Here is a 140,795-nt window from a genome sequence, read left to right as displayed (position 1 = left end):
GATTGAACAGACTATTGCTTCCTGGTCACTTGGGTCCCTACAGGCTGACCCCAACCTCCTGATGCTATCACCCTGTCCCTCAAAAGTGTTTCAATTGATGTCAACTGCTGCTCGAGTGAGTTAGTCTTACACTTCAAAGGCATTGATCTGGTGAAATGTTAACTCCTAAAGGCCTTATCTAGTAAGGGCTCGAGAGGTGTGTGCCCTGTTGGCCACTTGGGGTTGCTGCTGAGTCAGTTTGTCTTCCTATGCAGCTAACACCCTTTGAAGTTTGAAAATCTGGTGTGGAAGAAAGATCAGATACGTTAGCGTCCTCACTGGGGAAGGCCTTGCTCTGATGGCTCCTGTTCTACACAGTTTACTAAAGAGACCCAAGATCGATGCCTCTCCCTCAGTCTCAGAATATTAGGATCTCCTTTAATATAGTGCTTCGCAAACTTTTGGGGTGAGGACCTCTTTTTAAAGGTAAAAGAAAACATGATAAGAAGGTACCATGAATTTAGTAACAAATGAATTTTTATTAATCACATCTGCATATGTTTTGAAAATGAGTTATACAAGGGACACATACGTTGCTAGTGGAAATGTGAATTTTTATGATTTCTGGAAAGCAATTTAGAATTATGCCAAGAAAGTAACTGAAATGTCCATCCCCTTTGGCCCACAAATCCAACTGCTAGGCATCCTGAGACCAGTGATAAAAAGAAAGGCCCTATGTGTACTCCAAAATGTTTCTAGCAGCACTTTTTTGTAGTAGCAAAGAATTGGAAACATGCCTATTAATTATGAAATGGTTTAACAAGTTGGGCACAAACTGAAATGAACATAGGGAAGCATGGAGAGAAGAGAAAACTATGCATTGGCTACAACCTAAATAGAGAAGCAACAGAGCAAAGGAATGCTGTGAAAAGAAGTAATAGGGACTTTGTAGAAGTGAGGGACTATCGATGTGGAACCCTCTATATGATGTCAGACTTTTTTAAATGTGTTAGTACTATTGAACTTTTTTCCCCTCCTTGGGCTGTGTGACTGTCAGTGATCCCTGGGCCTTAATTTCCCCATTTGTTGGACTAGGCTGCTGAGGTATAGTCCTTTCCATCTTTAGATCTCTGATCCTATGACACTGATAATATTGGGAAATGTGGGTGATGTACAAAGAAGACATCAATAAAATTTAACATTTTTAAAAGTGAGTTTTGCATGTGTAAGATCTTCAGCCTATAGAAGGAACCCTTGCTTAGTAAACTGAGTTAAGCAGCATGTTTTACTAGTGTTAAATATCAAAATAGTAACGTTTGACTTGTATGACTCCTTTAAATAATGTTGTGGCCTTCAGGTTAGGAACCACTGGGCTACTGAATTTCATAATTCTATTCCTCTCCCTAAGGGGTAGCTCAGGTGGCAACAGTGCAGAGTCCCAGGCCCAAAGTCAGAAAGACCCTTGCTGAGTACAACACTTAGTAGCTGTGTGACCCTGGGCAAGTCACTTAACCCTGTTTGCCTCAGTTTCCTTATCTGTAAAATGAGCTGGAGAAGGAAATGGCAAACCACTCCAGTGTCTTTGCCAAGAAAACCCCAAAAAGGGGTCACAGAGTCAGATATGCCTGAAAAATGAATTAATCTCTCCGTAACTCCTTGAGTTTGTGAAGCAAACACCCCAGTAACTTCTCAGAGCCTGTAACGGCCTGTCAGGAGACAGAAGTTTGGACTACAATTACTCTTCAGTTAAGCAAATCTTGGGTTATCTACTCCTTGTAAAGCACTGTGCCAGACTGGGGATACAAGGAAGGACGTGTCCTGCCTTCAAGACCCTCAAAGCCAAAGCTGATGATTCAAGACAATTTCAAAGGACCCATGATGAAAAATAGAACTCACCTCCAGAGAGAGAACTGATCAACTCTGAGTCTAGATTGAAGCATACTTTTTAAACTTTATTTTTGTTGGTGTTTTTTTGTGTGCGTTATCTTTTGCAACATGGCTAGTATGGAAATTTGTTTTGCATGGCCTTTCATGTATAATCAATATATTGCTTGCCTTCTCAATGGGTTGGGGAGACAGGAGGGAGAGAATTTGGAACTCAGAATTGTTAAAAATGAATATTAAAAACTTTTACATGTAATTGGGAATTTTTTTTAAAAGCCAAGGCTGTATAAAGGGAATTAGAAATGAGGAAGAAGGGAAACTTTTTTCTAGGGAGGTAGGATTAATTAAGAAACGTTTAGGAAGAGCTTACTGTGTACTGAGCTCATCTAGGAGATAGCTAGGAAGATACAAAATTTAAATTCTCACAGATAAACCTGCTCTAGACCAGTGCTAGTTAATTTGGCAAAGAGGGTGGAGAGAGAGATGAGGCAGGTGCTGAATGTCAGTGGGGACCATGATGTGAACAGCTTTCATTGGCTCTCTCAAAAACCCCTTGGAAAGCCCCAGCTTCAACTACTTACGTGTGTGTGAGAGTGTGTGGTGTGTGTGTGTATGTGTGTGTGAGAGAGAGCGAGGCCCAGAAAATGGAAATATTTGAGGGGGGAGAAGGGGTGGAAGGTGGCGGGAAAGCCAAAAGAATGGCTCACAGCCGAGCACGGAGGCCTCCCCAAAATAACCACACTGTGGGTTGCTTCAGGCTGGTGCCGAGTCGGGGCCCTAACTGTCAGCCCTGCAGGAAGCGAAAGCCACAGGCTGAGCGCCCTGGGGGGAGGGGAGAAGAGCCCTGTTCCCTACAAGGCCAGCGTGTGACTGCTCTCCTTTGCCTTTTGCCTTCCTCAAAGTAGACCCTGTCGGGACTGGGGGGTGGGTTGGGGGGTGGGGGTCTCTTGGCCAGAAGACCTTCTTTTGCTTTAACTTCCTGGTCCCCACTCTGGCCAAGCTGGAGGACTCTCTTTGCACCCAGGGAGACAAACCACTTCCTCTCCCACCCTCCCTGATGGGGGCCAGGCACTGCGTAGCAGCTCTGAGGTCTGGGTAAAAGGGGACTAGGCCACTGAGCCCCCATCCATCACCTCTCTCTGGTCTACAGAAGTTGAACTGGGAGCTTAAAGTGGAGGAGACTTTGGTCCCCAGTTTCTGAACTATCTTCAACTACCAAGCTGCTCCCTTCTGTCTTGCTTTCATGGCCTCTTAATTTAAAGCAACTATATTTGAACTAAATTTAAAGCAACCTCTTTACCCTTTTCATTTTATAGATAAGGGAAATTGAGGCACGGGGAGTTTAAGCAACTTGACCATGATCACAGAGATACTGGCCCATCTGGTATTCAAATTGAGGGCTTCTGACTACAGCCAATGCTCTCTTTCCATTATACTACAGTCTTCTCTCTGCTACTTGCTTTGCCTCATCTTTTTCCAGAAGCCCTCCTTCCCAACTCACTCTAATCCCCAGTGCTGTTTTAGCTATTGCTTCCAGGGTTGTCTCCTAGAGCTTTGTAGGGAGGGGGAGAGCCATGTTCGAGTGGAAGAGACAGTGCTCTACCCAGAGTCTTTTGTCCCTTTCACCACCATTCAGCCCTGACCCACTCAACGGACTTCCTAGACCATAACCAAGGCATAGAATCTGAGCCCGGCCACATGTTACAGAATCCAATCTGCCATCCCAGAGGAGAGATTTGCAGCTGATGAATGAGCAAAGGGTAGGACATGTTGGTATCTGGGGGCACCAGAAATAGTGGGAAGTACCTCCATCCTTGCTAGAGGTGAAGAAGGCCAAAACATTTCTAGACCCCTGGTTCTCGGTGGCCATGGCTGCTCTGTTACTGTAAGAATAGAACCTTAGAGATTAGAGCTTACAAGGTCCACCTGCCTCATTTATACAGATGAGGAAACAATTTCCAGCTTGTCCTCTTCTTCTCCACATGATTCCATTTGTCCCCCCCTTCCCCCCCATTAAGGGACTTGATAAAGGTCACATGGGTTGGAGAAAACAGAACTAGAATTTGAATTCAGGTCCTCTGACTGGATAGTTATTGTTCATCCGTTACATGGCACACTGACTTTCTCTCTTACCTAGTCTCCCCAGCTGCAACCACACTGTGTGTAAGAAAGTATGAGTGATGCTTCTTAAGACCTGGGAGAAACTTCATCTAGTCCAACTACCTCATTTTACAGATAAGGAAATTGAGATCTAGGGCAGTTAAGCAATTAAGGCCAATCAGATAGTATCAGAGGCAGGATTTGAATCAAGGTCCTTTGATGCCAGTGTTAGTGCTGTTTTCCTTGTACCAGCTGCCTTGCCCAGGAACAAGACTTTCAAAATGTGAAAAAATTCAACTTCAAAGTATGTCATGAAATGAAAAGGATATTCACACTTCAAACTGGAGGCAGGGTGGGAAACCTGCGGCCTGGAGGCCACATGTAGCCCTCTAGGTCTTCAAGTGCAGCCCTTTGACTGAATCTAAACTTCACACAACAAATCCCCTTAATAAAAGGATTTGTTCTGTAAAACCTGGACTCAGTGAAAAGGCCACACCCAAGGACCTAGAAGGCCATATGTGGTCTCCTCACACTTGCTCCAGACTCTAAATTGAATCATAGAATCAGAAGGCTTGGGCCTTAAGAAGGGGTTTTTAACCTGGGATCTAAGATCTATATACTTTTTTTTTTTTAACAATCATTAAACATTTTTTTTTTTTGAGTTCCATATTCTTTCCCTCCCTCTAGTCCCTCTCAAAAAGGAATATATCAGTTGTTTCATGTGAAGTCATACAAAACACATTTCCACATTAGCCATGTTGAAAAAAAAAGCAAGAAAAATAAAGTGAAAAAAAATATGCTTCAGTCTCAAAGTACATCAGTATAAACTTGTGATTTTAAAAATATTTTGAGAACTGTTTCAATATAATTGAGATAGCATAGTGAATAGAGTGCCGGTCTTGAAGTCAAGAAAACATGAGTTCAAATTCAGCCTCAGAATCTTATTAGCTGTGTGACCCTTGGGCAAGTCATTTAATCTCATTAGACCTCAGTTTCTTAATCTATAAAAATGGGAACAATGATAACACCCGCCTCCCAGAATTGTTTTGAAGATCAGACGAGATAATATTTGTAAACTGTTCTGCAGACAAAGCACTATTTAAGTATTATTTTATTTGATACGTTTAAAAATATGACTGTGAAGAGTCCATCGTCTTCACCAGACTGGCAGAGGAGTCTATAACACACAAAAAAGGGTTAAAAATCCCTGGGGAAGTCTAGGTTTTAACTGTACTAGCTGGGGGACCCTAGGCAAATTATTTTACCTTTTTGAAATTTAGTTTACTCATTGGTCAAATGAAGGTAGTAACATAGTGCCTACCTCACACGGTTGTTTTGAAGAAAGCCCTCTATCACCATGAAAGCATTGTATAAAGGTGAGCGCTTGTCATTAATACTGCTAAGAATATGTCTATGAGCATAAAACCCTCAAGTTAACGTTGAGCCAAGAGCTTGATCAGGGTCACATGACCATTCCTCCCCTCACCCTCCACTACGTGAATCCTCGCCACCTTGGCTTCTCTGTTTCTATTTTAAAATTGGCAGAAGATAGTGAACAAAATCAGGACATTTTTCAGATTACATTTAAAGTCCCCATTGAAAGGATTGGAATACTGATTTTCTCTGCCCCTACCTGGCTTCCTGATTGCTCAGTCATGCTACTCTCCTCTGAAACTGCTGTGGGTCCCTCATCCTAAAAGCTGCTGTCTGGTCCTGCTGATGCCACAACCCTTCCCTAGTGAGTTGTTTCCTTCTTAATTCTTCCTTTCCTTCCCCAGCTTCCCACCTTGGTGAAGGCTTTGCACCTGTCTTAATCACAATACTTTGCTCTCTGATGTCTCACTGTGGAACACACACACACACACACACACACACACACACACACACACACACACACACACACACACACATTGTTCCAAAAGTCTTAGTGCAGTTTTAAGCTTTAATAACTTAGATATTAAAGTTTAAAACCGCACTAAAGCTTTGGCAACACCCTGTGTAGTATGTAGTATTTACAATGAAACTACCTCACTGTCTGGCCACATATATTTCGATCTCTCTCTCTCTCTCTCTCTCCTGCTCAACCTTTCCCCCCTTTCCCTTTCTCTGTCTCTGTCTCTCTCCTTTCTCTCCCCCTTCTCTTCTCTCTCCCCCTCTTTCCCTCTCCCTTCCCCTTTTGCCCCTTCTCTCCTCCATCCCTCTCCCCTTTCTCTCCTTCTTCTCCCTACCTCTCTGTATGTGTCTCTCCCTCATGACAAGATGGTAAGTTCCTTGAGAGCAAGGATTATGACTTAGATGGTGATACTTGCATCTCCTTTATCAAATATCAACAGAGAATGACGTATTCCATTTGAATGAGTCTTCCAAATGACAGGTATCCATTCAAACATTGAGAATTTTTGTTTTAATTTTTCTGATAGAAATCTTTATAAGGTTGATCACATACTTTCCCCCCTCTGTGAACAACAGCTTTTGAACATAGTATAATAGATTCAAAGCTTAGTCCAGTGCCTGGCCTATATCGAGCTCTTTCTAAATCCTTGTTGGCCTGTCTGATTGGCTTTAGAGGTCAACTCCAACTCCTCCATTCTAATGATGAGGAAATTCAGGCCCACAGAGATTAAGTGACTTGTCCAAAGTTGCCTAGGTAGTAAATGTCAAAAGTAGGATTTGAACCTTTTCCTCCAAAGCCAGTAATCTTTCCACTGTACCTAGTTGCCTCTAATAATTTAGCTTAGTTTTTTTTTTCCTGGATGACTTGGTGCCATAGTTAAGAATCTAGCTTAGGTGTTCTCTGACATCCCTTTCAGCTCTCATCCATGTTATCTGTCTCATGGAGTAAAATAGTTTTGTGTCTACTTTTTCATTTTTCTGTCCCCATTCATGTCAACCGTCATTTTTCTCTTTGGCTGTTGCTATGTCTCCCTCTAACAGCTTCCCCACTCCCTTCCTTTTTCCACTTTGTGGCTTCTAATCTGTGATAAGGTGGGGAAACTAGATAACCAAGCTTACGGATTAAATTGGAGTCCCTAAAACTGTGGTGGATAACCTTAGAAGTGGAGTGCATGCATGAGCTTTGGGAGAGCTTTTCTGGGAAGCTCAGAGGTCTCCTTCACTAAATTTAAAGTTCACTAAATTTAAGTTTAGGAGCTACGTTCTAGAGTACACAGTGTCATACTTTTCAGAAAACATGAATTTTGGAGTCAGAAGAGCATTCCCAGGGACAGGTCAAGAGAAAGCAAAGGGAGTAGGTGGAACCCACTTTGAGAATTGATGCCTCAACCTCCCTCAATCCTTCAACAGTCTCCTGTAAAATGTATCAGCCCCAGAGAACAATTCAAAGTGAGGAGCACCTGCTGAGTGAGGATGGATGCCTGGGTAAGAGACCCTTTTCCACCTGTCCAAGGCCTATGCTCAGTCTCTTCCCAGGAGGTCCCCCCCCCAGTTCATTCCTCCCAACTTGGCACCTGGCACCTCCCCACCCCCAACCCCTCTGCCTCATGAGAAATACCTGGAAGGAAGTGAGAACTGGGGGAAGCATATACAGGAAATGGGGGAGGGATATAACTGTCACCTCATCTCTCAGGGGATTGGGGAGGGGGCAGAGAGAGAAATGCAAACTTAACACTTCAGTCAGGTGGGGTGGGAGCAGGGTGGGCCCTGAGTTCCCTAAGTGAAACTCTGAAAGGAGAAAGGAAAGGAGAATGAGAGGTGGATGTTCAGAGCCCAATCTTTCTTGTCTTCTAAGCTACAGCTTCTTTGGGGAGCCAGGGCTTGAAGGGAGATGGAGAAGTACCCCCTAGATATCCCAATAGCTCCCTCTTCAACTGTTCCTTTCTCCCCCAATCTCCAAGGCCTATTAGAGGTGGGGGTGGGGCAAACTAAGTTATACTTTCTCTTTACAGAAGCCTTGAGCTCACTTCCTCAGTTCTGCACCCCCAGGGAGGGGTGGGGAGACAGGGTGGAGTCTCAGGGGAGGGAGTGCAGTGCTGTCTTCTCGGTTGTTATTGTTCTATACAGGGAGATGGGAAGATGAAGGACGGAGACAGGATTTTTTAGGACTGAGGGAGAGCAGGCTGAAATCACTAGTAAATCATACTTGTAAGTGAATATATTTGTATGGAAAGTGGCCAAACTGTTCCCTTACTCCTGGCGGAAACAGATCACAGAAAGGGGGACTGAGTAGGCAGGCTTTAGATGCTGGAGTTTAGAGACAGATGGAGGCTAGGGCATCTCCTTCTGTAGAGACAGTTGGAAAGAAAAGTGACCTATCTACCTACATCCTATCGCTTAGATAAGGGAATCTTTTTTTTTTTTTCTCATGGATCCATCCTTTGGGCAGTCTGATAAAACCTACAGATCCCTTCTCAGAATCATTAAATAATTGAAGGAAATGCTAACATTCAGTTAGACATTAGTGGAAAAAAAGATACATATTTTTTTCTCATCCAGTTTCATGGAACCCCTGAAATCAATCCAGGGCCCCTTTCTCTGGATCCTACCTAAACTAACTACCCCCTCCAGGTAAACTAGAGGCAGAAGTTTGTATGAAGTTGGCAGAGGGATGGATGAAATGATCTTTTCAGGGGTTCTGGCCTCATAATGGCCTCACAGGCAACCTAGGCATTATCTCTCCCCAACATTGTTTAGCAGGTTGCCTCCAGAGCGTACAATTAGGGGAATTAGAAAGAAAAATCATCCCCATATCTCTTTATAGATTTCATTGGATTTAAACTTGAAAAGGACCTAAAGAGCTCATCTTGTTCAAACCCTTCATTTTACAGGGAAGGAAACTGAGGCCTGGGACTTAGGATCATAGATCAACCTATGATACAGAGACTAGAAAATAGTAGGCACCTAACAAACACTTGTTGATTGATTGATCTAGAGGAGGAATATACTGCAGAAGCTATCCAGTCAAACTCATTCATTTTATAGATAGGGAAACTGAGGTCCACGGAACTTAAGTAACTTGCCCAAGTGAACTAGACCAGAGCTGGTCTCCTGATTTCATTTCAGATAATGTGGGACTGAGTTTCTGAGGATTCCAGCCCCAGCTGTGAGGCCCCCTCACCCCAAGCATGCATGCACATACTAGCTGGCATTTTTAGGCAACTGTGATCAGAGGAGCTTCACACACCCAGGCAGGATGGATTCACAAACATGTTTTTACATGCATTCACATCCTCTCTCATGAACAAATGCTGGCTCTCCCCCACCCTCACACCCCTGACCTGTCCCATGGCCCCTCCCTTACTGCCTCTCTATTCTGTACCTCTGGCTGCAGGGCCCCCCTGTGACGAATGAGGCAGGTGGCTGGGGATTGGAGCACCAGGAGCATTTTGCCCTTATTTGGCTGGGTCAGGCTCTGGGCCAGGGACCTCCCCACCCTCCTCAACCAGTCTTTCTCACTTCATCTTTTTGAGGTTTGGCTCAGGGGGCTGGGATGCTGCTTCAAGCACTTTCTAATTGACTCACTTTCTAACGGCCTCCAGCTCCTGGGGTGAGCTGCTGCTGTGGACTGTTGAGCCTCCCATCCCGCTCTAACTGGGGAGGCCACAGCCAGAGACCCCCACTACCCTCCCTTCCACCTGCATTCTTGTCCCCTCCCCTCAACTCGATAAATATATATATATATTTAAAATGAGGAAGGTATGTATGTGGAAGGGGGTGGGGAGTGGGATGTCTGTCCTTGGAGCAGTTCTGCAAACTCCTTAAGACACCCATTCCATCCAACCTCCCCACAACCCCCCACTTCTGTTTACCCTCCGTTCCTCCCACTCTAGTTTCAGCTGTCTTTGGGAGATGGCCACCAGTAATTTCCCCACACTCTGGGAAATAACACTTCAGTGTTATTTATTCAGTAACTTGGATAATACTTCCTTCTTTGTTGGGTCTCTTTTATCTCTTTAGCTCTGGAGAAAGAAAATAGGACACAGATTAGTGGCCCCATTTTGTGGAGTCTAAAACCAAGGCTCAGAAAGGAACAGGCGTCCAGGGTCACACGTTAGATAACAACTGAACCCAGCAGTCCTGGGCCCTCTGCTTCTTTCCCCCAAATATCCCCTTCCTGAGGAAGGAGTTGTAGACAAAAATTACAGATGATCAAATAAGATAATATTTATAAAGCATTTTGCAAACCTTAAAGCACCATATAAGCCCTAACCATTAGACAGGGGGTGGATGGGATGGGGCAAGAGCGAACCCTTTGGGGAGCAGTGATGTCAGAAAGTTCTCTCCCTTGATGTGTTTCCTTCTCTCTTGACTCAGACTCTGTCAAAGGATGCTCTGGTAGATTAATATAATGTTCAATCTTGGCTGGAGGGGACTAGATGAAATATATTTCCCTCCTTTTGCTAGGAGTGTGGTGGACTACTGGTATACAGTGTTGTCTGACATCACCAATGGGTCAGTTTGTTTTCCTTAACCGTGCTCTTTTGTTATTAGGGAGAGTTCTTTTGTGGGGGAAGCAGTTAGGTGGTACAGAGGATAAACCTGAGTTCAAATCCAGACTCCAAAACTTCCTAGCGGCATGACCTTGGGCAAACCTTTGCTTGCCACTGGAGAATGAAATGTCAAACCACTCCAGTATCTTTGCCCATGGATAGAGGTTTACAGTGTGATGAAGAATCAGACAAGAGTGAACAATAAGTATTGGGGGGAGGGGTAATATTATTGGGAAGTGACATCTATGTAATGAAAAAAATCAATAAAGCTTTTTTTCTCCCAAAGTATTCATTGAAAAATAAGGATTCACCAAAATAGAAATGGGAGGGATGGCCCTGTTACTTTCCAGTGTCGGCCTCTTCTTTGCTACACCTTTCTGTGTAGACTCTACCCAAAGCCAGCTCAGTCATTGTAGGAAGAATGATGACTTTGACATCAGAGGACCTGAATACAAATCCTGGCTCTTTGACTTATTACCTTGGTAAACTTGGATAAGTCACTTCACTTTGCAGGACTTCAGTTTCTTTCTCTGTAAAATGAGGAGATTGGACAAGAAATCTAGGTCCCTTCCAACTTCAGTTGCATGACTCAGTGATGATATGAAAGAGGTCAGAGGGCAAGGCAGGGTTTATGGGCCTATGCCTTTACCTCTTTCTCCTTCTTGGAGCAGAGCTACCATGTTGGGGGAACTGGGCTCTTAGTGGGAGTACTGGGATAGACAGAATGTATAACAAAAAGGACACAAGATAAAGAGCCCTCTACACTTACAAACCCAAAGAGGCAGCAGTATCCATCTCCCATAATAGATGGTACACTTTCCACAGGTGTACCTAAGGTCACCCAGGCAGTCCTAGAGCTTTCCTAACTCTCTCCCCTCTTTCCATCACCTGGTTCTTGGGAAAATGCTGCTGGAGACCTTTGCCTTTCCTGAGACAATTCCTACTTCTCATGCCTACAGAGTCCTGGGCAATACTGTCAGTCAAATTTCAGGGGTAGCTGGTGCATGTGTCCTTAAGGATACAAAGTACCTATCTCTGAGTATTCAGGCCCTGCCTGTCCCTTGGGATGGTTCAACTGACACCAGAACTGAGAGTCAAGACACTTGTATTCTCTTCTCAGATAGCTACATGACCTTGGGCAAGTCTCTTCCCATTTCTAGGCCTCAGCTGACACCACTGAGACTCAATTAGATATTCATGATTCTTTCCATTTCTGACCTCTTATAATCTTAACCAATCAACCATCTTAACAGAGCAGGGCCACAGCAATTTCACAGCTCGGGGGTGGGGGTACACAAATGAACAGAATGGAGTTAAACACTCTGCCAGCCTGGTTGGATCAAGGTGAAGACCTCTAGCAACACCTGGAATCTTCCTCCTTGTCTGAGTTGGGGGCTCTGGGGGATTGATTGAATCTTTCCCACCTAGGAACCGGGAGAGGCAAAATCTAGGACGCCATTTGTCTTTAGGTGCTGGTTGCCACTTGCCTTGGGCTCTTGAGTCTCTCTCCCTCCCCTCTACATCTCACTCCTCTTCCTGGGCCCCCTGACACCTGGAGTGTGTGTGTGTGCGCGTGTGTGTGTGGGGGGAAGGTTGGCTCTATTTCTCCAGACTTTCTTCTACCTCCATTCCAAATTGTTGGTTTAGAAGGGGCTCAATCACCCTCTTCTCTCATGAGGCTCATCCTCCCCACCCCCCCCTTCCTGTTTGTGAGCGGTTAGCTTTGTGGCTTCTTTTTCAGGCTCTTCTCTTAGAGACAGGTTATCAAGAAAGCCATCTTTCTCTAGGCTCTTGGGTGAGGGAGCCTGCACTTCACAGTAATATCACTCTTGGTCTCAGTTTCCCCCTTTGTACCTAATTCTCGGACACAGAAGAGTATCACTTCTCACCCCTCACTCCAGCCAAGCTAGCCTGCTTGCTCCACATTATACCTAGATCACCTTCCTTCTCCCGTCTTGTACTATTGAGTGCCTCCTCCCCATGGTTATGGCCCTCCTCTCCTTCCAAACCCAGAGTGTCCCCTTCTCCCAGAATTCTACCTTAATGCCCGTGGACTCTAACCCAGCCATTGGCTCCACTGTCAGCTGAACCTCGGAGGGCTTCTTTCTTTGTATCTCACTTCCAGCACCTAGACCAGGGCTCTGTACACAATCTTTTGCTGTTTGTGCAGAGCAAAGAATTCAGAGCTGAGTTGCTGCATGGGGTGGTGTGAGCCAGGAGCCGATAGGGATCCTAAGCAGGAGAGAGGGGTGACAAGGTTGGGGGTCCTGTATCAGTGTTCCTGAGCTACCCTGTGATTCTCGGGCTCCTGCGGATCATGCTGGGCCAGCAGGGAGAGCTAGCATTGCATCATCCACATCTTCAGCTGCCTCCCTCTGCCCTATTGCCCCCACCACTGGGACCCTTGACCCTTCCGTCTTCCTTCCTCCTTCCTCTGCCTGTACTCCAACAGCAGGGAAAACCCCAACATTTAGGGAGGGAAGAGGGGAGGGAAGGGGAAGACACCCAAAGGGGCCTCAGACCCCACCCCTATCCTACCATCACCAAGAGTAAGAAATACTCATATTGCAAAAGCTGAATGTCTCCAAGGGCCCCCATGAGGAGAGGAGAGGCATTTCCATCTCCAAACTAGAAACCACTGTCTCTGGGGGAAGAGAACAGGAAGTGTTATAAATGGGACAAATCCACTGCCTTTTCCATTTCCCTCATCTCGCAGATAGACTACTAGACCTTCAGTCAGAAAGAGCTCCAGAATGTGACTATGTGCAAATTACTTAACCTTTCGGTTTTCTCAGCTGTAAAATGGGGATAATAACACTCTAAGTACCGACCTTTCAGAGTACTCATGGGGATCTAATGAGATAATAGATATAAAGTGCTTAGAAAACCTTAAAGCCCTCTATAATACCATAATAGCTAATATTATACTAGCTAATAATATTAGCTATTATTATCCAGGTGAAATCAAGTTTGTTTTTTTTAAAGGATGCCCTTAAAGGGAAAAAATAAACTACAAGATGGTGATCTGAGGTGGGAGTTGCTAGCTAAGCCATTCCTCTCTTCTTCCATCTTGGTGGTGGTAGTGGTGGTGGGTGAGATTATATGTTGATTAAATATTTTTGAACCTCAGAGTTTTTTGGTTCCCCATTCTCTCATCCTGATTGTGTGGTATGAGACCACAACAGGGGATAGTGAGAAGGGCATTGGGCTGATCATCAATCTGGAGACATGGATTTTAATCTAGGCTATGTTTCCTAGCTGTGTGATCTTGGGTCAGTCACTTCTCTATGTGCTTTGGTTTCTTCTGTAACACAGTCAGTTGTTCAGTCAATAGGCATTTATTAAGTGTTTCTACTATGTGCCAGGTACTGTGCTAAGTGTTGCAGATACAAAGAAAGGTAAAAGACGGTCCTCTGTTCTGAAGAACACAGTCTGATGGAGACATTGGGGCAAGTCAATTAATTCTTCCAAGACTCAGTTTCCTTAACATGAAGGTGTTCTACTAGATAGCCTCTGTTTCCTTCTAGTTCTAAACATACAAACAACTATGTTCAAGCAAGCTCTATGCAGAATAAATTGGGAATAATCAACAGAAGGAAGACCCTAGAATTAAGGGGGAGTGGGAAAGGTTTCCTAGAGAAGGCGGGATTTTAGCTGGGACTTGAAGGAAGTCAGGAAAGCCAAGAGAGAGAGGTAAGATGTTTTCTAAGCAGCCCCCCATTTTAGCTGTTCTATGAGTCTGTGATCCCCAGGTTTCTAGCCTGATCCCCAAAGGGGATGTACAGGGAAAAGTAGGGCTTAGACCTCTGATGTTTCAGTTGCTTGAGGAAGCGGAGAGAGGGAAAGGGCTGAGAAGATAGACCTATGCAGAAAAGTTGAAGAAACCCTTTGTCAGAAGGACAGGCTTTGATGCCAAGGGCCCCAGGGCTTGCCCCGTTCTGCAGCCTCAGGAAGTTTATTGGTGAATAATTATAACTGACATTTATACATTGTGTTCAAGTTTGCTAAGTACTTTTCTAACAGGTGTCTGGCCCATACCCGTTACACTTACATTCTGTCATTTGTTTCTCACAACACTGTGAAGTAGCTACTGTAGATAGTATTCTCCGTTTTCCACTAAGACACCCCAACCACCCTCCCACAAAAGGAAATACTTTGATGTCCCATAAGGAATAACATTACTAAAGGCTGTTACTGGGTATCTAGAATTACTGTAAGGTAGGGTAGAAGTTTGGGCTAAGGATTTGGACAGCTAGGCGGCACAGCAGATAGATAGAATGCCAAGTCTGGAGTTAGGAAGACTTGAGTTCAAAACTGGCCTCAGAAATTACTAGCTGTGTGGCCTTGGGCAAGTCACTTAAACTCTGTTTGCCTCAATTTCCTCATCTGTAAAATGAACTAGAGAAGGAAATAGCAAACCACTCCAGTGTCTTTGCCAAGAAAACCCCAAATGGGGTCATGAAGAGCCAAACATGACTGGAAAATGACCCACGTTGCTTATGAGTATTATTGCAGAAGCCTGGATGACGGAATGGTTTAACTTTGGAGGATGTGAGGTTGCTTCTTTTGTGGAAGGACAGACAGATCAACCCTAACCCTTCAATTTAAGTCTCTCACTGCTTCTTTACACCTTGTCCCTGAAGTATGACCCTGGGGGTTCCACGGATTTGTGATTATATAACAGTGTGTGACTATCACTTGTGTGTGTGCTTCTGTATGTATTCTATACATGTAGATATGTATAGCCCCTACTGGTCTAAAAAGAAGTCACTCCTGAATAAGACTGAACTCCTAAAATTAGATTCCTTTGAAAGGAGGATAATATATAGATACATTGTGTGTGTATACACACACACACACACACACATACAGATATATCTGTGTGTATATGTATGTATACATATATAAATAACATAATATAGTTAATATAATATTATCAATGTAATATAATATATAGCATTATATTATATGATATTATATGATATTATATTATACTATACTACATTACATTACCTTATACCATATTATAGTATATTAAATTATATTCTTAGGCAGTCAATCAATAAGCATTTATTAAGAGTCTACTATGTGCCTTGGCACACTGTGTTAAGCACTGGGGATATTTAAAAAATTGCTCTTGCCCCCAGGGAGCTTACATTTTTATGAAGGCAACAACAGGCACAAAAAATTGTACATACAGACATATGCAGAGCAAATAGAAGGTAATCTCAGAGGTAAGACACTGTGGGAGCCTAAAGGGCTAGGGTGAGACCCAGAATCAGGGGGTTAGAAGGGTAGAAGGTGGGATTGGAGCTGAGTCTTGGAGGAAGCCAGAGGCAAAGACAAGGAGGAAAAGAATTCCAGGCCTACGGGACAGCCAGTGAAAAAGCCTGGAACCAGGACATAGAGTGTGTTGTGGATAGAAGACCAGCAAGAATGCCAGTGCCACTGAGTTGGACAGGACATGATGGAAGGGAGTAAAATTTAAGAAGACTAAAAAATTTGTTGCCGTCCATCCTCCATTTTCAAAGAGGACCAATAATATCTTGATTTGTACTTGAATAGTGTAAGTGAGGCAGGGCTGCACAAAGTCACCAGCCTCACTCTCTCTTCCAGAGTCATCACAGTCCAGCAGCACGACAAAAGTCAGGACAACTGGCGAGGGCCCAGGATGCAGTGGATGACCTTGGTATCTTTAGTAGCTGGTCAAGCTCTAAGCACGCCACAATGTCTACTTCAGGCATTTTCACAGCTTGGAACAAATTGTTCTCACCTGCCCATTCCACCAGGAAGAGTCTTCACAGGCTTGGAGTAGACATTCTCCTCCTTCTCTTGTCTGCCCTACCCCAACTAATTCACCGATGGGCTTGAGACCCGTCTGTTACCCTCAACCTGGTTTAGCCTGTCTGCTGAGACAGTTTACTGGGGTGTGACCCTTCATGTGTTACAGCGTCTTAGAGCCACAGGTAGGAAGAAACGAATTGTGAAGGGCTTTAAAAATCAAAGGGTTTTCTATTGGATCCTGAAAGTGATGGGGAGCCACTAGAGTTTACTGAATAGTGGGGGTGACATAGTCAGAACCTCAAGGGGGCTGAATTAATCACTGTGAATACTTTTATCCAGTCTAGATCCCAATTCTTCCAGACCCCTTCATGAGTTCTAGTGTCTCAAAAAATCATTCACCTGCTGGTGGCCATTTTGGGGGAGAGAGGCTTCTCACCTGAGGCTAGGTAAAATCAGTTAGACCATGCCTCAAGTGACAGATACACTTGTCCAGAAACTTTGCTTAGAAGCCTAGAGCAGCCGTATGTGCTAAGAGACAGAATACTGGGCTTGGAGTCAGAGGAGCTGAATTGAAATTCTGTGTCTGTTACTTAATAGCTATTTGTTTTATTTGTTTTGTTTTTTTAATCTGTAAAATGAAATGATTCTATCAGATGGCCTGTTAGGTCCCTTTCAACAGCTTCAATCTATGATCTTTGGAGTTTTTCCAGATAGGAAGGAGCTGGCAGAGCTTGGGGTCCCCTGGCCTAGACTTTGAGAACACAAGCTCACCTCCATACTGTGATTCAGTGTCAGAGAAAGACTTTGGAGGAGGATATGGGAAAATATTGAATTCTACTGCTATAGGTTTGAATAATTATCTTAAAGAATGATAGGAACTGGAATTGTGATTTCACTGATACAGAAATATCCTAGATGAAGGAACTTCCTTTATCAATGCAGTTCAGCACCTTCTTTGTGACTCATAATCTTAGAGAGTTGCCTAGCGCCCTGAAAGGTTAAGGTGACTTGTGTAGGGTCATACAGCCCGTATGTGCCAGAGGATGCACTTGGACCCAGGTCTTCCTGACTCAGAGCCCAGATTTATACCACGTTTGTTCTGATGGCATCTGGCCAGGTGTCTTGAATGGGAACATTGTGCGTGGGGTAAGGTTGCACTTTTAGACAGGTGAGCTCTATTGTGTTGAGTTCACTATCTATTAGTAAAACTATATGATGTGAAGAAAAAACAAGGCTCCTAAACACAGATTTGTATTGAAAAGGTCAAAAAGTACCTGAAGAAAAATCAGTGTCATTTTGTGACTTAAAGCCAGTTTCCTCCATTTTCTAATTTTTAAGTATACTTATACGCTGAAAAATTATCCTGCAAATTCACCTTACTTAATATCTCTATGGTAAAATTTTTAAAAAATTGTACATTCAAATAAAAAGATCTATTCATTTCATTAATCTACATGTGGCCAAGAAGAAAAAGAGGGATTGTAAAAAGGAATAAAGCCAAAAGTGTTATTATAGGCCTTCCTAGATTTCCTATAAACCCAATTCTGGAGAATGGTGGAACTGTCATTCTGACCATGGTCGTACTTCATTATATGATTGGATGTGTCTTTGTATGGCTATATGCATATCTCTATGCGTATGTATGAGATCATGTCCTTAATCCAGATGCTCCAGGTTTGCCCATGAATTAACCTTGGCCATGAAGTCCTAGGTTTAGGGGTTCCTTAAACTGTATTTGAGAACCCACAACTCCAGGCACTGGAGCGGGGGAAAACAGGCTGACCTGAGCTTGTGGACAAGAGATATGCTTCCCTCTGTCTTCTTGACTCATTCATTCATTCATACAAAGAAACCTATACTAAGTGCCTACTACATGTAAAGCACTCTATTCTCACTTGGAATCTTCATTAGCTTGCTTGTTTGCCCAAATGAAGTTCTTCTTCACTCATTCTCCCTCACATTCATAGGACCGTAGGTGGTTAGAGTTGGCACATAAAGAACTTTTCTGATCCAACCCTTTCATTAGGCAGATGAATAAACTGAGGCCCAGAGAGAGAATGTCTTACTTAAGGAAACATAGGTGCTAAATAGCAGAGCTGTTTTGAACTCAGGCCTCCTTCCTAATGCTTATCACAGGACCTGGCATGTAGCAGGTGTTTAATAAAGGCAAAGGACCCTAAGTGGGGATAGGAAAGGGTCCAGTGAGGAAGCTTAGAACTCAGATTGCACTGGGAAGACTTACATGAACTGATGCTGAGTGAAGTGATCAGAACCAGGAGAACAGTGTATATAGTAACAGCCACGTTGTGTAGTGACCAACTACGATAGACTTAGCTCTTCTCAGCAATACAATGATCCAAGACAATTCCAAATGACTCATAATGGAAAATGCTCTCCACATGCAAAGAAAGAACTATGGAGTCTGAATGCAGATCAAAGTAGACTGCTTTTACTTTTTTTTGTTTGTTTTTCATGGCTTTTCCCTTTTGTTCTATTTCTTCTTTCACAACATGACTAATGTGGAAATAGGTTTACATGATTGCACATGTATAACCTACATCAAATTGCTTGACATCTTGGGGAGGGAGGGATGGGTGGGAGAAAAGATTTGGAACATAATGAAACTCCTAACAAAAGTCAAGGTAGGGTATGGGGAGGTTCTGCAGGGGAAGCAGGTGTCAGTTTGGGGCCTTCCTCAGAAAACTGGCAGGTGATATGCCTAAGGTGCTGAGGTAGAGTAGGGAGAACTAGGAAGGGATGGGTACACGCAATGCCTATATTTACCCTGGGGATACTATGGAAGATGGGAAGTGGAGGTGGAGACTAAGAGTGACCCCTGAGAATTAGTGAATGTTAGAGGAAATTTTGGCTTAGGGAGGAATAGAAATTTGTTCTAGATCACACAAGCTAATGGGTGTCAGAGCCAGGATTAGAATCCAGGATTCCTGTAAAGGTTTTTATATAGATTTCAATACATCAAGGAGTTGTGATTTCATCCACCAGGGTCTTTTTTCCTTAGTTAGACGATTCATTTTGTGGGTTGTGGCTGAAGAAAATTCTTCACTCAGTGGCCATTCTTCTGCTGATGACCTTGGCCATCAGACTAAGGATCTGTACTTGAAGTCTTTCCAGCTTTGTGGAACCTGCTGCAGCTGGTTGGGCCAAGTTACTCTTGAGATCCTCCAAAGTCTTCTCCACACATATTTGCAGAAGAAGAGGAATGGAGTATAAACAAAAAGGGTCATGTTATAAAGAGAGAGTGTCACAGAAGAAAGAATGCTGAGTTGGTAGTCTGTAGAAGTCAAGTCAATAATCAGAGATATTCTGGTAAACGTTTAACAACCAACTGGGGGGTAGGGTGGGAAATGTGTGTGCAGGAAACACTTTAAAGTTTAAACTGCTTTGTTAGCAATTTCCCCATCACTTTCTTTAAGCTGAGACAACCAACAACAACAAAGATAAATCAAGATAAATCAATTTGTACTGTTGGGCAATTTCTGAAGTGTAAATGATCATACTGAAAATTTAACAACCAGCTCTGCAGAACCAGTTGGAACTGACTCCAGCATACCTGGTCAACATCGAGAATTGGGTTTCAATTTTGATTCTCTTGCTTGTTAGTTGTATGACCTTGGACAAGTCTCTGACCTTTCCTGGGCCTTAGTTGTTTCCATTTGTAAAATGAAGGGGCTGGATTAGATTATTCCTAAGGTGCCTCCCAGTTCTGGTTTCCTATGGGACTCCTAGATGTCTTCCTCTTTTCTTCAGCCTTTCTAGGGATCCTGTCCAGGGTAGTACTTAGGGTGGAGGGAACCACTTTTTGGAGAAGGTCAAGAAGAAGTTTTGCTGAGGGGACCTTGGGCTGATTCCTTGAGGGAAAAGGACACTTCAGAGAAAGAGTGTCTGAGGGGTGGGAGTCCTGAAACTTGGTTACTGTGCAAACATGATACTCTTATCCCCCTTATCACTCCTTGCAGCCACTTCCCCTCCACCCAGGGTCTGGGGTAGGGAGTGAGGGGGTCTCTTAAAGGAGCAGTACCCCATTTATGCATGACTGATTCTATTCCATATGACCTACTAGCCTTACAATTCTCTCTACTCCCTCACCATCATCGTTTCCCCTAGCTTGCAAGACCTGAGATGACCTCTGTCCTGTTATAAGGCAGCTAGATGGAAGACCTGGGTTCAGATGTTGCTTCAGATACTTATTAAAGCTATGTGATCCTGGAGAAAATAATTTAACTTCTCTGAGGCCTCAGTTTCCTCATCTGTAAAATGAGGAGATTGGCCTCAGTGACCTCCAATGTCACTTCCAGGTCTAAATCTATGATTCCGTGCTCCATCCAAGTCTTGATTCTCTTTCTTCTCTATCCTGTGACCTTTCTTCCACCTTAGAGTTCTGGGAGGGGATGGTACCAGAGGTGTAGTGACTGTGGCGTAGGGGAATCAAGCTGGTCAGTCCTCTCATCTGTATGTGTGAATGAGAAACCTCTCAGGAAGGGGTGCTGGGAACATCGAGTTGAGAGCTGAGGTGGAAAGGCTGTGCAGAGTCGGGGAGCCAAAGGTGATTTTTGGATAGGTGATTTTTGGTTGTAATCCTACCTCCTTTGCCCTCGAGTCCCATGGACTCGTGCAAAGGAGTACTTGGTCTTTCTAGAGGCTCTCCCCTCTCTCTGGATCCTTAGAGACTCTCACCTTCTCTTGAAGATCTCCCCAGAATTGATTTCTCCCAGTTGCACAGTGCCCACAGTCTTAAACTTGTGTTTTGAGATACTGGGGGAATGGGATAAATAGAGTTGGGGTCCCAGGTAGCCTTCTTCAGCATGGCTGTTGTATCCCCAGCTCAGCTAAGATGTCCATCTCTTTCCTCCACTTCGTGCTCTCTCCCCCCACCCTCGGGGGTGGGGGTGGGGCCCTACATTGGGGCTGCTTCCTGCCTCTTGTCGTCTTCCCTGCCCCCCCATGAGAGAAGGGGGTGGGGTGGGCAGGTGGGCGGGCTCTCCGGCCTGGTGCCCACATCCGCTGAGCCCTGCCCCTCCCCCACCTGCTGCTCCCCTGAGCTCACCCAGGAGTCTCTTCCTCTCTCCTTTCCTGGGGATGGGGAGTGTGTGGGTGGGTGGGGTACAGCTTCTCACTTCAGTTACCCCAAACCTTCACCCATCTTCCCTCTTGCCCACTTTCTCCCCTAAGCACCTCATCTTTATTATATTTGCCCGCTTCCATTTGCCACCTTAGGGGGCCAGTCAGGACTGGGAGCTGCAGGGAAAGGAGAGGACAGATTCAACGCTGTGCTGTCCAGAGAGAAAATGACACTCTCTTCAGACCCAGTCCTCTACCATCCCACACCTGCCTCAGGTATCTCTGCCAACCCCCAACCTCCTTGAGCACCAACCTGACTCATTCCTCTCAAAGAGGGAAAGATGTACATTGGAAGGACTTCTGGGGGCTCTGGCTAGGAGAAGATGTTCCTAGGCTAGGATTCCTTTGGTTCCAGAGATGGTCAAAGGAGTCCTACAGGGAATACCGAGTTGGGGACCCTTGATCTGTACCTCAAGCTGTCCCACGGGCCTCCAATCCCTTCCTCCTGAGGCCGCATCTACTTTTCCTTGCCCTGTTATCCATCCCCCACCCCCTTCCATGCTTGGAGAAGGGCCCTGAGCTGGGTTCCTGCCTCTATTCCAGGACTCATCTGACCCTTTTTTCCCCTGTGGCCCCATAGTGGGATAATCTCCTATCTTTCCTTCTCCCACCCCACCTTATGCTCCAGTTCAATTACTGAGGGAAACTGAGACCCAGAGAGTGAAATATTTTGACTGAGGTTGTCTAGCAGTAATAGACTTAGACTTCTGGCCACTCGGTCCGTCACCTTGGCTCTAGGTGTCACTTCTGGACAAGAGAGTTGAGAGATCTCTCTGGTCTCTGTGCTGGAGGAGCCTGGGGAGGAAAGGTATCTCCTCATATTGGGAGTCAAGGTTTTTATTCCATTCTAGGATTTATTCCACCATGAGTCCATGAGTCCATGTGCCCTCTGGAAGCCTTCTTCCCGATTTCGGATGAGGTATAGCCAGGTCTATATATCACTTAGCAATAGAGTGAAAAAACGGCGGCCCTGGGTGTCTGCCAGGTACTACGAGGGGAAGGAGCAGGGTCCTATGGTCTAGGGTCTTTTGATGCTACCTACCCAGAGTATGTGCATCCTTTGCTACCCTCCCCCCCCCCCCCCTCCTTGCTCTCCCCAGGACCCAGCATTGCTACTGGTTTCCTGTCAGTGTGTCTTGCCAACCCAGGGACTAGGGTGGGGGGAGGAGTTCTCTAATCTCCTGGGGCCGACTGCCTGGTTGGGGGTGGGGGTAGAATGAGGGGGGTGGAGTCAGCAGCCCTGTGGGTGGTTGATCACTCTGTGGTCAGCCCCACGTGGTCCGTGGGGTTATAAGCTGTGCCCTCTGAGTAGAGCACCCCATTTCAGTGCTTGGAGCACACTGGCGACTCCTCATCCACTCTATCATGGTAGTGCCGCAAGGTAAGTTTCAACGGGTACCCCATTCTCTCTCTTCTCCTCATTTCACAAATATGGGGGGAAGATGAAGGTTAGAGAAAAAAGCTGGGCCTGGGACAGACCTTGAAGAGAGAAGGAAGGTCTGGGGCAGGAGAGTGGGGGAGGAGGGATGGTTTAGGGAAACACTCCAAGGCACTAGGAGTTAGGGCAGAAAGAGTGAAAGAGGCTGGCAAGTAGAGGAACCCTGGAAGGGCAGGCAGTCTTGAGTTGTCAGGCTAAGGAGGGGAGGAGCCAGGGAACCAAGGTTTCAGGACCCTTGGAGCTGCAGGTTTGAATTAAGATTCCACTTTTTGGGGGAGATAGAGGAGAACAGAGGAGGAAGTTGCTCCTTGTGTGGGATGAGGGTGGAAAAATGCCTCTCGGCCCTAGAAATGGAGAAAGAAGTGGCAGAAATCCTTAGTGGCAGAGATACCCAGTGAGGTCCAGAGGGTGGGTGTCAGAGAGAGGCTTTGTGATGGGAAAGGGGGACAGCAGAGAGGCACATGGCCCTTCCTGAGGCAGACTCCTCTATGACTTCCTCCACCCAAGATGGCCACATCGGTGGCGCCCAGGATTCGCGCCTGGTAGAGGGGCCAATCAGGGAGCCACAGAGTACAAGAGTCTAAGGGTTTCTTTGACTGAGACCTCCAAGAATAAGCAGGGATGGGAGAACAGAGCCAGGCAGGGAGGTCTGGCTGGGGGAGGCCTTGTGGAGGAGATTGCGTCCTTCATGCTGGTTAAGGAAAGTGCTCTTGGGGAAAAGGGTAAGTCAGTAAGGACTACTCCTGAAATGGGGTGAGAATTTGGTGAGATTGGGGTGAAGTGTCATGGGAGCCACTGTTTACATCTGTTTCTGCCAGAAAATGTCTGCGGGTGGTAGGGGTGGGGGTTGCTTTGGAGGATAGGAGATGTGCCCAAAGAGGAAGTCGGGGGAGGTTGAGAGGAGGGGAGGATGAGCGCCATGCTGAGTCACTGCCCATGAGGCCCAGGGCGGGTCCCCTCACTGCCCTAGTTGCACTTCTTGGAGTGGCCCAGAAGTCTATAGCTAGGGAAGGGGTACTAGAAATAGGAAGACCTTTTCGAAAGAGGGACAAAGGTAAGGGTTGGGGTAGGGGTGGAGTTGGGGTCTCTCTCAAAGCAGGTGGCAGAAGGAGAAAGAGGGCAGTCTCACCAGCTGGACAGACACAGACAGACAGACAGTGCAGTCACCCATAAAGTAGAAAGCACTACTAACAGCAATGTAGGGTGTAGTGTTTCCTACTTTATGGATGAGTGTACTGTGGGCTTCGGAGACGCGCCATCGGTCACCCTCGCCACCCCTCTTCTGGACTCTCAGCCTAGTGGCACCAAGGATCAGGTAAATAACTTCCCCAATGACCCACACCATCCCCGGGTCATTTTGTGCTCCAGCCTAGTGTCCCTAATGACAATTAAGGGTTGAGTAAGAAACTCATCCTTGACAACCTTTGCTGTTAAGTGGATGACTCTCCGGTGGTCAGAGGAGAGTCCATAAATTTTAGGAGTCCTTTCCCTTTTTCCTTCTACCCCTGGCAGTACCTTGTGGTCCCTTCAGTGGCATTCTGTGGGGAGAGGAATATGGGCATGCTGGGAAGGTGGGGTCTACCTGACATTTGGGGAAGATCCCCAAGAGAAGCTTGAAAATGTAATTCTCAAGGACCTGAGGCTCAACGGAGCCAGAAGCCTCAGGAGTGGAGGAGGAAGAAGAGATGGGGGTGGGGAAGGAATCGAAGATTGTGTCCCTGACCTCCAACTAATAAAGAACTGATTTCCTCCTTTCCTTGTCGTCTGAGGATTATGTTACTGGTGGGACAGTGATAGTGGTTGAGTGACTGGGGGTTTGATCAAGAGGGGCAGCCATGAGAATCAGACACAACGCACGTGGTGGGCACTCCAGGATCCTTGAGCACGTTGGGGTTGGTAACTGGAGGAAGGGCAGAGATGGGGGCAGTTGACACTATCATTGTGGAGGTCCAGCAGTATTTCACTTCCTCTCTGCTGCCTCTGAAGAGAGTGCTGATCATTGGGGTAGGATGGGGTGGGTTGGGAAGGGGGCAAGCCCACCTGGGGCTGAGCGAGCCCCTTGTAAGAAGGACAGAGTCTATACTGGTTGGGTGCAAGTGACAAGCTCAGGACAGTAGGATGTCAGGAGAGTGGGAAAGGGGCAAGGACTAGGACCCAGTAGAACTATGACTCCCTGTCCCTGCTCCCCCTCTACCCAATATTGCCCCCCGCCAGGGCCAAGGGCCACCTTAGCAAGTGAAAATCATACACATCCACTAGGGAATGCTATTTCTCCCCCTCCCAGCTCTCACTCCAAAGCCCCAGAGGAAATAATAAAACACATGAGGCTCTAGTACAGAAATGAAACTTTGGGGTTAAGAGACCTTAGAGGACATCTAGTCCAATCTCATTTTCCTCATTTGTAAAATGAGGAAACTAAGGTGTAGAGGGGGAAAGTGTCCCCCAGAGAACCTAAAGGCTTCTCGACTCCCATTCTACATCATACCATAATGTTTCTGCAAATATATAGACACACGTGTGCACATTGACACACATGTATGTATGTATGTGTTTATATATACACTTTGACACACATGGATACATACACATACGTTGACATACTTATACAGTGGCCCATTAATACACACACTATTATATTCATACACACACAAACACAGTCCCTTCCCTCTTTTCCTAGTGACACCAACATTAATTTATCAGAATCACCCATTCTGAGAAAACCCCCCAGGCGGCTGTTGTCTGTTCCTCAGAATGCCACGTGAGGGCGCATGGAGAGGGAAAAGAGGGGATACCTATGGAGAAGAGCTGCCCCCATTATAGTGGATACTATTCTAATCTCAAGGAACCCCTATGCTGATGTGAACTCCATAATCCAGTCCACATGTGTGCCCACTCTCCCACCAGACCACTCTATATGATGTCCTCTTCATTCCACATAGGGGTAGAAGTGTATTCCCAGATCCCTGACCCACAGCGACTTCCAACTACAGTGAGGATGGAGAGCAGATAGGAGGGGAGGCTTCCTGGAAGTTAGAGATGAAAGAGGCAAGAACTGAAGAGGATGTGGACTTTCTCCCAGAATGTGTAGGATCTAGACAGACAGAGCTGTGAAGGATTCCCGGATTTCTGTTTCTCCTTCTCTCTATTTCTATCTCCATTTCTCTGTTAGTCTCTCAGCCTGTTTGTCTGCCTTTCCAGTTTTTAGTACTTCTCTCTCTGTCTTTGTCTCTCTGTCTCAGTTTCTCTGTCTCTTTCTCTCTCTGTGTGTCTCTCTCCTTCCCTCTTTCCCTCCTCCTCATTCTCTCTTGTCTTCTCTATCTCTTTCTGTCTTTCTGTTCCTCTCACTACTGTCTCTCAGACCTCTCTGCTGCAAGGGAGGAGGGAAGGGACAGGTATGGGTTGCATTCCAGTTCCTTTCTCTTCCCGTCCCATCCCTTTCCCAGAGTGCTCTGGAAGCAGTAGTGTGAATGTGTGTTGTAATGTGTCCTCAGCAGCAGATCCCAGGAGCAACGGACTGTCCAGTCCCCCAGCCTCCGACCCTGCCTATCTATCCTGCCTACTATTGCAGCGCCATCACCATGGAAACCAGCAGCTGGCTTTCCATTGGCTGGCTGGTGAGGAGGGGAGGAGGGGGAGGGGAGCATTCTTTATCCCCCTATCTCCATGCACAGCCCAATGCTTGGACCCTCTTCCATACCAAGGACCTTGAGGCACAGGGAGCTGTTGGGGAACTCAGGATTTCTTAGAGCTGAACCATTTACTTCTAAGGGAGAGACTATGAGGCAGGCAGCACATCATCCCAGGCCTCCTTAGGACCCAGAAGAGCCACAGAACAGAGCAGAGACAGACAGAGAGAGAGAAGGGGGCCGGGCAGGCAACCAGCGTCACCCCCGCCCCCAGCCCAAAACAGAGCCTGGTCTGTGCTGTGAAGAAGGGACCGAAGCCTATGCAGATAGATGATCAGCTAGACCCAAAGATACTGAACTACACACATGAAAGCATATAAGGGCGCTGTCATACAGGGACATTGACACACATGCAAATACAATTAATGAAAGCAACACCCTCCTACTAATCCACACCAACAACACACACACACACACACACACACACACACACACACACAAAGACACCCCCAACATCTACTGCCATTGATCTGCACAGGGAGACCCATGCTTTCATCCAGGTAAACTGTCTCTGGCCTCCTCACATTGCCCCCACAGGGACACCCTCTCTTGCTCACACACGGAGACTGGCGCACATTCACACGCAAACCCCAGCTTCAATTCCAGCAGCTCGGCTTGTCTTTGTAGCAGGAAAGATCTCTCGCTGCCGACCTTGGATCTTGGACGGAGTGTGGTGGAACCAGGAGACTGACCAGAGAAGAAGTGGTCCTGGCCCAATATGACCCTACGATGTACCCTCATTTTGGGGGGTGATGCCCCTGGCCTTTGGCCCTGGGGTCCTGCAGTGCCACAGAGGATCTGAGCCCTCCTCTCCCCATCAAGGGAGAAAGGGGAACAAGGAGCAATGGAGCCACAGGCATTGCCCACTTGGCCTGGCTGGGCCCCAAACCCAGGGGGTATGCCAGGGAGCACAGCTCCAATGTGGGGTGATGCCCTGGTGGCTTTGGAGGCTGAAGAGCTGGACCCTGAGGAGAACCTAGAACCAGGAGAGGCTGGGAGCCCTGGACAGATGGAGGATACTCCATCTGGAGGGGAAGAGGCTGTGTCGCCCAAAGCAAACAGCCTCCTGAGTGCCACCCCACTCCCAGAGAGCCCTGGATCCATCAGGAGGAGGCCACAGTGTTGGGAGCCAGTGGATTCTCTCCAGGTAAGAAGGTTGTTTGGAAGGTCTGGGGTCAGAGGGGCTTGGAGGGAGTAGAGAGGGTGAGGGTTTAGGGCCCCTCACTGATGCCATTTCAGTTTTAGCACATGGCATTAGCTAGAGCTGCAGCCCCACTGCGTCTCCTTCTCCCTCCCTGTCTGGGAGCCTGGTTCTGCATCTGTCATACCTTCTCTGCTTTAGGCCCTATCTCTCTGGGTCTCTGTCAGTGTAGCTCTGAGTCTGACTAGGTGATGCTATTTGCCCATCTCTGCCCATCTCCTTGTCTTGATAGCAGTCTGTCTCTCTGGGTCTGACCCTTTCCCTGATTGGCACTGTCTGGCTCTGCCTCATTCTATCTTTCTTTACAACCCTCACATTCCCTAGGCTTTCTGCCTCCATAGGGATGCTTAGCTCTTGGAGAGAGGGAGAAGAAAGTGGGAGGGAAGCTTAGAGGGAATGGGGTGGTGGAGTTCAGGGAGGCAATAGGGGATGGGGCAAATCTATTAGGAGGCCCAGAAGGTCATAGAGTCTGGGACTGGGGACAATGTTTCTGAGGAACAGCTAGGAGGTTGGTGAAAAGGGCTAGAGTTGGTGGAAAATCCAGCAGTGTGCAGAGATGGAGAATTGAGAGAGCCATGAAAAAGATAAGGGCCAGAATCCCCATGTCCACCCCCATCTCCCAGTTTTTGCCTTGAAGCTGGGCTTTTCCAGGACAATGGGAGTGAGTATGGGATAATGGTAGCAGGAAGGGCTCGGGGGTCAAAGGGCACCAGTGTTGGATCAGGAGGGTAGAGAATACTAAGGCAAACGTCGTTTTTCCATTTGTTCTGCTTTTGAACTTCCTTGAGAGGTCAAAGTTCTTGGGGAAAAGGACTCCCTCCCCACTCCTGTCTTCTGGCTTTCTTTAGACCCTGTGACAGGAGCTCTTTACCATTTTTGTGTCAGGGACCCCTCTCCTTCTCAGGGACTCATATATAATAATAATTTAAGGAAATGCTGAATTTCAATTGGAGATGAATGAAAATAAGTTTCATTTTCCCCCATCCTAGTTCACAGACCTATCCATCCTGAGATCTATCCATAGATCCCAGGTTAAAACTCTGGCTCAACAAGTAAAAGGTGGCAGTGGTGGTGTTTGGAACGGGGAGCAGCCTGGATGCTGAGAGGGAGGGCTCTCTCTGAGGCCTGCATGCCTTCTTCTCCCTATGTCAGACCTGGTTGGATTCAGGTTGTGGGGTGAGGCCTAACATGGAACTGCTGAGGGCTCTGGGTGAAATGCAACGTCGATGTGCCATCCTGAAGGAGGAGAATCAACAGCTGGTGAGAGGTTGGAGGAACCTGAGCATGGGGCAGCCTTGGGGAGGAAGGGAAAGGCTTTAAGGTGGGAGTGGGTGGCAGGGGGAGTGAATAGGCCCTATCCCCATCCCTTACCAACTACCTTTGGAGAGAGAGGTGTCTTCCTCCTCTCAGATACCAAGGTCCAGAGAGGGTGAGCTGTTGACTCCAAGTCCCACAGAGCTTTGGGGCTGGAGGCAGGAAACCAGGGGAGTAGTGTAAGAGTTAGTTGGTAGGGATAGATGCTATGAGACCTCTCCATTCTACTAAATCTTGGGTCTACTTCCAGCGAAAAAGCAGCTTTCCTGAGACAGAGGAGAAGGTGAGGAGATTGAAGAGGAAGAATGCAGAACTGGCAGTCATTGCCAAACGGCTAGAAGAGAGGGCCCACAAGCTTCAGGAAGCCAACCTACTCATGGTGAGGGATAGAAGCTGGAGGGATGAGAGAGCTGAGGGCTGCAGAGCCTGGGGATTGGAAGACTGACGGACTATGGGACAAGGAGATGAGACAGTGGATGGCTAAGAAACTGATAATAGGAGTGGTCTTGATTGACAAGAAAATACAGGAATTGGGAGACGAGGGGAAACTAGATAAAAACAGAAAATGAGAAGTGACAAAATGAAAGAGTGATAAAATCTAGGAGGCTCTAGTTTCAGAGGGCTGGGGTCTCTGGGGGATGGTCTAAGAGGTCAAAGATCATCCTTTTCCCTGTACAAAACTTGGAGTAGGATGCCCAGATTCTCATCTGAGTTGACTGTGATGTTGAGGCCTGCTGGAGTACTGCTGGGTACATGTGTGTATTTGTGTGAGGGAGCACCCATCAGTGTAGCAGCCCTATTTTAGCTGTTCTAGCTTCCCAGCTGTTCCCAGGCTTAGTTATTGCTTCATTAACTCTTTCAAGCCTGCTTAGTATGTGGGGAAACACCTCCTCCTTAACCTGAAATCTGAGGGTCATCCTTCTGGGAAGAGTATCTCTTGCCCATACATCACAGTCTAAGAAGAATTCATTCTGGGGGAGCCAGTGGGGGCAGGCCTCTGCCAAACCCAAACTTCTGGATTCTCATATTACCTCTATCCTTTCTCCCATTTGGGGTGGGGCATCGTAAGCACCAGGACAAGGGTCAAAAGGAGCCAGCTTTTAACAAGAAAACTCTTGGCCTCTGGACAGGTGAATGCTCCCATGCCCCGTCCAGGTGCCAGCCTAGAGCTGACCAGGAAGACCCTGGCCAGTCAACGAGCCCGTGACCTCAGTGAGACAGCTAGTGCCCTCCTGGCCAAGGACAAGCAGATTGCTCACCTGCAGAGGCAGTGTCAGGAGCTTCAAGCACGACTTAGCTCTGAGGGCAAGGTATGGTGGGCATGGGAGGAGTGGGCACAGAACAGACCCTCTCCCTGGTTCGTCTTTCATCCCTTTTACTCTCTTGTCTCCACCAAGAGGTTCCTGTTTGTTCCCTTAACTCTACTCAGAGCCTATCTTATAATTAGAATGCTGATAAGATGCTAATGTGATGTGAAGGTTGGCAGAAGATGGAGAATGCTGGGGAGTGGGTTCTCCCAGTCACAGCCCAGGTGGGAGGGGAGGAAAGGAGGGCCCTGAGCCATGGGGGATAAGTGAGCTTCACTCCTGGGGGGGGGGTTGGTAACACCCAATTTGCTAGATGAATGAACATAAATATATGCATGTGTGTGCTTCGCAGATGCCCACATAGGAATGTATCAATGTAGCTATAAACATGTATGCAAAGACATGTATGTGACATGGAACTATATATGTATGTGTATATATATTTTTATATGAACGTGTGGAAAACTATGTGCAGATGTGAACTTATGAACATACTTATCCCTCACTGAGCAGAATCCCGTACCCCCCTGCCAGCCTTTCCTATCCTACATGGCTTGTGAAAAGGGGAGTGGGGTTCACAATGTGAGAAGCTTTCCTGAGACTGAGGCAGGAGTGTCAGATGAATAGAGAAGCCTGAAGAAGGAGGGCAGAACCTCCGGGTATGGGGATGACTGTGACAGGAGGAGGAATCTTGGACTATGCCATGTGGAAACTGGAGTACAGCTCAGGAGAAATGAGGGTTTGGAGGGTGGGGGGTGGACAAGACCTGAGACCTTGTCTGCTCACTCTCCTGATGGTATCCGGATTCTGTGTGGCAGGAAGGCCCCCAATGGCTGAATGTGTGGGACTTTGACCGGCTTCTTCGGGAATCCCAGCAGGAGGTTCTGAGGCTGCAGCGGCAGATCGCACTGAGGAATTTGCAGGAGGTTCCCCTGACAGGGTCCCCCAGTTCCCTGGACACTACTGTGCTGCCCCCTGCTCCTGGGGCCCCTGGGGAGGTGAGAACCCTGAGCAGGAGGCAGATCCTGGGGGATGTCAATAAGGATCCCCATCTCCTCAGGTAGGGAGACCAGGTGGAGGAAGGGGAGAACCCTAGGATCTTGCCAGCCTCCATCACGACCCTGTGCTCCCAGCCTTCCACACTGGAGGTATGAAGAGATGAGATCAGCTGAGGGCCTGGAAGTTCCCTTAGGGAAATAGAGGATTACAAAGCAGGACAGAGTAGCATGCCCCCGCTCAGCAATGCCCCCCTCCCTCCAGTCCATGCCCAGTTTCCTCAAAGACACTGGTTTTCATCTTCTGACATCTTCCCTGCCTCTCTGTGGTCCAGTCTTGTAATTTCCCACATCTCCCTGGGTCAGCTAGATCCCTCTTTTTCTATTATCCCCTTCCTAATTACCTCCAGATAATGCTCTGATGAGTGTCCCTGCTGCTGTCCCCAAGCTAGGAGGGGAGAAGTCCCAGGCATCATCCAGCCTTAATTCTCTATCCAGCCATGGCTAGAGGCTGCTATGTGTTCATCCCTAGCTTTCCAATAGCTGAGCTGAATTGAACCAGCCAGGCCTCTGTCCTCCTTCCTCCTCCCTCTCCCCCCGAGCTGAGTGGTATAGCCCAGTAAATCCCTCTGGTTGCCGTGGCAGCCGCTCTCTGGGCTGAGCCCGCTGCCTGGGACGCTTCCTCCAGCACCAGTGGCCTGGCTTCCCACAGTTGCCCAGGCATCTTTGGCATTAGTGCTCTGAGGGGCATTTGCCCTGTGCCCTATCCTGTGCTCAGTCTCAGCTCCAGGTAGGAGCCAATCTCCCAGGAACAGTGATGCTAGCTCTCCCACAGAGCTAGGACCATGGGGGGCAAGTCCAGCTGTGTTGGGCAGAGGGCTGGGTAGGAGCTGATGGGGAGGGATGGGGATAGGGAATGAGTTGGAGAGGTTAGAGACACCTTGAGGGAATTAGGGGAGGGCCCGAGTCCCACATCAGAGTCTGACCCTTCTTAGAAACTTGAGGGTTTCCTGTGCCCCCATGCCCCACAGGAGCTGAGGGACAAGAAAGGGACATAGTGGAAGCTTTGGGGATCTGGTGGGAGCTGAGGGGAGGAGAGGTGGCAGGCTCCCAAAAGAAACAGTCCAGCCCTGCTTACCCTCACTCCCTTCTGACTGACTTAGACTTGGTACATCATTAACCCCATGGTGACCAAGCTGGGTGAAGAGAGAAAAGATGCTGAAGGCTCAGATTGGAGGATCTGCGGCTTTTCCCCAGCTTTTCACTCCCTGGGTGTTTGATTAGGGCTGGGCCTGTTCCCTGGGGAAACAGAGAAGTGGTCCTGAGGGGAGATCTGACTCAGGAATCCAGGTAGAGGGGGGTTGGGCAAAAAGAAGTGGTTCTGGTGGTTGTGGGAGACAAGGATTGGAAAGGGCTTTGGATAGAGTGTGGAATCTGGAGTCACAAAGACCTGAACTTGAATCCTGATTCATACTGGCTGTGTGACCTGAGGCAAGTCACATAACTTCTGTTTGACTCAGTTTACTCATCTGTAAAAGTGGGATAATAATAGCACTTATCTCTCAGGGTTTCTGTGAGGATCTGATGAATTAATACACAGAAAGCACTTTGTAAACTTTAAAGTGGTACATAAATGCTAGCTGTTATTATTAATTGATCCTTCTCTATACTGAGTCTTCCTCCCTCAGCTCTAAAAGGGTCCCAAAGCCTTGAAGTGGCAGGCAAATCATCCTCCAAATTTTCTGCAGTCTGCTGAAGGGCACTTAGGAGAGGACAAAATCTTATTTAATACAGGTTAGGGGGTGGGGACAAGGAGAAATAGCTAAAATGGGAAATGGTGACCTGGAAAGCAAGAATGGTCTCTCAGGACCCAAAGTACTTGTTAAGATCTCAAAGCACTTAGGCCTCCCATTTGCCCTGGGAGGCAGAGTAGGGCATCCCTTCTGAGAAAGATGGGGAATATGAGGTCCAGGGAAGGAAAGAATCTCTTTGGAGGTCACACAACTAGTAATGGATAAAACCTAGGAGAAGATGCAGGCTTTCTTCCCTTTCTCCAACCCCAAATGGTGACCTCATGTTGTCTGTGAGGTCTGGTCAGAACCTTCCAGGTTCAGGCTGGACATGGGCAGGGCAGACTGACTAAAGGACCAGCCTGTTCTGTAGGAAGGGTCAAATTCTTCTGGCTATTTCCAGGCAGTGCCCTTGGCTAGACCCCAGGATGATGTGGATATCCTACTGGAAGGGGTCTCATTAACAGAGCCAGAAAGCCAGCAGAGGGTCAAACAACTGGTGAGCTTTGTGGGACCTTTGTGAACTCTGGGGGTGACTAGTATTGGGTTTAATTATACTGATGTTTTTGAGGCCTTGGGAACAGAATTCTGGCTTTATATTTCCTTGATTCTCCCTCATTTGGAGTTGGGAATTTAGAGAGACACTTGTAATAGTGGACAGAGAGAACCAGAATTCTGATCCTGGGTGCTATGTCCTGCTTCTGACATACTGACTCCATGATGTTCGAAAAATCACTTAACATCTCAGGGTCTGTGAGAGATTATCTATTTATCTAAGTGATGACACAGTGATATGGGGACCATCATAACTTCTAGAGCCTTGTCCCGACCTCTCATACTTTTTCTTGGCTATGGCGACATGGGTGCCCACTGGCATCCGAAGCAGGGCCCAGTGGGGGTGACTGTATCTTCATTCTATCAGGATTTCATCAGGAGAGACTTGGCTCTCATCCTTTGGAGAGTCTGAGCCCTACTCAATCTGAGTCTGAGTTCCTGCCTTTGCCATTTTCTTTCTCTACCAAGAAATGACCTCAGGCAGAAATAGGACCAGCATTGAAGGCCATTTTACAGTCCCAGGGTTAGGGTCGTTCACTATGCCTGATGGCAGAGATGGGCAAAGAAAGTCATTATCCCCAGTTAAACTGAGGCATGGTTTGATTAGGTAGTAAGGGAGAGTTCAAATTCATTTATTTATTATTTTGGTAGGGGGCAATATGTAATTTATTTGTTCAAAGTTATGAGCTATCAATCAGCGTGAGGAAGGGAGCTTCCACCCTAGGAGTTCCTTACTAGGTCTAGACCCTATTTCTCCCCAATTCTGCCCATCCCCTCTTTGCTCCAAAAAAGAAACAGCTGAAATCAATGCTAAGTTGATTTCAGAGTACCTAGGTTCAAATTCTGTTATAGATTTGAGCTGGCTTGTGCTGCTTACTTATCTGTGTGACCTTGGGGAAGTTATTTGAATCTGCTAGGCCTCAGTTTCCATATCTATAAAAGAAATGGGCAGACTCAAAGACTTTTGAAGTTCTTTCTAACTCCAAACATCCTATGATGTTGTTTGAGAGCGGGTAGGTTGGCATATTGGAATAGGTGATGGTCTTAAGAGTGAAAAGACCTGAGTTCGAATGCTGCCTCAGACTCCTAGAAGTTCTGTGTGCATGGGCTTCTCAGTACCTCAGTTTCCTCAGCTGAAAAATGAGAGTAATGAGATTCCAAAACAGTATTCCTAAAATTCCATTCTGACTACATTATTCTCCTTCTTAAGAAACTCCACTGGCTCCTTTTTGCCTTTAGGCTAATAAAGCAAAATCACTCCTGAGTTTGATATTAGAATTTATCACACTCTGGCCCCTATCTTTCCAGACTGATTTCTCTATTTCCACCACCTTCCTCCTTATTATGAGGGACGTGTCTGGTAAAGCTTACATTGATATAAAAGTCCATATTTAATTACTATGACCAGAATTCTAAATGGGCTACCTACATCATGGGGGCTAAGGGTGCAGCACCCCCTCAATCTGGAAAATCCACATAAAGTTTTTGGTCCTTCCCTTCTTACCAAAGAAGAATTCTGAATGATTATAGTATTAAAAGATAAAATATGTTGATGTTATATAATACTATACATATATTTTGTGCATTTCTGAATTTCTAAACTTTTTCCTGTGTTGTCTGTTGGCCTTTGCCTGTCACCTGTGGCTTCTTCAAAATTCCCCCCATAATTCCTATTTAATTTCTTATGCCAACCCACAATATATTGAAACCACTATGGGAAAAATTGCAGTGTGGAAAGGATAACTATAGTAGCTGAGCTGGCTGAAGTAGGTCTAAATTCTACAAGGCAAGAAACTGGTTGAGAGAAAAGGGACCATGATGGAGACTCCTCTTTATGGACATATAAGTTTCATTTATCCCAGGAATTCTTAACCTCTTCTGTGTCATGGCCCCCATGGCCATCTGGTGAAGCCTATGGGCCCCCAGAACCATATTTTGTTGTCTACGTTCATAATTGAAGGAAATTATAAATGTCAGTTAATGAAATAAAGATGTAATGAACCTCTTGGAATCTACCCATTGATTCTAGATTAAGAACCCAATTTTACCTATATTCCGAGAGTCTAATGACCTTAGGATCTTTCAGTGTTGGCAAGAGTCTTCATAGTTTACATACAACAACTCACACAGGTTTTCTTTGAAAACAGGAGTGTGTTTGTTTTATCAAGACTGGTCTTGTGATTTCCCTGCCTATAAGGAACTCCAGGTGAGGAAACTCTCTCTACTAAAGCAGATCAGCAACTAGTCTCCAACGTAGAGTCTGAGAGAGTTGCCCGGGGTGGGCAAGGGAAGTTAAGTGATTTGTCAAGGTCATGCAGCCAGTATGTGTCAGAGGTGGTACTTGAACATAGGATCAGAGCTTTGAGACTTCTGTAAATTTATTAGACAGAGGAAATATATATTATATATATAAACAAGTATGCAAACCATTGTTCTCCAAAATGAAACTTAGATCTTCGTTTTCACTTTAATAGCTTCCAACAGTAAATGAAGCAGACCTCAGATTGAAAGAAAATGGAGACATGGTCAGATGAACAGGACTCATCAGAGGGAGAGAACACATACACACACACAGTAACACAGACACAGACACACACATACTGGGACAGATGTGGATTCTACAGCTGGCTATCAAAGTACCTCGGGGAAGATGAAGGACTGGGAATGGATCTGATGTTTTCTTGGTATAGGGAACTTGTTGGAGGAAATTCCAGTTGCCTAGGGCACTGAGAGGTTAAGTGATGGAAAGAGGGTCATGCAGCCAGTATATGTCAATAGCTGAAGTGGAATCCATATCTTCCTGACTTCAAGTTTGCCTCTTTAAGCACTCCCTATACCATAACGTCTCTCAGCAGAACAGAGGACGAAGCAAGAAAGAAATATATCCAAGGGTCCCTCTAGCTCATTCTTGCTGAGAAATTCTGATTGGGGAGAAGAAAGCAGCAAGAGAGTTTCTGAGCCTTAGACAAAGTGAGAAAATGCTGAGAAAATGAAAGACTGTGTTGTGGGGTAGGAAGGAGGGAAGAAGACAGGGAAAATATTTTCTGAGCTCTTCTCTAGGGAGAGGGGGAGAAGGAGAGAGAGAGAAGGAGAGGAGAGAGAAGAGACAGGGAAGAGAGAGAAGAGACAAAGGAAGAGAAGAGAGAGGGGAGAGGAAAGGAGAGAGACAGAGAGACAGAGACAGAGACAGGAAACAAAAATCACACATGAATTTATCCACCCCCAAAACAAGAAATAGCAACAAAGACAGAGCAGGAAAGAAATAAACCCAGTAAACCCAGTAAAACATCCTTCCCAAAACAAGAAACATCAGCATGAGAGAGGAAACTGATTCTATCCAACATACGTGTACTTTTAGGACTACAGAGAACATAGATGTATGTCATTGTCATTTTCCTGTAGTAGAAGTGTGTGCAAGAGTTCTTGGCAGAGAACATCTCTTTCAGTATGGTCTATCTGGCCTGGACAGTGTTTCACTTCCCTACATATTCATTAGTTGTACAAAATAATCATTATAGAGCACATGGGTATCTTCGAAACAAATTTAGTTTGGAAAAGGACATGGGACAGTGTTGAACAGCATCTCTGCTGTGGATTTTAATTTACTACATTCATGGTCTGGGAATAGACTGATATCAAAAAGATTGTTTTTTTCCCCTCCCTGGTCCTAGTTTCCTTTAAAATTGCTTTAATTCTAGGAAATGCTTGGTTCTAAAGTCATCAATTTGTGTATTGTGTCTTCATAGTAACTAAAGGGTAAAATAATTAGACCTAGAGTTAATTAGGTGAAGGCTCTCATTTCAAGGTAGGAGGAACAGTAGAGTTTTCCGCAGCTTCCAACTATTTCCTTCAGGGGCCTACTTTCCTACTGCTTTTATGGACATTCCTTAGTAAAATGAGAGAGTTTGGATTAGATGGCCTTAAATGCCCCTTTTAAGCCTTGATTTGTGGTCCTACAATCCATCTGGAAAAAGCCAATAGTCATATATGCCACTCAGAGCCATTATCATGGTGTTCAGAGAAAGGCTACATGGGAGTATTGCATTGAGGGGCAGTCTTAAAACCAGGAAGAGCAGAGTTCAGGTTTGGCCTCTGACTCATGCTGACCTTGTGGCTCTGCATATTATTTAATGTCTTAGTGACTCAGGCAACTCTCTGTAAGAGGCAGAGCAGGAGCTGGTCTGAATGAGTAGATGGTATTGTTAGAGGGTATTCTTAATGGAAAAAAAACCCACCACAGGTTGAAATAGCAACAAAATGTTTTTCCTGAGCATACTAATGAATAATCTGCCAATAAGAGAGAAGAAACCTAAACTCTCAGGCCTCATCTCTAGTGGGGTGCTTCTTTATACTTTCCCAACTCAGAGTAGTAGGAGGTAGGACCAACCCTAGCCTAAGGGTGGGTGCTGTATCTTCATGGAGACACTAACCTGAGCTTTGTTCCCATTATCTGTAGGAATAGACTAATGCAGAGAGTGGGCAGGGGTGGGATCAGGAGCTCAACGTTTCAGAATATTCAGCCAAGGCAGAGGTGGCCAGGGTTAGTGGTAACCAGAGAGGAAAGTGGGTGTTGTCTTAGACCCTCATAGTGGGAGGTGTTGCTGCCAGTAGAGCCTATCCTTCCAGGTGGAAGCCCATTTCTGATTTCCACAGGAATTAGAACTTGGCAAGAAGAGGAAGAAATGGGAGACCCTTGAGCATGAAGTGAGGAAGAAACAGAGACGATGTGAGGAGCTGGTGAGCAGGACAGCAAGGCGGGGCAGTGTGTCCTATCCAGCACACAGGGACAAGTGTTTCCTAGCAGGATTCAAAGAGTTCATCTCATCCATTCCCTTGCTTCTGGGTTAGGAGTGTCCCTAAACTATCTTAGGCCTTTGGATTGGAATCAGAAGTCTGGGCTTGAGTCTTGTTTCTCTGGACTTCAGTTCCCTTCTTTCCAGGCCTGCCAGGGGGGTGGAGGTGGGGTGGGTGGAGTGGGGTAGAGAGGAAGTGACTGGGAACAAGGAGAGACAATACAAAAGGGGACTCCAGTCCAGAGAGGGTAGGATCCAAAGAGCTATTAATGAGAGTAGGCAGACTTGGGTGTAAATGTGTTTGGGGGCGCTAGAAGACCCAGTAGGTGGTCATGGCTCTCTGCCCTGTGATCTCCAGAATGCCTTCACTCCTACTAGGAACTCCAGCTGCGGAAGGCACAGAGTGAGAATGCCCGACTGGTGGAGGAGAACTCTAGGCTCAGTGGCAGAGCCTCAGGGAAGGAGGAGGTACCAGCCAGACCTAGGGGAAGCTGGGGAGGCCTGGGCATCTTTTCCCTCCCTCTCCACACCTCTTCCCAGGCTAGGCTGTTGGTCCTTGGGTGGAGAATAAAGCTGGGGTGTTGGGAGAGCTGGGTGGCTATAGAACCTATCACCTCTTTTCTGATTGGCCCAGGAGATAGAGACCCCTATGTAGACAACAGCTCCCACTTTCCCCTATCCCTGGATTTCTAGCTCCAGTGAGGGCTTAAACTCTTTCTGTCTCCCCTTCCTTCTAGGTGGAATCTGAGAATGCAGAGCTGAGGGGCCAGCTCCAGGGGGTGACAGAGGAGAGGGACTCAGCCCTTCGGAAGAGCCAGGGACTCCAGAGCAAGCTGGAGAGCCTAGAGCAGGTTCTGAAGGTAAGTTTGGGAACATGATAGGGGAACAGGAGAAGAGGGGGAGCAGACATACAGAAGATGAGGATAGTAGGAAGGGGAGAGCTGGGAAGTAGGAGGAGTATTGATGTGCAGGGAATTTTAGAAGATGCTGGTAGACTTTTTATAGGAGGAAGAAAGCACAGGGTAGAGCTGAGGCGGATTGAGGACTGAAAGATGGCTGAGTAGGAGGAAGCAGTATCACAGTTTCATCTGAACTGGTCAAAGGAGGATAGAATGCACACACACACACACACACACACACACACACACGATCTGGTGTAGAACAGAGTCAATTCAGAGAAAGAGAGAACAGAAACAGGAGAGGGGAAAATAAGAGGGAGACTTATTTAAGGAAATATTAGTCATAACAAAAAAAACTTTAGAAGGCTTAAAATCAGGTTTTAAAAGTTAAAAAAAGTTAAAAAGACAGTAAGAAGCTGTGAATAGATGAGGGGAAGAGAAGAGGTAGGGCAGATTACATAAAGAGCAGAGCTCATGCTTCTCTTGTCACCCTCTTCTTTGTCAAGGTGGGGGTGGTGGTGGGGGTGGTAAGAGAGAAGAGAGCATGAGAGAACAGGATGGAGGTAAATGGCACAATGAATGAATAGAACTGTGAATATGAATGGGGTGAACTAACCTATAAAATGGAAGAAGATGGCAGACTGGATTAGAAAGCAGAATCCAATGAGATGCTTTTAAGAAACATACTGGAAACAGATTCCCACAGGTTTATAATAAGGTGCTGGAATAAAAATCCATTTTGCTCCAGTTAAACTAAAAAGCAAGAACAAAAACAGAGCACTGGACTAAGGACCAGTGGGGATGAAGCCAGTCATGGGGACTCTATGTGTTCCAGCATATGCGAGAGGTGGCCCAGAGGAGGCAGCAGCTGGAATTGGATCATGAGCAGGCCCGGATAGGTTTGCAGGAAAAGCAGGAAGAGGTCCTGAGACTGCAGCAGGTAGGGAGAGGGACTTCTGTGATGGAAACTGAGGCTAGGCTAAGTAGTACCACCCAGGAAGGAGGGAATGAATTGGAGTCCAGGTACCTGAAAAAGGAAGGAGAGAGGTAGACTGAGGTGGGAGAGAAGGAAACACTGTCAGATTGGGCTGTAGGGCTTTGATGTATTTCCCCCATCAGGGACAGGGGAAAGGGCAGTTATCTCTTTCTGTTCCAACCCTAGGTCCCTAAGAAGAATCTTACCCTTGGGGATGGGGTTAATATAGGTAAAGTTGGGTCTCCCATGGTTATTGGATTCCAGGCCTTCCCATCTCCCTATATGTGGGTGATACTGTAGACTATCCCTTTTCTTCCTTCCCTCTCCCTTCCAGACTCCCTCTCTCTTCTCCACTATTCCCTCTCTCCCCCACCCTGTGTCTCCCCTCCCCTTGGTTCCTCTCTTCATTCTCCTCCTCTCTTCTCTTTCTCTCACTCTCTGTTCCCCAGTACCTCTATAACTTGTGACTCTTGCCTACAGGCCCAGGCCCAGGCCAAGAGAGAACATGAAGGGGCTGTGCAGCTCTTGGAGGTAATGGGGGTGTCTGAGACTGTTTCTGGGAGTGTAGGGTATGGGTAGGGAGGATTGTGGGAACTCCCAGGTAGGCTATTGACCTCAGGCAGACCATCAACTCTAGGAAAAAATGTTTCTGTCCCCTGGGGTCTGGGGCAGGGGACCAGAAACAGAACTTGACTGTCTGCTATTTGTGGGGAGTTGTATTTGGGGGAGGGGGAAGGGTTCCTCAGGCCCATGAATCAGTCACCTTGAGTGGGAGGCTGGAAATGATGGAGGAGGAGAGAGCTCTGCTTGCAGTTTCATCTGGGCTGCCTCCTTCTGGTTGGTTCAAAGCTACCTGGAGGGAGGGCTCCCAGCTAAAAACTGCCTCCTCTCAGGGCTAGCTTTCTTCCACCTTCCCTCATAGGTGCTACCCTCACCTCTGGGCATCTCCTTTCCTTTCAGGCTCTGCTCTCTCAGTCCTGGGAGCTTCCCTGCCTGGAATTGCAGTCTGGCTGGTTCCTTTCCCTGCTCTCCTCCCCTTCCCCCTCTCCCTCCTCCTCCTTTCTCTTCTTGCCCCATGGGTCTTTAATAAGCAAACATGTGGGCCAGAGGGGTTCTAACCTCTCCTCTGCTCTTTCTTTTACTGCCGCAGTCTACCTTGGATTCCATGCAGGTATGCCATTCTCTTGCCTGCAGGCTCTCACTTTGCCCTGGAAACCTCCCCTATTCCTTCACAACAAGATGACTCTGAGCATGCTTTCTCCCAGCCAGGGTTCAGAGAAAACAGGTCATCATAGTAGCCAGAGGTGGGGGTGGGATTACATAAATCCCAGAGTCAGTTGACCCCCCTCTGCCTTATCTGGAGATGAGTCCACTTGGTCCCTCCCTTCCCCCCCCCCCCCCCACCCCAATCCTCTCTCAACCCCCTCCTACCCACCCAAACCCACAACATCCTGTTTCTCAAAGTTCTGGTTGTCAGAAAGTTCATCAATGATGTCTCCATACTGGACTTGGAAGCAGATTTTGGTAGGGGTATGCTATGCATTGGAAGGTGTGTTGGACTGGGATTCAGGAGATATGGGTTCTAATCCTAGTTCTCTGTTTTACATCTGTAAAATGAGAAAATTGAACTAAATGGTCTCTGTGATTCCTTCCAGTTCCAAAGGTTTTAATACTGTGCTACAGGCTGTAGGCCAGTGGCCCTCCTAGGGGAGACCTAGGAGTAGCCTTTGGTTTTTTATTATCTTTAGGAGTCATCTGGAAAATGAAATTCCCCACCCCCTACTCCTAGGTCTCCAGTCTCCCCACTCCTCCTCACCTTTCCGTGGTAGGGGATTTGGGTCAGTGACAATGGGAAGGTGAGAAGAAATGGAGCGGAGAAAAATCCAGAATTGATACTGATTGGGATGAGGGAGAGACTGGGAAGATGGTAACAATCCCATTTTACCTTGGAAAAGACTTGAAAACAGTAGCATAGGCTTGCTGGGTGTATGCAAAGTACATACAGATGTATGTATGCAGCTCCATCACAGTTTCCTAGGGTAGGGACATGGGGATTTTAAGTAGAGGTGCTATAAGACCTTAATATCAAAAATCTAGACTTGGAAGGATCTTAGAGGTCATGAAGTCCAGCTTCCTCATTTTACAGGTGATGAAACTGAGGCCCAGAGAAGTTAAGTGCTCAAGGTCATATAAATAGGAAGTACCAGAGATAGGATTTGAAACAAGGTTCTCTGACTCCAGGTTTAACACTCTTTCCTTCCTCCCCACTGTACCATTCTACTTAGAGAAGAAAAAAATCTAGAGCCCCCAAGTTCTACCCCCAGTCCTCATTCCCTGGCATCTGACACTGATTTGGAGGCTCATCGAGACTGAGAAAGGGAAAGTGACATTTAACCCTTTAAAGGATGGTGTTGGGGAGGGATGTGTTCTTAACCCTAGAGGAGAGGAGAAAAGAAAAGGGATATTCCTCCTTGGAAGAGGGGGATAGATGCTGGGGATTGGGGGCTCATGAGCTGTGCTTCCCAGGCCCGGGTGAGAGAGCTGGAAGAGCAGTGCCGCAGCCAGACTGAACGCTTCAGTCTCTTGGCTCAGGAGCTCCAGGCCTTCCGAATGCATCCAGGCCCTTTGGATCTGCTTAGCTCAACACTGGGTACCAGTAGCACTGAACTGCCTTCTGCTCCTTGCTGCTGCTCTACCCCACAGCCCTGCAGAGGGCCTAGCCCCAAAGGTAAGGGATGGAAATCATGGCACCAACAACCCGATCTCCTGTTTCTGGAATGGTTGAGGTTGTGTAGCATGGTGGTTAGAGGGTTGGCTTCTAAGCCAAGAAGACCTGGGTTCAAACCCTGTCTCTTGACATATAATGGCTGCCTGACCCTGGGCAAGACTCGTTGCTTTAGGCAATTCTGTGAGACTATAAATTGCTGCAGAGAGTGTTCTGACCTACATTGGAAGAGGGATTACCCTCACCCAGTGTTTCCTACACTGAAGATATCATAGATCCCTTCATCCTCCTTCAGGGTTAACAAAGTGCTCTCCGTACAACAGCCCTATGAGGAGATAACACAGTGATTATTCTGCCCATTGTAAAGATGAAGAACCCAGGGTAGTTGAGACTTGGCCTCTACCACAGGCACAAACCTCTCACCTGATCTTTTGCAATAGCCCTAGAAGAGGATGAGGACCTCGTTGCACAAGGGGAGTTATGGAGTTCATATTGTGAGTGGGCTGGTAACTTGCTCATTCACTACTGAAAATTAAAGGGGAATTGCTGGGTGAACCAGCAGCATGGGAGAACTGGACCACTCCCTCCTGTCCCACAATAAGCATGGGAGGGAGAAAGGGCAGGAGAATATGAACTGGGAGGGAAGCGTCTTCACATGCAGTCTGGGAGTTCTTGTAGGTGCTTAAGCTGTAGAGAAGCTGTGAACACCGAATTCTTATGGACATACACTCCCTGAAGGGAAAGTGTGGGGAGGACAGGCTGTCTTCTTCCTTGAGGCCCTTAGGAGCTCTGCTCATTGCTCTTTCTGGTTGCTATGAAATGAGAACCCCCTTCTTGGATGGGAGACGCAGGGTGTGGAAGGACAGCAGCCTGCCAACTGTCTTTCTTCCCTCTCTCAAATCTCCTATCTCTCCTCCAGATGTGGACCTCCTGCCAGGCTCTCCCAGGCATGGTGCTCCACGGGCTCCAGATATGGGTTCCATTGCTCACTGTGGGGCCCCACGAAGGGCTGCCAAGAAAGCAGAATCTCTTTCCAACTCTTCTCGCTCTGAATCCATTCACAACAGCCCCAAGTCATGTCCTACGCCAGAGGTCAGTGTATTCACCCTGCCCCAACTTGATATATGGGAGAGAGAGGTTAGCCTGGCTAGTTTAGCTTGGCATTCTAGCCATATTTCTGTGAAGACATGAGTGGAGTCTCCCGTGATCACACTTCTTCTGGGGGGTCCTCTGTATGGCAGGTTGCTGCATTGATGAAGGGCTGGGGGAAAGTCTGGCTGGGCAAGGGATAGGGGACAGAAATCTGCCAGCTACCTCCTCAGGGTGTAGGAGATGAGCTGAACATAGCTTCCTGTCCTCAGAGGTTGGGTTGTAGTCCTGCCTCAGGTTGCTTCTTGCCCTGGCGCTTGGGGGATCCCCTGAGACCTCAGGGGACTAGACTGGATGGAGACACTTTGGCGCCAAGAACACTTGCAGAGAGACTATTAATAAGAGTAGCTATGGGTATAGGGGCATTTCCCTGCTCCTAGGACCAGAGCAGGTGCAAAGCCAGCTTTGGGATGGAGATAAAAACCTAAGCTTCTGGCCTTCGAGTTCTCAGCTCCATACTTCCCTCCTGTTGGAGATTGTATGTTCAGGCCATCTTCAGTTACCCTGCCAATTCATTCCAATTACTGCTTCCTTTGTCATTCCAACATACAATCCTTTTCCCCTCAGGGCTTTTAGTGGAAGAAAAGCTTCCCAAGTACCAATCTGTTGCCAGTCAGGTACTGGGGGCCACATCCCATTGTGTAACAGTGGAGATTTTGGAGTCAAGACAAGCCAAAATCACTTCTCCCCTAGCTTCATCTTCCTGTTTCATCAAATCTGTCCAAGGTGCACCCAACCTTACATTGCACAGAGTGGGAAATATTGTATAACTCCCACTGCATCTCTTGTCAATATTCATCCTCTCATTTGCACCACTTCCCCCCTGAGCCAAGTTCTTTAAAATAGGGTTTATAACCTGGGATCCATGGACCTCCCCCTTACCCTACATATACACAAGAAGTCTATAAACTTGGGGGGGGGGCAGTATCTATGAAAAAAGTTACACTTTCATTTTCAGTAGCTTGGAATCAGGGTTTCTTAATCTGGAGTCTATGAACTTTTTAAAAGTATGTTTCATAATTACTTCAGTATGATTGATTTCCTTTGCTATCCTATGTATTTTATGCATTTAAAAACATTCTGAAAAGCGATCTATAGATTCACTTGACTACCAAAAGGGGTCTATAACATAAAAAAAGTTAAGAATCTTTTCAAGTAGGATGACCCTTTAGTTCACATTTAAATTCCACACTCAAATTATCAATGAAAATTTGTTCCCAAATCAGATCTTGCCCCTGTTACCTCCAATCCTACCTTCTAATCCTACACCCTTATCTTCAATTCAGTTTTCTCTACTCTCATGCTACCAGCTTGTTCGAGTTCCTTATCACCTCCCACCTGGTATTATACTAACTTCCTAACTGCACTCCCTTCCTCAAGGCTCTCCCCTTCCTAATTCATCTCCTGCATAGTTGCCAAAGTGATATTCCTAAAACCACGGGTCTGGCAAGTCCTTTCCTTACTCAACAAAATTCATTTTTACCTCTGGTATCCCATATAAAATGGGATTTGGCATTTAAAGCCTTTCATGACTTGGATCCACTCTTTCCAGCCAAATATTGTGCCTCTTCATGTACTCTACAGTTTAGTCGAACTGTCTTTCTTCACATAAGACATACCTTGGCTCACCCATCTTTTTGCTTCTCCTGCCATGCCTGTAATGCACACCTGTCCACCTCTTAGAATCCTTAGTTGCCCTAAAGCTTAGTTGGACCATCCCCTTCTACGTAAGTCTTTCCCTTTTTTTTACCTGTTCCCCTTCCTGCCTTATGGTACCTCCCCATCTCTCAAGTGCTTTTCTTTGTTTATGTTTTATGCCTGAAACAGGCGCTGAATAAATACTTATCGATTGATTGGTTGGGGAGGGGCTCCCTCTGCTGGAAAGAGAATGGAACAGGTCAAAACTCAAGTTGAGCATTATTTGGGGAACAGGACCTCAGGGGGCCTGGGGAGGATAATTCTTTTCTCTCTTTTCTCTGAAGGAAAGGGGTTCCACAGTTCAGGGCTGTGACTGACCTAGAGGGCTCCAACTGTCGATATGGAAAAAACATTCATTTGAATCATGCTGTATGCATGTTTTAAAAATGTCTGTTTCACGTAGTCTGGGAAAAACTTCTAAGTTAGGTTTTGATCTTGGGTTCGTTCCCCTTCTCTGCCTTCACCAAACCCTAAAGTATCTGATTTTTCTTGTTTCCTCCTACCGTCCCTCTAGGTGGATACAGCCAGCGAAGTGGAAGAATTGGAGGCAGACAGTGTGTCCCTACTTCCAGAGACTGAGGGTGTCTTCAGAGGGGCCAAACTCCAGGTCTTTCTCGCTCGTTATAGGTGAGCATCCTTCCTGCTCGAACCTCTTGGACATTTTGCCACATGCCCTGCCTCATCCTACCTCCCTTCCATCTAGCACTTATCCCTCCCCAAAGGGCAAAGATGCTGAGGACGGATGAGCAGGGATGCCTCTGGAAATGGGGCAAGGTCAGGAGGGTTTGGAGATTGAGAAAAGAGACCTGAACATTTAATATGCTTGAGTGTGTGTGTGTGTGTGTGTGTGTGTGTGTGTGTGTGTGTGTGTGTGTGTGTGTGTGTGTGTGTGGTGCAGGGGAAACAAACCTTTCTCCTTTTATTAAAGGGGAAAACTTACGTGTCTGGGAGGCAAGTAGAGGGGCCAGGACTGAGAGAGGGGGAAGAAAAGGAGTAGGGGTGGGGCAGTAGTGCCCCCCTCCCTCTTTTCTTATCCAGTGACCTAGCCTCTCCTACCACCACCACCAGCTACAATCCCTTCGAAGGTCCAAATGAGAACCCGGAAGCAGAGCTACCGCTGACCGCGGGCGAGTATATCTATATCTATGGCAATATGGATGAGGATGGCTTTTTTGAAGGTAAGTAGAATAGGAAGATATTTTCATCTTCCTGCCTTTAGATCACCTATTCCTGAAGATTTTTTAGCTTAGCTGATCCTTCTTTTAGAGCAATCAATTTCCCTCTAGGTGGCGCCATTGTGTACATAGTGCCAAGCTTGAAGTTCAAATCACTTAACTAGCTTTGTGACCCTGGGCAAGTCACTTAACTTCTGACTGCTTTAGTTTCCCGTTTAGTAAAATGGGAATAATAATAGCACCTGTCTCTCTCAGAGTTGTTGTGAGGATTAAAATGAGATAATATTTGTAAAGTGCTTAGCCTAGTAACCTGGCACATAATAGGTGGTTAATAAATTTTTGTTTCCTTCCATGCCTTTCTCCCTCCTAAAGACCTGAGATTGTCGTGTATGCTTTTGTCATGTCTAAGCACCATGTCCTTGTCTTTTCTTGGAGGTCTTTTGAAAGTTTAAACTCTTAATTTTAGCTCTTGACTCCACCCTATCTGAAAAACTGGGGTCAAAGACTGTGCAAATGGGGCTATGGAAGGGGTGCAATAAGAAAAGTATATGAGGGTGAGTCGTACATTCAACAAACATATGCATATACATATTAATCACTTGTTGTGTTTAAAGCGCCATCGCACTTTCTCTGGATGGGATGTGAAGGCAAAGAAGTTAGTTATAACTTCCCATCATGTTTGTCATCACTTTACAGGGTTGGGTTTACCAAGGTTGAGCCTTTAGAAACTGTTTATTTTGGGCCAGGTAGGTGGCACAGAGGATAGAGGATTGGTCCTGCAGTAGTCAGGAGGACCTGAGTTCAAATCTGGTCTCACACACTTTCTAGCAGTGTGACCAGGGCAAGTCATTTAACCCTGTTGGCCTCAGTTTTCTCATTTGTAAAATGAGCTGGAGAAGGAAATGGCAAACCACTCCAGTGTCTCTGCCAAGAAAACCCCAAAAGAAAGTTGGACGAGATTGAAAATGACTGAACAACAACTTTCTGACTCCAGGCACAGGGCTCTATCTACTGCACCACCACCTAGCTGCTGCCTCATGTTGTGAAAGTGACTCTAGATTCTACAAGGTTATGGTATTAAGGGAATTTAAATTCTGGCAGGTTCTACCATGTGCCTTTTCATATGGGACTGGGATGGAATGAATCTTCTGCCTGGCATTCTATGCACTGTGGTGCCACCTAGCTGCCCTGTGGTTGGATTAAGTCACTTCAAATAAAATGCTCTAAATTCTCCACTGTGAAAACATTTAAACAAGTTTCCAATCAGGGCTAGACGATGGTTTCTCATAGTTCCCTTTCCTTTTTTCTACCTTCATCTTTTGCTCAGGGGAGCTGATGGATGGCCGCCGGGGTTTGGTCCCCTCCAACTTTGTAGAGCGAGTATCTGATGATGACCTCATGACGTCACTGCCCCCGGAGCTGATGGACCTGTCTCATAGCTCCGGCCCTGAACTCAGCTTCCTGAGTGGTGGTGGGGCTGGTAGCAGCGGGGGTCAGAGCAGCGGAGGAGGCAGCCAGGCCAGGCATGAGGAAGAGAGGAATGAGCTCAGCCCCAGCCCCCTCCTGGACCTTCCTGCCGTGCCTTATCCCCGACACCTGGCTGTCCTAAAGCAATTGGCTCATTGTGTGGTGCTGACATGGGAACCTCCTTTGGATGGGGCTGAGGTTCAGGGCTACCATGTCTGTGTGGATGGAAAGCTGCATCAGGCCCTGGGCCCTGGGACACCCCGAAAAGCTGTGCTGGAGCATCTGGACTTGCAGTCAGGGTCCTGCTGTGTGTCTGTTCAGACTGTGACCAGCCAGGGCAGCTCAGACCCACTTCGATGCTGTGTTATGGTAGGGGCAGGAGCTGGACTGGCCCCCAGTCAGCTGCGGGTCCACCGGCTGACTGCCACATCGGCTGAAATCACCTGGGTGCCCAGCAATAGTAACCTTGCCCATGCTGTCTACCTCAACGGGGAGGAATGCCCACCTGCACGTCCAGGCACCTACTGGGGTACCTTCTGCCACCTGCGTCCTGGCACACCCTACCAGGCCCGAGTGGAGGCCCGGCCCTTCACACTTGGGCCTTTGGAGCCAAGCTGGGGGAAACTACAAGATCGAGCGGCTGTTGTGCATTTCACCACTTTGGCAGCAGGTATAAAGGGCAAGGCATAGCCTGGGGCTGAGCGACTGGAGATGGTAGGGCAGATTGAGGTGCTTCTTTTAAAGCTTGGTCTCAGGAAATTAAGCTACTGAGAAGAGAGTGTCAGAGGTTCAGGACTGCTCCCCCTTCCCTGGAAATGAACAAGGAAGCTCTTTGTCCCCTCAGGAGGCCCTACACTTTAAATAGGGATGGGACCTTAGATATCATTGAGTCTAGCTTACAGCTTACAGATAAGGAAACTGAGGCCCAGAGAAGTATCCAAGGTTACTTAGATAAACAGCACAGCCAGAACTTGAACCCAGATCTTTGGATTCCAAACCTAGCACTCCTTCTACTAGACTGCACTGTTCCCTCTTTCCAGGGACTGGGTGGGTAGGTAGACCCCTGGCTGACTTTCTATTCCCCTCTCTCTAGGCCCCCCAGATGCTCCCCTGGATGTGCAGATTGAGCAGGGCCCCTCTCCAGGGATCTTGGTCATCAGCTGGCTCCCAGTTACCATTGATGCTGCTGGGTCATCCAACGGTGTCCGGGTCACAGGTTATGCTGTTTATGCTGATGGACAGAAGGTACCACATTGGAATTCAGGGAATCACAGCCTCATTCTAGCCCCTCAGTGCACTATGCCCTCAGGACTGGTCATTGACCCCTATTGTAGATGAAGGAGAAGACCCTCATCCCTTCCTTTGTAGTAACCCCCAAACAGCTGACTATGCCGTGCCTCACATAGTGATACTGTAGACTCTAGGCACCCATGGTAGGGGTATTCTGGGGGATGGTTGTAGGACTCAAGATTTCCTTCTTTCCCCTGCTAGGCAGTTGGATGAGAGATGGGGAGGTGATTTCATGGTGGGAATGGGTGCTAAAGACAGTTTTCCTTCCTGTGCCCTCCCATACCCCAGATTATGGAGGTTGCCTCCCCAACAGCAGGCAGTGTGCTGGTGGATCTGTCTCAGCTACAGTTGCTACGGGTGTGTCGGGAGGTGGTGGTGCGTACCATGTCTCCTCATGGGGAATCAGTTGATTCCATCCCGGCCCAGCTTCCTCCAGCCTTGGCTCTGGCCTGCCCACCCTGTCCAGTTCTCAGATCATCTGCCGCCTCCCTGTTGCCTTCCACAAACCCTGAGACCAAATCCCCTCCTTGCCCTGCCTCTATGGGCCCTGGAGATTCAAGTCCCCTCCCTCAGCACAGTGATCATCCTGGAAGCCAAGACATTGCAGGAGACCCCCCAGGAAGCCCCTCCAAGATAGCAGAAAGACTCTCCCAAGAGGACTCCACATGGGACAGCCAGCAGGTGGTTATATTGGGAAATTCTTCAACTGGGCCAAGACCTTGAACTGTTGGGAGTGAATGCTGGGCCTGCACACAGAGTCTTCTTGCTACTCATTGTTTTCTTTTTCAGGAGGAGACAAGAGCCCTCACGGCAGCAGCTTGGGCAGCTGGAGGCAAGAGAGACCAGGGCACAGGGCCTCCTCTGTCTGGGGAGAAGGAAGAGGAGGCAGCGGTAGAGAAGGAATTAGAAGAATCTTGTCCTGCCCCTTGCCCAGCTCCAGGAGCCCCTGCTGAGAGGATGCTAGGGGTAGAGAGTGGTGGAGGAGATGTTGGGCCTGGGCTCTGCACCAGGGCCGAGGTGAGCACAGAGGGACAGTGCACAGGACACAGGATTGTGATCATAGCAGGGAGACTCTACATTGAGCAACTCTAGTCCCCAGGGTCTATGATTCTTCTCCATCTTCTATGGCTGACCAGTATCTCTCTTTCTCTTTGTCTACGTGTTGGAATCTGACTCTCCCTACCACTCACTACTGAGATGGTGCTCCGCAGGTTACAAAGTACTTTACCTATATTTGATCTCATTTGTGTCTCACAATAGCCTTGCAAGGTAGGAGGTTGTGAAACAAACAGAACTTCAAAAAGGAAGAAGACTGGCTTCCAAAGCCTCCTCTTCTTTGCTTTATTCCATCAATTAGTACTTAATAAATGCTTTCATTGATCAACACTCTTGATGAGCTCCAAAATGTTCTACAACTTGTGTCTCCCTGTGGTCACCCCCATTCTATCAAAGGGAAAAAGAGGCCCAGAGATGATGAGTGGCCTTTCTATTGGAGGTCACTGCAGAGAAGTCTGTGCTTGGTGTTGGCATGGCCCATAGGAGTTGAGTTTTCCTAAAAAGGACTTTATTGCTACTTATGGGAAAGAAGGGAAAATCAAATCATCTCACAGAAGATGAAAGTTGATGAATTCCAGAGTGCTAGGATTGAGATATCTTATGTCTTCAGAACTTAACTAGCTTAATCCTGGTCCTTGGGGAAAACAATATCTCCTGGGGTGGGGTGGAGTGCAATGGAGAGTATGGGGGGGAGTGTTTAGAAACCTCAGGACCCAGATCCTATTGGGGAAGAGGCCCTGCAGATGTCCCAAGGCCATGGATGTATCGACTGCCATAATAGGCGGGAGCAGAGCTGAGGTAGAAGGAAGCCATCTGGGGAACTTCCAACTTTAATTAATTAATTCTTGCTAACTAGGTGCTAAGCTCATGGTGTCTGCCTGCTAAAGGAGCACTGCTGTTGTCTTGTGCTCTCTAAATTCTAGTGCTCTGGGCCCTGGGCCCTGGTTATCCTGTATGTAGCTATCAATTATGGCCATAGCTTCTTGGATGAAGTAACTCCATTCTGTAGCTTGGGTCTGCCACCATGATTGGGGGGGAGAGGAAGATGAGAGGCGGAGGGAGAGAGGGAGAGAACATGAATGAGAAGCCAAGCAGGGGTGTCCTTGAGGCCACATGTAGCCTTTGATCCTTTGCATTTGTTCTGTGAAGTTTGAATTCAGTCAAAGGGCTACATTTGAGGACCTAGAGGGCCCACATCCCTGGTAGTCCCTTCCCCACACACTCTCAGTTTTCTCCCACCCCTCCTCTCCTTCAAAGCTGGTACCCCTTCTGGAGTCTAAGTTAAATTCTGCAGTTAGTTCTTTTAGAAACCATTAATGTGCCGTATTAGCAAGGCTCTGCCTAGCCATAGGAAGTAAAGGACCATGTCTTTGTTTCTTCATTACTGAGAGTATTATTCTGCTTGTTCAGAAGAGGAAACTGAGCTCCGGAGAGCTGGCATGGTGTAGCAGAAAGGATGCTGGCCTTCGGGTGGGAAAAGACAAAAATCTGAAATGGGAATGAGTACTGAGACTAGTACTGAGACTGAGCTGCAGAAGGGGCTTGAGGCCAGTCATTTCCCCTCTTGGAACCTCAGGTTCTTCTTCTGTAAAATGGGAATAACAAATTCTTGCACTGCTTACCTCACAGGGTTATTGTGAGGAAAACATCTTGTAAATCTTAAAAGTACTATGTCAATGTGAATTGTTATTACTGTTGCTATTAATATAGGTAACAAATGTCCCTCACTGTACTGGGGCTCCAACAGTCTCCCTCTTCCCTTCCCCCTTCTTGATTCTCTCTCCTTTCCTTCTCCTCTACCGTCATTCCCCATCTTTCTTCTCACCCCCCCATTTTCTCTCTCTTTCCCCCATTAATACCTTTCCCTCTCTCACTTCTCTTCCTTTTCCTCTCTTCCCGATATCTTTTCCCACCTTCTTTTTCTTCCTCTTTCCCCAATACCTTTTCCCATTTTCCTTCTTTTCTTTTTTTCTTCTTCCCTCTCTTCCCCCTCTCTTCCCCCATTTTCTGTCTTGCCCCTTTCTCTCCCATCCATTTTTGTTTCTCCATTCTCCCCACTAAATATTTTTTGGGGTGGGACTCCTTCACATTTCATACTCTTAAGCCTCCTTCCCCATCCCTTTCCCCAGCAGAGGGAGGATGCCACTGAAGTTGGGGCCCGCCTGACAAGCTCTCTCATGGACCATGGCCGAAACTCTGACCTGTCAGACATCCAAGAGGAGGAGGAGGAGGAGGAGGAGGAGGAGGAGGAGGAGGAGCCAGGTGCAGACTCTCCCTCTCCCCCCCAGCACAGGGAGACCAACAGCAAGGAGAGTGGTGCCAAGGTAATGGGGGTGAGGGGAGTCAGATGGAGGCTGGTTCTCCCTGGGCCACTTCTACAGCATCTCATGAGAACCAGTGATGTACTAGTCACCACTGTGAGCTTCGGTCAAAGGAGACCAGGTGGATGAGGTTAACTTTGTGACCCCTCTGGGAATAAAAGGGGGGAAGAGGAAGCTTTTCTATTGCTTCATCAAAGAATAGTGCCTGGGAGAGGTTTGAGAGGATTGAGAGAACTGAGAGAGAGTAGGCACAGAGCCCAGAATGGATGGTGGATGGATAGGGAAAGGCACTTAATGAGTCTGGACTTGGATAAATGGGTCTGGGGTCCGCAAGTTGGGGACTGGTGGGAAGGAGATGGAGGGAAGGCTGCCTTCTTATTCATCTTTCATTAAGACATGCCTATCCCTCAACGCCACCTCCTGATCCTGGGGCCCAAATAGTTCTTCAGTGAAGCCCATGGATTAGAATGTAAGTAATTGGGAGATGAAGCTTCTTCTTCTGGCTCTGCCTTCCATGTGCTGTGACTTCCAGGAGGTCACTAACTCTCTCTGGACTTCTTTTCTCCTTTGATAGAACAAGGAGAGGTGGTTGGAGAGTACTTTGGAGGAAGTTGAGGGAGGGATGTTTGATTGTCCTAGCGCACCCCCCCAGCCCCAACTTCTAGATGGTGTTAACCCTTTTCTCCTCTTTCCCAATGACCCCCTCGTTCCTGCTATTGCCCATGTCCCCTCCCTTAACCCCACCCCAGCTGGACTCTTGTGAGACAGACAGTGATGAAGAGATCCTAGAGCAGATTCTTGAGCTCCCTCTTCAACAGTTTTGCAGCAAGAAGCTTTTTAGCATCCCTGAAGAGGAAGAAGACGAGGTGGAAGAAGAGAAGGAAAAGAAAGAGGAGGAAAAGAAGGGGCCAGGTGGCTCCTTAACTTATGCCCACTTGCCAGAGACCCAGGGGGTGGGACTAAATCGCTCTGGCAGCCACCTCTGGGAGTTGAGACCATCCCCCTTAACCCCTGACTCTTCCCTGGGGAGGGAGCCTCCTGAGGAACTTACCCCTTGCCAGCCTGGAGGGAGTCCCCTGGGGAGCCGGCGGCGGGGAGGGGGCTCCCCTGAGAAATTGCCTGCCCGCAAACGCCCTCCTGATCTCCGAGAGCACTGCAGTCGCCTCCTGGGCAGCAGCGGGACCCAGGGGTTTGGAAGGTCTGGTCCTTCTTGGGATAGGGGTGCCCCCTCGGCCAGTGAGGGAGTGAAATGTGGAACAGAAACTAGTGGGAAGGGGTGGCCAGGCCTATCTCGGAGATGTCCCAGGGGCCCCGTGCCTGACTCAGGCCTTGCCAGCTGTTTTGCCCCAAAGTGCTTGGAGATCAGTATCGAATACGACTCTGAAGATGAGCTGGAGTCTGTGGACAGTGGCAGCAGCATCTCCTGCTGCCCTCGAGATAGGGAGGGCCAGGGGACTGGACCAGAAGGTGCCCCCCTAGGAGGAAGGCGGGGGCCACCTGGGGCAGGCCCTGCCCCCAGCCACTGCCTTCGCCTCTCTGGCTGTGAGAAAGAGGAGCTGGAAAAGAAAGGCCGGAGTCTGAACTGCCGAGTGAAGGAACCATCCCCTCGGGTCTGTGTCCACCTGCCTTGGACATCTTCTATAGTAGTCGCTGTTGCACCTCTCATCCCTGCTTCCTGCTGTGCCAAAGTGCTTTGTGGGCTTCGTTGCTCATCTGCCAGGACGTCCCATTCCATGCCATCTCCATCTGCAGTGCAGGGAGTCAGGCTGTCCACGCTCCTTCTTACCTGCTTCCTCCCCACATGCATTCAATGCTTCTGCTGGCTATGTCCCTCTGCATTCTACTGCTGCTTGGAGACTGGTACCAGGCTCTTCACTGCCGAGATCATACCAGGCACCCGTTGCCTCTTGGCAGGGTGGCCACTTGCCTCTGGAAAAGATAGCAGGCCATCAAGTTGGAGGGGAGGAGGTCTTTCTGAAGGCCTAACCTCATTCCTCAGGGCTGCAGCTCCAAACCATTTATTTAGGGGAGTTTTAGAGGGTAGTGGGTGCAGAAGTGGGATAGGATTAGTATCTTATTTTATTCGAGGATCCATCTTGCTTGACTCAAGGTGTTGGCACACCTTAAGGGCAGTTAGGAGAAGGCTTTAGGGAGAGGCATGTTGTATGGCTTTTTTTGTACTGTACTTGGCTTCTGGGGAAGGGGGAGAAGGGCTCTGTCAGACCTAAGCTGAACTCCTGGGTACCAAAAGAATGGGAGGATGATTTCTGACTCTTCTGACCCTTCTGTTTATAGACACCAGAGGCTAGAGAGCTCAGGGGCCAGGATGCTGCTGGACAGAGGGGCCCCCCCAGGAGAGGAAGTCGATCCCCCAGGCTAGGTGCTGCTGAGCTGGGTGAGTGACTGATAAGAGACAGATACGGAGGAACATTGGTTGGTGCAAAAGTAAATCCTTTCCAAGGCTAATCTGGGCACCTTCCTCTTGGCCTTGGGAATCATCATGGTGCAATGGAAAATGTGCTGGATTTGGACTTGAAAGCCCTAGATTCAGATCCTGGTTCTTCTGTTTGCTACTGGTGCAAGGGGAGGTTGGAGTGAAGGGGGGGAGGGTTGGACTAGATGACCTCAAAGCTCTTGATCCATGATCTTTTCCCCTTTAGTCTTTCCAAGAAACCAGGCGAAAGAGATTTCCCCTCCAAATGAACCTGTTCGGATCTTTGTGGCTCTTTTTGACTATGACCCTGTGTCAATGTCACCCAACCCTGACGCTGTGGAGGAGGAGCTCCCATTTCGGGAGGGCCAGCTCTTGAAGGTAAGAATGCCCTGTATCCTATCATCTTGACTTCTGGCCAGAAAGCTCAGAGAGTTGGTCTCCAGAGAGCCCTTGTGGACAGGATCACTATAAGGGATTCTTGGGGTATTTTTCCTAGGCCTGATCTCACTACAAAACCCATCTATGGAATGTTTTGTGTAGATACATTTAAGCTGTGTACACAAGACACAGACACAGACACAGACACACACACACACACACACACACACACACACACACAAACACAGTCTGAGTTCTTCCTCTGTACTTTGATAATAAGATCATTTAAGGTATGACTTGAGCTCTCTCCTCCCTTTGTGAACAAACAGCTTTCTTCCTACTCTCAGTGTACATTTTATGGGGGTATGACTATACCCATTCTCTAAGATGGGAGTGGTATTGGAAACTGTGAGGGACAGTGAAATGATTATGTCCCTGGTGGGGGAGTTGAACTAAAAAGCAACCAGCCTGAAGCTGGAGAGTTGGGTGGAACCCAGCAGACAGCATGGCATGGTGGAAAGGGCCCTAGATTTGGAATCAAAGAACCTGGGGTCAAAGTCAAGCTCTGCCATGTGCTGCCTTTGTGACTTTGGGCAAGTTGCTTGGCCTCTCTGGGTCTTAGTTATTTGTAAGATGAGGAGGGAGGGTTTGGATTCGATCATAGATTCTTAACCTGGAGTCTTAGAGGGATGGGGTGAAGAAAAGGGCTGTCTGTGAACTTGGGTGGAAAAAAATTATATCTTTGTTTTTCACTGACCTTTAACTGATAATGTAGGCAACAAATATTACTAGGAGAAGGGGTCCACAGGTTTCACCAGACTTCCCAAGGGGACTGTGATCAAAAAAAGATTGGCATTTAAGAATACCTTGGAGGGCCAAGCTCTGTCAATTGACAATGCACTTTTTAAAAATTAATAAAGCAAAGAAAAGAGGATGAAATTTTTTATTTATTTCCAAGTACAGCTATGATAACACTTTTGCATCAGGTGGCACACTTGATCTTTCTAATGTTAAGGTCCAATTCTAAATCCTAGGATCCTTTGAGAATACTCGATCTTTGCTTTAGGAAACTTTAAGGGGAAGGAAGGAGAGCTTAAAGAATCTGGGGAGATGAGAAATACTCTGAAGATCTAGGCATGAATTGGTACCAGTAGGAGATAAAAACAGGACTTTTACTCTAGCAAGTCCGGGATGCCAGTCACTGAAGGTAAAGGAGGACAGAGAAGAGGAAAGGATTGCCATTGAATGAAGTAGGACCAGATTAGTTCAGCCCTTTTACAGTCTGGGACCCATTTATTTACACATCACATCTGTCCATTTCTTCTCTCTTTTTCCAATCTCCCCATCACTTAACTCCATTTCCCTCCACTATTCCAAGGATGTTGTGTTGGTCCTACAGCGTGGAGTAGGAAGGCTGTGTCTGGCTACTAAGGTGGCTATGGTCTCTATCCTCAGGTGTGTGGAGAAAAGGATGCTGATGGCTTCTATCGGGGAGAATGTGGAGGTCGAGTAGGCTATGTTCCCTGCAATATGGTGGCTGAGGTAGCAGTGGGCAGTCCTGTGGTGAAAAGGCAACTGCTCCAGAGGGGCTATGTACACCCTGATAGCCCTAATGAGGGCTTAGGTATGGTTTGTATCCTGCTCTCCTGGTGGTGTGAATGTGGCTATTATTTGACAGGGAGATAGGCAAGGGCTCCTTAGCCATGGAGGTTTGAAAATATACCCAAAGATTCATTCTGGGCCCTCAGTTACTTAGTGGAAAACATTCAGAAGTTCTCAAGATTTTTGGACTAGGTAGGAGAGGAGGCCTCAGTGCCTTTATCATTCAGGAATTCAGTCTAATTTCATAGTGGCTAAGTGAATCCCCAAGTGAAGATTTGAAAATGGGACTCTGGAATGTCTTTTGGTATATTTCCTCTCCTTTTCTCTGTCTCATTGTTTATTTCATTCATTGTCTCCTCTGGTTTTGTTTAGGAAATGGCTCCTTCCCACTACTTGCTCCCCATCCAGCTGGGCCACCTCCCAAACCCCGGAGATCCAAGAAAGGTAGGCAATTGTTTTGGTACCCAGTGAAAGGGGGAACCAAGAATCAGGGCACTGTCTGACTTCGCAGGAGCCACTTGGAAGGTCTGGGGGTCTCTGACCCCATGGTCAATCTCAGCTGTGTGTAGTATCTGGAAAGAGAATTTGGACTGGGAATTAGAGACCTGGGTGCCAGTCCTGGCCCTGATAATAACACATTCTGTGATCCAACTTATCTCAATATCAGTTTCCTCATCTGTACAATAAGGAGTTGAGCTAGGTGGTCTCTAAAGATTCATTCCCTCTTAAATAATCTAATGATTCTTTTTAATGATATTTTATTTTTCCCAATTGCCTGTAAAAACAATTTTAACATTCTTTTAAAAAAAATTTGAGTTCCAAAATTTCTCCCTTCCTTCATCCCCTCCCCTTTCTCTGAAACAGTAAGCAATTTGATATAGGTTATAGATGTGCAATCATGCAAAATATATTTTCGTTTTAGTCCCATTGTGAAAGAAAACACAGACCAAAAAACCCCATCAACAAAACCAAAGAAAGTGAAAAGTATTATGTTTTAATCTGCATTCAAACTCCACCAATTTTTTCCTCTGGATGTAGATAGCATTATTCATCATGAGTCTTTTGGAATTGTCTGGGATTATTGTGTTGCTGAGAAGAGTTGGATCCTTCACAGTTGATCATCATATGATAGTGCTGTCACTGTGTACAGTGTTCTCCTGGTTCCACTCACTTCACTTTGCATCAGTTCATGATAACGATTTTTTAAAAAAACATTAAGGATGTCTTTATTTTTAATCACTTAAATTTCCCATTGTACCTTTCCCTGCCCAGAAAGTCATGGAACCTCATAAAGAAATTTCTCTTATGATTCTGATCTGGGAGGGGTGGGGTCAGTGTCCTACTTGAGCCTGAGGGAGAGGGGAGAGGACTGGAGGAACCTAGGAATTTTCCTGTCCATAGCGGAGCCAGAGTGCTCTCAACCCTGCGCTGGGGAAGGGTCCTGATGAAACAAAGACCCAAGTCTGGGTTACCTAATAACAAGGTAGATGAGGGGAAGGACAAAAATGATACAACACAGTAGTGTAGTAGATAGAGTACTGGGCTTGGAGTTACGAAGACCTGAGTTCAAATCTTGTCTGCAGACTTCAGCTGCAGTTACTGATTAACCCAAGGCAAGTAATTTTTAGCCAAGGTCAGCCTCAGTTTCCTCATCTGTAAAAATGAGGGTAATAATAACACGTACGTCCCAGAACTGTTATGAGATTCAAATGAGATGATAATTGTAAAGCACTTCTCAAATCTTAAAGTGCTATTATTATTGTCATTATTATAACACTTCCACGATGGACTTTAAATGTAGAATAAGACACATTTTTTGGACATGGTCGATGTGGAAATTTGTTTTGCTTATTTGCTATGAGGGCTTTCTTTTCTTTTCTTTTAATTATTCTATGGGGGTCAGTAGTGGGAGGGAGAGAACAACTTCTTGTTCATTGGAAAGAGAAAGTTAATTTTTAAAAAATTGTTATACTTCTAACCTCCCCTTGGGAATAATGCCAGGTAGAAAGGGTCAACCTAAGCCTCTGACTGACAGCTAATGGGGTGGGAAGAGGGGAAAGGGAAAGGGAGCTTCAGGTAAAAATAAGAAAGGCTTTGTCCTTTATTCCTCTTCAGGCTCCTGCTCTCAGCCAGATGCCAGGGTCAGCCCCAGTACACCCCGTTCCATGGTGGCTGCCTTTGATTATAACCCACGAGAGAACTCTCCCAATGTGGATGTGGAGGTAAGGATCTTTCCTGCAGAAAAAAGATCCCTGGTTGGGGCTCTCCCAAGGTGGGTCCCCTGGGCACTGCCTTCCCCCAGGCCACTGGAGCTTACCTGGACATCTCCCTCTACAGGCTGAATTGTCCTTCAAAGCTGGGAATGTCATCACAGTGTTCGGGGCCATGGATGATGATGGCTTCTACTATGTGAGGGGTGGCAGATAAGGACGTTGTCTCTCTCTGCTCCCTAGTTTCTGGCTCCCTCAGGGTTGGACATGAGGCAGGGGAGATATCAGGGAAAGGGGGGGTGTCCCTGAAAGTTGGGAGGGGCAGGGCAGGAGAGGCCTGGCTTTAGACTCACATTTCCCTGTAGCAGTACTTTACTGATAGTGTCCCCAGGGGAACTTGGTTAAAGGGGAGAGAGATTTGTGGGGCAGGGAAAGGGTCTCAGAAATTTAGTCCAATGGGAGATGAGGTTCCCTAATACACTGCATGACCCTCCCCCACCAACATCAGTGGTGTCTTTCCCACAGGGAGAGCTGAACGGACAAAGGGGTCTTGTCCCATCCAATTTTCTGGAGGGCATAGTCTCTGGTGAGGACAGGAGGGTAGCTGAGCCACCTAAGGAAAAGGATTCTGGAGTTCTTACAGCTGAGAGCCAGGTAAGCACAGAACCAGTATGTCATCCATCTATCTCTATCTCCACTTAGATATACAGATAGAGAAAGAGTAGTCAAGGGTGGTAGTGGGGAAAGGATGCTTGAAGCCTAAGGGATGCTTGGGACTGTACCACAATGATTGGGGGCAGGAAGAGACTAGCCCCAGACCACAGTCTGCCATTACAGGGCTGAATGATCAGAGCCCTGGATAGTCTAAAGCTTGAATGTTTTAACCTCTTCCAGAGTTGAGAGCCTGAGCCCAATCTCTGGGGCAGAAATAATTGTGTCATACATAACCAGTGAATTGGAAGAGATGGGTAATAAGGAATCTGGGAAACAAAGCAGAAAGTGAATCCTTAGGTATTCTAGTCATCCACATGAGATTCAGGCTCTCCAGATCTCTGGGACCAATCATCTCTCATCCCCACTTGGGCATGGAGGGTGGAGGCTAGATTAGTAGGTACTGAGGATACTAGAGAAAGTATTCCCCCATTGTGGGAAGAGGGTAGGTTGGGCTCAGTGGACCCTACGGCAGCTTACCCTTTGTAGACTGGTCTCAAAGTGCTGCCCGTTCTGCCAGCCTGGCCTCCCTCTGGAGAAAGGTCTGGTAAGATCTGCACTCTGTTCCTTAGGGCCTGAGAAGGGGGACACTTTGAGTGAAAGGGTACTGTCAACTGTACCTGTCCAACAGGTCCCCATATTCTCCCCTTTACCTTCATGGGGCAACTCCTTTTTTTGGGATGTAGAACTAGTTACATGAAGCTGAAGGAGTGAATGAAAGGTATCATGTGCAACTTGGGACCAGCCCAGAGCTGGGTGGGGTGGGCTTGTGTGTCTGTCAGTAACCCACTACCTCTGTTTGTTCTCGGATCTTCAGAGAATGAGGAAGAGAAGAGTCCAGTGCTAGATGGAGATAGATATGTAGAGTGACATGTAAGTGGGGGAACAAGCCCATCTCCCCCAGTCTCCCACCATTCCATGTGCCTTTGCAGATACCTTGCCTCCCACCCCCTCTTCACCAGCCTCTAGCTTCTTTCATCCAGATAGAATAGATCCCCTAGATTAATTATAGTTTGTTTTCAATCCCCAGTCTGCTCATGATTGTTGGTAGTGATAAACTGTCTCATAAATGGTCATAGTATATGACTCCATATTACGTAATTAATAATATATAATGACATAATATATTATTACATCCTGTATTAAGAGCATTTTGTGATATAGGATTCTAGTATCATAACAGTGTGCTTGATAATAAATAATTAGAAGAATCACAGATACCATTTAATAGCAACAACATCTCCCCAATCACAAATACCATTCTCATTAGCAATATCATCATAACATTATAGTTGGTGAAAATGACTGAACTTATTTTATAGCCAACTCTCAACCCTGAGGGAGACTTTGAACAATTTAGATACATGTATAACCCCCAAAGCCTCTCAGCTTAGCAAATTTGCTTCTGCCTCATCTTAGTCCAGGATTCCTTTAGTTTAATATATATATATACATATATATACATATATATATATACATACATACATACATATACATATATATATGTATACATATATATTTATTTAAATTATTTGTCTTTTTACAAAACTCTAAATAGTGATGCCCATTGATTTTTTATCCCCTCCTCTCACCCATGCCCCCAAATAGCACCCTCCCTTGTAACTAGCCATGGAGTACAGTTAAACATAAACAAATCAACATGTTGACTGGTTATGACAATGTATGCTAAATTCCTTACTTATCATCCAACACCTATCTGGCCAAGAGCCAGGATCCTTGCCTGACTGTCTGTTCTCTTTCATTTCAATTGGTCTCTGCCTTTCATTTAATTTCTCTAGCAGTCTTCTCCTACTCCCTCTCCCCTCATAGGGAAGCAGGAAGGAGAAGCAAAGAGTCCAAGTGGTTTCAAATGAGTTTATCTATCTCTGGGTAATTGAGAGAGTTGGCCTCCTGGAGTACCTAGTCTGAGTTGGGCAAGCCAGAGACTCTGGTATTAGCTCCTATTCCATATATCACACCGTCCAGGGGCCATAATGCCATGGGAGGGTGGGGTGGTGGTGGGAGCTGGGGCCAGGTCAAATGTTGGGGTGAGCTTGTGCTTGGGACTGTGTTTGATTTGCGGTGGTAGGGATAGATGATGCAAGGAAGAAATCTGAAGCAATGATAAAACAATGAGAAGGGGTTTGAAGAAGAGGAGAGTGAAAGGGACCCAGAGGGCTAAGGATCATAGATTTAAGGCTATAAGGGATTTCAGAGGACATTTAGGTCAGCTCTCTAACTTCACATACATCTGGGGAAACTGAGACTCAGAGCAATTAAGCCCAAGAGCACACTGGTAGCAGGTGACAGAATGGAATTTGAATCCAAGTCTTTTGAATCCATTCTTCCTTTTTGCGAGATTGTACGTGTGTGTATGTGTGTGTGTGTGTGTGTGTGTGTGTGTGTGTGTGTGTGTGTATGCCAGATTTGGCAGTTCCTCTGTTCTCCCTCCTTTCCATATATCCCTTATGAATTCTGTCCACAAGGGATGAGGCAAGAGGTACAGGGTTAATGCTGTAGAAGAGAAAAAAGCATTGAAAAGGAAGTTAATAGATGAGAGATCTGTAAAGCTTTAAGTACCAGAGAACTGAATTAAGAGTAGGCCTGCCCTGCTTGGGGGATTGGATTGAATGACCTGATGTAGTCTTTACCTCTTGGGAAGAGTCCAATTTAGAAATTCCTAGTTATTTCCAAAACCCCTCAGTTACTAGCCCCTCAAACCTGTGCTGAGCTAGTCTCTCCTGCAGGCTTTTGGGGCTGAGGCTACCCTGCCTCATTCCTCTCAGTCTCCACACCGTGTTCTTTGGGCAAGGGAGAGTAGTTCTTCTTGGAGACCCCTCTGTCATAGGGAGACCCTAACTGGGCAGATGGAGAGGGGGTCAGTCACCTGTCAAATGACTCTTCCCATTTTTAACTAGGTAGGGCACCTCTGTAGGAATTTTTCCCAGTTGGGTCAATTTCTCTGCCCTGGCTCTCTCAAGGATGGGAAAGATTAGGGTGGCATGGCAGGAAAGTATATGATTCTAGGACCAGCTTTGTAAAATGGCAGAGCAGACATTAGAGATTTTAGTATCATGGAGGAGAGAGCTGAAGAAGAATGGGAAGTAAGCTGCTTCAAAGTCACAGGGGAACGGAGACAGAACTGAGGATCCAAGTCTCTTTCCTCTATCCCAACCTGATTTTTATCCTCCTTTTCACTGTTAGACTTGGGGTGGGAGGGATCTGGCCTGACCAGTCAGACACAGTTAAGGATGGGAGCTGATGGGAGTCATCAGTCTCCTGCTGTTACCTCCTTTTGTAGTTGTAGGGTAGGAAGAAAAAGGGGAACAGGCTTTAGGGGGCTGGGGGTGGCAGGGATAGCTAAGGAAAGGCACCTAATTCACTTTTCACTCTTCTTCTCCTAACTCCCCAGTTCCAGTCTGCTGCTGCCCAGGATCTGACTGGACCCTTGCCATGCCCTCATTCTCTTCGGCCTGGGAGCACCCTTCAGGTCAAGTTAGGGGAATCATTGGCTCCAGCCAAGAAGATGCGGGGCCTCATCTCCAAAGGGAAGCATCTCCTTCGAAAACTGGGTTCGGGGAAGAAGGAGTGAACACAGTTGTTTATGCCTGGCAGACAGAGCTAAGACTGACCAGCTCCCTATCTCCCCTGTCTTTCTCAAAGGGTAGTGAAAGAGCCCTTTGAGGTAACAATGGACTTTTGCCCATGGGGGTGGACCCATGGTGGAGCTGGGCTCTTGGTCCTTGAACTGCTTTCTGGACATCACTGGTGCTGTGATACCTGGATGGAAATTAACTACGGTAATCCCCACCCTTCACCACCCTAAGATCTGGGACTCTGGGTGTTTGAGGGGGCAGAAGGAGCAGCTCTCTAGGCTTCCTGTTAACATCCTTAGGTTCCCCCAGGTCCCATGTCTTCCCTCCCTTAAGGGAAAAAAGTTTGCACTGAAGTCTCCCTGTGTCCCCTCCCTCATACCCAACCCCCATGGCCCTTTCAGAGGGTGTGTGGAATCCCTGTAAATATGTACATAAACAGGTGTGCCTCTGTAGCAGCTCTCCAGCTCCATCTTGCTTCTTCTTCCCCTCCCCAAACCCTCCTCCCAAACCCCCAAAGGAGAAAGGTCATGCCAAAGTGTGTCTCCCACTTCAACCCCACCAAAATAGGGCCACCTCAGTCCCCCCACACTACCTGCCAGTTTCCCACTCCCCCAGCAGGTCAAGGATTGGGGGTTAGAGGTCAGGGGTTGAGTTTGCCTTATATGCATCATTAGATTTGATTTCTCTTCTGCACCATCTCTAACCTCTCCATGTGGGGGTTTGGGTATGGGGTTGGGGCAAGGAAAGAATTCTGCACTTATTTTCATACATGCCATGTTTAGGATGCAACAGGAGTCCCATCCCCTACATCCCTCCAATCCCATAGTGTTCCATCCCTTCCTCCATTTGACCCTAGACAGCCAGGTGGGCCTCTCTGCATGCTTCCTCACATGTGTTGGGAGGTTGGTTGACTGATCACCTCCATGCCCACCTTCACTACCCCATGCTGTCCCTGGGTCACAGTAAGGGGTGAGTGTGTTTGTGTATGAAATGGTTTAAAAAGACATTTTATTATAATAAAGTCTATTTTCACAAAACCTTTATCAGATTCAGCTTGGGGAGGGGAATGGAGAATTTATCCTCCTCAGGTTGGGTGACCTCTCCTGAAGTCTTTCTCTGGAGTCAGATAGAAGAAACCTTGGGTTCTTGACAGCTATGCAATGGAGCACAAGCCTTAGCTGGTCCTCCCAAGCTGGAAAGGCCTAGACTATAGCCCTCACACAGATGGTGGGCTCATTACCCAAGGATGAATTCTAGTGAAGTTCTGAGTGGTTCTCATCACCAGGTTGGCTATAGGACAACGGATTCTTCAGTCACAGCTACTCTTTAAAAAAAAAAAAGACTTTATTGATATTACTTGATTTCATATTGTCTAGAATTCCCCCTGTATTTCTCCATCACCACAGCTCTTGAAGAGACCTGGTGAATTGCAATCTGAGTTGGTGGAGAGACTCCTTGCTCTAACAAAATTGGAGTCACTTGAAGTATTTAGGTTGAATCAGGAAGTTCAAACTCCAGGCATCTAGATTCTGAACCTTGTTGTCCTGGTTCTACCTGAAATAGCTGGATCATTTCCCCTGGAACCCTGGAAGGGGGTGAATGGGAAGTTTTCACTTGGGTCCTTTCTCTTAGGTAAGTTCCCTCTCACCTTCCATTCAGTTCCATGACTTGTCCTTGGGGTCAGGGTGGCATTACAGTTAGGCTGCAGAGAGCTAGAGAAGTGACTGGGAAGGATTCTCATGGGGTCAAATGGTTGGTCCCTGGATGAGACAAGATGGCTTATTGAGGTCTTTGAGTTCATAGGGCTTAGAGATGGAAGAAATTAAGGATTCTTAACTTGGGATCCTTGGGAGTCTGTGGACAGGTTTCATGGGGTCAGTGAACTTAGGGGTGGGGGTGGAAATTACATCTTTATTTTTACTAACCTTTAAAATTTAGCATTTCCACAAATTATTTTAAAATATTTTTCCGGATAGTCCATAGGTTTTGCCAAGGGGGGGTTCCATGACACAAAAAATTAAAAACTCCAAACTAGTCCAGCCACTTCACTTTCACTTTTAAATTTATTTTAAAAATTCTCTTTGATATCTTTTGTCCTTATATCATCATTTCTTTCTCCCCATCATTTCCAAATATATTCCTTCCCAGAGAGCTGTCTTTTATATCAAAGAATAAAAAAGAAAGAGAAGAAAAAAAGGAGTTCAACAAAGCTAACCAACACATCAGAAGAGCCTGACAGTGCATGCAATGTTCCACATCCATAGTTTCCACCAGCTCCACAAACAAGGAAGGATAGTACATTTTTTATCTGTTTTCTTGGGCTAGACTTGGTCATTATAATTGCACAATACTCTGTTATATGTTTTTGTTGATAATGGTGATGTTGCCTTCCCCCATTTTCATTACCGTAGTAATTTTCCAAATCATTATTTTACAGATGAGGAAACTGAGACACAAGTGAAGTGACTTGCTTAGGGCCACAGTAGAAAGCAGAAGAGCTGAAATTTGAGTTCAGGTCTTCTAACACCTTATCTCCTCTTCTTTCCACAAAGTCTAGCAAGATAACTTGGGGCAGGGTGAGAGGTATTGAGAAAGCAGGAGAAAGAAAAGAGAGAGGAGGAAGACAAGTAAAACTGGAGCCTCAGTCTCACTTTCTGTTCCCTTCCTCCACAGCAGTGGTGGGCTCAGTTGCTCCCCCATCCTCCAGGTGCATGAAATCCCCTCAGGAAACTGTGTGTAATCCTAACTGAACTCTTCTCCAGAGTGGATTTAGAAAGACTCAATGTGTTGAAATCACCTTTAGTGAAGGCTGTTAGCCCAAAAGGCAGATGGGCTGGCATCCCTGAAGGAGGAGGAAGGAAGGAGGTCTGGGTCAGCATGGTGCTGGCTAATCTCAGATCTCTCAACTAACGTAGTGCTGCTCTGGTGGAAAATGACTCTAGAAATCCCAGTACTCCATCCAGAAGTCATATTATACCTGGGGGGGGGGGGGCGGGGGAAGGAGTTAACTCTTCAGTAGAAGGAAACCTGGCTCTGGAGTCAGAGGACTACTAATCCCATGTTCAAATCCCATGTTTGACTCACCACCAGTGTAACTTTGGGCAAGTCACTTAAGGTCCCTGAGACTTGGTTTCCTCACTGGTGAGATGAGAGTTGGGCTATGTGGTCTCTGAAGCATGTAATCTTACATGTGATAAACAAAGACATCCCAGCTACTAGGACAAGAACTTACTATTTGACAAAAACTGCTGGGAAAGCTAGAAAGAAGTCTGGCAGAAACTATACATAGACCAACATCTCATGCTGTATACCAAGATAAGATCAAAATGGGTACATTATTTAAACATCACAGAGGATGTCATAAGCAAAATAATGAAGCATGGAAAAAGTTCCCTGTCAGATCTATAAATAGGGGAAGGATTCACAAGCAAACAAGAGACAGAGAGGTTCACTGCAGGTAAAACAGATAATTTTTAATTACATAGAATTTTAAAGTTTTTGCAAAAACAAAACCAATGAAGCCAAGCTTGGAAGAAAAGCAGAAGACTGGGGGAAAAATCTTTGCAGCAAGTTTCTCTGATAAAGGTCTAATTTCTTAAATATATAAGGAACTGAACCAAATTTATGAGACTAAGAGCTACACACTAATTAATAAATGGTCAAAGGATATGAACAGGCAGTTTTCAGAAGAAGAAATCAAAGCTATGAATTGTTGTGAAAAATGCAAATTAAAACAATTCTGAGGTACCACTTCACAGTCATCAGATTGCCTAACATGACAGAATAGGAAGATATGTGCTGGAGGTGGGGGTGGAAAAATCGACATGTTAATGGATTGTTGATGGATCTGTGAGCTGGTTCAGCCATTCTGAAGAACAATTTGCAATTATGTTCAACAGGTTATAAAACTGGGCGGATCATGTGGCCCCACAATATCAATACTAGGTTTGTACTCCAAAGAGATTTTTTTTAAAAAGGAAAAGGACACATATGTACAAAAATATTTATAACAGCTCTTTTTATGGTGGCAAGGAATTGAAAACTGAAAGGATGCCCATCAATTGGGGAATGGCTGACCAAGATGTATATATGAATGTGATGGAATACTATTATGTTATAAGAAACGATAAAGGTGATGGCTTCAGAAACAACCTAGGAAGAACTATATGAACTGATACTGAGTAAGGTAAGCAGAATCAGGAGAATAATCTACATAGTAAGCAACAATGTTGCAAAGATAATCAAACACTTAGTAACTCTGATCATTACAATGACTGACTACAATTCCAGAAGACTCATGATACCATATATCTACAGATAGACAGCTGATGGACTCATAATGCAGATTGAAGTATATTTTTCTTTTTTCTTCCTTTTGTTCCCTCCTCCCCCAAATATGGCTAATATAGAAATACATTTTGCATGACTTCAAATGAGTAATGGGCATTATATTTCTTGCCTTCTCAATGGATCAAAAAGGGGGTAAGGGGAGGGAGAGAATTTGCAATAAAAAATAAAGCAAAATTGAATTGAAAAAAGAAACCGTGAACACCCAGAAATAAATAAAGAGATATCACCATGGATGAACACCAATTCCCAGCATGGTTTGATACATGTAAAACAACTGCCACAGTGAGGAGACTAAACCACCTCAGCTAGCAAATACTTGATCTCCACAAATGGAGACACATGGCGACCACAGGCAATAGCAATTTAGCCTATAGACTAATTTTCAAAATCCTACAGAACAGGATAGTAGAAGGTTTTGAGCATCACCTCATTATAAAACAACAACAACCCATGGAGTGAAGAATGCTTAGTGTAAGACACAATTAAGCCAGATCATCCTCACAGCATTTAAAGGTGAAAAAGGAAAGAGAACAACAAATAGATGAAAAATGGAATAAATCAGTGAGCCTTTCTATAACAACCTCTTTTCACCATTGTTGACAGTAGAGCCATTACATTTGAATTCTAACATCTTGATCCCCAATATACTATATGAGAAAGTGGAAAGATAAAGATGGAATGAACAACTGGATAAGATCAAGATTAATAGAAAATCAGATCAACAGAAGAATTTTTGGTTGGGTTAAGAATAATCCAAATTCTTATGTTCCCAGGGGAAACTACAGAATGGCACATGGTTCAAGATGGAACCTAGTCAATGCCAAGCCACAATCTTGAAAGTGGAAGGAGATTATCTATCTATCTATCTATCTATCTATCTATCTATCTATCTATCTATCTATCTATCTATCTATCTATCTATGTCTGTCCGTCCATCCATCCATTTATCTATCTACACACATATATACATATATATGGAAACAGCAAGATATTAAATAATCTATAGTCTGGTTATAGATCTAAGCAATCAAAAAGACATCAATAAATGCTAACCTCAGATTGTGACTTCTTCGCTTCTATAAAATACTTATAAGAATGGTCTACACATGTTTTAGTTGGTATATTTGGTTTTTAAAAAATAATTTATCATTTTTTAAACATTCATTAAATTTTTTTTGAGTTTTGAATTCTTTCCTCTGCTTCCACCCTTCTCCCATTCACCGAAAAGGCAAGAAATATAATATCAATTATATATGTGAAGGCATGCAAAACATTTCCACATTAGCCATGTTGCAAAACAAACAAGAAAAATAAAGTAGAAAAAATACTTCAATCTGCATTCAGACTCCATTAGTCCTCTGTCCAGAAATAGCATTTTTCATCATAAGTCCCTTGGAATTGTCTTGTATCATTGTATTAATCAGAATAAGTCATTCACAATTGATCTTTGTTAAAATATTGCTGTTTCTATATACTCTGTATACTTCTCCTGGCTCTGATTACTTCACTTTGTATCAGTAAAAATCTTCCTAGGTTTTTCCTGAAACCAACCTGCTCATCATTTCTTATAGCACAATAGTATTCATCACAATCATATACCACAAGTTGTTTAACTATTCCCCAATTGATGGGCGTCCCCCCCATTTTCTAATTCTTTGCTACCACAAAAAAAGAGCTGCTATAAATATTTTTGTACACATAGGTCTTTTTCCATTTTTGTTTGATCTCTTTGAGATACAGACCTAGTAATGGTATTGTTAGGTCAAAGGATATGTTTTTTAAATTAAAAAAATTAATAGCTCTTTGGCCATTGTTCCAAATTGCTCTCTGGAATGGTTGGATCAGTTCACAACTCCACCAAAAGTGCATTAATATGTCTATCTTTCTGTATCCCTTCCAACATTTGTCATTTTCCTTTTCTGTAATATTAACCAATCTGATAGGGGTGAGGTGATTTCTCAGAGTTCTTCTAATTTGCATTTCTCTAATCAATTGTGATTTAGAACTTTTTTTATATGACTATAGATAGTTTTGATTTCTTTTAAAAGTTGTTTGATCATATCCTTTGACCATTTATCAGTTGGGGAAGAGCTTGTATTCTTATAAATTTGACTCAGTTCTCTATATGCTTGAGAAATGAGACCTTTATCAGAGAAACTTGCTGTAAAATTCTTTTCCAGTTTCCTCCTTTCTTTCTAATCTTGACTACGTTGGGTTTGTCTGTGCAAAACCTTTTAAATTTAATATAACTAAAACTATCCATTTACTTCCTGTGATTCTCTCTATCTTTTGTTTGTTCATAAGTTCTTCCTTTATCTATAGATCTGACAGGTAAAATTTTCCATGTTCTCCTGATTTGTTTATGATATCTCCCCTTAATGTCTAAACCATGTACCCATTTTGATCTTATCTTGGTATGTGGTGTGAGATGGTTTTTACCTAATTTCTGCCAAACCACTTTCCAGTTTCCCCAGCAATTTTTGTCAGACAGTAAATTCTTGCCCCAAAACATTGACCTTTGAGTTTATCAAACACTAGATTACTATAGTCACTTAATACTATATATTGTGTACCTAATCTATTCCACTGATCCACCACTCTGTTTTTCATCTGGTACTAGATAATTTTCGTGATTTCTGCTTTGTAATATAATTTGAAACCTGGTACTGCTAGGCAGCATTCCTTTACATTTTTTCACTGATTTTTGGAGTATACCATCCTATATCTGTTGAAAATATTAGGAGGGGACAGGTAGGATTTCACAAACAGTTTTCTACCATATCTCCAGCTACACAATCAACAGAAAGATGCGGAGAACATAATATCCCACTCTTGAATTCTTTGTTCATTATAAAAAGAATTTGACTCAGGAGAGGATCTCCTCCAACAAGATATTTTCCAGGTGTACGTTTAAACAATATGAGATGCCTTGATGGATTCAGCGAAAAAGATAATTTGTTAGGTCTGATCATAAATATCAAGCAAGGCCCAAAACACAAATGACATGCTCAACAGGTCGGCAGCTAGATGGTACAGTGGATTTGACTTCAAATCTAGGCACTTACAAGTGGTATGACCCTGGGCAAGCCACTCAACCTCTGTGTACCTCAGTTTCCTGATCTGTAAAATGGACACAATAATAACACTGATATCCTAGGGTTGTTGTAGGGATAAAATGAGATAATATTTGTAAAGCATTTAGCATAGCACCTGGCATATAGTAGGCACTTGATAAATGCTTGTTAAATTTTTTAAAAGTTAGGAAAGTGCTCTGCTATCACATACACTCTTCAGTGCTAGACTTTTCAGTACAGAGTTTAAATGGAAAAGAGATTCCTTATAGATGGTGAAGTCCTCCAGGCACTCCTATTTGGGAGTGACATTGTGTTAGTTGTATCAAGCCCTGGAACACTCTAGTCTTCTTAAGGAAATAAATGCCCACTCAACAAAGTTTGGCCCGTGACCCTCAGAGGAAAACACAAGTAGATAAACAATGCCTATTATTTACTTTTACTGGATCACCTCTTTATACTTAACATATACTCTCTTTTATCATAGTTTTAAATTATAGATCTAGAATGATATTACGGATAAATTGTGTCCTATTCCCGTTGTTAGATTATAAGCCCCCTGAAGGCAAGGATTTTGTAATTTTCATCTTTGTACATCATTAAGCTTTCTTAATTCTTGAAGTGAAGAATTTAGAATTGTAAGGGGCCATTATAGGAGTACCTTCTTATCTTTACTTATCCAAAGTCACAGAGTAAGTCAGAGATAAAGCTAGGACTAGAAAATTTGATTCCTAGCCCATTGTATCCCAATCTGTTCATAAAGATGTTTTGGCATATCACAAAGGCCTGCTGGGTATTGTCATATGTGTCTTATTTTTTTCATTATCCTTTCTCAATTTTGTGAACAGATAGTTGAGGCTAGTGGAGTAACTGTGACAGAAGAGATGGAGGTAGGAAAGCAGTTTGTGTGTGTGTGTGTGTGTGTGTGTGTGTGCGTGTGTGTGTGTGTGTATCATTTAATTGATGGGGGCAGAGGAATAGATGGGTAGACCAGCAGTCTGGGGAACACTGGGAAGAGTCAAGTTTCCTCTTCTTTCAAGGCCTGAGAGAGTTTGTAAGTCATTTCCTCGCTCTGAATCTCTCTGCACTAGCCATAGTGCCATTTTCTGGCCTCCAAACAGGTGGCTTCTCCCTATCCCTGCTAGCTAGGTGCTATGCTAAATGCTTTACAAATGTTATCTCATTTTATCCCTACAACACCCCTGAGATGTCAGTGCTATTATTCTACGCATTTTACAGATGAGGAAACTGAGGTAGGCAGAGGTTAACTGACTTGCCTAGGGTCACACCACTTGTAAGTGTCTGAAGTCAGATTTGAAGTCAAGTCCACCGTGTCATCTAATTGCTGAGCTTTTAAGTATGTCATTGAGTTTTCGTGCCTTGCTTAATATTGTTGATCAGAGGATCACTTAATAAATTATCTTTTTTCTTGCATCCATCAAGGCATCTCATAGTATTTTAACATAGACCTGGCTAGGAAGTGCTCCTTCTGATCTCAAGGATCTCCGAGGGGGAAGGGGGTAGATTCTCTTCCCATGATCCTTTCTCCTCCTTTTCTGAGTCTCATCCCTTAAAGGAAGTTCTTCCTTAACTCTAATTTAATCCTTCCCCCACTAATTTAAAATCCTCTGGTCTTATTTCTGAGGGGCAGCTCACAACATGCATTAGAAATGGAGTTCAGAAGTCTTGAATTTCTATTCTGGCTTCACCTACAAGCTGCGTGGCCATGGTCAAATCATTTATTTTCTCTAAGCCTCAGTTTCCTCACCTGCAAAATGAAGATCATAATATTTTATTATCTGACTTTATTATCTGGTGAGTTTAAAGGAGATAATGAATGTAGATGAATTTTGTAAAGTATGAAGCTCTTGCACATAAAAGCTACTGCTTACTGATCACCACAACTGGCATTCATTACACTCTTGGTAGGTTCCTGAAAATCCAGTCTCATGCCGAGTGGGCCTACCCTATCCCAGAAAGTTGGGGCGGATGGGGGAGGATGGAGTGGAGAAGGAGAGAGGAAGTCCAGGGTAGTCCTTGAAACCCCCAGGCCCCTGATCCCTTCCTGCGGGTGCCTAACCGTCTCAGGTCAGACTTCCTGCCTTATTAGCTCATATTGAAAGTTTGACCAGGCTGAGGCCTGAAAGGGCTCTGGGGATTCAGCTCCTCTCTGTTCCCTGCTATCCTTAGGCTGAGACTAATTAAATTGGTCCTGCACCCACACATTTTTGGGGGAATATATTCTTTAGAAAGCAGAATGTTGAAGTCTCCCCAAAAGAACTCAAGAGAAGTTGGAGAAGAAGAGTTCCACAAGCATTTATTAAGCAACGAAGAGGCAGTGTGGTAGTGGAAAGAACCTTGGCTCTGAAATCAGAAGACCTGGGTTCAAATCTCAGTTTTGCCTTTGAGAACCTGTATGATTGGAGGAAAGTCACTTAACCTCTCTATACCTCTATTTCCTCATCTGTAAAGTAAGGAGGTTGGACCAGGTGACCTCTGAGGTCCCTTCCAGCTTGAGCTCTATGATCCTACTATGTGCTAGGCTCTGGGGATATGAAGACAGTCTTTGCTCTCAAAGAGCTTACTATCTTCTTGGGTGTGGGGTGGGAGGCGGCGGGCAACATGTACACAGATGAGTAGATACAAAGTAAATTAGGGATGGCACTAGCAGCTGGGGAGACTCAGGGGAGACCTTGCATAAGAGGTGGTGTTTGAATGGAGCTTTGAAGAAAGCTAGAGATTCTAAGAAGCAAAGACGAGGAAGGAGGGGATTCCCAGCAGGGTGAACAGCCTGTGCAAAGACATGAAGGTAGGGGAATAGAAAGTGACATGTAAAGATCAACTGGGAATGTAGAGTGGGAAAGGGAGTAGTAGGCCATGAACCAACTTGTTATGGTTGCTTCCCTGCCTGATGCTAAGAAATAAACAAAGAAATAAACAAATCTTCTATACATACATACATATATATACATACACACACACAAGTATGTATGTATATATATGTATGTATATGTATATATGTATATGACATATATAAATGTAAAATCATCCCATCGATTCTCCCTATGCATATCACTACCATGAGCAGGGTAGATTAGCTGGCTCCTCTTCCCTCCTCTCCCCCCCATTCTAGGTTGTATACTGCCCTTGAGTAATATCTTTCCCATTCAGAGCTACCTAGAGGCTCACTGTAATCTGATTTCACCTGTAGCAAAAGGCTGCGGCAAGGCACAGTGCCTCTGTCCCTCATCCCGAACTTCATGAGGCATAGTCCTGTAGCCCAGTATCCCATACAAAGGGGTTGGACAGCAATCTTTTGGGGAAGAGCTGAGCCAATGGAGATAAGGGCATTGGGGCCATTCCTCAAGAGATCCAAAGCTAGGTGACATCTTCATCACCCTTCCTACATCATTCTTATCAGAGGAACAGGAAAGCCTTTTCTCTTTGTCCACCTGAAAGGGAGAAATACACTATTCTTACACTCAGCAGGTAATGAGCATACATAGGTCCTGTTAGATCCCTGTTGGATCTTCTTCTGGAATAATGATAGAGGCAGCTTATGAGGGCTGAACTGGGGAAGGAATACAACTGCTTTATTTTATAGATGAGGAAACTGAGTCCCAGAAAGGTTAAGAGACTTTCACTTGGGGGAGCCTGTGCATGTGAGGTTATGGGGTTAGGTTAAACCATGGGGTTTGGAAGGAGTGGACAGGGGGACACAATTCACATATCAATGCCCAACATTTCTACTCCCTTGAAAATTAGAAAGAGCTCTTATCCTAGATAATAGGGTCATAAATCCGGAACTGCGAGGGACCTTTGAGGTCATCTAATTTGTCTTCTTTTGATAGTTGAGGAAAAATGAGGCCCAGGGATATTAAAGGACTTGGTCAAGGTCATACAGTTACTGAATGTCAAGTGAGATTTGAACTCCATGTCTCTGACTCTAGAGCCACTCTTTTCACCCTGTGCCATGCTTTTTGAGAGGGAATGCCAGGGCACAGAGTCCCCCTATGCCCTCCTTCAGTCTCTGCCCATCATGTTTCTACCATTCTCACCAGGATGATATGCTGTCCTCTTCCCCAGTTGAGGAGGGAGAGCTGCCATCTTTGGAGCAGAAGCAGGTGGGGTGGGGCCTCCTTTAGTTAGGAGTTTTAGGTGAGATCCTTGCCTAGTCACAGAGAATTTTTTCATGGAACCTAGATCTTTGCCAATATGCGCCCTCTTACACGTCCACCCATGTTTCATGATATGAGAACTTAGGCATGGAAAGGAATGGTTTTAGGGTTGTTCAGGGTTGAGGAGACTGAGATGAAGCAAAATAGGGAGAGCCAAGGAAAACTATAAGATTGGTATGAATGAGACTGATTAGTAAGCAGTGTGGGGAAGAATAGGCAGATGTGAGGGGTTAGGGGAGTTGGAGGAGGGTAGGAAGGAGGGATGGTGTAGTCCACATGGATATAATGGGAATACCAACAGATCTGGAGCTAAAGGCTGTGGATTCAAATCCTTATTATCTATGTGACCATGGGCAAGTTACTTCCTTTTTCTGAGACTGTTTCCTCAACTGTAAAATGAGGGGATGGGTAACCTCTAAAATTCCTTCTTCACTTTTGATAAATTTTATTTTGACAGATCCAAGTAAATACCTCTTCACATCAATGACAAAGTAATTTGTTTGTTAGATGAGGTCCCTTTCAATGTAATTATCTGACCTCACAGTTGCCTTCCCTACCTCCTATTCCCACACCCCAGGACTTCCACTCAGAAGGCCTCTCATCTATCACGCTAGTAGAGGTCTTTTTTTTCAGCTGCTCTAGTCCCTACTGGGACTCTAGGAAATCTGAACCTTGCCCTGCTTGAAGGGAAGGGCTTGGGGAGAAGAGCCTCCAGGTTTGGTTGATTGGGTGGCTGAGGCTGGAGTTTTATTATTGGGGGATGGGGAGTCACCTTTAGATGTCTGGGGTCCCATGTAAGCTGAAGTAACCATAGGTTCTGTGCAAGAGAATGAGGCTCAGTTGCCCACTCCCACCCCCCATATCCTTTCAGCTACCAGGACTGGTAGCCTCTAGCTGGCAGGTGGCTCCTAGGAGGTGTTCTAGTGAGAGTTAGAAATTCCTGAGTGAGGCAGTGAGTGGGAGCTTCAGGTGTGGAACTAGGAGAGGAGGGACATGGAACAGAGATGGGAATGGACAAGGAGACTGTGCTCATGACTGTGTCATGGCAGGTGCTGGTGAGGAGCCAGGGTAGCTCTCAGAAAACAAGAGAGGGGGAGCTGCAGCTCCACCCCAAGAGGAGGGGCTACCTCAGACTCCACCCAAGATCTCCTTCCTCCCCCATCTCCTATCTGAGGATATAAAAGCCTCTTTTCTAGCCTCTTTAGGATGGAAGCAGAGGAGAGCAAAGATGAGAGGTGAGTTCTTGGGCTCCTGATCTCTTCAAGGACAGTTTGGAGGAAGAAGGTCCAGACTCAACATGTTGTAGTGGATAATGCTCAGGCTTTGACATCAGGAAGCTCTAGGTTCAAATCCTGCCTTAGAGGTCTACTACTACTAGTTCTGTGCTCTTGGGCAAGTCGCAAATTCTCTGAGCCTCAATTTGCTCATCCTTAAAATGGGGATAATAGTAGCACCCACTTTATGGAACTGCACAAAGATCAAATGAGATGCCAAGTGTTTTGCATATTTTATAGTGCTATATAAAGATAGTTTAAAATATAGGGGGTTCCTACCCAGGGAGTACCCCCTGGGCCTCATTTTCCGATTCTGTAAAATGGGGTCAAGGTTGGGGGTCAGGAGAGGTGATTAGAATGGAGGATCTCTCACCAGTCCTCTAGCTCTTAAGTCTTATGCTGTCTGTGGAAATGCTTCCTAAGCTCCATGTGAGGTTTCTAATCCAGCCTATGGTGGGGTGGGATGGGGTATTTCTTACAGAGATGAAGCTGTTCCTGCCCCTCACAGGGTTCCTGATTGCATTGATCCTGCCCCCATTGTTGGTGGGCACCTCCCCTGGTAACTGACAGAATTGAGGGGAAGGATTCAGTAAGGAGGGAGAGGGGAAGGAGGTACCAGGCTGAGATGTCTTAAGGAGGGAAGGGGGCCAGCCAGGGACCTCAAGAACTTTCCCTTGTTTAGGGTTTTTAGGATGGGAGGAGAGGGTGATGGGGTCCCAAGCAGAAGCAGAGAACCACATCCCCAGATTGGGGCAGAGACAGGGGGTGGTGGCATTTCTTGGACAGGGCTAGATATGTGACCTGATTCCTTTTTCCCTCTGGATATCTGGACAGCCAAACCTGGGGAGGTGGATGACTCTGTGGTGCTGAGCAGCATGGAGGAGGCCAAGAAACTCGTGGACAAAGCCTATAAGGAGAGGCGAGAAAGGTGGGGACAGTGCCCCCGTGACAGTGTCTTATAGGGAGGCCCTGCTGAAGGCAGGAAGGTTCCAAAGCCAGAGTCTAGTTAGAGGTCTACTTTTCTGATTCATAAATGTTTGGGGGCAGAGGTTGTGGGGTGCAGGATCTCTTGGGTTATCTTCTGCCTCTGTTCAGAATGTTCCCTAGCCTAGCTGGATGAAGGTCCCATCTTGTTTTTAAAGATCCCTGAGAAGTGTCTGCCATTAGGTGCAGTAAAAAGTGTCTGATTTGGACTTAAAGGATCTGAGTTCAAATCCTAGCTTTGCTATTTGCTATCTGTATGATTGTATGACGTTGTGCAAGTACCTTCATCTCTCTGGGTCTGGTTCCTCAAAAAACTATGAGGTTGCACTGGATGATCCCTAAAGTCCTGACGAGTAGTAAATCGTTTCCCTCCTAAGGAGCTGGAGAGTTAGGGAGGCCTTTCCTCCCAGTTCTTCTCTTCACCCTATGTTCTCCCTCTTTTCTTCCTCTACCTTGAGCAGAATTAAGCAGAAGATGAGGAGTGGGACAGCAAGTGCCAGGGACCTCATGTCCTTTATCAGGCAGCCGGTGGCCGGTACCCGGATGGCAGCTAGAGCAGCCGATTACATGCATGTAGCCTTGAGCCTACTGGAGAGGAAATTTCGGCCATGGCACCAGGGACCCTTCAACATCACAGGTATTTCTCTGAGCCAGCCTGACTGACCTCAGACCTCCCAGAACTTTGCTGCCTTGGCTTCTGACCCCATTCCTACCTCCCAGTGGTCCTTGGGAGCTCTAGAGTGGGGGTGTGGGCAGGAATCGCGTCAGGGAAGGGAGACCAATGCTTTCAGCCTTTTCCACAGCTCTGTTCCCTGTGATTTCAGATGTGCTGACCCTTCCCCAACTGGAGCTACTGTCCAAAGCCAGTGGCTGTGCCTACCAGGATGTAGGAGTAAAGTGTGATGACAACGACAAGTACCGAACTATCACAGGAAAATGTAACAACAAGTGAGAGCCAGAGTCTGCCAGACAAGATGTCCTGTAGTGACGATCTGTCCCTCCCCTGCTCCCTTCTTCCCATGTCCCCTGGAGTACCGTGGGTCCTATCCAATGATATGAAACTGGGCTGCCCCAGATTCCTCCTTCTCTAGCTCAGCCTCCTTAAACTGCATCTGTTTACATTCCAGGAGGAGACCCACCTTAGGAGCATCTAACAGGGCTTTTGTGCGCTGGTTGCCTGCTGAGTATGAGGATGGGGTCTCTCTCCCCTTTGGCTGGACAATGGGAACAAAGAGAAATGGTTTTCCTGTTCCTCTGGTAAGATTTGGATGGGTAAGATGATGGAGAGGTCATCTGGCTCTGAGTCTTCTGGACATTAGCTCCAGTAACCTCATTTCCATAATCCTTGAGCCCAAGTTCAGAGAAGCCGAATGCCTAGCTTCTCTTTCATTCTACAGAGAGACCCCTATTTATTCTAATGGGGCCCCCAGACCCTAGGAATGGGGAGTCCTGAGGGGCTTTCAGAAGGTCAAAGATGGGATGACTTGCCTCCTATCACTGCTTCTTCTCATTCTAATATTCCTTTACCCTCCCATTCCCCAACTGTCCTACTTTCTCTCCTCCTCACCCTGTCCTCTACACTAATACCTTTGTCCTTTCTTTCCTTTCCACAACACCCCTAACTTCTCTCTTCTTCCTCCTCTTCTCTCCCCCTCTTTTTTTCATCCTCGACTTCAGGCCCGAGAAGTCTCCAACAAAATTGTTCGGTTCCCCAATGAGAAGCTGACACAGGACCAGGAAAGAGCTCTCATGTTCATGCAGTGGGGACAGTTCATTGACCATGACTTGGACCTCACCCCTGAGCCTGTTCTAACTGAGAACTGTGAGCACAGCTGTGAACAGCAGCCATCCTGTTTTCCCCTCAAGGTATTGACCGGGGAAATGGGAAGTTCATAGGTTGTGAAAGGATATTAAAGACCTTCTAAAATGGGAGTGCTTAACCTGGGCTCGACAGGTTAAGGATCTTCTGGATAAATTTCAAGAGGTCTATGAACTTAGATGGGAAGAAAATTTACATCTTGATTTTCACCAACCTCTAGTTGAAATTTAGCACTTCCTTCAATTATTTAAAAACATTATTCTAAGAAGGGATATAAGCTTCACCAGGCTGCCAGAGAGAGGTCCATAACACACAAAATGGTTCAGAACCCTTAATCTAGAGCAAATCTCACACTTACAAATGAGGAAACTGAGACTTGTAGAATCTAAGTAATTAGGCCAAGGTCACAGAGGCAATAAATGCCTGAATTTGGAACCTGTTTGCCTGATTCCAAATATATTTTTCCTGGTGCCATTCAACATCCTTTTCTGTATTTCTTTTCATCCTTCTTGGAAAAAGAGAAAAAGGAAAAAAAGAGACTGATAGTGAAGAGAAGTTTCCAAAGGGCCACTCTTCTTAATAACTTGCCATTTCTACTAATAGAGGACCCTTCCTGCTCTTCCTTTTATCAAACTCTCTTCTTATTAAATTCTTCCTTTGGGAAGGAAATTTAGAGAAACTCAGAGCCATGACTTAGCTTAGAAAGGTGACCTGACTGAAAGTGGGGAGAATGGCCTTTGGGTCTCATACTTCCTCCTTCTGCCCCATCTACTCAAGGTCTGCTCTGGTCTCCTGAGCTAGTGAAGAAGAAGGCTGTGTGTGGAGGTGCACAGAACAAGAGGGAGGAGAGATGGGGGATGCTAAAGGGGTATTTCCCTCCAGCTGTAGATAAGTCAATTAGGCCCCTTTCCCTGGAGGGAACAGGTGAAAAACTGAATAACCAAGATGGTAATAATTTTTGGTAAATTGTAAAATCCTTGAGGGCAGGGACTATTTCATTTTTGCCTTTGTATCTCCGTGCCTAGCACAGTGCCCGGTGCAGAATGGTTGGTTAATAAATGCTTGTTGATTGTTGCTAAATTCATTGGGGACAGAGAGAGGGCAGCCTCTGATGGAGTCTCAGCCTATCTCTGCCTTTCTTTTCATTAGATCCCACCCAATGACCCCCGGATCACGAACAGGAGTGACTGCATCCCCTTCTTTCGTTCCTGCCCAGCCTGTACACAGGGCAACATCACCATTCGTAACCAGCTCAACTCTCTTACTTCCTTCCTGGATGGCAGCATGGTATATGGCAGTGAGGACCCCCTTGCTCGCCACCTCCGGAACACTTCCAATCAGCTAGGACTGTTGGCTGTGAACTCTCAGTTCAAGGATAACGGGCGGGCCCTCCTGCCCTTCGACAGTCTCCATGATGACCCCTGTCTGCTCACCAACCGCTCTGCTCGAATCCGATGTTTCTTGGCAGGTCAGGAGGGAGGGTGGAGTTGGGAGAAGAAGACTGCAAGTTCACTTAGGGACCACTGTCCTAGAGATCCTAGCACCAGGGGTTATCTCCAAAGAATGTGTTTATCTGTGGGAATGCGACTCACATGGGTTTGTGATATCAATAATCTGATTTTTCGCTTTCCAATTTGGTATTATTTGTTGCACTTCTCCTTCATGACTTAAGACTTGCAACCAGAGATGCCAAAGGATGTCAGGGTTCCCAAAGACCTTTTCATGACTTTAGCACTGGGAGGGACCTGAGAGATCTTTGAGTCCAGGGATCAACAAACTATGGACCAGGTCAAGGTTGACATTAGTCTATTTGAATGGCCCATGAGCTAAGATGATTTTAACAGTCTTAAATAAAACTTTATTGTGATTAAAAATGTAAAAACCATTTTTAGCCTTTACAAAAACAGGCAGTAGATTTGGCTCTTAGGCAATAGTTTCCTGAGACTCCCCTCCCCCATTTTGTTAAACCTCCTCATTTTAGAGAGATGCAGGGAAGGGAAGTGGACTTTTTCAAGGTCACACAGGTGGCAAAGCCAGGGCTCAAAGTCATGTCTTGTGAACTCTAAGTCCAATGTGTTTTCCATGATATTGTCCTGCCTCATCATGGGAGAAGAAAGGGCAATAAGCATTTGTATAGTCCCTACTCTATGCCAGACATCGTGTTAAGAACTTTACAAATATAATCTCATCTGGGCATTTACCCATGTCCCCTCCAGATTGTAGACATTTCCTTTCTACCTTCCAAAGTCATACTGCTGGCACCTGGGCATCTGTCATATCTCACTGGGATGTTGGGGGAGGAGAAGTTGTCCCAGAAAATGGCTTTCTCTTGGGGAGATCCTAGCACTGGATCTATTTAGCATGGACTTAAAATGAGCTGGAGAAGGAAATGGCAAACCACTCCAGTATCTTTGCCAAGAAACCCCCAAGTGGGGTCATCAAGACTTGGATGTGACTGAAATGACTTAACAACAACAAAATTAAGACTTAGAGAACACAGATGATAGATTTAGAATTAGATGGGACTTCAGAGACTATCTAGTGTAACCTTTTATTTTACAGATGAGGAAAATGAGACTCAACCAGGGTCACACAGCAGCAAACACATTCTCTAACTTTAGAGCCAGAGCTCTTTCCCTATTTGATTCTGCTTCCCTACTAGGGGGATAGAGGGATGCAGGGGATAACAGACTCAGAAGTGATGTATACTAAAGCGCTGGGATCCAACTCAGATAGTAACAGGGGCCACTAAACAATACATAAGGATTCCTGCTAGTTGCGTATTGACTTGGAAGACTGCATATTAACATTATCTATGTCTATTGTGTTTTTTATTTATTTTGTTAAATACTTCCCAATTATAGGTGGCCCAGTGGCTGGAATTAGGAAGACTCATCTTCATGAGTCATCAGGCCTCAGACACTTACTAGCTGTGTGGGCCTGGGCAAGTCACTTAGTCTTTTTTGCCTCAGTTTCCTCATTTGTAAAATGAACTGGAGAAGGAAATGGTAAGCAATCTAGTATCTTTGCCAAGAAAACCCCAAATGAAGTCAAGAGGAGTTGAACATGACTGAAGTGAGTGAATAACAATAACGTATTTTAATCTGGTTCTGGCGACACTTCGGGGTGTTGCTGGACATATGTGGCTATGTTTGACATCTCTGGTCTAAAGAATACTGAATATGGTGTCAGAGGACCTATGTTCAAAACTGAGGTCTGCCACCTTATTGCCCTTGTAACCTTGAACTTGAACAGTTTCCTGTTTTGTAAAATGAAAGGTTTGGACTAATAGAGCTCTGAAGTCCCTTTCAGCTCTAAATCTATGACATATTGCCATAGAGTTGAATGTGGAAGGAGTCCACCTTCATTCCCAAAGCAAGTTCTGAATCAGAGTATGATACTGTGAATTGCTGAAAATTAATATGAATAGCAAATATACATTGCAATTTTAGGTTTACAAAGCACTTTCTATACATTACTCTTTTTGATCCTTATAGCAACTCTATGAGGTAGGCTCTAAAATATTATTCTCCTTTTATAGATGAGGAAACTGAGGCTCAGAGAAGTTTCTTGACTTGCCCCTGATCATACTGCTGCTTAAGGGTCAAGGGCAAGGGCTAGATCCAGGTTTTCTGATTCCTAATCTAGTCTTCTTTCCCCTATTCCACCCATCCATGGATCATCTACTCTGGGAGAAGTACTTGTCTAGGCATTGCGGGAGACCTATCTGAATGAGAATCTGAATGAGATTCAGCTTTTACTCTTAAATCTAATGGTAGAGTTAAGATGTTAACTCATGTATATATCCTTAAAAGTGCAAAGTAGTGACAGAATGTTGGAGGACACCATAGGCAATAGGGACAGAAAAGTTTAGAGGGAAGGGAGGTTGCCATGTGTTGGGATGACCAACATAGACTTTGTGGGGGAGGTGGGGCTTTGGAGGGGGTCCATGAGGATGGGCAGGTTTGGTATAGGGAGAGGTGGGATATTGCATTCTAGGTATGAGGCCCAAGAAGAGGGAGGAAAGGGTATGTCTAAGGAGAGATGAGTTTTTCCTGTGTTGGTCGCACTAAAGAGGTGGGCAGGTTCATAGGACTTAGAGATTGTCTAGTCTACAACCTCGGCTTTCTAGAAGAGAAAACTGAGGTCCAGAGAAGTGACTGACTTGCTTGAAGCCAGATGACAAGTAATTGAGAGTAACTGGGTCCTATTAAATCATAGAATCCTTGAATGTCAAAGCTAGAAAAGAGCTTAGAAATCATCTCCATCATTTCCATGTAGGAAAAGGATCACACAGCTAGTAAACAACCAAAGCAATGCTTTCCTGACTGAAATCCAATGCCTTCTTGGTTTCCCCAGGAGACAGCAGGTCCAGTGAGATGCCTGAGCTGACATCTATGCATACCCTTTTCCTTCGGGAGCATAACCGGTTGGCTACATTGCTGAAGCGTATGAACCCCCGATGGGATGGAGAGAAGCTGTACCAGGAAGCACGGAAAATTGTTGGGGCTCTTATCCAAGTAGGGATTTCTGGGACCCACTAGAACTTAAGGACCTTGACTCCAGCTTGGGCAAGCTGCTCCTCAGTGGCTTCTCATTTCACATTAGAAGCCATTCCTTGACAAATTCAATTCAAACTAATTTAACAAGTATTTATTTAAGCATTTACTATGTGTAGAATGCTGCTCTACATACATGTGTATAGAGATGTATGCTAGATACCTGAGAAGATAAAAGCTGAAGTAAATAACATTCATTGTACCTAAGGAAGTTTATCTAGTACAACCCCAATAAAAACTCACACATAGCATATTAGAAGAGGTGCCCAAAATATTACTGGAGGTCTTCAGGGGAAAGGTTATTGTGGGGATCAGGGAATGTTTCGCAGAGATTGTGTTACAGACACTGTCCTAATTCCTTAAAACTCAGATAGATATCATTGAGGGAGGAACCCCTGTCCTGCCAAGGGTTCCCTGAATGACTGAGTCATCTGGGATGAGAAGCTATAACTCCCCTGAAGGATGGGAGTTGCTAGGAAAAAAGAGGTTGCAGGATAGGAAGGGACTAGGGGAACTCCTCTGTGTGTCTTTTAGATCATCACGTACCGAGACTACCTCCCCCTGGTTCTGGGGCCAGCAGCTCTGAGGAAGTATTTGCCTTCTTACCGCGGCTACAATGAGTCGGTGGATCCACGTATTGCCAATGTCTTTACCAATGCCTTCCGCTATGGCCACACCCTCATCCAGCCTTTCATGTTCCGCCTGGATGCTCAGTACCGCCCTACTGGCCCCAATCCTATGGTCCCACTCAGTCAAGTCTTCTTTGCCAGCTGGAGGGTTGTGAAGGAAGGTAAGCAGGTTTCTTAGACCCTCTGCTATGGGAAGGAAGGTAAAGGATAATAGGATTATGAAATCATAGTTCTGGATCTATAAGGAAACTTGGAGGCCATCCAATCCCAACCTTTTATTTTATATGGCTATATAATATAGAAAAATTAAAATATAGAAAATATTCTATATTTTATCATTATATGACTCTAGAGGAGACTGGTGAGGCTGGTGACCTTGCACAGCCCTCCATCCCTCAAATTCAAGTCAACTGGAAGTCATGTCATCATTTCCCTGATGTCACAGTCCTCTTCAAGAAGGAAGAACAAACACAACCTTTCTTTTATAGAATGAGGAAAATGAGACCTGGAAAAGTAAGATACCCAAAGTGGGTCACAGGAAGTAAGTAGTAGTGGCAGCATCTGAACTCAGGTCAGAGAAGGAAGTGGCAGATCACTCCAGGATCTTTGCCAAGAAAACCCCAAATGGGGTCATAAAGAGTTGAACAATGACTAAACAGCACCCCTAGATTCCAGGTTTAGTGATTTCCACTGTTGTATTCCCTTCCTTATGGAAAAGATACTCATTTGACAGTGTAAGAGAAAGAGAAGATTCAGTAGGAATGAGATTGGGTCATAGATCACTGAACTACAGACTCAGAGTGAGATGGGACTGGAGAGGCCCCCTAGTCCAACTTCCTTTTTTTCAGTTGTTACTGAGTCATTCCAGTCATGTCTGACTTTTCATGGCCTCATTTGGGGTTTTCTTGGCAGACACTGGAGTGGTTTGTCATTTTCTTCTCCAGTTCATTTTACAGTTGAGGAAACTGAGGCAAACAAGGTTAAGTAACTTGCCCAGGGTCATACAGCTAATAAGTGTCTGAGGCTAGATCTAAACTCAGGAAGAGGAGTCTTCCTGACTCCAGGCCTGGTGCTCTATCCAGTGAGCCACCTAGAGGGCCTCCAAAGAACCCTTCAGATCTCCTAAGCTACGTTCCATAGAGCCCTGATGGACCATTATAATATAAATGGGATTCTAGGAGAACATTTGGATGATGCTGATATTTCCTGCTCTAATGGAGTGTAAAAGGGATAGATCTGGCCAATAAGGGCCAAGGAGTTCCAAGGAGCTTTCACAGTGCGCTCTGTCTTATCTAGTCACCCATGTCAATGTTTGGTAAGGCTGCACCTAGAAGAGTATGATAACATGGAGCACAGGGGCCTGCTTTAGAACATATACCAGTACTTTGTGATGTGTTCCTGTGTGCTTATTGCATGGTGAAGAGTCTTTTGATTGACTTTTGAGTAGAAACAGTCTATACAAAAGGCTAAATTGTCCTTTCTCTCTGGCTGCATCGCAGGCAGGAGGACAAAATTCTACAAGCCTTCAGGTAGGGAGACAGGCCTCAATCTTTTGTCTCCCTGTCCAGACCATCTCTCCACCTGAAGGCTAGCAGCATTTCATCCTCCTCACTGGAACGTAGCCAGGGAGAGAGAATTGTGTCATTAATGAACGACTTTTGCATGTATCCAGTTCCAACTCAGCAGTCAATCAGAAGGCTCCTCTTGACCACACAGTAAGCAGCAGGAACCAGTCACAGAACACCTGTACATACACTGACATGAAGAGCCAGATCCCTCTATTTCATGTCATCAGAAACTTCCAGAAGCAAGTGGAGGATCCAATGGGTGACTGCATGAGATGGAGCATGGTGTATGTGCTCCTGGGAACTTGACCCTCATTGGCCAGACCCCCCCTAATAATATTGAATATGAACTTACATGCATGTCCCAAATACTTAGGACTGCAAATTTAGGAGCAGCCATCAATATATGTTAAGCCCCAAAGTATTCTCTTGCTGAATTAACCTGGAAAACATTGCTTACAGATTTTTTCCTCCTGGGATCTCAGAGTGTTTTTATTCAAAAGGTAGCAATGGATCTGGAGTCAGAGGCTTAGGTTCAAATCTCACCCCTGCCACTTACTAGCTGTGTGACCTTGGGAAAATCACTTGATCACTTAGCTTTTCTGGGTCTCAGTCTTCTTATCTCTAAAATTAAGGAACTGAATTAGAGCAGAGGTTCTTAATTGCATGTATGTGTGTATGTGTCTGTGTGTCTGTGTGCCTGTGTCTGTGTGATGGACTCTTCTGGTAGTCTGGTGAAGCCTATGAACTCCTCAGAAAAATATTTAAAATGCATAGGATTATAAGGAAAACCAATTACATTGAAATATCAAAATATAAAAAAAAAAGTTCGCAGAGCACAGGTTAAGAACCCCTATACTAAAGAGTCTCTAGGGTCCTTTCTAGCTCTGAATCTATGGTCCTATGATCTTCCAATAAGCAAATATTTATTACAGATAAATACTGATTGAAACAGTTTGTGTGTTTTGAGGGTAAGGGAGAGGAAGAATGGGGAAACAAATTGAGGCATGGTTCTAGTCCTTGGTCAAGGAACCTACAATTTAGTGGCTGAAATGTTATAGAGTGCTAAATCCTAGTGGAGTCATGCCAACAATGAGGGACTGAAGAGACTTTAACAGAGGGCACAGTCCCTTTGGGCTAGGGTGACTTGCTAGGAAAAAAACACAACCCAACAACTGGTTATAATTCCTTCTCAGCTCCTTTTGAGGTTTCAGTGATCTGGGACATGGGGGGCCTACACCATGAGTCTTTTCAGGGGAGCGTTCTCTCACTAGTAACAGCTAAGGTTATAACGTTCTCTTGCAATTCTCAGGTGGCATTGATCCGATTCTCCGGGGCCTCATGGCCAACTCAGCCAAACTGAACCGACAGAATCAAATTGTGGTGGATGAAATCCGGGACAGGTTATTTAAACAGGTCATGAGGATTGGCCTGGACCTACCTGCTCTCAACATGCAGCGTAGTAGGGACCATGGTCTCCCAGGTGAGAGGACTTACCCAATATCATTCCTAGTTCCTCTTCTAGCCCCATCCCAATCCTCATCTCATGTCCCCACTCCGTTCCCATTCCCATCTTGTCCTCATTCTTGTCCCTATCTCATCTCTGTCTCCAAATCCATCCCAATTCAAATCCTCAACCCCAACATCCATCCCTAACCCCAAGGGCATCAGAAACAATGCTAAGACAGGTTATGAGATGGTTAATGTAAACTTCAAGGCCCTAGGCCCTCCTTTTACTCTCTGTGGTACACAATCTTCCTCCACCCTTCAGGTGCCTCATACTATCTCCTTCTCTGTCCTTAGGAAAGGATCTGATATTAGTTAATTATATCTAAGTGTGAATAAGTCTCTATTATTGGACTGTAAATTCTTTTTATTTCCTTAAAGGAATCTCAGACCTTAATCAGGTACTAGGAGGATATATTGGGGGGCCAGAAAAGGCTGTCCCTGGTGCTCCCGAAGTTATCTCCCAGAGGTGGTTCATATTTAAAGCCAAATCCAAACACCATCTAATAATAGCCAACCTTTATATAACGCTTTAAAGTTTGCAAGCACTTTACAACCTTTATCTCATTTTATCCTCACAACAATCCTGGGAGAAAATTATAGTTGAGGAAACTAAAGCAGACAGATGTTAAGTGATTTGCCCAGGGTCACGTACGTGTGTAATGAGGGCAGTGTGGGAGCTCAGATTTGAATTCAGGCTTCCTGACTCCTGGTCCAGCTCTCTATTCATCTGCTATTAAGTTGTTTAAAAAAGAGTATTTCAGCACTTGTTCATTCTTGGATCTTAAGGCACAGGCTCAATGATATAGTTACTGTTCACCTGTTTCAGTTGTGTCTGGTTCTTCATGACCTCATTTGGGGTTTTCTTGGCAAAGATACTGGAGTGGTTTGCCATTTCCTTCTCCGGCTCATTTTACAGATTGAGAAACTGAGACAAGCAGGATGAAGTGACTTGTCCAGGGTCACACAGCCAAGTAAGCATCTTAGGCTGGATTTGAACTCAGAAAGATGAGTCTTCCCGATTCCAAGCCTGGTGCTACATCCACTGAGCCACCTGTCCAATGATAAGTAAAGGAAGGAATGGAGGACCCCCAAATAGAGAGATAGCACGTCCTCCACAGTTACCCACATGTCATGGGTAAGTGTAGTTTAGGGTTTGAAGTTAGAACAAAGACAGATGGTCCCCAAATCCCCCAGCCTTTCCCCTTTCAGAAAACCCAGATGTCCCAAGGACTCACACTAGATCCTAACCTAGAAGATGCAGGGCCTGGACAAAGTCCATTGAGTTTCCTTTCCCTCTAAGAGAAAAAGAACTTGCTTCAGATGAAAATGATCATTGAGGTCAGTCCTGAAGGACAAGAAGTCCCCAAAGGAAGTTTGAGAGAAGAGAAAGGGGCAGTCCCTCCAATTTCACCTAGGATCATGGTTTGGATTTAGAGCTAGAAAGTTCTGAGAGGTTTTCTAGACCTACTACAGTTTGCAAAGCCAGTGGATTTTGTTGTCAATTTGTACAAAATTCTCTACCTGTTCATTTTGCAAATGAGGAAAGCTGGGCCTAGCTAGGTCAATTGACTTGCCTGAGGCCATATGGTCAATCACACAGATACAGGATTAAAATCCAAGTTTTCTGATTCTGTACTCAACATTTGTCCAAGTACATATATGTGAGATTCAATAAAACTGTTTTTTTTTTAACCAGTTAGTTGAAGCTACCTTCTTTTTTCTGATTCTTCTCCACTCCCCCAAACCTCATCCCCAACCTCTGCTTTTCTGAGTCACTGCTCTGTTGATTGGTTTCTTCCCCTTCTTCCAGAATATAGGTTGGGGGCGTATAAAGACATGCTATTAGTAGGAAAGAGAGGCAGTAGTCATACTGAAACTCCAGATGCTTCTCTGTAAAAAGGCCTTTATTCATTAATAGACCTGTGATCCCCAACATAGGGCAGGGGAGCATTCACTGGACTAACTTTCACCAATCCATCTTTAGCTCTTAAAATATCTGTCCTCTTTTCCCCTGGCCTCTAGCTCTATTGACCTTATAGGAAGTAAAAACCCACCCCTCTTTGGCAGACTAACGGAGTTAGAAAAATACCACAGGGCTTTACTATGCAGTTAAAGAGGAACTAGTGAACATTAAAGCAAAAGCCACAAAGTGTATATGAGGAAGAAAATTTGGAGTCTGAAGGTTTGGGTTCAAATTCAAGTCCTGCCATTTACTTTTTGTGTGAATTTGGGGGTTGTTTCTCTAAATCTTATTTTTGTTTTCTATAATGTGATGACTGGATTTGATCATCCAAGTTCCTTTTCAACTCTCAATCTTATGAGCCTAAAGACTGAGAAGCCTTTCTGAGCATAGAAGATGCCTCTCCCCTCTGTATCTTCACGACAGGAAAAGTGGTGGTGGTGGTGGGGCAGTGAAAACATAACATGCCTTTCCTGATAGGGATAGGGGGCAGCAGTGGGGAACTTGTGGCTTTGAAGCCACATGTAGCCTTCTAGGTCCTTGGGTGTGTCCTTTTGATTGAGTCCAAGTTTTACAGAACAAATTCTTTTATTAAGGGAATGTGTTCTGTGAAGTTTGGGTTCCAAGGGCCACAATAGAGGATCTACAGGACCACTTGAGGCCTTGAGGCTGCAGGTTCCTCACACCTGGTTTGGGGGTTGGCCTGCTTAGGGGCTGAGACAGGTTCTACACCCAAGAACCTTTCCCTCCAGTAGACCAGGTTAGGCTCTCTAGGATGAGTTTGGCATGGTAGCTAGAGAGCTGACCTAGAGAGCAAGGGAGACCCAGGCTCCTATCCTGCCTCAGATACTTGTTAGTATGTGACTCTGGGCAGCTCCCTTACTATCTCTGAACTTCAGTTTTCATGTCTGAATTAGGGCTAATAATACTTTTATTCCAATCCAAAGGTTTCTTAAACCTTAAAGTGTTTTAAAAAGGTGAGCTATTTTTATGTGCTCTCTACAAAGTAAATCTTGCTACTCTACTGGCCACCTGTTCCATTATGTTCTCTGCACCCCACCCCCTTCTCCCAATAACAGGGTACAATGCCTGGAGACGGTTTTGTGGGCTCCCTCAACCCGAAACAGAAGGTGAGCTTACCACAGTGTTGAAGAACCAAGAGCTGGCCAAGAAACTGATGACTCAGTATGGTTCCCCGAAGAACATTGACATCTGGATGGGCGGTGTGGCGGAACCCCTGGAGCCCAATGGCAGGGTGGGGCCCCTCCTGGCCTGTCTCATTGGGACCCAGTTCAGAAATCTCCGAGATGGAGACCGGTGAGAAAACGATATTTCAGGAGATACTTTGGTGGTTAAAACCCATAATGATACTGGGGCAGAATGGGGATAAGAGACATGGGCTTAAATCTGGTATCTGGCACTGATTCACTATGTGATCATGACCAAAGTTACTGAATTTCTCTGATCCTCAGTAACTCTTTCTCTGTAAAATGGGGAAAATCACCCCATCTCTATCTACTCAGCCTGGTGCTGAGGTTAGTGACTTCACAAGTAAGGAAAAGTCTTGAGCTCCTTATAAATCAAAGATTCCTTATTCCTGACTTTTAGAGCCAAATTTTGGTATGGTACAAAGTCCTAGAAAACTGAGACTGAGGGGCAGCAGGGTTTAGTGGATAAGATTCTGCCTTAAGAGTCAGGAAGACCTGGGTTCTAATTCTGCCTCAGGATTTTTAGCTGTGTGACCCTTTGCAAGCCACTTGACCTCTGCTTTACTGTTTTCTCATCTGTAAAATTTGGGGATTGGACTTAATGTCCTTGTAAGGTTCATTCCAGCTCTAAATATATGATCCCATGATTTGTTTGCAGGGATGCTACAAAGCTGGGAATGAGCTTTCAACTTTCAACTCTGATAAGGGACCAGAGACTCTGCCAGGCAGCATGTCAGGCCCTGACATAGATAGTGCTTTATAAACCCAGATTTTTATGTATTTTTGCTTCAGTTTTTGTCTACTCTGATTCAAAGGTCAGGCTGAGACTTTGGCTGAACTTGCTCTGACTTGTCACCCAGGTCTCCTTAGACCAAATTGTCCCCATATATAGGAGGAATAGAGAGTTGAAATAGGATGAACACTTGCTCAGGGTAGGGTAGGTTGAGGCATCTGGTTAGAGTTCCAGGATCCTTTGGCACTATGGTGATTTCATTTTACTCCGAAACAGGTTTTATTGGGAGAGTGCTGGGGTGTTCAGCTCACAGCAGCGCCGAGCATTGGCCAATATTACCCTATCCCGCATCATCTGTGACAACACTGGCATCACTTCGGTGCCTAGGAATATCTTTAAGGCCAACAAATATCCCAGAGATTTTGTCAACTGCAACATGATTCCTCAGATGAACCTGTCAGCATGGAGAAACGGGGCAGAGTAGTTAGGTAAGAAGATGCCTCTCTGTTAGACTGATCTGGGAGGAAGGGAGAGTTTGGGCTTTCAGCACCCTGCACCCCCATCCTTTCCTCTCAGGTACAAACCTGCTCTGGCAGTACTGAATTGCCATAGTGTTCTCATGTGGTTTGTGCATGAGTGCATGGGGGGAGGGGGTGTCTTACCATACTCTGCAATTAAATAGAAATTGTTTTTGCATATACCCAACTCACCTCTGCCCATTCCATTGAGTAGTGTAATTGTGGACTTGAAAAACATACCTGATTGGGTATAAACTAAGAGTAAGTGGGCTGTGACAGAAACTTGGAGAGTCCTGCCTCTAAGTGAAGTGCTGGTTTGGAAAGTACATGGATTTTGCCACATCTATTTTGGCTGCTCAGATATTGGGGGTATTTTTGTTTGTTTTTGGTAGGTTCTGGGCTTTCTCTGACTAGACAGGGTGGATAAATTTCTGAGTGGAGTCGGTGGGGTAGGCTTACTGGCTGCTTTCTCACTCAATTGAAAAAAATTTTTTTTATTATGAATTGAACAATTTTCAACAAACGCAAACATCTCAGCGTACAAAGAACAAAAAGGAAGACGATATGAAACCATGTGCTTCTGTTCAGTAGAGGTTTTTATTTGTTTAAAGTCTTAACCACTTCTGCTATTTGTTTTTCCTACAGGAATCTGTGGGAAATCCTCCTCTTCAGGACCAAGGAAGTCTAAGAGGGGAGACTCCATCCCTAGCTGAAAAGGTCAGGGCCTGAGGCCAGAGAAGGATTTGGCAGTGGCTTCCCTGGCCATGGGGAAGGGAAGCTGTTTTCTTCCTGCGACCTGAATGCCCAGGTTGAACTGTCCCAGGTCTGCAACTGCCTAGGAGACAACTCCTCCTCTTGGACCAGGAAACAAGGGTCTCTATGAGGGAGGGGAACCTGGGCCAGCATGACTGAGATGCACTGTCTGCGTCTGTTGTCAATAAAGCATTATTGAGAGGAGGGCTGGGTTGTTCTTGTCCGTTAGAAGGGCTGCTGGGGAAAGGGCTGGAGCCTCTCAAATTAAAGGCCTCTGACTTTAAGACCACAATTGGCTCTAGAGGTTCACTTGAAGCATCAGAATGGGAAAGGGGCACTGATGGGCCCTATCTGGAGAGATTCCCAAAAGCAAGAAAGGTTGACTTGGGAGCCTAAATAACAAACTCCTGTTTGTAGGAGTGCTGGGGGCAATTGAGGTAAAAGGGAACTTCTCTGCCATGACTTATCATTACCAAATAGCATGTGTAGTAAAGAACACTGGACTAAGGTTGGGAAAACCTAGCTTCCCTCCATCCTAGCTGTGTGACCCTGGGAAAGTCACTATACTTCTCTCACCAAACCTCAGATTCTCTTATAAAACAGAAATCAGGAACCCTGTTTGGTATTAGTTAGAAAAGTAGATCAATGAGATAGACTAGGGAACCAGATCCAGAAACAATCAAACACAAATTTGATAAACTCAGGAATGCAAATCATTGGGAGAAAGACCTGCTGGGAAAACAGGTTTGTAGAAATTCGATTTAGACTAATATTTTATGCCATTTACAACAGTAAGCTCCACAGGGATACATGGCCTATATCAATTAAGAAACATTTATTAAGCATTGTGGTAGGGCCACCCAAACCTGAACTTCTTCAATGCTTCCCATAATATTTGGAATCTAGTTCAATATGCCTTCTTTTATATGTATAAGTATATGGTTTTGTTTTTCAGAATTTTGTGACTGCAAAGGTTATTCTTCCTCACTTTGAGGAATGTAAATGAATCAACATTTTTGGCATATCTGCATATATACATTTACACACAATAAGAGTCATAAGTAAGACCTTTATTCCTCTGTTAGGATCTTTTTGTACACAAGCTTATTCCCCCTCTCCTATGGAATCTGAGTCAGCATTTCATGTAGAATCTCAAGAGGATAGGGAAAGAGCATATGGACCTCTGAAAGGTCTTTGATTCCTCTCTTGAGAGAATAACCTAAGATCATGCTCTTGGAACCGATTGGATAATTGGCATGTATCCTGTTAAGTATTACTTGTTCCTAGCCTTTTACTTTCACCCCTATAACTAAACTAAACTAAATTCTTTTCAATAACTTTGTAGATAAAGTGTCCACCTAGGCCCAGTTGGTCCCATTTTACCTAAAATCGTAGATAAGACCCTCTGTGACTTCCTTGTTAACAAACCCTAGGTAAATCAGGAAACATTTCACTCTTTAGTTCTTATCCTTTTCAACTAGTTACTATATGTAAAGATCCCAAAACTTTGATCTGGAAGTTGTGATAACCGATAACACTTTGCTCCACCCACCACCATCTTGGAATCCCTGAGAAAGAGGGAACATCTCTAACACATATCAGCATGAAGCTTTGTGTATACAAAAAGAGAACTCTGTGAAGGCATCTTTGGGACTGCCATACCATCAGTCCAATGTGGATATGAATTTGGGGTACTACAACATCTCACTCCCATTTCCACTCCTGCAAACTGTAGTTGGACACAGAAGCCTATTTAGCCAATTGCTTTGTTTTGGACATGTAAATCTTGTAAGGGAGTTACTTTGCCCCTTCCCTGGTGCAGATAACATGTAATCATTTGTTTGAGGCCTTTATCATCAGAGGAAGGAATTCAAATGGGTAAGATAAACTGATCAAGTCTCATCGTCAATTTTCAGTTTTTTGAACTCAAGGAACCATCTTTCCAATTGCTTAAGTGAGAGTCCTACCATATGACAAACATTGTACTATGTTCTAAGGATACAGAGACAAAAGTAAAACTGCTCCTGTCACTGAGGTGCTAGCTAGGGTAGAAAATAGGTACATAAATAGGTATTTACAAAAGAGATACAAGATTATTTTTGGGGGGGAGAAAAGGGGAAGGCACTAGTGACTAGGGGGTAAGGAAAGGCTGTGTGTTGAAGGTAACTCTTGAATTGAATCTTTTTTTTTCTTTTTTCTTTTTTTTATTATTTTTTAGTGTTTAACAATCACTGCCATACAATTGAGATTTTATGCCCCCCCACACCTACCCCCCACTACCCCCCTCCCTCCCCACGACTGCATACAATTCTGTATAGGTTCTACATATACTTTCCTATTGAGTACATTTTCACTATAGTCATGCTATGTAGTCGGACTAAAATAAATGGAAGAAATCATATAACAAATCAAAACATGATACACAAAATCATACACATACACAAACATGATCTGCTACATTCTGCTAATGACTTCCATATTTCTTTCTCTGTGTGTGGAAGGCATTTTGCCTTAGAGAACCACCATTGGGATTTTTTTTTTTTTAAGAAGTTCTTGCGTTATTACGAAATTCCAAGTCTACCAGAAAAAACTCTCGCACACTGTGGTCGTTGCTGTGCACAAAGTTCTCCTGGTTCTGCTCCTTTCACTCAGCATCAGGTCATATAAGTCCTTCCAGGCCTCTCTGAAGTCTTCTTGTTCATCATTTCTTATGGCACAATAGTACTCCATTACATTCATATACCATAATTTATTCAGCCATTCCCCAATTGATGGACATCCCCTTGACTTCCAGTTTTTGGCAACTACCAAGAGTGCTGCTATAAATATTTTTGTACATGTGGGACCCTTTCCCATTTTTATGATCTCTTGGAGATACAGTCCTAGTAGCGATATTGCTGGGTCAAAGGGTATGCACATTTTTGTAGCCCTTTGGGCATAGTTCCAAATTGCTCTCCAGAATGGTTGGATGCCCTCGCAGCTCCACCAACAATGAATTAGTGTTCCAACTCTCCCACATCCTCTCCAGCATTTATCATTTTCTTGTTCTGTCATGTTTGCCAATCTTATAGGTGTGATGTGGTACTGAATTGAATCTTGAAGGAATTCAGAGACTTCCTGAGGTAAGGAGGAAATGTGATTCTAGGCATAAAGGCCAATTGCTGTGAAGTCACAGAGACTGGAGGTGAAGTGTTGTCCATAAGGAAAAGCAAGAAGAAAAGTTTGGTTGGATCACAGTGTTTGTGAAGTGAAGTAATATGTAATAAAACTGGAAAGATAGGTTGGGTCCATGTTGTAAAGGAGTTTAAATACCAGGCAGGAGTTTGCATGTGCTCCTAGAGGTAATAGTCAGCCACCAAAGTTTATTGAGTAGGTGAATAACATAGTTGGGTCAACTGGGTGGCACGGTGGATAGAACACCATGCCTGGAAGAACACGAATCTTCCTGAGTTCAAATCTGGCCTCAGACACTTCCTACCTGTGTGACACTGGGCAAGTCACTTAACCCTGTTGGTCTTAGTTTCCTCATCTGTTAAATAAGCCAGAGGAGGAAATGGCAAAATATTCCAGTATATTTGCCAAGAAAACCCCAAATGGGGTCATGAAGAGTCAGACATTACTGAAGAACAACCAAACAGAAAGAATAAGGAGAAGTAGAAAATAAGGAGAGGTGAATAAGGAGAGGTTATGATAGGACAGAAGAATTTCACAATTCTTGCTCAGAGAATTGGAACAATTGTGGGAGATAGCAAGAGTGAAAGTGCGATTATCCCTTGTGTGCAGCTAGTTAGAGTGGAGGAGTAAGTTGTAGGAGTTGAGGAGATTAAGGAACTGTAAAGTTAGGGTATTTGAGGAAACATCAACAAAATATAAAAGGTCACATCATAAAAAAATTAAAAGAACATAGAAGAAACTAAATTTCATACCTATGGTTAGATGAAAAATAATTATCTAAGCAAGGAAAGAGCAGATAATATAAAACAAAACAGACAATTTAAATTATGTAAAATTAAAAGACGTGGGGAGAACTCAGCAACAACATCAATATGGCTAGCTCAAGAAGAGTAACTGGAAATTGGCAAAAATATTTGTTTCAAATATATCTGGTAAAAATGTGTCATTCAAGATGTCCTCTGATCCATAAGAATGGAGGATGAACTTCATACACATCCCTTTTCTTGGTAGATTTCAGGCAGTAGGATGCTACAGGCAAAGGATGTTGCATGCATCGTCAGAGGTGGTTGTTGGTCAATTTTGTTTGTTCTTTGTTTCAAGAGAAGGTTCAGGAGTATTTTGGGAAACGATTGTTTTGCAAAAAAAAAAAAGTATCTTTTAAAAACAGTATTTTATTTCCCCCCAATTATATGTAAATTCAATTTTTAGCATTTATTTTTACAAGATTTTGAGTACCAAATGTTTCTCCCTCCTTCCCGCCCCTCCCCTCTTTCTAAAATGGTAAGCAATTTGATATAGGTTATTTATGTGCAATCATGTAAAACATATTTCCATATTGAAGTGAAAGAAGAAACAGGACAAAAGGGAAAACACATACACAAAAATAAAGTGGAAAAAGTATGCTTTGATCTACATTCATCAGTCTTTTATCGGGATGTGGATAGTATTTTCCATCCAGAATCCTTTGAAATTGTCTTGGACCATTGTGTTGCTTAGAAGAGCTAAGTCATTCATAGTTAATCATCATATAATATCACTGTTACTATGCACAATGTTTTCCTGGTTCTTCTCATTTTATTTTGCATCAGTATATACAGGTCAGAAAAGTATCTTTTAACGGAGAAAGAAAAGAAAGGAAAAGCACCCAGTCTGGCACAGAGTAAGTGTTTAATAAATGCTTCTTGACTGACTGACTTAGAATCAGAAGACATGGATTTAAATCCTGCCTCTCAAGAGTAACTAGCTATGGGACCTTGGGAAAGTTGCTTCAAATTTGTGCTTCAGTTTCCTTGCCTAAAAAAAATGGGTACTAACACTCATACAACTCACCTTACAGGGTTGCTTTGAGAAGAGCACAAGGTATATTTAGAGCTGCGTTCCCTAAGCATGTTCATGGTGACAGGGAAGGATGTAGATTGGACAGGGGACAAGTCCCCACACTTGGGGAAAACATCATTCCTGTGTTAGATCAGCCTACTGGAGCTGTTCAGAGCATTTCCATGGAAGTAAAAATGTGTCCTCTCCAGTCACCAGTGACTCAGAGTAGGTGGTGTCAGCCTCCAGCCCTTGTGAGGCCTTGTACGATAGATTGGGTTAGGGATGTGACAGGGAAAAAATATAAGTATTAGCTTGTTTATTCTTCCAAAGTCTGATTTCTTTCAGTCCCAGCTTTGCTTTCCAAGGTCTGGACCCATGTTCTAGCTTTACTTGTCTGGCTACTGGACTCCCTCCTTTCTCCTTACCTACATGGACTTTGTGGGAGAGAAATTCAGCTTCCAAAGCTCTGTAGTTTTCGTATATGTAAGCAGTAAATAGAGTGTTTATGATTTTCAAATGCAATGCTTTACAGATCATGGGAAGAGGCAGTATAGTCCCCCAGACAGGGTAAATCTAATGATCCTTCCTTCCTCAAGGTCCTTCCAAAGATTCTCACAGCCTAAGAAGAAGGAATAATAGTGCTGATTCACCCCAATTTGGTTTTTTTCCCTCTCTATTCAGTGACATGTTCTCTAATTCTAAATGGGAAGAGGGGAAGGGGAAGCAGGTGGCATTTTGGGTTGTGGAGCTGAGCTGGCACTGGTTAAGGCATTCATTCGGGCCTCAGGGCAGGGGTTCTTACTGTCCCACAGGCTTCTCTTGCCCAGTATTCACAGATCTTTGACTAGATTTCAAGGGGTCTGTGAACTTGGATTAGAAAAAATTGCTATCACTAACATTTAGTTTCCTTCATAATACTTTTGCTGTTCAGTCTTGTCCAACTTTTCATAACCCTGTTTGGGGTTTTCTTGGCAAAGATACTGGAGTAATTTTGTCATTTTCTTCTCCAGCTCATTTTACAGATGAGAAAACTGAGGCAAACAGAATCTAACTTGCCCAGTGTCACATGGCTGGTGTCTGAGGTCAGATTTTAAATCAGATCCAGCATTCTATCTACTGTGCTACTTTTTTTGTAATCCTATGGATTTTATTTTATTCATTTAAAACATTTTTCTAAGAAGCGATCCATAGGCTTCATCAGACTGCAAACAGAGTCTATGATACCCCCAAACTTAAAACCCCCTGCTTTAGGTTCATCAAGAGCAGCTTACCTCTAAAGTGTTACTCTGTCCAATTCTCACTAGTCAGAGACCCTGAGCCTTGTCTATCAGTAGAGCTCTGGACTTGGAATCAGGAAGACCTGATTTCAGATTCCATCTTAAACCTTTACTAGATGGGTGACTGTGAACAAGGCACTTAACATCTCCCAGCCTCAGTTTCTTCATCTGTAAAATGAGGGAACTAATTTTATCCTGTGGGATTGTAAGGATCAAATGAGATGATACATGCAAAGCACACTCTGAAACTCAAAGTGGTATATAAACCCTAGCTATGATTGTTCCCTGTGTCCCTGGGTTCTTCTTTTTAAAAATAACCTTAATTAATGCTTTTGTCTGAACACCACTGTCATTTCTTCATAAGCCTAACCATTTCCCAAGTTCTCCAAACTGAATTTTCCCTAGTTAATGAGAAAAAAGAAGTTAACAAAAACAACCAGTCCAGTGACTGTTTTGGACAATGTATGAATGCACCATCCTTCTCTGGAAATTCTTGGGTTCTTCTGAATACAAAATATTCCTGGCCTGTGAAGATTTCACTCTTTATTAAATTTATAATTGCACTGTTGAAATTACAACTTCAATCAGTCTATCAATCAAGAAATATTTTTGAAGCAACTACTATGCAAGGATGAATTTGACTCCTTTCTCTGATCTAAAAGAGTGCCTGGTCTTTCCAAGGAGATAAGAAAAGTACAAAAAGATGCCCAAGCAATTAAAGGAAAAGATGACTAAAGAGAAGTTTTGATCATTACTAATTAGCAGTGCCAGGAAAAGCTTCAGGAGGAAATAGACTTGGGTTGGACTTTGAAGGACAGAATTTTGATAGGTAGAAAAGACAGGAGGGAGCACGATGAGCACAGGCTTGGGGACAGGGACAGGAAGTGTTAGGTACATTCCATCAACAGGGTCAACCAGTTTAGCTGGATAAGAGCCACCATTTTGGGAATACTGGAAGGAAAGATTGGAAAGGTAGTTTAGGGCTGGATTGTGCAGGATCTCCACTGTCAGTCAAAAGAATCTGGTTTAACTTCCCTGAAATAGTACCATGGACAGGGTGGGGTACCTCCTTAATGGTACTTGATGAAGGTGAGAAGATTGATGTCTCATTGTTGGTGTTGCCTTACTGCTTCCTAGAGATCCAGGGGGAAAGGTCCAGCTTTTCAATGTCTGAGCAGTTCACAAAGTCTTGAGGGTATTTGTTGGCCTTGAATGCATTGATGGGAACTTCTGTGATGTGGGTGTTATCACAGACCACAAGAGAAAAGGTGACTTTTTTCAGGGCTGCTCGCTGTTCTGGGGTGAACACTCCAGGTTTCTCCCAAAAGAACCTACAGGGGAGAAAAAAAGGTCTTCAAATGACACTCCCCCTATCCTTCCCAGGACCAAAAAGAATTCGCAGAGCCTCTGACCAGCCAGAGGCCTTAAAGATGACCTAGCCCAACTTGTTTCTGAACAGCAATTCTCTCTACAACACAACCAACCAGTGATCATTGAGCTTCTGCTTTGAAAACCCTCAGAGAGCATGAACCCACTACTTGCCAAGGAAACCCATTTCACTTTGGGATGTTGAATATCAACTTAATATTTGCCTCTTTGCAACTTTCTGTTTCCTTGGTGCTCCCTTTTATAACAAACAAATACAGAGTAATCTCTCTTCTATATACAGCCCTTCAAGGATTTGAAAGACTTGGATCATGGTCCTCAAACTTGCCTGTTGTTTATACTTATGGACTATAATTCACTCAACCTCAGAAACACCCACTTGCCAATGGACCCATGTACTTGGGTAGGTGCTAGTTTGGAAACCAGAAGGCTGTTGTATAAAGGTAAGGTGTTAATAATGGGTCTTAAGTGAAAGACTGACAGATTCTTCCTTGACAAGGAATGATATGTGTGTGTGTGTGTGTGTGTGTGTGTGTGTGTTTCTTGAGGATGGGGCAGAGAGGGATAGTTACAACCCTTAAGGGACAGAAAGGGATAGAGACAATTCTTAATTTTGAAGCTAGTCTGGGAATATCTTTCCCTTACTAGGTTCTCTCCTTTCTCCATACTATGGGATGCAAAAGTCTGTCACCAAGGGGAATAAAAATGAAAAAGAAGGAATGACTATGCCAAGAAGACATAGAATCATAGAATGTTGAAGCTGGAAAAAGCCTCAGAATTCAAATCCCATAATTTACAGAAGAGGAAATTGAGACCCAGAGAAGGCAAGACACTTGTCCAAGACTTGTCCTAGTACTCAAACCCAGCTCTTGGGACTTCTAGTTCTGTTTTCTTTCTGCTATTCTATGATGTCCCTTGCTACTGTCAATATCACTTTTCCCATTCCTTCCATCTCATGCTTTTAGCTTGAGGACACTCACCTGTCTCCATCTCTGATCTGTCTGAATTGCTTCCCCAGCAGACAGCTGAGGAGGGGTCCAACTCTGCCCCCTGGCACAAATGGCTCAGCAATGGCTCCGATCCACAGATCAATGTTGTCTAAGGTCCCATACAGATCCATGAACTTTTGAGCCAGCTTCTGGTTGTTTCCCAGTACGACACTGAATTCTTCTACTGTCTTAGGCTGTGAGAGGCCACAGAAGCGTCTCCAGGCGTTGTACCCTGGGGAATGGGTTAGGGGGACAGTAGAGACAGTCAATCAATCGACAAGCATTTATTAAGTTCTTACTGTGGGTCAGACACTGTGCTAAGCACTGGAGATGGAAAGAAAGGCAAAAACATGATCTTGGACCTCAAAGGAACTTACATTCTAATAGGGGAGGTGGCATACAAGCAACTATGTGCATATGAAGTAGAGATGAAGTTGATGTGGAGTACTCTCAGAACAGTGAGGAAGATTATGAATAGCCTCTGGCTTGGATTTGGGCTCAATCTTGAAGGAAGCCAGCAGGCAGATGTAAGAAAAGAGAAAATTCCAGACAGAGGGAAGCCAGTGAAAATGCATGGAATTGGGAGACGGAATCTTATGTTCAAGGGACAGTAAGACGTTGGGGGTTTCTAGATTACAGGGTATGTGGAGGAGAATATAGTTTAAGAAAACAGGAAAGGTAGGAAGGGACCAGAAAGTGAAGGGTTTTAAGGGTCAGATATAAAGAGTACTTTATCTTTGATCTTGGAGATGAAAGAAGGAGCCAGTGGAGTTGATTACATAGAGTAATAATAGGGCAGCTAGATAGCACAGAGGATAGAGCACTAGCCTTGGAGTCAGGAGGACCTGAGTTCAAATCTAGCCTCAAATACTTACTTAGCTGACTTTGTGTAAGATACCTAACCCCACTGTCTTCTCCCACCCCCAAACAGAGTAATAATTTATTTCAATTCTTTATTTTTGCTAACTAGGCACTAACCCCTGTTGTTTCTAGTGGCTAAAGAAGGGCATCACCATCCCTTCAATCCCCCAGACTCAAAGCTTAGGAGTCATCCTGAATTCTTCACTATTTTTCATCCAACAATAGTCCATCTGTTGCCAAGGTCTGTTGCTTTTACCTTTGTAACTTCTCTCATAAATGCTCCCTTCTCTGTTCTGACACTACCCCCTACTCTAGATAGAGCAGGACCTTATCATCTCATACATGGATTACTGCAATAGCTAACTGCTGGGTACTTGGCACATAGGAGGCACTTAACAAAAGTTTATTGATTGATTGTAAGTGCTGTTAGTTTTCAAACTTTGATACCCTGGGACAGAGTCTTAGTTACCTATCCTAGTTATGGCTCTGCACACATGTTCCTGATTAATGTGCTATCCAGAATAAGAATGTCTTGTTCAGTAGTTTCACTCAGGTCTGACTCTTCGCAACTCCATTTGGAGTTTTCTTCCCAGAGATACTGAAGTGGTTTGCCATTTCCTTCCCCAACTCATTTTACAGATAAGGAAACTTAGATAAACAGGGTTAAATGACTTGCCTAGGGTCACACAGTAAGTGCCTGAGGCCAGAGCAGCAGAAATAAGCTTTTCCTACCTCCTCAGCCGTCCCCCCCTCCTTTCTTGAGCTCCTTTCCCATTTCTCTCAATCATTTTTTTAACACTTTTAATTTTATTTCTTATTAGTACTCCCAGACAATAACAGTTACTATTTTTCTTGTTATATAGAATTTGTTTATAAGAAGCAGCTCTGATGTAGTAAGTGGAATAGTGGCCTTAAAGCCAGGAAAACCCATGTTCAAATTTTAGTTCTGACACATAGTAGCTATGTGGCCCTGGGCAAGTCACTTAACCACTAATATTTTAGTTAACTTTTGAAATTCTCAGGTGAGGAAACTCCCTTTACCAATGCTGACTGGCACTTTCTCTGCAGCTTAAGGTCATAATTTATCCCTGCTTCGGTCAAAGCTAGACCTTTAAAAAATACATAGCTGGGCACCAGAGAGGGGTAAAACATCAAAGGATCTTAGAGCTTGAAGAAACTGTATTCATCTAATCTAATCTGGTCAGAAATATTGTTTTAAGAATGACTTTGAGTGATTAAGTCACTCTGACTATTATAAATATACAAATTAACTAAAATGGACATAAGAAGATGCTATCTGCATTCAAAGAAAGAATTTATACATAGAAGAATATATAGAATAATATTACATACACACATACATACACATACATACACACATTTATATATATGTATATATATATTACATATATATCATATTATATATATATACTTACCTATTTGTGTCTAATGGTAACCATCTCTGAGGTGGGAGAGGGGAGAGAAAAAAAGGGGAGGAAAAAGGAAATTTACACCAAAACTTTGGTGCTTATTTAAAAGGAATATCACGTTGTACATAGTGAATTTGTGGTTTCATGTGCAATCATCTTTTTAAATTGTACTGTGCTATGGAAATGCTTGTTTTATTACATAAATTAAAAAACAACAATAATCTGGTTTCATTTTATAGATTAGGAAACTGAGACCCAGATTGGTCTAGGGAATTACCCAAGATGCTCCATTTGTGAAATGGGGAAAGTGACCCTTAAGAACTGTAGCCCTCTGCAATTTTAGTATGATCTAAATTCCCAATGCTGAACTTGGTATAAGGAAACTTCAGGAGCTCTATATAAAAGCAGAGGGTTGCCTGGTTAAAGGTTCTGCATCCAGGCCTGTCTTACCTGGCAATCCATGGTCCCGCCCTCTCTGCAAGTTAATGGAGGCCAAGTCAAATCCATGGATCTTGTGAGTTGGCTGGAAAAGCTTGTCTCGCAACTCACTGCTTATTATTTTATTTTGCTGCAACATCTTGGAGGGCTTGGCCAACAGGCCACGGACAAAGGGGTCAATTCCACCTGTAATGAAATAGCCAGCGACATGAACCTTAAGACACTGTAGGCTCAAAGGGAAAACAAGCCACCAAAAAGCAATCTGAGTAGGGAGAAGACAAGATCTTTACTTTGACTTGGTGATCATATCTAATGGATTGAACACATGTATTTTGACTTCTAATCATTTTGACCACCAGATAGTCTAAGTGACCTCCTTCTCCGTTACTAGTTGTCTTGAGTCAACTCCTAGTCATTAAAATCATGGGGGTAGGAGAAGAACTCTTAACTGTGGTCCTGGAGAAATATTTTGAACCCTTGGGATGATTCTAGATATACCACCAGAGGCAAAACAGCCTGGTAGAGAGCATGTTAGCCTTAGAAATAGGAAGATCTTGGTTCAGATACTGCCACTGCCATTATTAGCTGTGGGATAGTGAGCAAGTCGCTCTTTGGGCCTCAGTTATCTTGTCTATAAAATGATAGGTTTAGACTAGAGACCTTTCAAAGTCCCTTGTTTTCATCTACATCTATGATCCCATGATCCCATGACTTGATCTTGACAATAAGGGAAGAGGCTGACTATAGAGGCTGACTCTTTATAATGGAACAACAGAGAGCCAGGGCTCTATTCCATTCCCTCTTAAAGGTGTTTCTGAGTCTTAGGACTCACACAATCACAGAATCACGGACTGTGAAATCCAAGAGGGACCTTTTTGTTGTTGCTGTTGAGTTATTTCAGTCATGTCTGACACTTCACAACCCTACTTGGGATTTTCTTGGCAGAGATACTGGAATGATTTGCTATTTCCTTCTCCAGCTCATTTTACAGATGAGCAAACTGAGACAAACAGGGTTAAGTGAATTGCCCAGGGTCATACAACTAGTAAGTGTCTGAAGACAGATTTAAACTCAGAAAGATTAATTTTCCTGACTCCAGGCGTGGCACTCCATCCATTGTGCCACCTAGCTGCCCCTTAATCTTCCTCTAATTCAATGCCCTCATTTTACAGAGAAGGAACTTGAGTTAACATCTCTTTAAAAAAAGATTATATATGGAATACAGAAACCGTTAGGGCTTTCAACTGATGAAACCATAAGTAGTGGTCTACAGCTATGGACTATCCCTGGGAGAAAGGAAGATTGAGGGAATTGGAAATGAAACAAATAGTAATGTCTTGTATAAAGCACTTCATATACATTATCACATTTGATTCCCCACAACAACCCTGCAAAAGATCTACTATAGATATTATTATCCCTATTTTGCAGATGAGGAAACTGAGGTTCAGAGCAGTAAAGGGACTTGTCTACAGGCACACAGCTTGGAAATATCAGAGGCAGAATCTGGAACCAATTTTTCCTGTCTCCAAGTTCAGTACTCAACACACTATGCAAAGCAAGCCTGATTACATACTGAAAATTGCCTCAAAATTCATTTTTGAATGTGTAAATAACTTCACATTTAATACCTTAGAGGGGAATAACATCACTAGCACTGAATTTTTATTGTGGAAAGGTGTTATATCATTTGGATTTTATGGGATGTAGTTTGTGAAGCATTAAATGAAGTCATTGCCCATTGAATCTTCCTGTAGTGCTCAGAGAAATCTGGGACATGTAGATAAGGAAACAGTCAAGTCAGATAACCTTGAGACCCTTAGTGTTGGGAGTGAGTGGGCAGTCTAGTGAAGGTTAGAGCAAGTAGGAGAGAGAGGCAATAAAGGTGAAGGGAGTGGTGGGGACTGCCCTCCTGGGAGACACTTACCATCTTTGACAATTCTCCAGGTATTGAAGAAGAGAGTATTCAGGCGAAGCTCTGGTTCAGAGCCCCAAGGCTCATAATGCTCGTCCAGTCGGTAGATAATAGATGGGACCTCAGTATGACCAAATCTATAGGCCATGGTGAAGACATTGGCAATGCGGGGATCCTCGGATTCATTGTAGCCTGTGTACTTGGGAATCTCCTTCTCTAACTCCTGTCCCAGCACTAAAGGTAGGTAATTTTCAAAGGTGATAACCTGGGAGAAAAAGGTCAAGGAGAACAGGTGAAAGAAGGCTGAGACTTTTAGGTCCAAGGGAGGAAATCTTTGATGAAGTGAATTAAGCAGTCTATCTCTGAAGAGAGAGTGTGCTATTGGTAAATGGAGATGGTACACCATTTTATATTTCTACTGAAGACAAGACAAAAAGACTGAATTTTCCATAAGACCATAGAGAAGCAGCATGATGGAGTGGATAGAGAGTCAACCCCAAAGCCAAGAAGACCTGGGTTCGGGTCCTACCTTTGACACATACTAGTTATGAGCTCCTGGGCAACTCACTTAACTTTTCATTGTTCTAGGCAAAACACTAAGTTGTAGGGAAGGTGCACACCTGTATTGTTAGAAGGAATTCCCAATACTAATGAAATCACTAGCTCAGTGATTTCTAGCTCTATCTTATAGTTGGAGAATATTTGAGCTGGATGAGGCCTCAGATAGCAATCCAGTCCAACAGGTTGAAAAACAGTTCCTGCTCTCAAGGAACTCACATGGTGGTTGGTGGTGGACACACATACAAACAGAGAAGTACATGCACAGTAATTTGAGGAGGGAAAGAACTCTAATAACTAAGACTTTCAGGAAGATTTAAGGACTCTGATCAATGCAATGATCTACTATCATTCTAGAGTAATGAACCATAAACCCACCTCCTAACAACTGAGGCTTTTAGGAATGGCTTCCAGTTCTAGATAGAATGTGAATTAGGGATATTTGTAATGCAAATATGAAACACCCCCATTTAGGAGGGGATGAAGCAGGTCCATAGAGGTTAAGGGTCTCACAGTAGGTAAATAGCAGAACTGGGGAAAATTGAGTGATAGGAGCACAAAGGCTACTCTGGGATATTACAAATCCAATATTTTATTTGGGGCTAGAATGCTAAATGGTGAAAGAAGAGATAGAACAGTGGTGAAGAAGAAATAAAAAGATTGAGGGAGGGGACAGAAAGATAGAAAAGGAAAACAGAGGTCAAGAAAAGAAGAAGAAGCGATGTGGTGCTGAACTAGGAAGAGAAGTACAGTCCAGGAAAATGAGACTAAAGAGGAAAACTAACACATAATGCATTGCTGATGGAATTGTTGATTGGTGCAGTCATTCTGGAAAGCAATTGGGAACAATGCCTGAAAAGTTAACAAAAAATGCATACCCTTTGACCCAGTGATATCACCACTAGGTCTATACTCCAAAGAGCACAAAGAAAGAGGAAAAAGGACTTGTGTATAAAATTGTTTATAGCAACTCTTTTTGTAATGGTGAAGAACTAGAAACTAAGGGGACACCTATTAGCTGGGGGAGGGAATATAACTGCTGGTGTGCTCTAAGAACTGACAAAAAGGCTGCTTTCTGAGAAAGCTGGGAAGGTTTACAGGGACTGATGCAGAGTGAAGTGAGCAGAATGAACAGAAAAAAATGGATCCAATAACAAAGATACTGTAAAGACAAACAACTTTGAAAGACTTAAGAACTCTGATCGTTGCAATCACCATCTATGATTCCAGAGGACCAGTGATGAAACATACAACCCACTTCCTGACAGGGAGGTGATGAATTCAAGATTCAGAATAAGAAATGTATTTGACAGAGCCAAAACTGGCAATACATATTTGTTCCAAGGGTTTTTCTTTTTCTTTTTTCCCAATGAGGAGAGAGAATGAACGCCTATTAATTGAAAAGAAAGTTAAAGAAAATAAAAATTAAATTAAAAAAAGACTATAGTAGAGTGGGTGTGAATGAATATGCAATCTCTTTCCCTACCTGTGTGATGGCACCCACAATTTTCCGGGCTTCCTGGTAGATTTTTTCTCCATTCCAATGGGGGTTGAGCCTTTTCAGCTCTGTAGCCAACTTGTTGTGCTGCCGTACAAAAAGGGTGTGGAAGATTGCCAGCAAAGCCTGTTCATTGGCCCGGGAGTCACCTAGGGAAACCAAAGAAGCTTTTAGATTCTCCAGCAGTCACAGGGACCAGGTATAGGAAGAAGAGAGGTGAGGCAGGAAAAACAAAGGGAATCTCCTTAGGATCTAGATTCCTTATAGCGAGTGATTTGTTTCCAGATCATTTCAGTTCAACGACATTTGATTTGTTTTATGGACAAAGTGTGCATGGCAGTGAGGAATATGAAGACAATAATAAAACGGTCCCTGCCTTCAAGAAGATTACATTCTACCAGGGAGTGTGTGTGCACATGTAACATGCACACAGATAAGTAACTACAAACTAATTTTAAGACAGACAGACAGACAGACAGAGAGACAGGCAGAGAGACAGTCAAAGACAGAGAGACACAGAGAGACAGAGAGAGAAAGAGAAAGAAAAAGAGAGAGAGACAGAGAGACACACATAAAGAAACAGAGAGAGAGAGAGAGAAAGAGAGAGAGAGAGAACAAAGGGTTATGGGAGTAAGGAAAAGCCTCTACTAGGAGGTGGCACCTGAGCTGCTCTTTGAAGAAAGAAAATATGTATTTATTACATGACTACTATGTACCAGGTACTGTGTTAGGCACTAGTACAAATATTATCTCCTTTAATCCTCACAACAATGTTGTATGGTTGAGATAACTGAGGCAGACTGTGGTTAAACAATTTGCCCAGGAAAACACAAGCTAGGAAGTGTCTGAGGTCTGATTTGAACTCAGATATGACTTCCCATATGTCTAATGGCTAATAGGCCAGTGTGAGTGGAAAGGAGAGTATGTAAGAGAGAATACTGTGAAATATGACTGACTATAAAGGTTGTTGGGAGCCACTTGGTGGAGGACTTTACATGTCAGACCAAGGATTTTGTAGTTTATCCTAGAGAAAATAGGGAGCCACTGAGTATTTTTGAGCAGGAGAGTGATTTGGTCATGGAATCTATGTTTTAGAAATATTGTTTGGGCAACTGTGAGGAGGGTAGATTAGAAAGAGGAAAAACTAGACTCATGGAGACTATTTAGAAGCTTTATTACAACAGTGTAAGTGGGGGGCAATAAAGGCCTGAATTCATTTTTTTCTTATCTCATCTTCTTCCTTTTGTGCATTGGGTATTCCAGATCTCAGTCAGGCCACTGTCTCTAGACCTCTCGAAACACACCTCTGCTTTCTTCAGCCCTCTTCCTTGGGATTTTTCTATTCTGCACTCCCTCAATGTGATCCTTCTCCAGTTTTTATCTGGGGCCCTGGAGCTCTTAAGACAATAGTTGACCTTATCCACCACCACCTGACAGCATTGAGAGTCAGCATGGTACAGAAAGGTAGTATGGTATAACGGTTAGGGTACTGGACCTGGAGTCAGTAAGACCTGCTTCAGATACTAGCTGTGAGAACCTTGGATGAATCACTTAGTTTCTCTATGCTGCAGTTTTCTCATCTGAAAATAAGGGCTTGGATCTGATAGATTTCCAGTTTCCTTGGAAGATCTGGTTCACAGACCTTAAGTTTCCTTCTTGCTCCAGTTCTATTATCCTGACCTATGCTTACTCAAAAGGCCAACTGGACATTTGACCAGTGCCTGTGGGTTAATCTGCTCTATTTCCATTTTCCCTGGATGTAGGTGAGAAGGTAACAGTAGGGGCTTTTCTCCTCCTAAAAACTGCCTCATGGCATCATGGGAATTTTCTTGATTTGTTTTATGGCTGGTAGACTGCTCCATTTCTTGTCCTTGCACCATCCCTTACAATGTCCTCCCCCTCCTTTCTCTTGGCCTTCATTCTCTGCTTCTCAGTAGGTGTAGCAGACCATATGTCCCAGATTTTCCAGGACAGTCCCAATTTCAAGAAAAGAAAGTATTCTTTTAGTGGGGTTCTACAAAAGGAGTATCTATCTTTTATCAGATGATGGCCCTCAATTTTTGGTTTGGAAAATATGGGCACTATGCCAACACAACTTACCAGCCAAGAAACAGGGGATCCCAGCAGTGGCATTGATGAATTTACAGGGACTGGGTTGTTTGTTGTCAAAGGGTAGCAAGGCCAATCCATTGTCAGAGAATTCCGTGTTGACTGCCATCAGACCCAGGGGGCTGCTTGTGTTCCGGAGATTTCTGGCTAGGAGTGGTTCAGGCCCATAAACCATGCTGGCATCCAGGAAGGAAGTCAGGGCATTGATTTGCTCTCGGGTCACTGAATCCAAGGGAAATGTAGGGCAGACAAAGCCAGCCCGAAAAAAGGGCATGCAGGGTCCTTGTTTATTCAACTTAGGGTCTCCAGGTGGGAACTGACACAGATAAAAGAAAGTACCTCAGCAGGTTTGGCAAGACTGAGCCCATCCCATCTTATCAGAAGCCCTCATTTCCAGGGATAGACATAATAAAGCATGTGGGTTTTGTATGTATTTTTCTGTACACAAATTGTACTGGTTACCTCCCTCTAAAGAAAATTCCTTGAGTTTACATTCCAATCATGCCTTTGTATTCACAGTGCCTAGCATAGTGCCTGGCACATAGTAGGTACTGATTTGATTTGATTGATTTAGCTCATTTAGGAATTTTATCCGTAGGATCATGTTTACTAAATACTGATGGCCACAATTTACAATAGTGGTCCCACATGTACAATGGTGAACTTGATTGATGTGTTGGTTAATTTTTTTCTGAACTCTTTTTTTCTCTGTGTTCTTTATGCTAAAGCATGTCTGTCTGGAAGGGGGCAAGGTGAGCTGCTAGAAGAAGATGAAGGTGATGGAAAAGCAAAAGACATGGGTAAAATGTTCAAGAATTATGTTGGTGTTCTAGAATTCAGGTATGTGAATGGAGGGAGAGCTAATGATTCCTGTGGCACAGGGATTTCCATTTTTTTTTTTAATGTGAAAAAGCTACTTTTCATAGGGGAAAGGGAAAGTGTAAGTACAATGGAAAGATCTCTGGTTTTCATGTCAAAAGACTCCAGAGTTCAAGTATTTGGTCTTCCACTGACTAACTGTGTGACCTTGGGCAAATTACCTCCCCTCTTAGGGCCTCAAGCTCCTCCCCTATGAGATGAGGTCACACAGGGGTCATTCAGCCCTTCAAATAACCTATAAGATGAGGAGGTTGAGGTAAATGTCAAGGTATCTTCCAGCTCTAAGATCCTATGATTTCTTTCCCTGAACCTTTGTGATTGAACCCTTGTGATTACTGTGGGAGGGAGGGAGAAAGACAGAGGGTCTGAAAGACAGAGGCTGAAAGGTTGTGTTTGTCCATTGCCAAAGAAGACCATGCCATCAGAAAAATGATGACACGACTTGCACTTGACTTTGTTTTGAGTGAGGGAGGGCTGTGCAGGTCACCAGCCTCACTTCTCCTCCAGAGCCATCTGGATCCAGTGACCAGATATTCATCAGGATGGCTGGAGATGACCCAAGATGCACTGGGTGACCTTGTCCCCTTTAGGCCAAGGTCTATGCAGGTACTCACTTAGGGTGAGGCAACGCCCATTCATTGAATACGCCATTCATAGCCAGGGCATGGCCCCTTTAATGGCACAAAGAAAAGAAAGACATCAGGCGAGGAGAGAAACAGCTACAGTTATTGTTGATAAGGATGGCAGGAATCTGGCAGAAACAAGTAGAGGGACACCCTCCTCAGCCAGAATGCCTTCTCTGCCAGAATCCTAGCAAACTCCACAGAGGTGGAAAGTGGCAAGGTAGGTGGTATGGCATTGGTGAATGGCTTGAGGATACAAGAATCACAGAATTTCAGGGTCAAAAAGAAATGCTGTAGCTCTCTATTCGATCCATCCAATCACCCAGATCTATCCAATCTATCCAATCCATACCTCCAAAGGAATTCCCACTACAATAGCCTAGAGAAGGGGTCCTTCGATCTTTTCTTGAGGACCTCTAATGGAAACTCCTCCCCTCCCTCTTTAGGGAGCAGTTTTAATTACTATCATTTCGAGTCTAATTTTGCTTGATTTGGGGCATCTAGGTGGCCCAGTGGGTAGAACACCAGTCCTGGAGTAAGGAAAACCTGAGTTCAAATCAAGCCTCAGCTGTTTGACCTGTGTAACCTTGGGCAAGTCACTTAATCCTGTTTGCCTCAGTTTCCTCATCTGGAGAAGGAAATGGCAAACCACTGTAGTATCCTTGCCAAGAGAGCCCCAAATGGAGTCATGAAGAATCAAACAGGACTGAATACCAGTAACAACAATGTTACTTCTTTGCAACCTCTATCCATAGCTATACTTATCCAAGTAGAACAAGGTTCTTCTTCCATATAACAGTTTTTCAAACAATAAGAGGTAGCATTTAGAAAATACTTTAAAGTTTGCAAAGCACTTTATGAACCCACTCGTGTGATCCTCACGACAGCCCTGGGGTGGTGGTGGAGGGGTGGGGGTGGGGGTGAAGTAGACCCTATTATTATCCCCATTTTAAAGATGAGGAAACTGAAACTGAGAGAGGTAGGTTAAGTGATTTACCCAAGGTTCCACAGATAAGTGTCTGAGGCATAACTTGAACTCAGGCCTCCCTGTTGCTACCTAGTTTCCTCAAATATATGAAAGAGAAGGAGGAAAGGGGGAAAAAACATTTATTAAGCTCCTACTGTATGCCAGGCACTATAGAATACTAAGCACGTTTTACAAATATTATCCCATTTGATCTTCAGGGAGGCAGGTGCTATTATTATTCCCATTTTACAGTTGAGGAAACTGCAGCACACAGAGATGATGTGACTTGCCTAGGGTCACAAAGCTGGTAATTGTCTGAGACTGGATTTGAACTCACGTCTTCTAGACTCCAGGCCTAGAATTCTTCCCCATGAAGCCAGTCCTCAGGTCCCTTTAAGTCTTTTCTTCTACACCTCCTTCAGCTGTACACCCAAGGCCCTTTTCCATTCTGATTGCCCAACTCTTGGCACCCTGCAGATGATCAGAGGCTATGTGCTACAGTGGGTAGAGCACTGGACTCAGAATCAGGAAGACCTAGATTCAAGCCCTGCCTTAGATAATAGCTATGTGACCAGGAGCAAGTCACATGGTCTCTGTGATTCTCCATTCCCTCACTTAGAAAATTAGGATAATAATAACTCCTGCTTCATGGAGGTGTTGTGAGACTCAAATGAGACAATGTGTGTAGAGGGTTTTGTAAGTCATAAAGGGTTACGTAAATGCAAGTCATCATTGTTGTCGTTGTCATCATCATCATCATCATCAGTTTCCTTCCTACGCTATGGGGTCCAGTATTCCAGATGGGGTCTGTGAACAGTATAGCATGACCACCATTCCTTATTCTGGGCAGGGCTAAAGAATCTTGTTACTTTCATTGCAGGATTGTTTAATGGACCCCCCCCCCCCCCCAAGCCCTACACACATCTGCTCTTCTCTTAATGAAGCCCACTAGGAAAAGCTTAGCTATCTACTGGGAAGTCCTGATCTACTCTTTGTCTCCCTCTTGCTAAACCAGTGCTCTAGTTTTGCTGACTCTGAGACTATTATCAAAGGCCATTCCACCACAAGGAAGGAAAGCATTCAAAGACAAAACTGAGACATGACAGAGGGTAATCCCAACAAAGAGCCTACCATGATGGGGAAACAGTTGTCTTCTTGGATGCAGTGTTCGTCACATTGCTTTTTGGTGTCCTCGCTAAGCATCAGCTCGGTTTCTGGAGAAAAGTCAAGGTCATGGTCCACCCACTGTCCCCATTGCATGAGGATCAATGACCAGAGTGGATCAAGATCATCATCCTCATTCAGATAGCTGGCTATCTGATTGGACACCTCTCGGACCTAGAGGAAGAGGAAGAGGAAGAGGAGAAGTCATGACAGAAGGAAAGCAAATGATCTGGGGTTTGGAGGATGGAAAGGATAGTGGAGCTCAGCTGCTCTGGCCCCAAGGCATGGGGTCCTCAAAGTGCCAAAGAAAAGACAGGCTCTGGGTGATGGGGGAAGGCTGTGCCCAAGGGACAACTAACTTCTCAGACAGAGCAGATAGATAAAAGCTCTAGTAAAATAACATACAATGAATTCAGGGTGCAGGAGCTGGATGAATGAGGATGGGGGAGAGAGAGGTAATCTGCTACATGGAACACAGGACATTCTGGCTGTACATAGCCAGTCAGCTGCCTCTGTCCAGTTTAGTTCAGGGAGATGCTTGTAGTCTTTGCTTCCACCTACTGGAGCTTTAAGAAAACTTATTGAGAATTATGTTAAATGGTAGTCATTTACATAATCTCCACATCCTTCTCCAGCTCTTACTCATCTATTGTTTTCTGTCTCTTTTTCTTATTTCTCCATCCGTGAAAATGAATTCTCCTCCTTACCAGTGGGAGATGGAAGCCGTTTCTCGTCTTCCCAGGAGTCCATCCATACGGCTGGGAAATCCCATCTTCATATTCTGCAGGCAGCCATCGGGCCAGTGCTCTGTTTGATGAGCCTAGGGTTGGGTCCTTTCTGAGATGGAGGAAAGAACAGAGTTCTACCTTCATTCAGGCCCTCTTAGCCTTAGATAGATAGATAGTAGAGGAGACCGGCTTGGGGTGGGGGGGCGATTTGGGGGAGTGTTTCAGGTATAAGATCCTGTGAGGAACAGCAATTCACAGTGTGGTATGTGGAGCTTTTTGTGCCTGAAGCAAATGGTGGTGGTGGTGATTGTGAGGAGGGGATGAGAGTGGTTTGCCAAGGAGGAGGGAGTGGTGCAAGATTTCTATATGGTTGAAGGACTGGCTACCACTGTGGAGAGGAGGCTGAAAGGGTGGGGGAAGCCACAAAGAAAAAGAAATGATTCAGAAAGAGGCCTCTGGCTCTGCTGGGGTTCACGGTGTGAGCCAGGCAGGAGGAAAGTTGTGGCCAAGAATTATGGAGCATAAACTAAGAATAGAAGGAAACTTTGAGTCCACCTAGTTTGAAATCATCAATTTATAGTCCCAGAGAAGTCAAATAAATTGCCCAAGATCACACAAGTGGTAAGTGGCAAAGCAAAGAGTCAAACCCTGGTTATTTGACTCCAAATCTGACACTTTGCACTATACCATGCTGCCCACACCTTCCACTTTTCCTGGCTGCAGAGGGAGGGAGTGACCCCTGAAATGTGAGTACAAGGGTTGGGACAGGCAAGGCAGAAGGGATAGTCCCTGGATAGTTCTGTGTGTTCCCCCTAAATTTTCTGCCTTGGAATACAACTTTGATGGCCCTACCTTAGTTATGTTTTGGTGATGAGAACTCTAACTGCAGAGAACTGTTAACTGTGAAGATAATTCAGACTTTGAGTTCTGATTCTCCTGTGTAGTAACTGTGTGATCTGGCACAAGCCATTTTATCTGGAGGAGAACACATCTTAATTGTTTAGCACATAATATATGATATTACCTAAAATAATAACATCTCACTTGGGAGGAAACATCATGGTACAGAGCATGCTGAACACAGAGTCACAGGACCTAAATCTGAATTTGCCACTTATTATCGTATTACCTGCAGTACAATTACCTGTAAACTTGGGCAAGTTAATTAACTTATCAGGGTCTTAGTTTTCCTATCTGTTAAGTGAAGAGTTGGACTCAGTAATTTCTAAGGCATCTGCCAACCTTAGATATAAGAACCTATGGTTGGTTGCAGCCAAAGGAACATATGCTGAGCTTCTACAAAGATATAAAGATGTTGCAGTATATGTTGGTAGAGGATGCATCCACAATAAAAACAAGACTTTTTTTTGTTGTTGAGGCAATTGAGGTTAAGTGACTTGCCCAGAGTCACACAGCTAGTAAGTATCTGAGGCTGGATTTGAACTCAGCCCTCCTGACTTCAAGGCTGATGCTCTATCCACAGCACCATCTAATTGCCCCTCTACTTTTCCTTCCTTCCTTCCTTCCTTCCTTCCTTCCTTCCTTCCTTCCTTCCTTCCTTCCTTCCTTCTTTCCTTTCTTCCTTCCTTCTTTCATTCCTTCCTTCTTTCCTTCCTTCCTTTTTCTTTCTTTCTCTTCCTTCCTTTCTCTTTCTTTCATTCTTTCTTTCCTTCCTTCCCTGCTTTCTTCAGTGCTTCCTTCCTCTCTTGCAATTGAGGTTAAGTGGCTTACCCAGGGTCACACTGCTAGTAAGTGTTTGAGGCTGGATTTGAACTCAGTGGAAATTTTAATAAATACTTATTAATTGATTTCAAAGAAATCAGAAATAAATGTCATCTCATATATCTTATCTTATCCTACAATGAGATGAAGTGAAAAGACCTCTGGATCTGGTATCAATAGAGCTGAGTTTAGAACCTTGGCTTGACCTCTCTCAGTCTCAGTTTCTCCATCTGTATATGGAGATAATAGGGCCTTCATATAGCCTGGCATTATGGATAGAGAACTGGCCTGGAGGCCAGGAAGACCTGGGTTCTAGTCTTGCTTCTGATGCATGTTGGCTCCATCAGTGTAGGTGGGACTCAAAATCTTTCAGTGCCCCTGGCACCTTTCTAAGTCCTAAGTTCTAGACATTCAGGGATCATGTGACCTGCATTGGTAGAGGGAGCTCCCATAGATTCAGCTGCAAAAATGGTGTAACCTACTTTGGCAAAAGAAAGATGCATATACTCTAGCGGTTCCCCCACAGTCCACAAAATATCTGTAAAAAATGACTCTCAACAAATTCTAGAGCAGCAGAAGCCATAGAATGACAGAGTGAAAGAGATTTCCAGCAACCTGAAAGCCTGACAGGAAAGGTCTATCCCACAGGACACTGAACCAAGAGGATCCCAGGCCTATCCACACAGCACAGGGCAGAACAGGACCAAAACAGTCCTCGGGGGCAGAATTCACAGCAGGGAGGGTCCCAGATCCCTCAACCCACAAGTGACAAAGAAAGCTTCAAAGGTCAGTGTGGGAGGGCTTTCCCAGCTGGGCAAGAGGGGTGTGGGGTCCCCCCAGCACTGACTTCATGCAGTAGCAGCAGTGGGCTGCTACGGTGGCCATGGAAGCAGCCTGGGTCCATTGTCCCAGTGACTCAACTTAAAGCCTCTAGGGGAATTGAGCAGGGCATATGAACCTTAGCCCTCAGTGGTGGCCCCACCCCCTACCCAAAGCCTGTGGGGAATTGAATAGCTGATCTGAATCTCAGCCCTGAGCATGGTCCTGGGAGGAGGAGGAGCGCTAGGATCCTCCTCTTGACAAAGGAGTCAGAAGTCAAGCAACTGGCTGGGAAAATGCTCAGAAAAGGGAAAAAAATAAGACCATAGAAGGTTACTTTCTTGGTGAACAGGTATCTCCTTCCATCCTTTTGGATGAGGAAGAACAATGCATACTGTCAGAGGAAGCCAAGGTTTCTGCCTCCAGTACCTCCAAAATGAATATGAAATGGGCTCAGGTCACAGAAGAGCTTGAAAAGAGAGTCAGCAGCTTGCTAAAGGCGAATCAAAAAAAAATACTGAGGAAAATAACACCTTTAAAAATAGGCTAACTCAATTGGAAAAAGAGGTCCAAAAAGATAATGAGGAGAAGAAGGCTTAGAAAGCAGAATTAGCCAAATGGAAAAAGAGGTTCAAAAGCTCACTAAACAAAACCAAAAGACTGAAAAAATAGAAGATAATGTGAAACATATCATTGGAAAGACAACTGACCTGGAAAATAGATCCAGGAAGGACAATTTAAAAATTAAGGGACTACCTGAAAGCCATGATCAAAAAAATAGCCTAGACATTATCTTTCATGAAATTATCAAGGAAAACTGCTCTGATATTCTAGAACCAGAGGGCAAAATAAATATTGAAAGAATCCACCAGTCTCCTCCTGAAAGAGATCCAAAAAGAGAAGCTCCTCGGAATATTGTGGCCAAATTTCAGAGTTCCCAGATCAAGGAGAAAGTATTGCAAGCAGCTAGAAAGAAACAATTTGAGTATTGTGGAAATATAATAAGGATAACACAGGATCTGGCAGCTTCTACATTAAGGGATCAAAGGGCTTGAAATAGTATATTCCAGAAATCAAAGGAACTGGGGTTAAAATTGAGAATCACCTATCCAGAAAAACTGAGTATAATACTTCAAGGGAAAAAATGGTTGTTCAATGATATAGAGGACTTTCAGGTATTCATGATCTAAAGACCAGAACTGAATAGAAAATTTAACTTTCAAACACAAGAATCAAGAGTAGCATGAAAAGGTAAACAGGATAGAGAAATCATAAAGCACTTTCTAAAGCTGAACTGTTTACATTCCTACATGGAAAGATATTTGTAACTCTTGAGACTTTTCTTAGCATTTGGGTAGGTGGAGGGATTACACACACACACACACACACACACACAGAGTACAGATTGAGTTGAATCAGAAAAGGTGATATCCACAAAAAAATAAAATTAAGGGTGAGAAAGGAAAATATTGGGAGGAGAAAGGGAGAAATGGAATGGGGTAGACTATCACTCATAAAAGAGATAAGAAAAATCTTTTTCAAAGGAGGAGAAAAGTGAAGAGGTGAGAGGGGAAAAGTGAAGATTACTCTCTTCACATATGGCTTAAGGAAGGAATAACATGTTCACTAAATTTGGTATCAAAATCTATCTTACACTACAGGAAAGTAGGGGAGAAGGGGACAAGTGGGGTGAAGGGGATAATAGAAGGAAGGGCAAATGGGAGAAGGGAGTTACTAGAAGTAAACACTTTTGGGAAGGGATAAGGTCAAATGAGAGAATAGAAAAAAAGGGGGGACAGGGTAGGATGGAGGGCAATATGGTCAGTCTTACACAACATGGCTATTATGGAAGTCTTTTGCAAAGCAACACATATATAGCCTGTATTGAATTGCTTGCCTTCTCAGTGGGGATGAGTGGAGAGGCAGGAAGGGAGAGAAGTTGGAATTGAAAGTATTAGAAATGAATGTTGAGAATTGTTATTGTATATAACTGGGAAATAAGAAATACAGGTAATGGGGTATAGAAATTTATCTTGCCCTACAAGAAAAGAGAGAAGATGGGGATAATGGAAGGGTGGGATATGATAGAAGGGAGGGCACATTGAGGGAAGGGGTAATCAGAATGTAAGGTGTTAAGGAGTATGGGGAGGGGAAAGATGGGGAGAAAAATTGGAACTCAAAATTTTGTGGAAATCAATGTCGAAATCTAAAAATAAATAAAGAAAACTATTAAAAAAAAAGAAAAGAAACCCTTTCCCCCTCCCTCTTAATTCCTAGGATTGTTGTGAGCATCAAATAAGAAAACCTAAATGAAAGCACTATAATAATGTCAGTCATTATCCTTGAGCATCATTTTCCTTTAAGCTGGGGTTCATTTTAAAATGGATTTTGAGATCTCTTCGCCTTTGTGGAGATCCTTTGAATAATGCAATTTTCTGTTGTTCAGTTATGAATGACTCTTGTGACCTCATTTGGGGTTTTCTTGGAGTGGTTTGCCATTTCCTTCCTCAGCTCATTTTTATAGATGAGGAAACTGAGGCTAAGAGGGTTAAGTGACTTGCCCAGGATCACACAGCTAATAAGTGCCTAAGGGCACATTTGAACTCAGATCTTCCTGACTGTAGGCCTGGCACTCTATCTACTGTGTCACGTAGCTGCCTAGAATAATACAATACTCTCCTCTAGGTATTTCCTACCATAGCAACTCTGGATGAGAAAGGGGAAGAGGTCTGGAGCACTTCCTTAAGCCCTGTTTTCCAGAAGGGCTGGTCCCTGACTGGAAGGTGGAGGGAGCAATATAGGATAAGTAGGTTATGAAGAAGGGCAGACTAAGTATCTTTCTGTTTGAGGGAGAATCCTCCATTCACCTGTTATTGCACTCTCCGGTAATGGTCCTGTAATTGCTGGTCCAGTCACACTTCTCTCTTCGGGTCACCACGTTACAGCCTACCTCATTAGAAAGCATAACCAGCTCTGGGCTGGGTTCTGTAAATGAAAAAAAGGCCCTTTCAGAAGAAAAAAGTACACTGGACACTCCTCTAAGTTTAATCTGTGCTATTAACATTTCTTCATCATTTTCTTAAATCTATACAATCAACAAAAAAATAAATCAGGCCCTGATTTGTAATACTCAGCTTGTAAGCTGGTTTGAGCTGACTCCAGCTCACCCTCTTGGAAAGGAGATATTCCTGAGGCCTGGTAAGTCTAATCTTTTCACAAGTGTACTCGCTCCACCATCTGCTTCCATACACAGGCAGTAGATGTGATTTAAGGAGGGCAAGGTTGGTGGCTCCAGATATCTGTCCCATGCTGTCTATAGTTCTTCCTTTAACACAAGGCCTGAAGGTCCACCAACTCTAGATTTATTTGAGTTACCAAGCCTCTCTTCCAGACCACCAATATTCCTGAGAAATTCAGTATACCTCAGTGTGAATCAAATCATTTGCTTCCTAATACCTACCTGAGGGGATGCACAGGGGATGGAAGACTGATGATTTGGGGTTGGGGGGTGGGTAAGGGAAAGATTTCAGGCTATGGAGAAGGAAGGTCTTGGGTGAATGGCTTTGTGGAGCCACAGAGCAATAGCAGGAGAAGTCTAGGCAGGAAGCCCAGGAGGCTAGCGCCTCTTCCTTTCTGATATTGCCCAAGTCTTTCACTGGCATTAACAATAAAGGAGGTCAAGGAAAGTTAGTAACATAGGAAGAATAAGCATAATACAGTGGACAGAGCAGACTCTGGAAACAGAAGAGCTATGCTTTCTACCCATATGACCTTAGACAAGTCACTCAGGCTTGCTCCATTTCCTCAGCTGTGTGCCACAGTGGATAGAGGAGTGCCCTCAGATACTCACTAGTTGTGTGACTCTGGGCAAGTCACTTAACCTCTACCTACCTCAGTTTCCTCAACTGTAAAATGAGGATGATAATAACACCTATTGCCCAGGGTTGTTGTGAATATCAAGTGAGAGAATATTTGTAAAATGCTTACTATTAATGCATACTATTAATAAAACCTTGTTCTATCCACGCTCCCCATTTATAAAATGAAGAGGGTTGCACTATTTGGCTTCTGAGGTCCCTTCTAGCTGAAGAGCTATGAACTTAATCTTATGAAGCTGAAAGTCTATGAAAACGGCCAGCCTGGGTTCTACCCTCACATACCCTGCATCTTAGAGATTCCCCAATCCTTCCTATTTCTCTGCTCCTTTTCCAGAATTGTTTGAAGATGTTTTTTGAAAACAGGATCCAAGTTATGTGTTTGGGTGGGGGCAGGAGAAGATGTTGAGAGTGACAGACTGTTTTTTGTTTACTGTGTATTTTCTCTGAAAATACCCCTAATCTTTCCATTTAGTCATAATACAAAAAGAAACCAAAAATAAACAAAACAAGACAAACAAACAAAAACACCCCACCCTCTCTTCACCCCTCCACTCCAATTTGGTCTTGAAAAAAATTAAAATTGAAACACTAAGGCATTGTTGATGGAGTTGTGAACTGATCCACTCATTCTGGAGAACGATTTGGAACTTTGCCCAAAGGACTCTAAAAGTGTGAATACCCTTTGACCTAGCAATACCACTTCGAGGGCTGTATCCCAAAGAGATCATAAAAATGGGGAAAGAACCACATGAACAAAAATATTTATAGCACCTCTTTTTGTGGTGGTCAAGAACTGGAAACTGAGGGGATGCCCATCAGGTGGGGAATGGCTGAACAGGATGTGGTAAATGAATGTAATGGAATATTATTGTGCTATAAGAGATGATGAGCAGGCAAATTTCAGAAAAACCTGGAAAGACTTATTTGAACTGAGGTTGAGTAAGGTGAGTAGAGCCAGGAGAACTTTGTACATAGTGACAGCCACATTGTGTGGTGACTGACTTTGATGGACTTGGTTCTTCTCAGCAAAACAACTCCAAAAGACTCATGATGGAAAATGCCATCACATTCAGAAAAAGAACTATGGAGTCTTGCAAATGGAAGCAGACTGTTTTCTTTTTTTTTCCTTTCTCATGGTTTCTCCCATTCATTCTAATACTTCTGTACAATATGACTAAAGTGAAGATATGTTTGATAGGAATGTGTATATGGAACTTATATAGGATTACATGCCATCTTGGGGAGAAGGAAGGGGAGGAAGGCAGGGAAAATTTAAAACTTATTGAAGTGAATGTTGCAAACTAAAAATAAATTAATTTGTAAACAAAAATTAAACATGTATCAAAAGTAAACTTCATATATTTAACAGACCAGCATCTGGGGGGATTAAATCTTCTTATCAAAACCATGAATTTCTTAACCATTTAAGGTGCTTATGGTGGAAAAAATACTATATTTTAAAGTACAAATATGTAATTGATATTACCAGCACAGCCTGCAATATTAAAGATCCCAGAGTTTTCTTGTAGGCTAACAAATCCTGTTTGAAGTTTACATCATCACAAAAATTAAATGATTTCTACATTATAACCATTTTGCTTCCACCATTTTCTTTCCTTTTTCAAAAGACGGGAGAAAGCAGAAAATGGGGAAAAGGAAGAAAGCACCAAGTGCTACTTTTAGGCATCTATCTCCCCACAATTAAAGCAAAGAAATCCCCTCCTAGTGGCATTTTTATGACATTTTGAAGGGAAAATTAGGGTACTTTTCCCTGGGTGAATCATCCTGTCAGATTCTCTCAGTTTGGAAAAAATAAATTTCACTTATAAGTATAGGGATTAGTCCTGTGATTTCATTGGTTTGGGGAACTCCCAGGTGAGAAAACTCCCTCTGCCAATGCAGAGTAGCACCTTCCCTGTAATGTGATGTCTCAGAGAGTAGTCTGGGACACTGAAATATCAAATGATTTGGCCAGATCATGTAAGTAGTAAGTATCTGAGATAGAGTATGCACCTAGACCTTCCTGACTATGAAGCCAATTCTTTATTTGGTTTAATCTGCCTCTTACCTCCAATAAAACAATCTTAATTAATCTCTATCTATAGTAGACTGAAATGTCCTCCACTCTGGATTTTCCTGAATTTAGCATTTGGCCTTGAAGGAAACTTTTCCCTTCACTGGGCCTCAGTTTCCTTCTTGCCAGTAAAAGGAGTAAGGATTGAATTAGATGATTTCTGAGGTCCCTTCCTACTGGAACCTCAGCCATTCTAAGGAACCATCTGCCTTTAATTCATGGTGCTAGGTAGATGAAAGTGAAATGTAGTATGCAAAAGTATATTTCCATTAATTTGCTCAATGAACATTAATTGAGTGGGTATTAGAAAAAAGAATGCTTTTTTAGGGGAAGGGGGGTATCAATATTAAATTCTGTTTCTACAAGAAGAATCATCTCCCCCCACCAGAGCCCTGTGACTTTGGGGAGGTGGGGAGCTGTACCTGTGACATTGCTACCGGACACCAAGTTTATGTGTTCTTCTTGGTTTAGAATCTTGAGGCACTCTTCCCACACTTGGGCCTTGCGCAAGACTTCCCGAGTCTGGCCAGTAGCCTGTTTGAAGATTTTGGACAGCTGGAGAGGAGTGGGAATGCTCTCCTTGAGCGTCTTCACCCTATGTGGAGACAAGGTAATTGGCCATTGGTTAGAGGAAGCCCAGTGGCAACAGGTCCTGCCCGAGGGACTAGAGGGCTCTATTCACCATCAATAAGATTGTAGGCTGTTGGGTGGGTGCTTGCTACACAAAAGGGTCTGGTTTCCTGCCCTCTTGGATCTCTTTTGGGAATTTCATTCCCTTCCTCCTCAGCTATCAGTGGGACCTCTGTTCTATCTGTGGAGCCATTGCAGATCAGTCTGCATTTTACATTGGAGCTTGTTAAAGAAGTATTTCAGGTATCTTACAGGAAAGGCTGTTCCACGTATCTCCAAGACAAGGGAGCATCATTACTCTTCAATTTCCTCATCTATAATATTGGCCATGGGAAATTTCTGTTCTTTAGGGAGAATGTAACATCCAGCAGACATACACTAAGTGCTGTGAAATAGGTACTTTGGTGGTTTCTGACTCTAGCATTAAGAAAAACCTAACACTTATCTTGGAGAGGAGTTATTTTTGAGCACATGGCCTCTCTTGGTGGGTCACTCAATAAATGTTTTGCTTTTAAAGCTTTTAATAATTTGACCCTAACCTATCTTTCCAGCCTCAGTGGATATGATTCCCCTTCCTTCACTCTACAATTCATTTCATCTGGTCTTCTCTCTGTTCCTAATGCACGACACCTCACTTCTCATTCTGGTCCTCTTTCCTTGTCTCTACCTCTCAGAGCCCCTCTCTTTCTTTAAGATCATGCACCTTCTTCCTGAAGTCCTTCCTGATCCCCCCATCTGCTGGTTCCTTGCTTTCCAAGCTACTGGGTATTTAAGTACTTTGTAGACAATGGTATTTATCATTTTATACCTATACTTTTTTACATTTATGTATGTCCTGCTGTGTCTTTCCTGTTAGAATGTCAACCCCTTGTGGGTAGGGATTGTTTTATTCTTTGTACTTTGTACAAGCACAGTGCCTAGCATCGAGTAGGTACTTAACAGACACACTTGTTGATTGATTGCTAAATAGATGGACATTGGGGGGATACTATTACAAATTTGCAGACCCCTTTTTCCTAAGTCTTAGAAACACGTTAGCCAAACTCAGCAGCCAGGAGGACTGACTTACAGACGATTATACCTGAATTTCCATCCTGTCCTCCAAGCAAGAAATTCCTAAGAATATGTTAATGGCAAAACAGTATTAAAGTTTCTCTCAAAGGTCCTCTCTGTTGTTTAGTCATTTTTCCAGTCACGTCTGACTCTGTGACCTCTTTGGGGGTTTTCTTGGTAAAGATACTGAAGCGGTTCGCCACTTCTTTCTCCCGGTCATTTTACAGATGAGGAAACTGATGCAAACACAATTAAATAACTTGCCCAAGATCACACAGCTAGTGAGTGTCTGAGGCCTGATTTGAACTTAGGTCTTCTGACTCCAGGCCTGGTAATCTATCTACTGCACCACAACTCCAAAATACATAATCTTCCTGGCTTTCTTCAACTCTTAACCGAAATCCCACCTTTTGCAGGAGGCTTTTTGCAGTAGCCCCACCCCCAGCATCTTCCCTCTGAGATCACCTTCTATATGTTCTGTCTATATCTATATGCACATAATTGGTTGCACGTTGAATCCCCCATTACATTGTGAGTTCCTTGACAGCAAGGACTGTGCTTTTGCCTTTCTTTCTTTTTTAAAAAATTAATTCATTTAAAAAAATGAAGATCCTTCTCTCCCTTCCTCCCTCTCCCTTTTCCTTCCAAACCTCACTTCATAAGCAAGAAAAACAATTACAAACATGGATAACCCAGAAAAACAAATCCCCTGCATCGTTCATGTCCCAAAACGTCTTAATCTGCACTCTGAGTCTATCACTAGATCTCTAAAAGGAAGTAGGAAACCTGTTCCATCATGAGTCCTCTAGAATTGTGGTTGGTCATTATGTTGATTAGAGCTCCTAAGACTTTCAAAGTTGATTGTCTTTACAATATTGTTAAACATATAAATGATTCTTCTGGTTCTTCTTGCTTCACTTGACATCAGTCCATACAATTCTTATCAGGTTTCTCTGAAAATATTTTCCCTTTCTTTGTATCACCAGTACTTAGAACAGAACCTAGCACATATTAAGTGTTTATTAAATGCTGGTTGAGTAAGTTTCTGACAGAGTCAAGGACAAAGACTCATTTTGTCTCCTGATTGGTGTTTTTTTTTTGTTTTGTTTTTTTTGTTTTTTAGTGTGGCCCTACATGAGGAAGGCAAGTCTGAAATACAATGACATGGTATAGGGGTGGGAGAAGCACATAACCTCCATTCCTAACTCCTCTCATGCTTCTGAATTAGGTGACCCCTTTCTGAAAACTGATGCTTTCCTTACCCTATTTCCTACATTTTCTCTCTTTTCGTTTTCCCAGATCACATACACCACCTTGTGTTAATCTTTATTCACGTCTGGGACAGTGGACACACAGAGACTTTGATTTATTTGAATTAAGGATAAGCTTAAAAATCCAGAGTATTTAGGTGTGGTATCAGTCTAACATGCAGAAAGATTTTGAGAGAGATACTTTTGCGGGGAGAGTTTTAAGAACAGAACAGAAAAACACGATATAGGTCTGGGTTTCTCACAGATATAATTCTGTCCATGGGCAGTGTACTGTCAAACATCCTCTTCAAGCTCAAGGGTGTGCAGGCTGAACCAGATTAGTGTTACTGGGAAATATTTAGCAATATAAACAAATATGTAATAAAACAGAAAACATTGCACTTAAAAAATAAGTCAACATTTGGCCCAAAGGGATCTTTACTTACAGTTTAGTATCTTTCTATTTGAGTTTGACATCACTGCACTGGATGACCTCTCAAGGAACGAGGAAAACCTACTTCTGACACACACCCTAGTTAAAGCTCTTATTGTTTCTACTAGGCTAGGACCACAGTCTCCCAGTTGGTCTACCTGCTTTAATCTTACCCAGGCTAATTCCCTCTGCCCACAGCTGCCCAGGTGATTTTCTCTACCTATTGTCTTCTTCCCTGGCTAGGGCAAACACACCTACGAAATTTCTGAGTTCTGAAGTCTCCCCTACTCAGTAATTCCAGTGACTCCCTATTACCTCTAAGAACAAATGTAAACTTTTCTGTCTAGCATTTCAAGCCCCGCTCTACCTTTCCAGCCTTTTTATACCTTGTTCATTTTCATATGATTGTGTCAAACTGGTCTTCTTACTATTCCATGAATCTCTTATGTCTGCAATGAATTAGCTTCCCCTCCCCCTGCCCTGCCCCCCCATACCTGGAATTCACTTTTTCATCTCTGCCTCTGGAAATCTCTAGGCTTCTTCAGGACTCAGCTCTGGATCCACATTCTATATCAAGTCTTCCCAAATGGCTAGTCCCTCTCCCAATTTTTTTTTTTTAAACTGTGAATATCTACTTATGTGTATATTGTCTCTCCCAATAGAATGTTAGTGTTTGAGGGTTGGGTCTAGTTTGCTTTTGTGTATTCCTAGCTCCTAGTAGTTCACATGGTAGGTATTTAACAAAATTACCAAATATTAAGTATTTTGCTACTATCCAGTGGATGGTCAAGAATGATGTAAGCATATTCTCTACATGCTGCCAGCTGACAAAGAGGAGTCCATGCTGTCCCCTCCTCCATCTCTGCTCACTTACTTGTTCCGGCCAGCTAGGAAGGCCTTGTTAACTTGGCTCTTGGCTCTACTCACAGCTTCATGGATGATTTCTGCACTGTTGATATTTTCTTTGTGCGGTAGGGAAAAGAGAGAACAGAAGATTAGTTGTGGTCCTGAAGACCCCTGCAGCACCTAACTCTACTTTTTTTTTTTCCACTGCTAAGATTCAGAGTTCAGTTTGATTGACCAGGAAGTCGTGGGATTGAAAAGAACAGAAGGCCAGGCAAGATGGCACATACCCATGATTCCTGATATTGAGGAAGCTGACAATAGTGGATCCCTTAGGACTTCTGAGTTGCAACTGAGCTAAAGCTGGCTGGGTGTCCCCCTCAAGACAAATAGGGTTATCCCCTTACCCCTAGCGCAGGGTTACCTGATTTCCTAAAGAGTGGGTTGAAACTTTCTTGAACATCAGTGGTGGGATCGGACCCATGAGTGAGTGGGCACTGCTCAGTTTTTATCTTTGTATTTTCAAGCATCAAGCATAACACCTAGTACATTGTAGGAATTTAATAAATGTTCATTGAATTGAACTGGATTGAATTAGACTAAAAGGCTGAAGGTGGAGAAAGGAAGAGAACAGTGGAATTAAGGCTAGGCTTTTCCTGGTTTTCCTCTGAGATGGGCCCAGTGCCTTACCCCACAAGCGAGTCTCACAAAGAAATATGCTATCCTGGTCACAGAACTCCAACACAGGGGGAATAGGATTGGCATTCCTATGGCCTACCACAGTTAGATCTGGTGCTAGGCCAGGCCAGGTCAGGTCAGGGGGCATGTATATTCTTAAAGGAGGCATTTACCATTGGTTACAGATTCAGTAGGTGGGATCAAGGTCTGTGCAGATGCAGTAGACTGGACCAAAATCAATGATACCAGGAACCCAGCAAAGGAGAGAAACAGCTTCATCCCTGAAATGAAAACACCCACAATTCAACAAGGGTTATCTTTGTCAACCCTACCCTTGCCTGATGAGAGGCTTTGAACACCTAAAAGAATCTGGCAAATCTGGCAAATCTGAGAAACACCAGAACGTGGCAATGAGAAGAGGAAAAGGCTCAGAGGAGCATTCATCCATTACTCTACTTTGCATCTTCCCTGATGTCTCATCCTGTTCCCGGCCCCGCCCATGCTTTCAGGATTTCTTTTGTGTGTTGTCTCCTCCTTTAGATTGTAAGCACCTTGAGGGAAGGAACTGTCTTTCTTTTTACTAACTGTATCCTCTGTACTTAGCATCATGCCTGGCACATGGCAGGGGCTTAATAAATGTTTGTTGGATTTGGATTAATAATAATAAAGGTAATAGCTAGTATTTATGAATAGTGTCTCAAAATCTTAGTGTACTTGAGATGCCCTGCATGGAGTTTTAAGGTTTGCAAAAGCACTTTAGAAATGTTACCTCATCTTATCCTCCCAACAACCCTGGGAGGTAGGTGCTATTACTATCTTCATTTTAAAAGGTGAGAAAATTTAGGCAAGTAGAGGTAAAATGACTTACCCAGTATCACACAACAGGTAAGTATCTGCGGCTAGATTTGAATTCAGATTTTCTTGACTGCCAAGTCTATTGCTCTAGCCACTAAACCCCCTAGCTGTCTAATTTAGATTAGATTTAGAGTTGGGTCATCGAGGACAACCACTTCATTTTACAGATGAGGAAACTGAGACTCAGGGAAGTGAAATAACTTGTTTAAGGTCACATGGCTGTGGCAGAACAGAGATTTGAACCCAGGTCATCTGACTTCAAATCCACTGTTCTTTACACTTGAAGGAGGGAGCAGTATTTAGGGACAGTCCAAACTTAGATTCACAGTCAAAAGCACTCATCATCTTTGTCATCTTCATTATCACGCCAGCTGGCATTTATATAGAACTTTAAGTTTCATAAATTGCCTTACAGGCATTTTTGAATTTTAATCTTCACAACAGCCCTGTCAGGTAAGTGCTACTGGTATTATTATCCTTGTTTTATAGATGGGGAAACTGAGCCTGGGAGAGATTAAGCAATTTGCTCAGGGTCACCAAATTAGCAAGTTTCTGAGGTGGAATTAGAATCCAAGTTTTCCTAATTTCAAGATCATTGCTCTAACATTTTCTCTCAAAACATCCTCCCAGGTTTTTTGAATTAATGCCAGCTGCGTGCTAAGTAACTACTGTGAGGGACTCTAAGAGAAGTGAGAGACAGTCCTTGTTCTTGAGAAACTTGTCCTCCAGCTGTAAGATGGGACATGGACAGAAAAGGGTAACCAATACCACCAACCAGCAAAGCAACCAACCAACAGTATGTGGTCAGTGCCAATTAGGTTCAGATACAGGTGTCCAGAGGAAGGTGTTGTCCTTAATCCAAAGCTTAGCTGCCAGCTACCATTTGCATGGTGGCTGCATCAGCCTGCCTACTCTCCCTACTTTCTCATGACTCCCATCAATATTTCTTAATATCAACTTCTATATCCCCCATAAGGTCTTCCCCAGCTCCCTCCTGAACATCTGCCTGGATTACTTGGTGTCACAGAGTATCATATTGTCCCTTTTCTGCCTAGGATAACACTCTTATTGACTTGCAGAGGTCTTTACTAGACAAGCTAAGGCAGAGACAGTAAGGTCCTTGCTTCCCACAACCAAGTACTGATATGATACTTTAACTTTCCATTATGTAGTCATTCTCAGAGAAAGTAAAGGCTGATAATTATTCTGTCCTTGATATAACTCTCTTCTCCTTCCCATGCTCCCTAGTCCATCATGGCTTCCTACCACTGGATCTTTGGGGGAGAGTACTAGAATGTTCCAAAGTCTTCACTCCCCATCAATCAAGAGTTTCCACTTCTGGGAAGGTTCTGGCAGAGTGCCTTGTCTTGAAACATGGGTTGGTGTTGGAGTCAGAGGACCTGAGTCTGATTTCCACCCTTACCACCCACTGTATGACCTTGGGCAAATCACTTACTATTTCTCTGCTTTGGTTTCCTCTTCTGTGGAATGAAGACATTGGACTGGGTGACCACCAAGCCCTTTCAATTCAATTCCACAAACTAATTAAGTGTGAACTTTGTGTAAGACTTATTTTTTTGTATGTATTACTTTTTTAATATGTATGTATCTCACAACTAGAGTAGAAACTTCTTGAGATAAGACTTTCTTGTACCTCCTTGTGTCACACACAGAAGTAATTTAGCATGTAACTGGTCAGCTTTCCTGGAAGGATGTATTGAGAGGCAGCAGGAGACAGTGGTTATCAAGCTGGTCTTTGAGTCACAAAGGCATTGGATTCAAGTCCTACCCCCTTTACCTTGGACACATACTGGCTGCATTACCCTGGGCAAGTAATTTAACTTCTTGATTCCCTATGTGTTTGAATAAGATTTTAAGTTGTGGCAGAGAATAATGCAAGGCATTATTTTAAAGGAGATGAAGGCAAAAAAAATATCAAACAGACCCTCAAGGAGCTTAGATTCTAGGGGATTGGGAGGGGAGGACAGTAAAACTCAACATATAAATAGAAAGCACATAGAAAATGATACAAAATATTTGGAAGAAGAGGGAAGACCATTAACAACTGGGACCACCAAATTGGCCACAAAAGACCAAAGGGAAGAATTGTGGGGAAACTTGGGGAAGGGCAGATCAGTAAAGGGGCTAGTGACCCTAGGATAGCCTACTCTAGAGTATTACTATTTGTGGGTGGGCAAAAAGACTGTTCAGGACATTTAATGGTAAGCATGGTAGAAAGAACACAGCAGTTGCTAAAATCCTAGTCTGGCTCTGCCACTCACTATCTGAATAGACAAATCATTTTTCTCTGGACCTCAGTTTTCTCATCTGTAAAATGAAGCAGTTAGACTAGATGACCTCTGAAGTAATCGTTCAGAACTTTTTGAGTATGGGGCCCCTCTTTAGGATCCAACTATTTCATGGACTTCCATGTGATAGTTGTACTGTCCATATCTAATGTTAGAAGAAATACAAAATAGCAATAGGTTCCTAGGGATTCTTTTTAGACCGGTTCTGTGCCTTAATTGATACTCAAATGCCTAGAACTCCCAGTAAAGAATTTTCCTCTACCATTGTAGATCACTGATCTGTAACTTACTATCTTAGAGAGTTGCCTGAATATTGAGAGGTTATATGCTTGGGGTCAAACAGCCAGTATGTATCAGAGGCAGGTCTGGAATCTGATTAATAATTATCACCAAATTTTAGAATATGGTCTAAAGTGAAGTGAAGCTTATTCCGTCTTCTGCCTTTTGTACAGGTTACCTCCTTCCCAAATGTCTAGAATATTTCCCTCTTCACCTTTAGTTTTGTACACATTTATTAGGTAGGGGTCTCACTGAACCTGGAGTTCAGAAGATCTGAGTAAAAACAGATACTAACTATGCATCTCTGGGCAAATTATTTAACCTCTGTCTGCCTCAGTTTCCTGATTTGACTCCTCTTATGGTTTTTCCCCTCTCTTGAGGTTCCTAGAGGCTCTTCTCTGAACATATTGCAACAGAAGAATTTTTTTTTTCCAGGAAGGAAACTGACCATTTTCAAGAGACCAATTGGACCTGAGCTTGTAATTCTATATAAGTTAATGAAGAGTCTGTGCAGGGAATGAAATTTAGAGACTCAAAGGCTAAGAACATCAATGAGCCAAAGGCTTTTGTTATCCCTTTAAGGTTAGTCAGTTGTTGTTGTGTAGTCAGTTTTTAGTCATGTATGACTCTTTGTGACCCCGTTTGGGATTTTCTTAGTAGAGATACCGAAGTGGTTTGCCATTTCCTTCTCCAGCTCATTTTACAGATGAGGAAACTGAGACTAACAGGGTGAAGTGACTTGCTCAGAGTTGCATAGCTATTAAGTGTCTCAGGGTAGATTTGAATTTGAGTCATCCTGACTCCAGGCCCAGCACTCTATCCTCTGACCACCCAGCTGCCCCAAGTAACAAATCCTTTTAAAATTGATCTATCCTTCTCCCAACTGAACAAATTTAAAAAACAACAAGAAGAAGACAAAAAACCAATTCCTTCATTCCTTAGCTACACAACTGGGCAAAACTAATTTCCTCTTGCTAGTGATGTGACCCTGGGTAAGTCACATAAGTTCTCCTAGCTTCACTTTCCTCATCTCCAGAGTGGTGACAACCTTATTTCATTTAGTTATTGTGAGGAAGAAATGAGAAAGCCTGTATGATTTTGTTGTTGTTCAGTCTTTTCAGTTGTGTCTGACTCTTTGTGACCCCATTTGGGGTTTTCCGGGCAAAGATACCAGAATGCTTTGCCATTTCTGTGCCCATTTCATTTTACAGATGAAGAAACTGAGGCTAACAGGGTGAAGTGTTTTGCTCAGGATCACACATCCAGTGTCTGAGGCCAGATATGAACTTAGGTCCCCCTGACTTCAGGTCCAGGACACTGTGACACCCAGCTGCCCTATGTTGTTCAGTCATGTCTAAATCTTTGTGACCCCAATGGGGTTTTCTCAGGGCATCTTCCTGACTCCAGACCCAGCACTCCATTCATCAAGCCACCTAGCTGCCCTATCAGCACTTTGTAAGCCTTAAAGCATTTTGTAAATGTCAGCTGTTGTTATGGTGGGCCAGGTAGGTGGCATGGTGGATAGAATGCTGGGTCTTGAGTCAGGAATACTCCTCTTCCTGTGTTTAAATCCAGCCTCAGACATTTACTAGCTGTCATTTAACCCTCCTGGCCTCAGTTTCCTCATCTCTAAAATGATCTGGAGAAGGAAATGGCAAACCAGTCCATCATCTTTGTGAAGAAAACCCCAAATGGGATCACAATGGGTCGGACACGACTGAAACAACACAACAAGAATTGCTATATTATTTTGCCACCCAGTGGCATTTCTGACAATCATTGTGTACCCTTTCTGCTTTAAATGCTAAGAGCCCATGATCACTGTGATGTGCATACAGCATTCTGGTACAAGGGAAAGAATGTGGAGTTTGGAGTCTTAGGATTTGACTTTGAATCCCAGTTTTACTACTTACACTTACTACATTTATAGTTTTGGATAAGTCTCTGGGACTCATTTTCCTCATCTGTACAATGAAGGAGTTGAATTAGACGACATCTGAGGTCCCTTCTAGTGCTACCTCTATGACCATGTGACATTTGGGGTCAAATGTGTGACACAAAGGTTGACCTGGGGAATAAGATCATAGCCAGGTACTGAAGCTTCCACACCAAGGCCAACAGCAAAATGTCTGAGAGCAGAAAAAGGAAAAGGTCACCCATTCCCAGGTCATACCCCAGGATTCAGAGGGTCACTTCAAGGCTACCCAATTGGCAATGACTCAGTGGGAGGAAAATCTGATAACAAACTATAAATGTCTAGAGGGGAGGTTAAACATAAGAGACCCAGCAGAATCCTTCCCTGATCCCAAACTAGAGGAGATTGTCCAAGAATACTGGAATAGGCTGAAAGAAAATACAAACTAAGATCTCCATGGACTACTCTGCTATGATGGAGGGAAATACGTCTCAAACTGGGTAAGGAATTCAAGGCTAAAACCAAACCAAAAAAAAGACCCAAGAAGAAGAAAATAAAGCATTTGTTTAGATCTTTTATGCTATAAATTATTCTCTAGCCTTAATCATAGGGTCTGGGACTTCTAATGGTTTATTAAATATGCAATATGATTTAGTACTTCTGAATAAGTCAGACCAATATGACCCAGTTTGGGGCTCAGAACTGCCTGATCCCATGTTCAATGGAGAGCAGCTGTGAGCAGAAAAAAAGTTTCAGACGTAGGTCCTGAGAGAGACCAATTCTGGCCTAGTCAGCTGGGGGTCAAGTAACATCTAGCCTCCTGTTGCCTGTTGGCAGCCATCCACTTAGGAAAGGAAGAAGAAATCCTGATTGCCCTGCATTCAAACCACAACATTCAAAATAAAACAGGATGTCTCCACATATAGGACCAAGTTCTCAAACCCTTTTCTTAGAATCAGGAGACTCCAGGCTCTTGTCCCCTGTTCTGTCACTATCCAGCTATGTGACCTTAGGCAAGTCACTGACAAGTCTTGATTTCCTTCATTATAATAAATATAATAAAAAGTTTAGATGTCTCTTCCAGCTCTCAAGTATTCTATGAGTTAAGTCTCAAGCTCAGGGAGTTCATTACTTTCTCTCTTCTGACTACAGTGGAAAGGAGTTCTTATGGTGGCCAGAAAATCTCACCCAAGGAAATGCCAGGCCAGGGCAAATCCATCACTTCCCTGAGAAACCGTATGGGAAATATCATTACCACCACTGGAGAAATTAGAAGAAGTTAGCTTTAGTAGACTTACTTGCCAGCTGCTGTGGACTCCTCAGGCCAGCAGGATGGTTGCTGTACTCAGAGAAATCAGACTTTTATACCTTCTGGCAACAGGTACTTTCTTGGAAAAGTCCCAGAAGGAAAGATACGGAGAGGGGAGTGGGAGGAATTGGTTTGGCTTGGAGGAACAGCTCAGGTTCAACAGGAAACACCCAGTGACTTTGGGCAGATGCACGAGGAAATGTGCCAGACTATTAGTGATTGGTTGATGCAATACTACTGACTCCAACTGAAGCAACTCATCATGCCAGGATGTTCAAGGTTAAACACACATACATCCCTATTCCCACTCAAGAAAGGAGTGGCTAAACTCGAAGTCTACTCTATGCCATTTTCCTGCTTTTCTCCAAAAGGGGAATTGGTTTTCCAGTTAGTAATGGTTTATTATCTTATGACTATAGTCATTATTTTATCTTCCTCCCTCTCGTCTTTTACTTATCTCTCAATAACTTGGCTCAACATGTTGCTCAATCCACTTGATTGTCCTTCTGCCCCTGAAAAACTGAAAATATTAAATGATAATGGGAAAAATCCCACACTGAAAGTCAGGACCTCTGGGTCAGACAGGATCCCTCTTCTGCCACTGACTTGGGCAAATCACCTTTTTTATTCAGGGGTTTAGTTTCCTCCTTTGCCAAATGAAAGCATTCAACATAGTATCATCGCTCAACTGCTGGAAAAAACCATAAAAACAATCTAATCCAACTCTTTCATTTTGCCAGATGAAGAATTGAGGCCCAGAGAGGTGAAGTAATTTTCATTATATCATACAGATAAGCATCAGAAGCAGGATTTGAAAATACAGGCCCTCTGACTCCAGAATCCATGGTCTTTCCATGCTTTCATACAGTCTTGGCCAGTTGTTTGATAACTCAGACCCTCGGACTCCAGAACTTGTGGTATCTCCATTTCATCATGGGGTTTGGGCCACTTCTAACATCCTATGATTCTATGACTTCTACAGACTGACCCACTTCAGAAATGAGTCTCTTGAATATCAAATATGGTAGCCAGATACCCAAATGTACACAACATCCCGAGCATAGTTCTAAACTTATGTACCAGCCAGTATGACTTAAGCAACTCTATCTAAGAATGGTCACTTTTCCTTTTACTTGAAGTATCTCAATATCCTTGCTCTCTCCCCCTTTTTATGCAAAATGTATACTTCCTCTCACCAGAATGATGATATTGTCCAGGAGTTAAAGAGGGGCTAACATAAAGAATGCTTACATAACCCTTCAGTTCATCCACTTGCTTCAATTCGTGTTTATGGCAGGATAAGCCAACCGAGGCACTGTGTAAATATCTGAACCTTATAGATATTCTGACTCCTTTCCAATATGATGTATTTCGTTTTCTTTTTGTTTTCTTCCCTGTTCACTGATGCATATAAGACACTTCAGTGTGATGTTTTTCATTTTGTTTTTATTTTTTTCCTCTTCACTGATGCCTATAAGACACTTCAATCCAGCAGCATTTTCTAACTTGGTTAGTCATTTTTGAAAAAAAAGAAAAAAGAAAATCTGAGCAGTCTCGCCTGAGGAACAAAGTTCATCCTTTCCTCCATGATACCTATGACTTACAAAAATCAATTTGTCAGGTTGTATTATAGAGAATGACAAAAAGTTTCTATCTAGGAATAAAAGTTCCATCTTGATAAAGAAGTTCAACATATAGAATTTTATGTAAAAAAATTCAACAGTCCTTGAATCTTGTTGTATTCCTACTAAAAACAAGATCTTTCTAAGAACCAAAGGGAGTGGAGGAATTTCAATGTCTTTTCTTCTTCCTCAGTATGAATTTCATCTCCGTAGGTCTCTGAATGTGGATATTTGTCCTGTTCATTATCCATGGGTTTTATAAGTTTATAAGTTTTGGAATCAATTTTTTGTGGTGTATTCTTAGACAGATGCTGTCCAGGCTCTTTTTTTGATCATGGCTTTCAGATAGAACAATAATTCTTAAATGATCACTCTTGGATCTGGTTTACAGCTCATTTTTCTGATGATGTATTTTACATTTTCTTCTATGTTTCATTCTTTTGATTTTGTTTGACTGATTCTTGATATCTCATAGACTCATTATCTTCCACTTGCCCAATTCTAATTTTAAAGGAATTATTTTCTTTAGTTACCTTTTGTACCTCCTTTTCCATTTCACCAATTCTACTTTTTAAGGAACTGGTTTTTTTTCAGTCAATTTTTTGTCCTTCCTTTTCCAAGCCATTGACTGTCTCTTACATACTTTTCATTTCTTTTCTCAGTTTTTCTTCTGCCTCTCTTATTTGACTTCTAAAGTCCTTCTTGAGATCTTCCAAGAAGTCTTTTGGGGTCTGAGAGCAGTTCATATTCCCCTTTGAGGTTTTGAATGTGGGGATGTTGACAATGGCATCCTCTTCTGAGTTTGCATTTTGATCTTCCCTGTCCCATAGAAAGAGTCTATGGTCAGTGTTTTGGTTTTTTTTTTGTTTTTTTTTTGTTTTTTTTGCTTTTTTCTCATCTTGTTTGCCTGTTTCCTGACTTTTAAAGTTGAGCTCTGCTTCTAGGGTACAGGGGGCACTATCCCAAGCTTCTTGTGCTGGAGGCCAGGGGTGTGGCCACTGGCTTTGTGTGCTGGGGCCTCAGGTTCTGCCAAATGGCAGCTTATGTGGTGCTAAGCTGGGGTTCAAGTGGTGGTATCTGGTGTGTGCTGAGGCCAAGTGGAATTTTTTTTCATTTCCCTGGGACTGTGCTGAAGCATGTGGGGGGTCTGGCCACTGGAGGATGCTTGCCTGCCCTGGGCTGTGCTGAAGTGCAGGGAGGTTCTCTGAACTGGAGTCTGCCAGTTCCCCAACTATGCTAGGGCATGTAGGGGTCCTGATGTTGGCATTTGCCTGCTCTGCCATCCTGGTGCTCAGGATCTCTTGCTGGTTTGCTGAGGTGGGACTTGTTGCTGGCTTGCTGGGATACTTCTTGAACTGGAATATGCTCCCCTTTTACCCAAGTGAGATAGATCTTTCTTACCTATCCTCCAAATTTCCTCAGTTGAAAAGACTGTTTCACCACATCTTTCCATTGGCTCAGTTGTTTCAGGGTTTTTGCTGGGGCACTATTTTCTGGGTTTTTTTTTTTTCAGAGTTTAATAAGGGAGAGTGCTAGCGACTTACTGCTTGCTCTGCCATCTTGGCTCCCATTTGATCTGTTCTTAGAGAGACAGGAGTTGGGGTGGGTAGTTGATGCCTACCACTTTTTGAAGTAAATCTAGACCATCCAATGGGGTCAACTGTCTAGTCTCATGTTGTTGAGACCTGTGACAGGACTGTGGAAGATACCTAAAAGACAGGATAGAGGTTGAAAATTAAACTCAATTCTGATTACAAGTCCAGTTAGTTCCAAGGTAGTTTGGACATATTTATCGTTGGATTTGACCTTTTCTTAACAAGAGAAGAGGGGAGGGGAGAAGGTTACTTGCCAATGAATGTTCTTGTCTCTTTTATTTTGAGAACTTACATTGTACATACCTGGAGGCTTTGTGATGAATATATGGATAGCCTATCACTAATATTTAGACTTTCCTGAGTCTTCAAGTTTATTTGCTGACACAATATCATTAACTGTTTCTTATGGGATCAGATGATCACAGGGAACTGAAGGGATGTTAGAGATTGTCTGTTCTAGCCTCATCATTCAACAAAGGGAGAAATTGAAACCTAGAGAAGTGAAGAGGTCATAGGATCATAGATTTTAGAGGCTGAGTCCAACCCCTTTATTTTACTTACGAGGAAGCTGAGATACAGAATGGTCAAGTGATTTGCCCAGGGTTACAAAGCTAATAAGTATCTGAGTTGAGATTATGAATCTTGGTCTTCCAGATTCCAAGTTCACTGCTCTAACTACCCTACTATTAGACATCTAGTGATTTGTGTATGATAGGGATTCTTAACATTTTTATGGGTATCATAGACTTTTTTGGCAGTCAGGTGAAACCTATGGACCCTTCATCAAAATAAATTTTTTTTCACAATTAAAGGAAACACTAAATTTAAGTTAGAGGTCCATGAAAATAAAGATGAATTTTTCCCTTCTAAGTCCATAGATCCTCTAAAATCTGTCCAAAGACCCTTAGAGGTCCATGTACCCAAGGGTAAGAACCCTTGGTCTAAGAATACAAATCATCTACACCTGTCATTCAGCAAATCATAATTATTTCAGTCAGATTTGCTTAGTATTGATAAATTCTTGATAATTGATGTACCCTAGGAATAGAAGTCATTTGTTGTAACATGTATTCTATGTGAACAATTTGAAGTTAGGTGACTCTCTAAAGGGCCCAAGGAAAGGGCCAATTAGATATGGATTCTATTGATAAGATGTCACTTCTCATAACTTTACACATGTGTCACTTCTCATTACCTTACCATAGCCTTTGATTAGGCAGACCAGAAGAAGGGAAAGCCAGTGACTGGCATAGAGTATTCCTAGAGGAAGAAGGCACTGAGGGGTTTAAGGCAAGGAAAGAAGTGGATACAAGTCAAGGTTTGCCCCAACAAATATAGACATCAAAGTATGGTGAATCAGAGACTCTTCCAGTGTCTGGAAGGACTGATCAGTAAAACTGATCTATTCTTCTGTGTGTGTGTATGTGTATGTGTGTATCCATTCTTCAGTATGTATATTTATTCTACACATTTATTCTACACATATTCTACACATACCATACACATACACACACACATACATACATACATATACACACATACCCTCACACTGATCCATTCTTTTGTACCATTATATATATCCAGTCTCTTTCTATATCTATCTATACTATCTATCTATACATATATATACATACATACACATACATATGTACACACATTATATATACATATATTTTAAACTTTACTCTTCTATAATAAATTATTATTAAACCTACAGTTGAATCATTTGTCAAATTTTATAATTTCTACCTCTACAACATCTTACTTTGCTCCTATTTTTCCATTCACCTTTGTTTAGGCTCTTGTTTCCTCTTACCTGGATTGTTGCAGTGGTTTCCTAATTGGTCTTCTTGACTCAAGTATCTTTCCATTCCTTTCTTTCTCCACACAACTACCTTAAGTGCAGGTCTGACTATGTCACTTCCCTATTCAATAATCTTCAGTGGTTCCCCCTTGCCTCTAGAAGCAAATATAAACTCTTCTGTTTAACTGTTTAAGCCCTCCACAACTTGTACTAACCTGCTTTTTCAGCTTCATTACTTCCCTTTCTGCTCTATGGTTCAACCAAATTGACTTTCCGTCTGTTGCTCACCCATGATATTTCACGTTCTGACTCAGTGCCTTTTTGTTGGCCACCACCCATGTCTGTGTAAACCTACCCCATTCCCTTTTCCTGAACCTATTGCTGGAAGCTGTGGGGCTGGGGCTAGCCCTATCCCTTTTTCACTAAAACAGCCCCTTCAATTTCTGGATCCATGCATACAACCAGGGTTTAGTACTAAGGAAAGCTGGTCTCTAAGAGAGTGTTCAGGCTCATCCTTATCACCTTCTCTAGTTCATCATATTCCATCAAGGAGAGATGGAACCTAAAGTTTAGATTTAGATCATGTCTAAGGCTTCCCTTAAATGGGAGGAGGAGAAGTAGAAAGGTTCTCAATGCATGATGTAAATCAGGTATGGGACACAAAAGAAATACTTAAAATAAACGATTCACAAATGAACATTAAAA

The 140,795-nt window shown here is 44.1% G+C and overlaps 3 protein-coding genes and 1 long non-coding RNA gene across 5 annotated transcripts; 2 read left to right on the top strand and 2 right to left on the bottom strand.

Moving 5' to 3' along the window:
* The first annotated feature begins 22,604 nt into the window (after positions 1–22,604).
* TSPOAP1 (TSPO associated protein 1) lies at positions 22,605–65,135 on the top strand. The gene is given in 29 exon segments (XM_072646832.1): positions 22,605–27,265; positions 27,268–27,603; positions 28,810–28,917; positions 29,222–29,350; positions 30,102–30,281; positions 31,097–31,276; positions 38,272–38,355; positions 38,790–38,879; positions 39,149–39,271; positions 40,146–40,250; positions 40,767–40,817; positions 42,813–43,014; positions 43,931–44,103; positions 46,373–46,485; positions 46,927–47,036; positions 48,361–49,170; positions 49,594–49,745; positions 50,079–50,471; positions 50,580–50,807; positions 52,976–53,170; positions 53,917–54,777; positions 55,463–55,562; positions 55,828–55,979; positions 57,435–57,603; positions 57,954–58,025; positions 59,697–59,803; positions 59,919–59,990; positions 60,317–60,445; positions 63,915–65,135. Coding segments are annotated over 29 exon segments (5,661 nt in total). The 5' UTR covers positions 22,605–27,208; the 3' UTR covers positions 64,095–65,135.
* LOC140528732 (uncharacterized) lies at positions 59,728–63,966 on the bottom strand. 2 transcript variants are annotated; one of them, XR_011975283.1, is made up of 5 exons: positions 63,877–63,966; positions 61,156–61,345; positions 60,983–61,077; positions 59,899–59,986; positions 59,728–59,816 (listed from the first exon to the last, which is right to left on the bottom strand). It is a non-coding gene; the product is annotated as an uncharacterized lncRNA (long non-coding RNA). The 2 variants fall into 2 exon arrangements; XR_011975284.1 differs by having other exon boundaries at positions 59,899–59,983.
* A 9,415-nt stretch (positions 65,136–74,550) lies between the features above and the next one.
* LOC140528730 (myeloperoxidase-like) lies at positions 74,551–93,457 on the top strand. Its single transcript, XM_072646831.1, has 13 exons — positions 74,551–77,530; positions 77,806–77,899; positions 78,417–78,592; positions 78,780–78,903; positions 79,083–79,212; positions 79,633–79,821; positions 80,924–81,242; positions 84,134–84,294; positions 84,868–85,123; positions 87,840–88,010; positions 91,076–91,313; positions 92,214–92,425; positions 93,101–93,457. The coding sequence occupies exons 1-12, from the start codon at positions 77,368–77,370 to the stop codon at positions 92,419–92,421; spliced, it is 2,229 nt and encodes a 742-aa protein (XP_072502932.1). The 5' UTR covers positions 74,551–77,367; the 3' UTR covers positions 92,422–92,425; positions 93,101–93,457.
* Positions 93,458–95,699: 2,242 nt separating this feature from the next.
* On the bottom strand, positions 95,700–135,300 carry LPO (lactoperoxidase). The gene is made up of 13 exons (XM_072646830.1): positions 135,059–135,300; positions 128,576–128,683; positions 127,756–127,843; positions 123,938–124,110; positions 120,431–120,548; positions 115,002–115,131; positions 114,262–114,468; positions 110,653–110,977; positions 108,541–108,701; positions 106,509–106,761; positions 104,594–104,767; positions 101,844–102,084; positions 95,700–100,808 (listed from the first exon to the last, which is right to left on the bottom strand). The coding sequence occupies exons 2-13, from the start codon at positions 128,679–128,681 to the stop codon at positions 100,601–100,603; spliced, it is 2,184 nt and encodes a 727-aa protein (XP_072502931.1). The 5' UTR covers positions 128,682–128,683; positions 135,059–135,300; the 3' UTR covers positions 95,700–100,600.
* Positions 135,301–140,795: the final 5,495 nt, after the last annotated feature.

This window comes from Notamacropus eugenii, chromosome 2 (genome assembly GCF_028372415.1).
Source record: "Notamacropus eugenii isolate mMacEug1 chromosome 2, mMacEug1.pri_v2, whole genome shotgun sequence".
In the NCBI taxonomy this organism is placed as follows: domain Eukaryota; kingdom Metazoa; phylum Chordata; class Mammalia; order Diprotodontia; family Macropodidae; genus Notamacropus; species Notamacropus eugenii.
Note: the sequence above shows the minus strand (reverse complement) of the source record. Positions and strands in the feature narration are given on the sequence as shown.

Coding starts and splice junctions, on each gene's coding strand:
- LOC140528730 (XM_072646831.1), top strand. CDS start 77,368: ATGCTGTCTGTGGAAATGCTTCCTAAGCTCCATGTGAGGTTTCTAATC. Junction 77,900..78,416: donor TATAAGGAGAGGCGAGAAAG/GTGGGGACAGTG, acceptor TACCTTGAGCAG/AATTAAGCAGAAGATGAGGA. Junction 79,822..80,923: donor CATCCTGTTTTCCCCTCAAG/GTATTGACCGGG, acceptor TCTTTTCATTAG/ATCCCACCCAATGACCCCCG.
- LPO (XM_072646830.1), bottom strand. CDS start 128,681: ATGAAGCTGTTTCTCTCCTTTGCTGGGTTCCTGGTATCATTGATTTTG. Junction 120,549..123,937: donor GTCCGGTAGCAATGTCACAG/GTACAGCTCCCC, acceptor TTTCATTTACAG/AACCCAGCCCAGAGCTGGTT. Junction 104,768..106,508: donor CTGGAGAATTGTCAAAGATG/GTAAGTGTCTCC, acceptor ATTTCATTACAG/GTGGAATTGACCCCTTTGTC.